Raw genomic sequence first — 119,846 nt, 5'->3', positions numbered from 1 at the left:
ATGAAGTGAGTCCTACTGTTTTTATCCACTTTTAACTTTAATATTTAGTATGTCCACCTTTTGCAGCAATTACAGCAGCACATCTCTCTGATGGTACTCTGGCCTCACCAGAATGTTGTGGTATACTTTCTTATCTAGTGTGCCATCAATAGATAATGTACATGTATGTTAAAATACATGTCTTTAAAAGTCACGACACTAAGATTTACAAAATGTTCACTTTTTATTTCGTACTTTGATCTGGGACTGAGGTATTGTTCTTCAATACATTGGGGATCACTATCCCCCAGTGTTTTAGATCCTATAGAATACAATAAATGAAAAATAATACTCAATGAAATAATAATGCAATTTAGATTTAACTGGTGAACCTCTGGTTCATCATTGGTGGATGACACTGACTGTCTAATATCAATGAAAGGTCAATCATCAATATGCTCATCAAACCCTGATCTTCAGCATCCCTACAGAAACGTGTAGATATTAGACTCAATAAGTAGAAGAAGTACATTGGTTTATATTGATTGCAGAATCCATAAAACTACATTGGTGGCACTTATTCATTCAGCTGTACTCTATGCATCATGTGGAATGTGACTATTCTTCATTTCAGAGAACTTTCAGAGGAGCTAATACACCTGAATCATAAAACTGCAGTATTCTCACAAAACAATGGCCTTGAAACCACTGGTGATTTCAAAATCTTCTGCAAGTTTCTCAATGAACCAGCAGAGGGAGGGAGATACCAGGGTGACGCCACGATGTAGAAACTGCAGCTCAAACCTTGTTATTGCACAACTCTGACTTCCCTCCCTCAGGCTCCATTCAATGAGCAAAACGCAGCATGAACCAACTACATTATTTATTACTGTCTTGATACTAATTTACTGTAACTTAAAAAGAAAAACTGATTTCTAATGTTATCCTTGAGGCTTATTACAAGCCAAACCATTTCTTCAATCCAATCATTTTGATTAATACATAGTATTTATATATTAAAAATAACAATAATAATATATAATGCTCAAATTAGGGCATATCCATAACTAGCATAACTAATATCAGGTTAACTCCTGCACACAGATACTTCTTCAACGTGAATGAAAACACAAGTGATTCACCAAAGTACATGGAAACAATATTTATTACCGAGCAGCATTGAATTCAGAACACAGGGGGCACGAAGCCGAATGACTGTAGGTTGGAGCTACACACAAACAGTCAGTGCAACAAAGAGGTTACTGGAGTGAAAACACACTGAAGTAGGACACAGAAGAGTAAAAATAGATAATTACAAGTGTCTGCAAAGGTTAAAGATGATAAACACTGATTTGTTGTGCCCTGCAACACCCGGCTGTGGGCAACATTCCAGTTTGTCATCGACATGCAAAAATTGTTCCCTTCGAAAAATGTAAGTCACGTATGAGGATTTTTCCCTCATATAACGAGTGTGGGTTTGCATATGCATCTTCCTCGCAGGCAGTTCCTCACACATGAAGGTCTCCAGGGCCTCAATGCATATTCTTCTCATAGAAATATTGTGACTCTGCTTGGTCCAAAGACTTTAAAAGACAGTCTGTACACATTTTTACAAGAAAAGAAATGTCTGTTACTGAAGTTGAGCACATAGCCCCCATTAAGTGCCTCTTTCCCCCCATCTGTAAACCCCATGGCCATACTCCATCGAAAAAACTATCAATCTAAAGCTGCTTTCTTCCCCAGTAAAAAACAGATATTAGGTAAAACAGCAATTTGTACATAAAACATGTCAACAGCACATGTTCTTTATTTCGGCATTGAGTAGAATAAACCAATATATTATTTTTTATTAAATAAACCAATGCTCAATGTTGACTCTTTTACGCCACCAGGCGGACGCGTCAGATAAAACATGTGGATTCTGGTAATTCATTTAGATAAAAAAACTTGTCCAAATGATCCGAATACAACAGGACTGTCTCATTGTTACTCTGATTATCTTTTAGTTGTGTGTTACCACATGTTCCCCCGGTGTTTAGAGCGTTTTAAAGCCGGGTGAGAGCGTTTCAAAGCAGCCGGTTATTACTGTACAGTTCGGCCTACGTGGCCTGGCGCTCGTGTCCCACCTGAAGAGCTCACCTCAGGGCTACATAGAGAACCAGAGAGTCCATGGAGCTTATGTGCTGGTCGCTGGCAGCTCCGTTCCCCGGACTAGTGAACCTGAACCTCGTGTGGCAGCAGCTGACAGCCGCTGTTCACGTGGCTCAGGACCTTGTGCCTCAGCTGGGCCACTTGCTCCCGGAGCAGGTCCGCCGTGGACGCAAGGTCGGTGTTCTGGTTCCTCAGGGACTTCACCTTGTCCTCAAGCCTGGAGATCCGCTCCAGTTTGCGCCGCCGGCATTTGGTGGCCGCGATCCGGTTCCTGAGCCTCTTCCTCTCGGCTTTACCGTGGTCCGGTGAGTCCATGTCGATGGGGGAGAGCGGCGGACTCTCCCCGAAGCTCTGGACGTCGGGCACCGTCTGAGGCTCCTCCTTCAGCGGCGGAACCCGCGACAGCTCCGGCTGCTGCGGCGCTGCCCCCAGGTGATGTGCCGGAGGCGGCGGGAAGGGCACCGTGTCCGTGGTGTAGTTGACGGTGGTTCCCAGCGGCCCGGTGCCGTAGCTGTGGAGGTTCGTGTACACCGGCAGGTCCGGCTGGAGGCTGACCGGGACCAGGTTGGCTCCCAGGTCCAGGCTGCCGCTCTGGCTCTGCCCGTCTCCGCTCAGCTGGTTCTGCTTGTGCAGGTCCTCCAGCGCCTTCACGAAGCCCTCGGCGAACTCCTGCTCGTCCGACACCGTCTTCGCGTAGAGGAACTGGGGGCTGGTGGGCGTCGTGGTGACCATCCCGTTGGACTGGATGATCAGGCGCTCCAGCTCCGGGGAGGCCAGCTTCAGGAGCCCCAGGTCCGGGGAGCTGAGGATGCTCTCGGCGTCGCGGAGATGCGGCTTGAGGTCCGCGTCCTCCTCCAGTCTCAGGTCCATGTCCTTCTTCATCATTGTCTGCGGGTGATGAGGATGAGGTGGTTCTCACAGCGGAGTCCTGCCCATAACAGATGCCAAACACCTCCGGTTAAACTCAGGTATTATTAAAGATCACGAAGCTGTGACAGTCTCTGTAGCTGGATCTGAACCGAATGATCGGCCGCGCGCACAGCCTCCAGCTTTTCTAGGCACGCACGTTCCATTATGTCACGTCGAGCGCGCGCATTGGGCAGAAATTACGTTTTGCAGATTTTTATATGAATAAAGCGATCAGAGAGGAGAAGGAGGAAGGGGGGAGGTCTCACTCTGAGCCTCATTCTGCAGGCACACTATCAGTCTGGTGATGTGTGTCTGATGATGTGTGTCTGATGATGTCTGTCTGATGATGTGTGTCTGTATTTACATGAGTTTTCCCAGTTTCTTTTGAAAGGTACATGTGTTTATACAGTCACATTCAAAGTAAGTTATGGGATGGAGTTAAATCAATAATAGGAATATGATGATATTATTTTCATTTCCAAGATATAATATATTCTTATTCATATTAATAACAACACATATCATGTCATTTTCCATCTGTGGTTCCTGGAAAATCGTAAAGTTGGCAGCCTTAAATCAAATAAGAAAAAATAACATGTTACATGTTTAAAACAGATAACAAATATCAATTAGGTAAAAGCAATATGTAGAGATCCGTAAGCAGAAGACAATCCAAGTTAAACACACAACGCACAATCACTAGCAAGGACATGAAAACATATTCAAATACAAACCAGCTTTGCAAAGATATATATGAGTAAAAGCAGATGAGAGCAGACAGGAGTAAAGACTCTGAGATTAATGATAGATTGATGGAATTAACAACAGAATTAAAAGAAGCAATCAGAGGTAATGGAACAGCAAATGTTATCAAAAGTCATGAAAAACACATCAGCATCTTCAATTTGTGTTTAAACGTAAACCCCATCATCTTGAATCTGATATTTTCATAGAGTTTTTTCCAGATGGGAGCAGCACAGAGGCTGAAAGTAACTGAGGAACCATCTGCAGAACCTGAGAGATCTGGAGGGTTCATATTTACATATACATGTTGAACCTGAACCAGCTAGACAATCATACACATATAAAAATCATCTCTCTGACACTGACAACCAGTGTAGTGATCAGAGAACTGGTGTAAAATGCTCTAACAATTCATCACGCAAGAGTCAAATCTCTGATCCTCGACATGTTTGCCTCGTCTCCTGATTTCTTTGACTGCATTTCAGGTCTTTGGTGCCAGTTCTGTTACCATGGGAGTGCCGGATACACTACAATGAGTGAGGTGGTATATTGAGGCTTGATGTGGTTTTACTTTACACTTGTGTGCTCAAGAGCTGATGTCTTCTCAGCAGGCAACGAGCTCCTCCCTGTTTTTTTATCCTCAGCTGAGATATTGTCCCTCTGATTCCTAAACATATGAGGAAGTGGAATCTGAAACTGATGTGATTTCTACACTTCCTTTGGTCAGTATCCAGTCTGGAGTTGAATGTGGCTTTTACCCAACACAACATGTGATAGATGCAGCATGGGGTTTTTCCACGTAACAGTTTCCATTTTCTTTTGCAGATTTTCCGATGTCACTTTTTCATTTTAAAATCAAATCAGAATTTAAATTTTCCATTTTCCATTTTTGATATTATATCAGGGTGATTAAGTGGAAGCGTTTTTGAATTATCGCCACCATCTCCTTATAATGGGTTTCTTATAATTTGTTCTCCACGTCTCTGAGGGATGAATTCGGTGGAAAAACTCATTGTAAGTTTAATGAGCACCTCCGAGAATGGCAGCTCTGTGTTACTAGTATGTGAACTGATCAATCAATCTCTGATTTGAGCTCAAATCAATACAACACACTTTGCCCAGCATACTTCAAGCCAAAGAAAAATGTTTTAGAAATCCTTTAGTCATGTTCTATGAGTTTTATAAAGCTGGAGTGAATAACAGAGTAGTGAAGCCTGTGTTTTTGTTCCTCCCACTTCATCTGTTGTTGTTAATGTTTCGTCCATTAGTATACCGATGCAGGGAGCAGTCAATAAACCAGCGATCAATTAATTCACCTAAAAACCTAATAATGAATCACTGTGCCAGGTGTTAATGTCCCTTGTTTCCTTTACTTCCAGTTGTCTGGCTAGTAAAGGGTTACAGAGAGGAGGTAAGTGCGTCAAAGGTAGGCCCTCTCCATCCCTGCGAAGCATTCTGCGGGTGGATCACATGATGGACCCTGTGATGTCAGATCTCCTTACGCTGTGGCGGAAATGGAAGTGGGTGGTGGTAAACCAACAGAGAAGAGATATTTTAGTCTAGAAGCTGAGTATCGTCGGAGAGAGAGTGGGGGTTCTGAGCCTGCAGTGGAGAAACAAAGGTTTTTCTAGTAACTGGTAAAGGATGTACCACTCTCTCAAATGCTCGCTTTCATTTCCTTTTCCCTTTAATCTATTTAAAAGAAGAAGAAAAAACCGTGAGCAATTTACCTTTGCAAAGAGTTTAACATGACAAAAAGTAATCATAGCTTTTGGACACTGACGTTTTGCCCGCTTTCATGATAATGTCCATGTTGATTAATTTGTTCTTTTATTGTTGCTTCAGAATGAGCCCTTCATATCGATATTTATGTCGTATCATGTTGTATAGTTTTTTATCTTATCACCATCAGTTAAAGGGCTAAAACATTAATAGAATAAATACAGGGAAATGTCATGCATGTTATTGTTAGGTGACCTCCAATTGCCATAGTAATTAGGCTCAGACCAAAGAAGGAATTTAGGCTACTGTTGTATCAAGAGTTGCAAACTATGTGTCAGGAGGAGGCTGGGATGGAGGGCTGGGTGGATGGTTGGATGGAGGGATGGATGGATGGATACATGGATGGGTCAACAAAAAAAAATGACATGTAATAATGTAACAAAACACGCAGGACACTCAGACAAGAAGTCACTGTTTGTTTCCTCAAGACAATAGTCAGTGTTGTGTCTTCAATTTGGACAGTTTCACATTAACTGCTTGTTTATTATCAATATAAAACCATGACGATAAAGGTACTCTATCTTTACGGAAGTCTATAAACATTCGTCAAAATGTGTTGATGTGTAAAACACTGGCCCCAAGGAATGAGGCACAAAGTGATGAGCTGTCAGGAATAAGACTTCTGCTGTGCCAGCGAACAACAGAGCTCAGCAACAATATGTACTGTGTTCAGCAACTTGTGTGATTGATGAGCAGTTTGTTGGAAACCACCACGACTGATTAATGGAGCGGAGTAAAGAAAAAAAATGCCCTTTGAAGGTTATAATGACGATGGGCATCTGTCTTCTGTTGGCAGACACATAAAGGTTGGCTGACTTCCACCTTCATTTCTTTTATTACCAAGTTAAATACCAAAGTACAACTTAATTTTAATTAAAGCCCGACAAAGACATTAGGTGATATGTTCACTGGCAAATGGTTTGACAAGTGAACATGGCTGTGATTATTAAAGGTTCAGTGTGTATAATTGAGTGACATCTAGTGGTGAAGTTTCATGTTGCACCTGAATGCCCCTCACCTCACCCTCCCCTTCCAAACATGACAGAGAACCTGTGGAAACCTTCTGTTGTCATAAAAACTCAAAAGGTGTTTAGTTTGTCCAGTCTGGGACACTGTAAAAAAAACATGGCGGCCTCCGTAGAGAGGACACGCTCCTGATGTAAATATAAAGTATATAAATATAAATGGCCTATTCTGGGGTAAAGGAAACAAGAATTTCGATGAAACACACTAGTGAAAACATCTAGGATTATTTTATATAAAATTTCTGCCTATAGATTCCATCATCTAGATCTTACACACTGGATATTTAAATAATAACGATTCTCCTGGTAGTTTACTAATGTTAGGTTTTCAGTGATAAAGTATCAGTATATGACTTTGTGTGGGCTTGTGTGCTCAAATACAGATACCAAACAAAACGTTCCCCTGGTTCTCATCTCCTTTTTTTCAGCTGATCTACAACCGATAAAGACTCTGGCTTCTCAGGAATATATTAATGTCTAATTTATCTGACAGCTCTGTGACTTTTTTAAACAAACCTGGCCGGGCCTTTGGATGTGAAGAATGTGATACTCTCACTCTGTAGCTCGTCATTCCTTACACAGCTATTTCTGTTACCTGTTGTTACTTGTTTACAAACCAGTGTTACACTATAAATGCCTTTTTAGGGAAAGACTGACAGTGTGTGCTGTTCGGAATGGCTGCAAAGAACCTTTGTCTTTGATCAAAATAAAGATCACGAAAAACCTAAATTGATGAACCAAAAGGGTTCTGTTAGTGTGTGTGTGTGTGTGTGTGTATTTGAGTGTGTGTGTAAGGAATATGCAATAATACTGATCATTTCTTAAACTAGATTAATGTAAAGGTCACTGGATTTGTATTTATGTTAATGAGACATGTATTTGTGTCAGCCCAACAGTTTGACATTGTCAGAGAAGTTCCACAATAATCCAGGAAAAACACAAATGCCCAGATTCTGTGTGTCTTTGTGTGTCTCGGTGTGTGTATGTGTGTAATATTGATTTGTATAAATCACACTTGCTCCCACACAAACACTTTTAAAAATGGGCCCACACCTTTTCATCGTAACACATCAGCTGGTGTAAAGAGTTCAGCCTGCTTCTCTATATCTTTTTTTGTGTTACCATTTAGGCATCTACAGGCTTGTTCTACACAAAATGTCATTGTACTTGTACAATGAAAACATAGATCTGTTGAATCATCGTGACAATGTGATTTTTTTTAGCTAATTAGAAATCAACACTTTTATCTCTAATTCACAAAAGTATGCAGACTGTTGTGACTCTCCAATTTGTTATTAAAGAGGTGCAGTGACAACAAAATACTGAATTTAGGGTCTGAAAACTTTCCAGCGTTTCTGCATTTCGATGTATCCATCTGTATTTTACTGTATTTACTTGCTTAATTCTCATTCTGTCCTTTTTCTGCCTAAAGTCTGTTACTGTATTATGTCTAACTTAACTTCATTCTTTTTAGCCCAGCATCACATCAACAGGAAGTTCCATTGGCCAGTTTCAAAATGACCAGTCAGAAACCTGTGGGTGATTTAATGCAGACTTCCTTCACTGGCACGACAGATGACATGGTATTACACACTGAGTGGCCCTCAAAGCTGCTCCCATGGTGACTGTGACCACTGACCTCTGACCTCCCTGTGTAGGGTGAGTAAGAGAGAGGAATCCCCTTTCAGTTTCACAATATCACAGATGAAGCAGCGCAACAGATACTAAAACCAGATGATCTAAAACCTGTCATGTCAGGTCAAAATGTCCCTGAAAAAGAACTGCATGTCTCTGAGACGACTGGAGAGGAAGAGACAGGGATGCAACGAGTCGGGAGAAATGTTTTCCTGGCAGGCTGGGATTAGACGAGGTTCCATAAATATGCTGGGCAGCTCGGTCTGCTTTGTGCCCAGTGGTAAAAATAGGCCCTCCTCCCAAGGGAAGTGATGACGTCCGCAGCCTGCCTGCATCACCAGCCACAAGTCAGCATCATCCTCATACTGGAAGAGCCGGGGAGAGACAGAGTGTGGGGGGAGCATCTGTGATCTCCATGGCAACACAAGCAGAGTGACGCAGGTGAAGGCAACAGAAAGGAAAAGAGCTAGCGATTGGCTGGCGAGTGCAGTGTGTGTGTGTGTGTGTGTGTGAGGTAAAAATGTGTAGGCGGAAAAGAAGAGGAGGAGGACTCAATAACCTAGAACTGAGATGAGCCCCAACACCCTCTGCACAAGCATTCAGGCACACAAACACACACACACACACACACACACACACACACACACACACACACACACACACATACAAAGTCCAAGCCAGTTATCACGGTCAACAATTCAGCCTCGCAATGAGATGATATGATTTAGCACGCTCTTTGAGCACTGGCTTCACAGGGAGTGGAAAATACTGTTATTTCCCTCCTTCACAAATGCCATCTTGGATTTTATGCATGCATTCATTCTGGGAGGGGAAAGAATATTCCCCACTTTCAAACCATCTCCATGTTTCATGTTAGTGCCATTAAAATAAACCTTCGGGGCAATTCAGTCGCTCTGGCAAAGACTTAATGTTGAATTTAATTAAATTTTGAAGGTTATTCTGCCCTCTGGTCGTCGTCTTCACAAGGGTTTCTCAGATGTTTCTCCCCTATGTAGGTTTTTTACAGCTTTCCCCATTTTATTTTATTTTACAGGATGATGTTTGCTAGATTGTATCTGCTAATTAACATATTCAGAATGGGAGTTTCAAAGCTACCCTGGAAAAAAATCAGAGAGGGAGAAGTTGACTCATCTCCTCATTGTGGGCATGATGTTGTAATTCCATCCTTTAAATGTAAATCCAGAATCTACTGAAATACTAGGTAAGATGAACTGAACATCGTGTACTGGTCACAATTTACTCCCAGTTAGACATATTGTTTCCATAAATAAGAAGATGAGCAGTAAAAGAAGTATAGTTTTTGAGAAAAAATAAACCTCCTCCTCCTTCGGCCTCCAAGACACTTTACTTGATGGCATAATCTGTGAATCAGACCTCAGAGGTGTTGACCTAAGACCACTGAAGCAGAGCAGGAGTAAAACCTCTTTGTCAGTAGCCAAACAGTAATTTCAGCAACATGAGATCAGTTCAGACAAGCAGCAGCACAGAGGAGGAGGTGTTGGGGTGGGGGTGCGAGTAGTGAGGGGCAGATTAATGTTTTTGGTGACTCAATGGTGACACCTGTTGGAGAGATAGGGAGTAGCAGAGTCTGAAACGATGGAAGAGGCAGAGGACAAAGGAAAAGTTTGTGGTTGTAAGGGTAAGTTGTTGTTTTTTCTATGGTCTCCTAAGGAAAAAGTCAATTGTCCCTTAATATAAATGTCTGTATCTTTATCTATCAAATCCAGTTGTTTGACACTTCTTTTCTACTGCATGCATGTAATTGAGATACATTTCCTAGATTCAGCTCTGGGAAGTTTGATCTGATCTCTGTTACCATGTCTACCAAGAATAAATATTAAGACACTTGCAAATTATAAAAATATGATCAGCAGTCTCGTTATCGCACATGCTGAACATGTGCAGGTTTGTTACTTTGAGACTTAAAATGTCATTATTTCATGCAAGGTATGAATCCTTTATGTGAATAAGATACTTTGACTTTTATCTGTTAAATGTAAACCTTTGTCTACACTATATTTTCTGCTTATTCTTGACTAAAATCTCTATAATTAAAAGGACATTATCAAAGCGGAAACTAAAAGGGTTAATTACAAGCAATACCTACATCTTTAAACAAAACAATTTAATTATAACTACCTCTAATTTCTATTGTATTTTATCATCCACAGATGCATGTTCTGTTTTTATGGGGTGGGGGCTGTGTTTTGTCTTTTTTCTTGTTGCGTTATGCTGATTGTTGGGGACACTGAGGCAAATTCCGGACAAATAACATTTTTTTAAATAGACACAACCGCTTTAACAAAAGTTGTTTTATTCTCATGTAAATAACTTACAACATTGTCTTTTGATACAAAAATAAAATGATATCCAACCAACTTGACACACGTTGGACTCATCCACATCAGACTTAAGAACATGAGAAACTTTTTCTTTTTATCATCAACACATGTTGCCTCTTAAATGCTTAAACAGAAGTGTTAATTTCAAGGGACGACTCCTGCAACTGCTCGTCTACTCTTCACCTGCTGTGATCGGCAGCCGATCAAAAATGTTGGAAACAACATTACGTCACAAAACACAGAAATAAAGAGCAAGTTAACAGAGGAAAAAAATCATGCAACAGAAGTTGGGGCTGAGCAGTTTCTTCACCAATCAAAACCACAGCCGAGGAGACAAGTTGACAAGCAAAAAGTATATAAACATAAACCTTGTTCCAGTGTACCACCTGATGAACAAGTACTTGTTGAATATCTAAATGTGATTTTGTGATACAAGCTGTAAATTTGTAATGATTCGTATTTCAAAAGAACAGTAAAGAAGCCTATTAGCTCTGACTGATACACCAGTATATTGTCATAAAAAAATGTCAGACCAACTTAAAGATGCTAAAAACAAAAATTCAGTGCAAATGCACAGTTTCTCTCAACTTCTCCCAGCGTGATTTCTGCAGCGGTCAGTCCTGACAAACATCTCAGCTGTAGAAAACACCAGAGGCGCATAGAAGGAGTAATGACTGAATAAGAGGGTGCGCTGTTGATGGGGCCATGTTGTCCGTCAGTGCTGGTTCTTCATTCCCTGTGGTTTGCCTGGTTTCTTATCCTGCTGCTGCGGTAGCTGTATCTGTTGCTGCTGGCCACGACCGGGGCCGCTCAATCCTCTGCCACGACCACCAAACAGACCTACACAGAGACAGGAGGGGAGCAGAGGTTAACAAGAGTCTGTTCATTATGTGACAAATGTTGTTTTCCACTTCCACAAAACTGTATCACTTCCAGTCTGCCAGATTATTAAAAAAGATGAAGTTGCAGAAGGCAAGACAGGTTCACTGAGAGTACATAGGGCTGGAGGTTGACTAGTCAGGAAATTGCTGGATCCCTGAATTGCAGGAAGCATTTCCACTCACCTCGGCCAGCTCCTCCCCTTCCTTTGCCCTGCTGTTTGTTCTGCTGGGCACCTCCACGTCCGCGGCCCTTGGACACCACCTCCTCCTTCACCATGTCGATGATCTCGTCTGGGATTCGCAGATACTTGATGGTGCTTCCTCTGATGTAGCACTCAGGCATCCTCCAGAACTTATCTCCATCCTGTCAGAGGTTAGAAGTGTCAGCGAATCCTAGTATCTCTTTTTAAAAACAAGCATTGTTTTTGTTTTACTAACAAGTTTCGGTTTGAAGCTTTTCAGAGAGTAGAAGAGCTTTGTTCTATCTTGTATTGTTTTGAATGTGTACTTATTTTATTACCAATGTTGCAAATTAACAGGCCAGTGTTGGTCATTTTACATTTTGGCAGTTAAACCACCATCATTATATTTAAATAATCATAAGGGACTTTTCGTAAATACAGTCTACTATACTTGTATGTATATATGTATTTACCCTTGAGGTGCAGATAACTTCTCTCAGGTTGATGTTCATCCAGTTGTCACAGCTGACCAGGTGACCGTTATACGTCTCCCCATTTTTCAGCTCCACCAGCTGAGCAGAGAGGAGAAACAAACAAAATGCACATTATTTATCATCTTTTAACTTTTTTTAAAAACATTTACAATTCAAGAGCATTTTTGCACAGCAGCAAGAGCTCAGTGTCTCCTCACCATAGGGTGGTTCTGGGCCGTCTTCAGCAGAGAGAGGGGAAGCTGCAAAATGACAGAAAAACATGTCATACATAGGAATTAGGATAACAATTATGTGTTTGGTAGATGAACTTTAAAATCAACATTTTGTCTGGCAGTCCTACCTGTGTTCAATCTATATGAATATCCCTAATGTATTAATTTGATTAACATCATCTAGACCAACCTTCATATAACTGACTATAGGGATAATACCTGTTGAGCTGTTGGGACTATGCCCTGAATGAAGTTTCTTCACACAGCTCAGTTACTCAATATATAATCACTTTTGGTGCCTTTCACAGGTGTAAATCCTTAATGTTACGTAATCTGTCTACTAGAGATGATTGACAGACATTTGATCGTTTAAAAGAACAACTGCTTGATTTAATTTGATAGATTTAGATTTGCCTGTTCAATGTGAATCACCTTTCTCCCCATTAACAAGTTACCACTAATGTAACTTCATATCCTCCTTGCACTGACTCATGTTTTATTCAGGGATTTGCAAACAAACGCAATGCCTGCTGATGACTGTAGTTTGTATTAATTGTGAGAGGTCATAACGCTCAGATCAGCACTCCAGGACAAGCAGCACCATGAAGGTGTTTGCTGTGGCGTTGTGTTAAAAAAACACAACAGCAAACACACAACGCGTCTCAGTTAGCCTCGGTGGCTAACTTCACTTAGCTTAGCGCAACGTGAACGGGCATCACTATGGGCCGGCGCTTCGGTAACACGAGGAAATTACTGAACTCTAAAACACAACAACGAACGTTTTGTGTAGACACCAGTGTTGGATACTCACCATTGTGATTTAATGTCTTTTTGATTTTGTGTCTTGGTCCTAAACGATTTCACCTCCCTTTGTTCTTCTTCGAGTCTCAATGAGTTTCCGGTGGGAAATAACCGAGCTATTATAAGATGCTGCCCTCTGGCGTCAGATGCACTCACGTACCGCCAAATCCCCTCTACCCCTGAACAGCAGGTTCTCTTCACTGAGGTCGATTCATTCACAACAAAAATATTGAACATCAGAAAAAAGATAAAAAACCAATGAATGGTTTGTTTGCTGGTGTTATATATCTAGTTAATTATTTTATTTATTGCTGAATTGTTTTCCATATATTGTTTGGGACTATACAGCTGTATGGGGGCCCAAACGAAATATAAATATAAAACCTTGAATCTGTCTTGGTTAACGTCTGATAAATCAAATGTGCTGCATCAATGAACGTGATATGTCTGTCTGTCTGTCTGTCTGTCTGTCTGTCTGTTTATTCGCTTTCTGTCTATCTGTATGTCTCTCGATCTACCTATCTGTCTGTCTGTCTGTCTGTCGATCTACCTATCTGTCTGTCTGTCTGTCTGTCTGTCTGTCTGTCTGTCTGTCTGTCGATCTACCTATCTTTCTATCTGTCTGTATGTCTGTCTGTCTGTCTGTCTGTCTGTCTGTCAATCTACCTATCTATCTGTCTATCTGTCTATCTTTCTGTCTGTAAGTCTGTCGATCGATCTATCTATCTATCTGTCTATCTGTCTGTCTGTCTGTCTGTCTGTCTGTCGATCTACCTATCTTTCTATCTGTCTGTATGTCTGTCTGTCTGTCTGTCGATCTACCTATCTATCTGTCTATCTGTATCTTTCTGTCTGTCAGTCTGTCGATCGATCTATCTATCTGTCTGTCTGTCTGTCTGTCTGTCTGTCTGTCTGTCTATCGATCGATCTACCTATCCATGTGTCTGTCTGTCTGTCTGTGAGGGAGGCTTCTACAGCCCAGCGTGTCATCGTGCGTCACACTGCTGACGTCATCACGTCACGTCGCACGCAGCGTAAACACCGGCAGTCTGATGCCAGAAGAGGCGTCAGTTGTACTTGTGTGTGAGTGAGTGTTTGTTGTCGGCTCTCTTTTTCGGTCCGTGGTTGGAAATAAAGAGCGACAGTGACACGGAGGAGCAGCGGAGCCTCAGGCCGGGAGATGGACAACAGTAAACGGACGGTGGTGGTCACAGGTCGGTGTCTCTTCTTTGTGGTGTCGGTTGTTGTCGGTCGTCGTCTGCCGGCGGTTGAGAAAAGTTGTGGAGTGACAGGAACGTTAATGGCGTCAGTCTGTTGGTGCTCCGGCTGCTTTCTGCTGAGGAGCGCGTCGTGTGGACCCTCTCACTGCTCCTCAGGTCTCGCTGGTCAGTAGAAACTACTGACCAGCGAGCTGACATCAGCCCTAGTGCTACTGTCTGTTGTCTGTTTAAAAGGCCCCTGATGAAACATTACAAAGTGAGAGGGGCTGAACTTATATGTGTAAAATCCCAAAACGTGCATTTAATTCAACATCTGTTTTCTCTTAACGTCCATTCTTCTTCTGTGTAGATGAAATGAGTCATTTTAATGTGAATGCATTCGCTCATCAATACCAAAGCTTCCTTTAACCGCCTATTTAACTCATATGTGCCTGGGACAATGTACATCTGTCAGTCCCTCATGTTTCCTGCTTTAGTCCGATTCAGTCCTTTAATAACTTTCTAACAAAGAAGAGAGTCTGAGTTTTACTTCTTTGCTGATTTTCATTAATAGTCTCGTCTACTGTTACACAAACACTATTTGTTCTCAGCACCAGGTCTCTTCACAGACATGGTGTCATTACAGACAATGTGGTTACAAGTTAATAACACCAATAACCAACTAATAATTCTGTCCCAGTATTAATATCTTACTTATATCTTATGTTTTCTGTATGGATACTAATCTACCCTGTTTCCTATTTAACTTAACTTTGCATTTTAATATCCAAAATCTGGACGTTGTTCTGGTAAGTAGCATCGTACCAAAGCTGTTAGAAAATATCATTTGCTTCACTCTGTGTTTTTGATGTAATTGGACGCAGCACCCACCTAAAGTGCTAAACTACTAAAAACGACTATTGCGCTGGGTAATAAAATCAACTATTCATTGCAATATAATCTTCATCAATAACACTATGTGTTTTGCTCTATATCAAGTGTTCAAGAAGAGTTTTGAACCACACCCTTCACTCAGGAGTTAGAACACAGTATTTAAAAGAAATAGTAGTGACTGATGTAAACATTTTTATTACGATATAATTTTGGGCCTTATCATCCCGGCCCTGAACACGACTCTCACCATCAGTTAATGTGAGCGGAGTTAACAGAGACGGTGACCTGGTGTTTTCAGACACAAAGGGGTGCGGAGGCCGGCAGACCCAGCTGATCGAAGATGTGCAGATTGCCTGGGAACCGCACCTTCACAATAGCTGGCCGGCTGGCAGCTGCCGGCCCCTCTCGCTGCTCCTTTTCAGCCGCCTGTCAGACAGACCGATCCCCCCCACCTCTCCACCCAACCCCTGGGGACCCACTGACCCTCGGAAATGTGGCGGAGGGGGATCAGTTATAGATCCCTGTATAAACAAGCCTGGGTGAATATCGGCTGCTGCTGCATTTCTTTTATTGTACAGGTCACTCGGAGCGGTACAGGGGGGAGATTTTTAGTGATTGATTTTACAGCAAATCTTATGCAGCAGAGTCTCAGTCTGCCAATATTGGCAGCTTTGCTAGAAAACAACTTAAAATATATGAAACAGATTTGTATTACAATTGCTACATTCAGCAAAGCTTTAACTTCGTCCAGTAGTCCAACCAAAACATTTAAAAGTCCCAAACAAGTCAAGAGATCTTATTCAGGCAATAATAGTGGAATAGGTCGGATCATCTCATTTCATATTGGTACCGAAAACTGCTAGAATCGCTTGTTGGAAGGTTCGCTGTATTCGCATATGCTTTTTCTTCAGAAAAGTTCTATTTGCATTTGCAATAAAATATATTTCAGAAAGAGAGATATTCCCTGAAATCACTGGTCATTTTCCTACTTTTGTAAAAACCAAACTGATTCCATAGCTTCATAATTAGAAACATGGTGTAAGAGAAATGTGTCATCACCAGCAAAGCATGGAAGCATCTCAGAAACTAAATAACTCTCATGTTTTGTAGGTTTCGGGCCTTTTGGAGAGCACACGGTCAACGCCAGCTGGGTCGCAGTGCAGGTATGTTTCACCCCTCTGTTAAATGTAACCTTCACCTAAATGATATGACTAAGCCCTTAGATGAATAAATCTTAACTTTTGAATTTGCTGTTGATTTTGTTTGTAATTCACATTATTCATTACACTGAGGAATTCAAATCTTCTCCAAAATGGTGTTATGATAAAAATATAAAAGCTCGTCCTCTCGTCGTGTTATTAGCCAGATGTGTTCCTCTTTGTTTGACAGTTCTATGATGCTCTGATAGTTGCCGGCTTCACACATGGGCCGCAGAGTGTCCCAGAGGTTCCCTGTGTCCTGCTGGCGAAACTGCATGTGGGGGATGATGGTGGTTGTCAGGGTGTCTAGACGGACTTGATAAGGATATTAAAGGCAAACAAAAGGCCGCTTTGAGGCGGGGTCACAGACGTGGTCAGAAAAGCCCCTTTTCAATAAAAGTGGGGGTCAGTGTCCAGAGCAATTTGTCCTGCAGGGACATTGGGGGAGGTGTTGGTCGACTGGCTGTGAATCAGTTACACATTTGTCATACTTATGATATGTGTGACTGCATCTTTTATTTCTTGCTTGATTATGAAAGTGGCGGAGTATTGCAGTTCATTTATTTCTGCTTGTTTTATTTTTTGAGTTTTAAAATATACTATCAATTTCGCAGAAACACATAGATCACCATTATCAGTTCTAAATAGTTCCTGTAAATACTTGCGTTCTTATTTGTTTTTGAATTATGTTGGATATTTTAATTATTTTATTCATACTGTATATTTTCTGCTTTAAGAGGCAAAGGTATCGACTTAGTTTGTGGAAGTATAGCGCCAGTGGGAAGTGAGAGAACAGATTAATGAGGCAATTAGCTGAGTGGAGGTTTCTTGCACGATGGAAATAAAGTACAAAGCCGTTAAAACTCTAATAACACTCATACAGAATGATTGAATCTTCAACCTGATTAGTTTTAGCTTGTTTCTGTATCAGGCTCATCCTAATGGGGCAGCGACCAAAGACTGCTCTTACCAATCTACAAAAATGTATATCTTTCACAATTTGTAGAAATAGTTTACTCTGTTCCTTAACGTTTTCCATAAAGATTTAAATGTTTAAATGTTAGACTCTTTATGGAAAAAAAAGAAGAACTTTTGAACTTGACATGTTTAAGTGTTCCTTGGCTTTAGCCTGTTTTAAATTAGCATCCATCCTATTGGTCATTTCTGAAGCTTCAACCACTATCACAGTAACAAGTTCTCCATGTCACCTAGAGCTGCACTCTCCAATGACACCAGAGAACAACGCTGAGACATATGCTGTTGTGATTGAACGCTTGGAGGACATATAACCCAAGATAATTCAAGTACAAATGTTTCTTTATTCTTTTTCTTCACCCTGTCAGGAACTGAAAAAGCTGGGACTGGGCAGCGAAGTGGACCTGCAGGTGTACGAGGTTCCTGTAGAGTACCAAACCGTCCAGAGTTTGGTTCCTTCATTGTGGAAGCAGTATCATCCGCTGGTGAGAGGAGAACTTGGTGTGACCTGTACATGTTGTTCTTTGTGATAATTGGATCTGATAGGCCCGGAGAACAGTCTGATCATAAGAAATACAAGGCACAACTGCTGATCTAAATTTAAGTATATACAATTATCAAATTATGCAATTAATTACTGGCTTGAGTGTCGCATTATCTACATTGAAGTTAACATTTACAAAGATTGTACTTGGGTGTCACCTTGTGTTCAGATTCATTTTGTGTAGAATGAATTTGACTATTTCTGGTTCAGTTGAAATTGCCACCGATTTTTGGGACCCGAGAACATCTTGGGTGTATTTACTGTAAATGATTTGTATCATGGGACATTATTTCAGTAATTCTGACTCTGTGAATTTGATTGGATTCTTTGCCAGTTGGTTGTTCATGTTGGAGTCTCCGGAATGGCCACCACTGTCACCCTGGAGAAGTGTGGCCGAAATAGTGGCTATAAGGGTCTGGACAACAGCAGCTTCTGTCCTGACTCACAGTGCTGCATTGTGGGAGGCCCAGACTGCATCGACTCAGTTATTGACATGGAATCAGTCTGTAAGAGAGTGACCGCCTCGGGGCTCGGAGTAGCTGTGACTGTCTCCAAAGACGCTGGGAGGTAATTCCATTTCTCCAGTTAGAATCAGCCAATTGTTTTCGCCTGTCACCTCTGGACCTCATGCAGGGATAGAGGCTGATTCATGTGTTCAGCATCACTCTGTTAAACACATGATTCAGCCATACAAGTGCATTCAGTTTGACAGAATGAGAGACAGCTTAGGTAAAAGCTTTGGTAACAGCGTCTTGAGTAAAAGTAGGATGTACCATCGCTTGAAAGGAACTCAAAACACATTTTTGATCCATACATTTAATTATTCAATGAAAAAAATGTTTAGCCACTCTTGAAATAGTTTCCTCATATATTGATGAATATGAACATCTTTGCATTTAAGGTAATAACACAACCTGGGTTTGATCATGGGGTATACAATGCAGAGACTTGTAAGGTTTTTTGCAAGACATTTAACATGATTTTTTGTGAGTCCACCTTGGTGTCATGTTTACATCACCACACAACTCACTTTATAGCTGTTTTGAGGGTCAGATTTTTCTGAGGGACTCCCATGCACACAGACATATTCTAATGCACTCACATGGGTAGACACAACAAAAACAGAGATGCTGTGATGATCACTTCATTCTTTGTGCTGGATGCCATTTTGGTAAATAGTATTTGGCAGCTTTAATAATGTTTAGAATCTTTAATACATAACCTTTAAAATTATAATCGTGAGCGGGATGCTCTGCAGTCAAATACATGGTGCACTCTGGTGGAGAAACAGTGTAATGGCAGCACTTTTTACAGAATAGAAACACGTAAAACAAGAACTCAGGCTGTATTTTATTGAACCATATGGATTTGACTTATATAGTGATGCTGATTCATCTATCAATCAATCAATCAGACTTTATTTGTATAGCAAATGGCTTATTGTACACTGCAGAATGAGGTTCATCTATGGTTGGTATGTAGAAACTTCTAGTCACTTACAGTGATGCCATAAACAGTTATTATATAGCTATAATAATTTTATATATGTTTGTCACAATTGGTGATCATATGAATACAAGTAGGGACGGACCTTTCATTTCCTTAACGTCCTGTTTCCCTTTCTGACAGATATCTCTGTGACTTCACCTACTACACGTCTTTGTACCTGAGTCACGGCCGCTCTGCTTTCATCCACGTGCCTCCTCTTGGAAAGCCTTACAGTGGTGAAGACCTGGGTCGTGCACTGAAGGCCATCGTCCAGGAGATTCTGGAGCTTCGTGACCATGCTGGGGAGAAGCTCCACTGCCAGCATCACTTCCACTAAGTGACCTCCGGATGCCAACCATCCTCTCTCCAGCAGTTGCCACACAAGAGACATTGCACTTAACCACAAGTAGCCAAACGTCCTCCTTTTTAAATTCTTTGTCTTTATTTGGACAGAATGAAAAAGTCAGCATATAGAACGTTTTCAGTTTCTACTTTCTCTTTGTTTTAGGTTTTTGCCTTTTTTTTTGCTAAGCCTGATTATTTGTTACATTCAAATGTCTCCCGATGGTGAGAAGATAAAATGGGAGTTTGAAGACAACCCTTAGTCACACTGAAACATAAGCCTTTCTGCCACTTCCAAGGAATATGAAACATTTTGAATTTGAAAATGGGAATTAGTGTAGAACCATGATGAAAACCTAGCAGCTAAGTGCTGCTTCTATTTGTTCATATGCAGTTCAAGTATTTCCAGTTGGTTTGTAATGTGTCAAATATTGCATTCTTTACCCCAAAAGCTATAACTATTATTGCATGTCCTATCCTGGATGTCTCTAAATGGTAAATGACCATGATAAATTATGCAGAGATGTTCAGCATTAAGCTGTAATTCTAATTTCATTTCCTTTCAGATACCTTTCCAGCTGCTCTATATCCTAACTGTGCTGTTTCACATTTTATGTTGAGTTGTTTCTTGAGTGCTTTTTCTTTATAAGAAGTCGTAAGTTTGCCTTCTTTTACAAAGGTTATTTTAATCAGGGAACGGGTTGGTTCCAGCTCATCTTCCCCCAGGTTTTTGGCCCAATTCTGACCGGAAAATACTAAACAGATTCTCCTGCGATCTGGCCCCAGGCTGTACAATGTTATTTTACAGATCTCAGGTCTGTCAGTTTAGGAGATTCGTGTTGTGGTTTTGCCAAAATTCTGTTAGAGTTGCAAAATCATCTGAGAAAATATTGACCATTGCAGTTATTACGATAACTTCAATTTAACAGAATAGTTCTTCTGAGTGAGGGGGGGGGGGGGGGGGGGGGTTCAAATGTTACAAACACGCAAACCAATTGGATTGTGGCAAGGAACTGACATCACAACACTGGATTACTGGGTAGTAAAATCTTTGTCTCTTGATTTAGGGTATCTGTGACCCATCAGAGCCATTTTATTTCAAATCTTACACTATGTTTAAAACCAGTGATTTGTCTTTTCATCGTTTTTCAAAAATTGTGCAAATCACATGAGTATAAGCTAATGAAAGCTCTCAGTTGCTCCCTGCATTGAATCACATGTAGCTGAAGATTTGATTCGATGTAGAGTTTGACTCTCACTTCAGTCAGAATTGGGCCTGGACATTTATTTCTGTAGCACTTTTCTTTATCCACTTTTTACCTATTCTGGAGTTTGAACAGCATTTTTCAAAGAATTTGTATGTTTTATTTTATTTTCAGTCACTTTAATTCGAAATATGTAGCTTTCCATATATTCACGCACATCCAACTCATTTTTAACCTCCCCTCCCATTGATTGTGTGGTATGCTTTATAGTTGACTTATGCTTTACTTTCCTAAGCTTTGGTTTGTTCAACCTGCAGCAAATTCTTTCGTCGTGTCTGTGATGGTGCCATACTCCAGGTGTCAAGTTTCTCTTTTTAATATTTGTCTGGTTCACTGTGTTCACAAGCATTTTCCTGACGGCTGAGCGGTCACTGAGTTCGTCCCACAACACCAAACACAGCATCCGTTTTATATCTTTCAGTAGTACATTTAGCATAGAGCGTTGTATATGCTGCTTCACCCCCCAGTGTATCACCAACACTATCTCCCTGTTTAATACAAAGATGTAGTGTGTATATATATAAATATATATAAACTGCCATACCTAGTTTTGAGAAACTAGCATCATCAAACATTGAACTGAACAGGATTGAACTTCATCTCAGACTTTGAGTTCTCATCTCAGCCTTTGGCATTTACCTCCTGTCTCGTTGATGTGGTTTAAAACTCTCCTGGAAATTGTGCAAATTTTTTTAATGAGTTTGCAGGTGCTAGTATTTTACTGTGTGGCTTTACAAGTGCTGAGGTGTGAAAGAGTTGTGGAGGAGCTCCCCCTAAAAAATGTGTCCTCTCTCAAATGTGAAAGCCCTGAGTTTACGTACGAGGTGACATCTGACCCTGACTCTTTTCCTGTGCCTTGCTGTTGTTCATGTGTGTTATGAGGCCTTAAAAATGCTCAGCGGGTCAGTTCAAAGATATATTACTGATTCTGTCCAGTCAGATGTGTGGCTACCTCAAGAATACTTTTTATCTCTGTGCGTGCTCTGTTGTATAACATAACGGCTCTGTGAAATATTGTGAGTTCCTGTGTTTAGGGAGTTTCCTCTGCCTCTGACATTAACATAGCACAATAAGTCATTCTGGCTTTGTAAAAGAAAAAGCTTTGAGATGAAGAATTAAAGGATCATAAATAATGTTTGTGTCCAATACTTCAACTTTGTATTTTTCCTCAAGTGGTTTTGAAAAACAGTTCAATGTCTTGTCAAATGTACAAACACACAGTTGTATTAAAGGTGCCAATCAAAGATCATAGATATGACTTATAAGCACAGCTCTGTCTTAAATAATCAGCCTGATTTCTGCACAGATATGGTTTAAGTCTCCGCAAAAGCATGTTGTTTCAGAATACAGAAGTTAACATACTGCTTTTTCTACAGATATGTTTACATCACTTTGTTAGAACAATGGATGGTTTGTTGTTAACAAAACCCTCTTTCAATAATCCACAATTTTTTTGGAGCAGAGAGTGGCTCATCAAATTAAGGACATAATGTTTTTGTTTACTCATTTATTTATGCATCTTATTATTTAGTTTGTATATTTTTAATATGTATTCATACATGTACATCGAATGGTAGCCACACCATAGCTATTTTATTCTGAATCGGACCGTGAGGTAACTACAAAATGAACTACAAGTTATTTGGGAGTAAAACTTGAAACTAGAGACCATGATCTTGTCAGGAAACCAGTGGAGTCGCCCCCTGCTGGCACTTAGATACAATGCAGACTTAAAGGCATTCCACGTTAGCTTTACTCTCCAGACCCTGATCCATGCAGTCTGTGATGTGAACCGGATATTTATTTTGAATAAAGAAACATTAGCATCTTGAGCATTAGGATCGCCACACTTATGTGGTGGATGTAGCTTTGCACTGTGTGTGGCCTTCCCAGCGACTCTCTAAACAGTGTCATGGGAGGCTCATCGAATGAAGGTGAAAAAATGACCTTAGTTATGAAATGATCTCTTAGAACAACCTGTTTGTGATCACTGATTAGGTTAACACTTCAGAGATACAGCATTTATGGAAATTTGACTATTTTACCAATGAATTAATAACATACATATTTATTCAGAGGTCAATCAGCAATGTGGGTTCAAACAACATAACCATAATCACAAAAATTCAGAAAACTAGGAAAGTAAACTACGGTGGAGGGAGGGTCACCTGTGTTATTGTGGTCTTTGTTTTTCTCACGCTGAACATCTCCTGTTTTACACTGTATATATTATTTCTGAGCCATGAATATTTGTATACCTTCTTTGCATTTACAGGTATTGCAAGTTTGTATTACTTATTATGTGTGCAGCCTGCATTTGTTATTATTCCCCGTACTTCTTATAATTCTTAGTTCTTCTTCCATAAATATCGTTCAGCTTCTCCTCGCTTACATTAATAAGTAAATATATCAAAACGTGAGGCTCGGTGGGGAATATTATGATCTGTCTATTCGAAGACTTTCACCACTGAAAATGTCCCCATTGTGGCACTGATAAATGATCATCTCATCTCATATCATCCCATTTCCTGCCATTTCTTCTGCAGTAGTTCTTGGAGCTGTTTGGGTCTCCTGAAAAAAACTCAGAGTGAGAGCTCTTCGCGGTGGTGACGTGCCTCTGGTCCACAGTTACGTCACGCGTCGGGACGGTCTGTGACGGAGCCGCTGGATCAGTCGAGCTTCTCATCGGTTCCGCTTGTTGTCCGGGTTTCAAACTCAAACCCTCGGCCCCGACCTCGGTCTCCCGGGCGTCGCGCACCGAACACACCACCGCGAGGACTAAGTTCATCCACGGGCGAACTACCGGAAGTCGTTGAGTGAAGCGAAAGCGTAAGAGTCGAGATGAGCGTGGAGGCGTACGGGCCGAGCTCCCAGACCCTCACCTTCTTGGACACCGAGGAAGCGGAGTTGCTCGGAGCGGACACCCAGGGCTCCGAGTATGACTTCACCGACTTCACGTTACCCAGCCAAACCCAGGGCCAGACCCAGAGCCAGCTGGACGGACAGGTGCGGGGCTTTTTATTTCCACGTGAAGACGCGACGAAACCGCGGCGCACTGACGTTAGCTGCGGCTAGCTCATCCGCCACCCCGCTATTATTGGAGGTTAGCAGCTAACGGCTAACTGTTAGCCTGCCGCTAGCTAGGAAACCTCGTTAACTCAACTAGTAAAGTAGCATCCGGTGGTTTTTGTTGTTGTGTTTGTTACGACCCGCTCGGTTTTTGCGGGTTTTAACTTTGACATCAAAAATCCAAAGCGTCGAGAGAACTGACAACACGTCAGCTCACATTTAACTCAACTGGCTTTTCCGCGCTTCCTAGCGGCTAGCAGCTAACCGTTAGCATCGGGTGAGTTAATTTTTTGTGTGTGTTAAAGCTTGTACTGTGCTGCAGGTCAATGGTCCTGATGAGAATCTCCTGAACGGCGGAGTGGAGGACTCCGTCGCCAAAGCCAGTCAGCTGCTGGCCGAGCTCAACTTCGAGGAGGATGAGGAGGACACGTACTACACCAAAGACCTGCCCGTGCACGCATGCAGGTAGAGGAGCCGCACCATGCCGGGGACCTCAGTGTCCTGTTTACCCCCGAAGACACCATTTAATGTTCACTTTGTGTTGAATCTGCCGAAGACAGGCGGTGGTTCGACTGTACGATCACCAGCTGGGTAGTCTGTGCTGCATTTGACCCGCATGGGATCATACAGATGTGTCTCTGTTATGTAGCCTAGCCTCGATTTCAAGTTGTATTTGTCAAATGCAGTTAGCATATGCTCGACAGTACGATGGAAGGTGTTGGACAAGAAGAAACCGGTCAGCTCAGCAGTGCAATACTTATATCAAAGCTAAAGCCAGGTAGAAAGAACTTATTAATATAAATACCCAAAAAGTCATATATTATACAAACAATATACATTCAAAGGTGCAGTGGGACATTCGTTGCAAATGAAGAAACAACTTTAACTATGTGGAGTGTGTTAGAAAAGTTAATGCACGTGTCAGTGTTCATCAGATGTTTCACATTTTTACATAAAGCCCAAACGGCTGGGAAAACACATGTACAGAAGGTTGTTACTCATGAGTTTAGGAGCCTAGTCCCTCACTAACCTAGAACCTCATGACATTCATATAAATGTAGTCGACAAAATCGTAAAAAAAACACCTGTCATTTTATAACCACAGAAGTCTACAGCAACTCCAAGTCAGTAAAGTTGAATCAACACCACTTAAAACAGTTTCCACACAAATTGGACAGTATATCCGTCAAGGCTAGTTTATAAGCAGGACTGTTGAATTAATATGATCTAGTTGCACCTACTAAACTGAGTTGAGATTGCTGAAGAAATGGGCTCACTGCTCCTTTTTTTAGATGATTGCATGGTAATTTTATAATACTTCTTATTTTCTCTGTAGCTCTTGCTCAGGGATCACTAACACTTCCCTGCAGTTCTCATTCAGATATTTGCATACATCACTAACCAAGCAAATATTTGAACAGACAGCTATCGCGGGAACTCAAGCCCTCACACCCGAGAAGCTGATAACATTGTATCTTTTGTATTTTTGCTGTAAATAAATGGCTAATATATTATCAATATAGTCAATAATGTAATCACTTGAATGACGACTCGTTGCACCTCTTCTAGATATGCAGTAGTACATAAATGTGGAAAATGTTGCTTTTGCATAAAATGATGACATCACAAAGAAGTGGCATCACCTCACTTGGCACAATGTTAATTTCATATTACAATAATTCACATGCGTTTTTTATGGTATTTTTCAGCTACTGTGGAATCCATGATCCAGCCTGTGTGGTGTACTGCAACACCAGTAAGAAGTGGTTCTGTAATGGACGTGGCAACACATCTGGCAGGTGTGTAATGAACTCCTCATCTGATTACCTCACATAAGTGCGGAAATGACAGTATTTCGATAACAAACATTGTAATAACTTTATCGCTAGTAAAAATTTGAACTTTACATTTGTTATTAAATGTTTTAAGTTTCACCCACATCACAATCAGCCAGCTGTGAACGCTCAGATGATGTTGAATGGGTATAAAGAGAGCTCTGCATGATGTAGTTTAAACAAGACTTTTCATTGTATTTTCCTTGGTAAAGAGCCGTGTTTAGCTAACCAAGTTTATTTCCTGTCAGCTGTTGACATTTGCGATACACTAACCCATTTGTTTAAAAACTGTAAAATGATCCCGGGTATCTGTCCTGTCTTTGTACTGTGAGTCAACACGCTACATAAACTGTCAATTGATTTCTGCTGCAGTGCTGCCACAACAAGTGTCATTGAGTGTGTGATTTTCTTTTTTTCTTCTTCTTCTTTAATCATCTGACTCCTTTTCTCTTACTTCCAGCCACATTGTGAACCACTTGGTGAGAGCCAAATGCAAAGAGGTGACTCTGCATAAAGATGGGCCACTGGGAGAGACGGTGCTGGAGTGTTACAACTGCGGCTGTCGAAATGTCTTCCTGCTGGGCTTCATCCCGGCTAAAGCTGATTCCGTGGTGGTGTTACTCTGCAGGTAGGTGCTGGTCGGGGAGTATGTTCTACCATTGACAGTTCAGTTACCAATGCCCTCAAATAAAGTATGTGTTGGTCAAACAGGTTCCTTCAGGACAACTTTGAACCTCTTATCATAAGTTACTCTGAATCATCAACTGAAAGCAAAACATGCAAATTCTTCGCATCCTGAGGCTCCAGAAACTGAGGCAGTCCCTCTGACATGCCTGAATAGTCAGTCAGATCATAAAAGTAGCTACTTTATAAATGTTATAAAAATATAGCTGCAAACGAAATTGCCTGGTCAGAATTAGCCAATAAAAACTGAAACATTTTTCTGAAGGCAGAAAGCCAATTTCCAGACCTAGTTGTTCAGTACAGTATCCCATTAAAATGAGATAAAACATGACCAAATCAGTAATATGAAAACCAGAAATTGAAATCTACTCTACTGAGCAGACAATGTTACGAATGAGAAACAAACTGTCGGTGCTCTTGTAAAAATGCACGTTTCCTCAAACGTGTAGTTTGTACTGTTCTACATTTTGTTACTTATCAGCCAACAAATTTGTCAACATGTCTTTGACAAGCTTGTAGGAAGAGGAAGTTGTACTGATTTATATCATGTTGTAACCCAAACTGTGACTGTACTTAAGGCAGGACAAAATCCATAATCTGATCACTGCAAAAAACCACACATAAATTGAACGTAAACCAAGTTCTCTGTTTTTCCTACCTTGTGTCTCCATGCAGGCAGCCTTGTGCTAGCCAGAGTAGCTTAAAAGACATCAACTGGGACAGCTCGCAGTGGCAACCACTGATCCAGGATCGTTGCTTTCTGTCCTGGCTGGTGAAGATCCCCTCGGAGCAGGAGCAGCTTCGGGCACGCCAGATCACCGCCCAGCAGATCAACAAGCTTGAGGAGCTGTGGAAGGTATATGCCTGATGATTGAGCAGTGTCGTCGACAGAAGTTTGAAAACTAAACTAGAGCTGGTTAAGGAGCAGCCAGTGGCAGCCGTTAAAAAGATTGGTAACCTGTTGAAGTCCATTTTTTAGAGGCATCTGCAAGTGAGAAAGGGAATCTTTTTATGTTTTTAAATTGTGTGATGAAGTGAAGGGCTTGTACTTACCTTTTCATTCCTCACAGGACAATCCCACCGCCACCTTGGAGGACTTGGAGAAACCGGGCGTGGATGAGGAACCCCAGCATGTGCTGCTGCGGTACGAGGACGCCTACCAGTACCAAAACATCTTTGGCCCGCTGGTCAAACTGGAGGCGGACTACGACAAGAAGCTTAAGGAGTCCCAGGTACTTTAAAGACTTCAAGAAATCCTGGAGATTCTTACTCACAGAATAGGGTTTATCATTGATTGTCAATGTCCTCTATATTTATTATTATTTTCTAATGCTGCATTTAAAAATGTTGCTTAAGTTGAGTTTTGTTATTTGTCCCTGTTTGCCCTCTCGAGGATTCTTGTCACAGTGATATTAATTATTGGACCTATTATTCATTTGTTGATAATATATTCCTACTTTTCTTTTCGTAGACCCAAGACAATATAACTGTCAGGTGGGACCTGGGTCTGAATAAAAAGCGGATTGCCTATTTCACACTGCCCAAGACGGATTCAGGTGGTAATTCTCCGAGTTTTACTTCCTCCATGTGGTTCTGTGGTGCTGATAGAGCCTCATCCCATCCCTCTTCAGTTGTCAGAATTGCACGAAACCTCCCCTGACCCTGCATCTTTTGGTGGCATGTGTGCTTGGTTTTGTCCTTGCCTCTGTTTTTGTAGTGGGGTTTTGTGCTGTTTTGTAGGTTCACGGTATTGTATTGTTTGGTTTGAGAACATAGCTTATGCTCCTTAGTATGTTTTTTGGGGGGGGGTTGAGTTATTAAGGGTTCCTAACATGTGTCCTTTTTTATCAATCCCAGATATGCGGCTGATGCAGGGTGATGAAATCTGCCTGCGATACAAAGGAGATCTGGCTCCGATGTGGAAAGGCATTGGTCATGTCATCAAAGTCCCTGATAGTATCCTTTATGAAGATTACAGCACCTTCTCCATCACATTCATGCAAAACATAACCATCTACCGCCGCTTACTAGACATAATTTACAGATAATACTGAACTTCCTTAACTGCCGGTTTTTAAAGACTATGGAGATGAAATTGCCATCGAGCTGCGGAGCAGCGTGGGAGCTCCGGTGGAAATCCCACACAACTTCCAGGTGGACTTTGTGTGGAAGTCAACTTCCTTTGACAGGTAGGCAAAACTCTTATACCCCAAGATGTTACTGGAACATTTAATTTAGATTTCTTGAGTCATAATATTATTCTACATAACAGGAATAAAGTATAATGCATATATAATACAAAGTTTCCTTGATGATATGAATAATTGTTAATAACTGACATTTGTTGCTGCAGGATGCAAAGTGCCCTGAAGACCTTTGCAGTGGATGAGACTTCTGTGTCTGGTTACATTTACCACAAACTGCTGGGCCATGAGGTTGAGGATGTCACCATTAAGTGCCAGCTGCCAAAGCGCTTCACTGCTCAGGGCCTGCCTGACCTCAATCACTCACAGGTCAGGCCTCACTGACCAATTCCCCTGTGATCAGGGAATTCTTCCTCAAAATAGACGTGTGTTTGCTTTGGCAACATCTGACCATAACAGTTTTTTTCTAAATTGCTCTACACATTCAGGTGTATGCTGTGAAGACGGTGCTGCAGAGGCCTCTCAGTCTAATTCAGGGTCCTCCCGGTACCGGAAAGACTGTCACCTCTGCCACTATTGTTTACCACCTGTCCCGACAGGGCAATGGGTAAGACAAGAGTTTTATAGTTGTATACTACAAAAAAGATAAGTGATGTCATTATTGTTTTCAATCCAACAGTAGCATTTACTGTTCTTCTGCTTACTGTTTTTACATGTATACGTTTGTGTGTCCTGCAGCCCAGTTCTGGTGTGTGCTCCCAGTAACATCGCTGTGGACCAGTTGACCGAGAAGATTGACAAGACTGGACTAAAGGTCGTCAGGCTCTGCGCCAAGAGCCGTGAGGCCATCGAGTCCCCTGTGTCTTTTCTGGCTCTGCACAACCAGATCAGCAACATGGACAGGTCAGTGGCACAAAGGGAAATGTCCTCCACACACTAGACCCCTTTCTGAATTAGTTCATTATTAATTGTACATCTATAGAACTGGTGTTCAGTCAGAATAATCTTAGATGTCTAATAGAGCTTCAATCATGATAAATGTCAAATGTCTTTGCAACAATTGCAACTGTATCCTGGGAGAAACTGAATCTAAAATTATTGACTTTTCTAAATTTAGCCCGACGGCATTGATGTTGAGCCATGGCATGTTACAAACATTTCTCTAAGTTTCCACCACCACATGATGCATGCATTAACGTGATTTATTAATTAGATCACAGACTGGTAATATCGAACTAACATTTAACTGCCACCCTGATTTGTCTCTGCCTCCACAGTATGCCTGAGCTGCAGAAGCTGCAACAGCTGAAGGATGAGACTGGTGAGCTGTCGTCTGCTGATGAGAAACGCTACAGGGCTTTGAAGCGCACCGCTGAGAGGGAGCTGCTCATGGTGAGGAGCATCTTCAAAGGGTCATACCAACATTCCAACTCAAAGCTGTGAATGGTGTCACTCTTCAAAACAGTCTGCTTTCAGAGTGCTGGTGCAACAACTAGTTTTGACTAAGCCTTCAAAAATAATAAGTAATCAAAACATGTCTAAATATTAAAAAAATCTATAAACCGTCCTCCTTTCTTTTTGTTCAGAATGCTGATGTGATCTGCTGCACCTGTGTCGGGGCTGGAGACCCCCGCCTGGCCAAGATGCAGTTCCGCTCCATCCTGATTGATGAGAGCACCCAGGCCACCGAGCCGGAGTGCATGGTGCCCGTGGTGTTGGGAGCCAAGCAGGTACACGCCATGTTTGGCTAAAACCACTTATAATGTTGAGATGTCATCAGTATAATGTTTGGATAAAACTTTGAATGTGATTGATTGATTGCTCTATCAATAATATGATATAAATAATATCAGAGGTGCATACTTATATACGTCTTTTGACATGATTTTAGTTATGTTTATGACTTATCTGGATTTTAGCTTTTAAGACCAAGAAAGGTAAAAAAAATAATTGAATAATAAACCATGTATAAAATAATCTTGCAGTTTTATAGATGGTTTTACATAAATGTTCCCTCTTTACCCACATGTTGCACCTCTTCCTCCCCACAGCTCATTCTGGTTGGCGACCACTGCCAGCTGGGTCCTGTAGTGATGTGTAAGAAGGCAGCTAAGGCAGGTCTGTCCCAGTCCTTGTTTGAGCGCTTGGTGGTTCTGGGCATCCGACCAATCCGCCTGCAGGTCCAGTACCGCATGCACCCTGCCCTCAGTGCCTTCCCTTCCAACATATTCTACGAGGGCTCCCTGCAGAATGGCGTCACCGCAGGTTTGTCAAACATTAGCAGCTCATTATCTGGTTTGATGGAGGGAAACATTTGTTTTCACTTTAGTTGGAACCTTACCAGGTAAATGAAATTCTACTAACTCCTTAAAAGACTAAAACCATTTTTTAAATATCCTTGCCTTTCACAGCTGACCGCATTAAGAAAGGATTTGACTTCCAGTGGCCACAGCCGGACAAGCCCATGTTCTTCTACGTGACTCAGGGCCAGGAGGAGATAGCCAGCTCTGGAACCTCCTACCTCAACAGGTAATTTTCTTGCGTTACTTCATTCATGCATAACATGCAAAGTGATTTTAATGCAATGGTGCGGAAAGGGCTAGATGAAGCCTTCCTCTGTAGTCATTCCCTCGTTGGAAACGGTACAGAGTTTAGTTTGTATTATTAATATAGACACAACACCACCTGATCACAAGATGATGATTGTTTTCATAATCACCGCTACATCCTCCCTCTTCTGTTTGAGATTACAAACACACTATGGGCAGTGCGCTCGCAGCATTCACAACCCAACCAGTAAGAAGCCTTAAAAAGTTGCAGAAGTTACTTAAATGACAAAGACTTCCACTTGTCAGCCATGATCAACAGAAATGTCAGGTAGATAGACCTCATTGATGGAGGATTATACTTTACCCAAAGTGAGATCAAATTGGTCCTATAAACCTTTAACAGTGCAGGGAAGGGGTGTGACTATTTGCGTTCATTTATTTGCAGCTTTATGAACTAGAACAGATCTTAAACCATATTATGCAGGGTGTGTAAATTGATTTACAGCAGACACGTTTTATGTCTTAAAACCACTATGAGTCTACTCCTATGAAGTTGTGAGGTGATTTTTCCTGCTGCTGTTTTTAAGGACCGAGGCTGCCAATGTGGAGAAGATCACCACCAGGCTGCTGAAGGCTGGAGCCAAACCCGACCAAATCGGCATCATCACCCCATACGAGGGTCAGCGCTCTTACCTGGTCCAGTACATGCAGTTCAGTGGCTCCCTGCACACCAAACTCTATCAGGTACCACGCAGATCTGAAGATGACTAAGTAATGTTTTAAAAATCGTGTCAACTGAGCAAAAATGGTCCCAATATTGGTTTTCTCTGAAAGCCTCGAAGAAATTATACGTTTATTAAAATTCAAACGGACATAATTCTTCATTAGTCAATGTAGCATTTATTGAAGTTGTCAGCAACACTCCTCATCCCTGTCCGTGTCATGTTCCTTTGCAGCAAGTGGAAATTGCCAGCGTGGACGCCTTCCAGGGCAGAGAGAAGGACTTCATCATTCTCTCTTGCGTCCGTGCCAATGAGCATCAGGGCATCGGCTTCCTCAATGACCCTCGTCGTCTCAACGTGGCGCTGACCAGAGCCAAGTAAGATCCTCAATAAAACTGTTAAAGCTGGCATAGCACACCGCTCACTTGTGAGACCTTCATGGAGAAGCAAATTTAGCAGTAATGAAAATCAGATACATACTCTTTTTGGCCACTAGTCTGTAAAGTTCACCTGATTAATTCTTTATGGTGACTTAAACACTCATATTGTCCTCTTTGTAATAAGCTTAATTGAGGTTAGACAGGCCTACTGATCTAATTGTTAGATCAGTAGTAGGAGGAATCAGACTACTGGAATACTCAAAAACTAGTGCCAGAGTAATTTGAATCCGATGCTTTCATCACACAAAAATATCTACTCCAAGTAGTCTCAACATTGTCCCTCAGTCTCTGTTCGGGAGTCTTATGCTCCTGTGTGTTGTGAATGAAGGTATGGTGTGATCATTGTGGGGAACCCGAAGGCCCTCTCCAAGCAGCCGCTGTGGAACAACCTGCTGAACAACTACAAGGAGCAGAAGGTCCTGGTGGAGGGGCCCCTCAACAACCTGAGGGAGAGCCTCATGCAGTTCAGCAAGCCTCGCAAGCTGGTCAACACCATCAACCCTGTGAGTGGAACAAACTGTGCACATAGTGTACTGTGGAAACACAGAAGACAAGATGGAAAACTGATTCTGCCTAAGCTGTAAAGAAGTGCTACTGTTTTCTTTTCTTTAAAAAGATTTAAACACAAAATTCACTCTGAATATTTACATTTTTTTTTCAGTCCCCTAGATAGCAAATTCCACATCTTCAGGTTTGAGACTATTGGCCAGAAAATACCTGATATTTGGACACACTAGCTTCGGCTCTTGGACATTGTTATGTACATTTTTCATGTATGGAGATTTAACAGACCAAGTCTTTGATGGGGCGACAGTGACAATACTAGTTGATGTAAGCCCCAAATCTGAGAAGGTTTGCTACTGAATGGAAATGTGTGGTGTTTTCCAGGGTGGGCGTTTTATGAGCACTGCGATGTATGATGCCCGTGAGGCCCTCATCCCTGGCTCCGCCTACGACCGCAGCAATGCTGGTACGGACTATTTGTTTTTCAGTACATTGTGTTGTGACGCAAGACAATAAATTTATTTAAACTCTGTTACCAAACTGTGTATTTAAATGATCCATGTTACATGTGCTTTCTTTCAGCAGGACGTCCCTCCATGTACTTTCAAACTCATGACCAGATCGGGATGATTGGGGCGGGCCCCGGTCACATGGCCGCCCTGAATATCCCCATACCATTCAACCTGGTGATGCCTCCTATGCCTCCACCCAGCTACTTGGGTCAGACCAACGGCCCCGCTGCAGGTAGAACCGCGCTGAAATAAGACAGTGGCTGAAAGTGTGGAAACTCAGGTCAACATCTTAAAAGGAGAATAATGAAGTATGGTTGGTTACCTGGTCTGTTTATTTGTGATCCCTCATCAAGGTCGTGGGGCTATGAAGGGTAAGCCTGGGCGTGGCGGGCGGCAGAGGCTCCGTGGCTCTGGGAACCAGGGCTCCGGTCAGGGTAATGGACCAAACAGCCAGGTCAGCCAGGATGGGGCCTCCCAGTCCTTCTCCCAGGGGCCACTGACACAAGGCTACATATCCATGAGCCAGCCCTCTCAGATGAGCCAGCCTGGCCTTTCCCAGCCAGAGCTCTCCCAGGTAACACATCCATGCTTAAGATTTTCATTAGTTATCAGTTTAAAAAAAAAGAGATACTGGTAAGTTGTCCCTTTTTGTAACACTGGAAATACCTAATCTAACTTGTGAAACTACTGTAGAAATTCCTTTGCAGCAGGAAGAAACTTATTAACTCTACTGCGGAAATCACATGATCATGTTTACAGCACCCCCGACACAGTCTTCAGCTCATATCACAAACACACTTCACATTTTTATTGAAGTTTAGTAATGTCTGAGAGAATCTCATGGGAAAGGTTTGCATTAGAATTGAAGGGGTCCTGAGTTTGAAGTGGTCTGCTGTAATGTTGTTGCTGTCCTCTTGTTCTTCAGGACAGCTACCTGGGAGATGAGTTCAAGTCCCAAATCGACGTGGCTCTGTCCCAGGACTCGACTTACCAGGGTGAACGTGCGTACCAGCATGGCGGAGTGACTGGACTGTCACAGTATTAAAGTGTAAGTATATTCTGTTATTATTTAACTGCAGACTGTTTCAACGGTAATCAGGATTTCCCTGTGATGTGTTCTTGCTGGAAGAAGCTTTTTAGTTTAATGACAAAACCCTCGCCAGGTCACAAAAGCCTTTTATAATGCTCATTATGAACCTTGATGATTGACAGAGATAAAACATCACTTTTCAAAAGCTTAGCTCGGTAAACTTCTCGCAGCTGATGTGACTTTTTAATTCTCTATTTCTCTTTGGACGAAGACTAATGAACCCTGCGTTGTGTCTTGCAGGATGCTTGAAGAAGGGAGCTAGGCTTGAGCTGAGCTTAGTTCATCAGCTTTTTAATCTGGGAAATAATAAAAACATAAAATGGATACCTGTTTTCCTCTGCTACAACCGAAGCACCACCGAGTGAAAGCGACGGGATAGCGAAACCAAACCAATGACCAGCGAGAGACAGAAGAGGGTAGAAGAAGAGGGCTCGAACAGATGGGCAGGAAGATGGCAAGAGAGGCCGAGTGACCAAGCGAGAGGCAGGGACCGATGCCCGTGCGTAGTGAAGGAGGGAAGTCGAGAAGATGGGGGCGTGTGGTCGAGCTGCCGAGGGAAACGGGAGACATCCTGACGGACTCTCGTGGGAATCCAATTGAGGCTCATCTCCTAAACAAAATAACCCACCCAACCCCCTGCACCTCACTGTCTCCAGGAGAGAGCGGAGAAGTTCTTACAGTCATCTTCAGAGGAGGACCTAAGCCCTCATGCCTGAACCTGAAGAACAAGATCTCCAGACCTGGACCGACGTGGTGGCAGAACGCCTTCAAACGGGCAACACACATCCCCATCCTGAGAGTCGGTTGGTTGCTCAACCTGTACGATGTCCCGGATTATTTAAATTAGCTTTCTCACGAGAGGAGAGCGGCACCAACAGTCATCTACTGGGCCCCGAAACCTGAGCAGCCTCGAAGAAGCAGCGGTCGACGCCCTCTTGGAGAGGAAATACAAACACGGTTTCTGTGCTTGATATTGAGGAGGCTTGAATTGAAATACCTTCCAGATGCCTTGAGAACCACCGGTTCAGTCACAAGGTCTTTCATGGGGTGGTTTCGACCACACGCCAGTGGTGGAGCGACGCAGGGATTTCAGACTTTTTGTTTTTTCAAGGCATGAGGCGCGAATCCCTCCGATATCGCGATCATCATGGGACAGTTTTCTTCTCTGAAGTACCTTTCTTATCACAGAGCACAAAATTGCAAAAAAGTCATAGAAACTATCAGACATGACCAGCATTGAATATTCAGCTCGGTGTCGTTTGATGTTTCAGCGAAGGCTTTTTCCTTATTTTAATCTTTTGAACGGGGTTGTTGATGTCCGGCTGTGCTTCGTGACCAGATGTCTTCTTTTAAACGATCTGTGTACGCTTAGATCGGCAAATGCTTCAGCGCTTTGCATCGAGTGACTCCTCAGGGGATGTGGACTGACCACACTCGTCACGCAAATCCCTGCTCGAGGTAAAAGAACCAAACAAGAAACCAGGGGCGAGAGGAGGAGGAGGAGGAGGAGGAGGAGGAGGAGGATGGTAGTAGTGGAGGACGTGGCAATCAATCCACCACAGGTAAGGAGTAGAAAAGGAAGGTGGCTGAGGAAGAGGAGGAGGATAAACGCATCCACATCTGGAAACCAAGTTCAGGTCACTGAAGGTTAAACCGTTGAATACAAGGACTTTATAGGCCCAACAGATGACCACAGATTTGACCCAGTGTCCTTTCACAAGGCATTTTGATTTTGTGAATGTTCACCAGCTGCACAGCCACACTGACAGTCACGTGACCCTGCCACACAAAGCACGCTGCATAGGAGCGGCGACCAAAATCTGCAAATTTATACTTTGTCCTGAGTTGTTATTTCAGACTCTATAAATGAATCTGAACCTCAAATACACCCTGTAATAAAAACAAATTGTCTTAATCAGGATTCTTTCTGTGGATTAAAAAGACACTTTATCCAAGTCACATAGTGGAGAGGCCATTCAGCACTGAAGAGACGGCGGCAAGGAGATAATGACGTGATTGAAAACCTGAGTCAGTGCCTAGAACCAATCACCTTCAGATAAACAGCTGCAGCACAAGCATGAATGTAGTTAAAATCACTAAAAACTACCAGCATTTCAAAAATAATAACCTTCCAGACACAAGGGTGCTGAGGAAAACCACTCGGTATATTTTTATTTTTCTAATAAAAAAACAGATGAGGTCAGTGAGTTGTACAGCTGGGTTGTGTTAAGGATGGGTTGAAGAAAAGAAGAGAGCCACCTTCCTTCTCTGTGGGGTCAAAGCAAATGGAGGCTGGTAGAGTTTCTTTTGTGGACTTTTGAGTTGTGCAAAGCTGTTTTGCGCTCATGTTTTCCTTGTGGAGTTTCTCCAGATTTATGTGGATCCTATAAAGAAAAAAAAAAAATACCTCCCTATTTCCTCCAAACTTTGCTTTTGTCAGATGATTTGCTGCTTTGTGCCGCGTCATGTCGTTCGATCGGGTGTAATTTAGCCATGTTTGTGTACTTTTTACTAAAAATCAGTTTTTTGTAGCACCCTGCAGACACCGGGAACGAGGCTGTTTTCCTTTCCTTTGTTTTGTATCCTCTCCTCGAACAGTCCGAGGACTTGTAGTTTTGTAACTCCTCCAGGGACTACGCTTTTCTCTGAATCTGAACACAGAATGTATTCCACTGTTGTTTCTCACCTGCTTCTCATCTCCACGGACATGTGACAATCATTCTGCGAGTAGACGTCGCCATGTTTAATTGACGTAGAGGTAGTTGTGTGTACGAGTCTTTTTCCGTTTTGTGCGATGAATTAGTTTCACACGTCAACTTCTAACATGTTATAGCTTTAAAAAACCTGCTGCCACCATTTTTATTGCTGTTTCTTTTTCCTCCTTCCATCTGAGCCGCAACACGTGCAGTGATTATTGAAGAAGTGTCTCATTTGTAGTTAGTTATGAAACCTTTTGCATCCAACCCCCGTGATTCTCTACATCCACAGAGATGACATGAATGGTCTCAATGTGATGTAAACACCTGTTTGTTTGAAACGATGAATCTTATTTGCAGTGACGTTTCATCACAACATGGTGATTCCCTTGTTAAAGTAAACTAATAAAAGCTGTCAAGCAACTGTTTTCACGGTATGAATTTATTTGCATATGCTGACAAATAGGAAAAAATATTACAGATATTATACAATTAAACTAGATTTACACGAGTCAGCTGTTTTTATGCTGTTGCCTGTGGAGATTTGTCCTTTTCCATGTGTTTTGTCTTTGTCAGTTTCTTCTTCAGCTGTCCATGTTTCTGTCTCTGCATGCTCTCCTGGATTTTCTGTTTGAACCTCCTCTTCTGTGTCCTGATCTTCTCCAGCTCGGCCTTCCTCTTGGCCTCCATGTCGGGATCCTGGGACGGAAGGATGATCACAAGTTAGCAACAGGACATTTGGAAACGTTCTTATTTAAAGTTTTTCAAACTGCATGAGCCATTCTGAAATCAGAGTTTGTCGTACAGATCTTTCAGATTAATATTCTATCACGTCTTTTGTTTTCTGCAAAGAGCTGATTTGTAAATTAGAGGAACAGAAAGTTCATAAACTTTCCCGTGTCTGTTGTTAAAGCAGGATTATGCTAAAACAACTCCAATGAATCCATTAAATGATGGTGCAGATAACTTCATCTGTTTCTTTCATATGTCTAAACTAAGAACCAGATAATCGTGAAGATAGCTCTTCCTTGGCTGAGGTATATGCTCTACAGTCATTAACCGTTTGCCTGTGGACTAATTTGACATTTAGTTTGTGCTCTGAAGAGACTTAAGATAACTATCTCCAGCTTCTCGACAATTAAAACCACATGACATTTCTCTTTCCACAAACTTTAAACATAAGTTTACAATTACATATTAGTTCCGCTCTAAGAAATCACAGGAAACTATCACACATGTAAAATAAACTGAACTTGAAGCTTGTGATTATTCACCTTGATAGTGTTTGTTAAAATGAGCCAAAAACAAGTGTTTTAGTGGTTGATTGTAAACATTAAGGAACTTGCCTTCCCCTCCAGGATCAGCTGTTTCCTCTTATTGATCTCCTTTTTTTCATCAAAGTCGGATGTCTCCAGTTTCTACAAATCAGAAAAGGAGATTAACGTCGGAAAAATACAAATATACATGACTGGAGATTCAGTAATTATCCTGAATACAGGAAACATTCAGCAATGAGAGGAAAAGAGGCGTTCGTACTATTTCACAGCGTCGCCTGGTCACGTTGACCTGGGTGAGGATCTGCAGGACTTCCTTCTCCTCCACAGGGTACTCCTTCAGCTTCGTCTCTGCAGAAACAACAGTGTGAGTATGTGTGAAATGACATGCACGCTGGACGTTGGCTACACGTGGCCTGGACATCATCTCATGACATCACGTCTCAAACATTTCTCCATTGATTTGTGATAAATTCAGGAAAGAGTATCATTCTTACCATTTCACTGATTTTCTATCAAAGTAAATAATACAAATGTAATATATAAATGCTGTAATATTATAAATTCTATACTTGTCCTTGAACTTCACATGTCTTGTTCTGACCATTGATAGCAACGTGCAATCTGACCATGTCTAACCTGTGTTATTAAATTGCTACTTGCTTCATTAATGCAGTTGTTAACCCTGCAGCCACCAACACAGACAGTTGTCAGGTTGAGCTCTAAAGACACAAACGATGGATCTGAGTCTATGAAACCAGAGGCAGGAGGGAAACGTCTTCCTGTGAATCAGAGTGTGACTTACGGTTCTGCTCTTCGATGGAGTTCACCAGGTGGATGTCATACTGTGTCACCAGAGTGATGGACACTCCGTTCCTGCCTGCAGAGGAAGAAAACCTGGTCAGGATTGGTTTAACATGTATATCGATAGACGATGCTGGAGGATCAGTGTTGGACTTGTAAACCGTACCTGCTCTTGCTGTTCGCCCGACTCTGTGGATGTAGGTCTTGGGAAGCCCGGGGGTGTTGTGGTTAATGACGACCTGGACAGTTGGAATATCCAAACCCCTGTGGGACAGAAATAACCGAGGATGTCAAACAACGTGTCTACAGCTGCCTGTACGGATGCTGTCAGGCTTCCTTCAGTGGAGAACTGGTTTAAGACTGTGTGGAGTCGAGATGCTGCAGCTCAGCAAAGCTTCTTACCTGGAAGCCACATCTGTCGCAATCAGGATTTTGTAGACGCTGGCCTTGAACTTGGCGAGGTTTGCAAACCGTTGTTTCTGGAGGAGACAAAGAGCTGTGGTTTGTTCTGCAGGCCCATTCATCTGGTTTAAAGCGCTTCCCTGCGCTAATCCCTTACACTTGCATTGTTTCTGTATTATCACCGGGGCCCTGTGCTCGTTTCTCATTTCTGTCTTTGCTTCTTTAATTGGACTAATTCGTTTTCCCACACACAGCAGGAGCTTGTCCAGCAGCTGTGGAACGACGGGTGATAAAGGAAACATCGCTGTGTTGGAGGAAATCTCCGTTATCAGCGTTCCTTCAAACAAAGCAAACTTTAACTCTTGGTAAGTGCAAACTCAACTCGTCTCCTCTTCAGCTGTTATTCTTACAAAGTGACAGAGTTTTCCTCATAACCATATCAACATCCTCCAGCAGACATTCATTACTTCAAATGTGCTGAAGGATGATGTGAGAGAAACAGGGTTTGAGATGAAGTCTCACCTGCTTCATCATGGAGTGCAGGGAGATTGTTGGAAAGTGAAATTCCCGCAGCATCATGGTGAGGATTTGGCAATTCCTAAGGAAAGAAATGTGTAATAACACACCAATCATCTTGTGAGACCAATATACTTTTATATATCTATGCTTTTATATATGTATTAACAACATAGTGGCAGACTCTCTAAGAAAACAATCATATAGCATTGAAGCTGCAGAGCCTCCATTAGAAACTCTGAACATCCATGAGCCTCTGAATCCGATCCGGGCATCGTACTTGCACGTGTTGGTGAAGACAATGATGGACCAGTCGTCGTGCTCGTCAGTGAACGTCTGGATCAGGTGCACCAGGTAGGCGTCCTTCACCCTCTCAGCAGTGAGGATGAACCTCTGGTCCAGCTCCTCCACCGTCCGCGTCCTGTCAACAACAAACAAGACAATTCCCTCATTCTGGTTTAAGGTCCAGATTTATTTAATGCATGGAAATCAAAGCCTGTATACAGAGGAGATGATGAATATGAAAATGCTTTGCCACTAATAGTAATCAACAAACTGAGATGCTTCTGTGAAAATCTGTTAACACGGATCAAAACAGCATCTGTGACATCATCATGCTCAGCCTGATGAAAACTGCTCAAATTACAGTTTGGATTTAACAAGACAAAGCAACTTCCTCTCAGCCATGTGAGAGCCTTTGACAGGATAAGACAACACCACTAATTAATGAACAGGAGGGAAATTTGACCACAGTGAAGCTCAGTCAGGTTCAAATTTAACAATCACAGTGGTGGTGGTGGTGGGGGGGGGGGGGGGGTCTTTGTGAGAAGGCACTTTCTGATTTTATTCCTCCCCAGAGAACAAGGTTTAACAATTTAAGAGGATTTGTGTTATCTTAGCCTTTTTTTTATTATTATCTCCTTTAAAAAAACTGCAGCGTAATCCTTGTGTATTTATGGATTCATGGTGGATTGACTCTTTCCTGTTGAAACTGGTGCTGCTCTAGATTAAACGCTCATTAAAGTTTCCATTCCATAACTTTCCATGAAATATCTGTGTTCATTTGAACTCTGCAAATCATGTGAATAGAAGTTCATCCAGGGGAAACCTGGATCAACCACACGTAACATTTAGCTCCAGTTGTTAGAACAACTCTTCGGCATCCAAAGGCATTTGTGCATAAGATGCTGTTCAGTCTTTAGTTACGCCTCAGATCAGATTCAGCTTCCACACTGCTGCTCCCGTGTCATTAATAACTCACAGGATTTCAGGCAAATAATGCATCTGAAATGAGGCGAACACACTCAGTCTGACCCTGACTGCTTTTTAAGATATTTACAAATACAAGTTTAGTACTCTGCACAAAGAGCTTCATTCCCCTTCTTCTCTAAGGCTGACCTGGCTAAATACTCCTGTCACCAGCCTGAGAGCAGCAGGTTTCTTACTCTGATGTGCTCTCCCAGAAGTACGGTCTGTTCATGGCGATTCCCTTCAGCTCCTGCAGCGTGTCGGTGAGTGTGGCGCTGAACAGCAGCGTCTGACGTTTGGCCGGGAGAATCCCCAGGATCACCTCCAGGTCTTTGGTGAAGTCAGTGCAGCCCTGTTCTAACAGCCGGTCAGCCTCATCCATAATCTGAAACACAACGTTGCAACATTGGTCTTCTTGGTATAAACATTAAAAACATATAAAATCAGAATCTACAAGTGATAGCGGGAAACTCCTGAACCCACCAAGAACTGGATCTTGCTCATGCTGAAGGTGTTGGAGCTGCGGATGTGATCAGCCAGTCGACCTGGAGTCGCCACGACCACGTGCGGCTTGTCGGACAGCTCCAGGGCCTGGGCCACCATGTCTGAGGTCAGCACACAGGACAGCTTTAGACAGATGCTGAACCCGAAGCCAGCACAGGACTGATGTGTCAACATGACAGAGGTCGGGCAACATGGGATCATATATAATTCAGTGCAGTGACATGTGTACTTACCCATTCCTCCTACGACGATGCAGTCCTTCAGACCCAGAGGTTTCCCCAAGACTCTGAACTGCTCAGCGATCTGATAGGCCAGCTCCCTGCGGGAAATCACAATTATTAGTTGTAATAAATTGGAGGATATGTTTAATAGGATAAAGTTTAAACTGAAGTGGCACTGACCTGGTGGGAGTGAGCACCAGGCAGTAGATACCATATGGGTCCTCCGACAGTTTCTGCAGTACTGGGAGCACAAACGCAGCCGTCTTCCCACTGCCAGTCTTGGCGCAGCCCATACAGTCCCGACCTGTGTGTACAAATAATACAAATATAAAAACACCTCCATGCACCAGCTCTGGGCTCAGGTCTGCTAAAGTAAATGCTTTGTTACTTCAATGAGTATTTCTACCTCAAATGACCAAATTCTAAAACCAAACTCTGCTTGATGATCACTGGAAGGTCTTTCTGGTCAAATCAGCTCAGCTTTGATGCCTCAACTTTCTAACTTTGCTTGTCAACCTCTGCTGAGTGGTTGGATACTTCCATGTCAAATCATTACACTTTCGTGATTCTGTGTTATAGTTATGAATGAAAATGTTCATGTTGATCTGATCCCATGAGAAACCAGTGGAATTTAACTTTTAAGAGTCACGGATCCTTATTCAGGGAGATATGAGCTGGGGATAGCTGCAACTTCGACTGGTCAGATCTCCCCAATATAGAGAATTAGTTTGGTCATACGTTTTTAGAGAGATCATGTTGAGTGACATCACAAAAAAATGATATCAGATCATTTGGCATAACTCCTGAAATCTTCCTTCTCTGATACAAGCACCGAGCGTTAAATTGACAGATTCTTCGATGGAGTTTGGTTTCAGCGGTTAGGAGGATATTTACAACACATGTTTACAACCTGGTGATGTTCGTTTCACCTGAACATTTAGCACAGTCTGTATATACGGTCTCAATATAAGGTCTCACCTTCGAGGATGGGTGGCATACAGTTCTCCTGCACCGGAGTGGGTTTGGTGATTCCCAGCTGGTGACACTGTTTAATGAGCCAGTCTGACAGTCCCAGCTCCGAGAAGTCCGCCATGTCTGTCGTATCTCGTCCCCCAGACCTCGACGAAACCCTCTGTTAACAATGTTTAACAAAACAACAACGAGAAACTCTCTTTAAACCAATCCTCGTGCGTCGCATCAACAGTCGCTGTTTTATTACGTCATCAACGCGACGTCCCCGTCTTCTTCCGCAAGAGGGGGTAGCGTGGTGGTGTGCGCTGTTGCCCCCTGCTGGTCAAACAACTCCCTCATGTATAGTGATGACTAAAAACAAGAAGTGATCCCAGCTCCTTCCCAGTGTTAATGACTTTTATATTATAATAACATTTACATTATAATCATCAATATATTGTAATTTCATCCATTTTCAGGTCCAGAGGCAGATAATTATAATTATATTAATTACCTGGAGAGCCCTATTGACAACCCCACAGTGGTTCGATGTAACAAAGAATATTTTATATTAATCTGCAGTTTACTTGATTAGATATATTGTCAGATACTTTTCTATTTTACTCATCAGAAAATATCTGTACTTTCTACTCCACTACTTTTTTTTTTACAATGTTTTGCGTTGAATGCTCATATTGTTGTAAAGTTAAAGTACTTCAGTCATCAATAAAGATAAGATAGGGTAAGATAAGATAAGGTAAGATAAGATAAGATAAGATAGGATAAGATAAGATAAGATAAGATAAGATAAGATAAGGTAATCCTTTATTAGTCTCATAATGGGGAAATTTGCAATATTACAGCAGGAAGAGTCCAAAATATATAAATCAGTGAGTAATAATAAGCAACATGCAATACTTAAGTGTATGGAGATATAAAAGATATAGAGAACTATGAATGGAATAAAAAACAAATAAATACAGTGTCAGACTATAATTACAGTCAATGGATTGCACATGAACCATTGTTTTATAGAGACATAATGAATATTGCAGAGTTAAGAGAGTTAAACCAGAGCTTCAGTCTATGATGAGGCCTGTCGTTCTACTGGGAGCAGAGCTGCTTGTACAGTCTTACTGCGGCAGGAGGGAATGACCTGAGATACCTCTCCTTCAGACAGGGTGAATCAGGGCTTTGATGGTGTCCTGCAGGGGGTGCGACTGGTTGTCCATCACAGGTGACAGCTTCACCATCATCCTCTTCTGTCCCTCCACCTCCAAATAAACAGAGGAGAACTTGGTCATTGATCCAATCCCAGCGGTGAGGTAACGTAGACTCCGCCTGCTGCAGCAGCAGCGCCCATCTGCAGAGTTATTTATTAACTTGACAGAGTGTTATGATTGTATCAAACAGAATATAGCTACTTTTCATGATGTAGTAGTTGCATTCTGGAATAGTCTTAATTTAAGTATATTCAAATGCAAGTACTTACATCAACTCATGTAGAAAAGTTAATGTGGTGCTTTTACTTTACTTCAATATATTTTTCTCTATTTATTTTTACTTTTCACCGCAGTAAAATGCATTGTATTCTGCATTAAGAGATTTTTAACACCATGTGAGTCCAGCATGAACTTCAATAAAGAAGCTATTAAATCAAAGGTCCCTCCACAAGACAGCGGCTCTGGGTGAGGTAACCATACAGGATCTTTAGCCACTTGTCATTTAAAATTTAGTTGAGATTAGAATCGAGTTCTTAATCTCCACAAACACATTCTCAAAGAAACAACTGCTCTCAGACCAGCCGCCCACTGGGGCTTTTGGGAAACGATCACTCTTTGCCCAGTTGATAATCCGGCCTTGCTCAGAGCTAATAGGTCCCACGGTGTAATGTCAGACACCCGGATGAACACAACGGTTCAGGGCTCTGCAGCAGGCTTCCTCTGAATCTACTGATCTGGCTTTGTTTACTCCCGTTAGTGCAGCAGCAGTGAAAGCCAAAAAAAAAACAAATAAAATATTTTTTGCAGCCAAATTATCATAAAGTTCTCTCGGGATCACAAGCTCCATCCTGGAAACTGCTCAACCCACATATCAGCTCCTCATGTCTGTTTTGGAGGTATTTGGAAAAATACTAACATTTCTTACATCAAGTCGTGGAGAAAAATGACCTTTCAGCTGTGATAGAGATGTTCTGATGATCTGTCTCCTTATGAAGAGATTGATGATGAAGACTGACACAGTTGCAGATCAATAAAAACACCAAAAACAGATGTCAGGATGTTCTCTGTGTGATTAATGAGCCACCACAAATCATACATCTTTTTTCAAATGTTACCCTCTCTTCATTTCAGGCCCAGAAACCATATTCTCAAAGCAGCCCGTGACTCTTCCAAGTGAAACCAGGCTGAAAATGTCAGTGAGTTTTATTCAGCGGTTATCAGGAGCAGGCTGAAGTGCACTGTGGCGTGTTTACAGCGTCCTCTGCGTCCAGCTGGTCTGAGGATTTAAACCTTTAACTACAACCATGGAGCTGAAATCACTGAGGCTGGAGCATCTTCAGATTTTAAATTCAGAGGAAAGGTGGTCTGTTCTGTGAAAAAAATCCACTAAATGACATTTCAACCTCCTATAACCACAAACCTGATCAGTTCTGGATCAATTAAACTTTTATGTTCATGTTTTAACTGATGAGTTAAACTGACTCAACAACCTGGATGTTGGATATTTACCATCATTGACAGGAAACATGGGTGGACTATGTGTTTTGCTCTTTCCTACAAGGTAAATACAGAGTAACCTGGATGTTGCACCATCGTGGATGAGCGTTAAATAAGTAATTCATGATGATACCATGGCAACACCACTATCCCCTTATTGTCTTTATTATTAAAGCACTCAACCAGGCTTGGAGTACTTTCTGCATAGAATGAAAATCAACATGAAAAGGCTTGATTGTTACCTTATTCACGTCTCGTATAATTTTTTCCAGATGTTAGAGAGAGAGAGAGAGAGTGAGAGAGAGAGAGAGAGAGAGAGAGAGAGAGAGAGAGAGAGAGAGAAAAGCACTGTAGTGATGTGTTCACAGGTTGATGGAAAAATGAACACGATTCACAGATTTTCAACCAAAGGACAAAGTCTGTCTTAGGTTCTTCATCTTATGTCGAGCGGGTCCACGTTTAGCTTGAATGTCAGAACTCAGAATAAGTGTGTAAACGTGCACAGATACATTTGTCGTTTTTTTTAGTGAACAATGAACTAAACTGGGCTTCATGAAACATCTAAAAAAACAATATGTACATGTGGGATTCACGAAAACAGTGATATAGTTTAGTGTTGTAAATATAAATTACCTAATTTAAGAATATACCGTAAAACATGTAAGGGAGGGGTTGAATGTAAACATTGGAATACCATAATATAGATACAGTATGAGGCTCTATTGGAGGATTTTCCCCATTAGATGTGGTATGAGTTGGATTCAGCCACAGCACGAGGACCCATCTGTGTCTGCACGCTGAGCTGCCAGAGGTGGTTACGGGCCTGCGTGTCAGAGACCTGAAGGTTCGACATCAGGCCTCAAACTGCCCCCGCCCGGCTGAGGAGTGACTGTGTAGAGGAGCACGAGGGTTGTTTGCATGCGAGGCAGAGATCTGATGCCGCCTGCTGCCTGCCTCCCTGCAGCACATGGAGCAGCTGCATCTCTGTAACAGGCCACTGAGCAGCGGGATCACCGAGCTGCTCCTCTTCGCTCTTCCGCCACATTTGACGCTCCATCCTCAGCCCACACTCTGTATAACACAAATAAGTGATTTATTCAAAATCTGTGGTGACATCAAATCCCGGCCTGTTAATGGGGGGGGGGGGGCTCTCTCTTTCCAAGCATGATGGCGATGTGATTTCCACCAGTTTCACAAGGGAAGTCTGTGAAGCTTGAACAAGGAAGAATAAGTGGTTGAAATAATATTATATAACCAATTAGTAACTCCATGAAAGTTTTACTCTTTTCAAACCTTTATCGGCTGCTTTAACATCATTAAAAATCTGAATTCTACTTCTTCCATCTGCTTTAAAAAAACCATTCATTTATATTGGTGAGGTCATTGTAGTATTCAAACGACGTTATTAGTTTGTGTGTAAGTGTAAATTATTATATCCTGCATGTTACTGACAAACATATCAGAACAACTTTCCAAAGTCATGTAAAGAGGAGTTTCAAGATAAACGTGATTATTGATCTTATCGATGGATTACTCAATATTTCAGAAACAGTATTTCAAGAGTATCTTTCAGTATCTTTCAGTATCAGTTGTATTCAGTGAGTTATTTGATGACATGACCATTGCTATGAAACATGCTCTTATGAATAAAGGCATTGTATGGATACATGTCCCTGTTATATTTTGTAGAGCAGGTTTATTCAGCTCAATGGTATTTTTACAATCGGACCCCCCCCCCCCCCCCCCCCCCCCCCCCGGCCCATCATCAGGGGGATATTTAGATTTGACACATCACAGTGTTTGATAGGATTGTCCTACAGCTCTGTATAAACAGCTTTATTCTGAACATCATCTGATTTAATGTGAGCTCAACAGACAGCGGGATGGTTCCTGCTCATCTGACTGGAGCTTTGCTGTCATTTGGCTCCTGTTCCTCCTCGCGTCATTTCAGATGTGACAAGCTTTTATTACGCTCCACCTCATAAATACGCACCGAGGGGGCCTTTAAAACGGCCCGCAGGACATTTCCACAGATTACATTTCACTGGAGAAGTGGGGAACAGCCTTGCTGGGTCGTAGTGTTGCGGTTTGGCCGTTAGGTGGCGCGGGAGAGGCTTCGCGGTGCGACTGTTATTGGCTGAACGGGATCCCAGTGAGGAGGACTGGCACAGAGGGGGGAGAGCAGGGGAGCACAGCACAAGTCCTCGGGGCGGTTTGAGCTGAAACTATTCCACCGCCAGACTTCCAGCGACATTCCTCCGTGTGTACGGCCACACAGAGCGGAGCCAAGGCGGGTTTACGGTGCGTAATTACGCACGAGCATTCGACGGATCCGCGGTGTCGCCGGCTGTGGACACCGGCGGACAAAGGGAAGAAGGCGAGTGGGCTGGAGTACAACAACTGACTCGAGAGGAGGAGTGCTGCTGGAGGGGGGGGACCAGGGGATCTGGAGTCGGAAGTGATTTCTCTTCTTTCTCCCCGAAATATAACTTGCGCTTCAGGATTTCACATGAGAACATAATCGAGTTTGGAGACGCAGAGGAAACACGGGACGGAGATAGTTCGTGAGTGGAGTCTTTCCTTTGAACCAGCATCCAGAGGAGCATGGGGTAAGTTGTGTGTGTGAAATGCGTCTGGAAGTGATTTGCTCGGGTGACAAAATGCGTGGAAAGTGAACTTTACGCTGACTTGCGGGTTTTTTCTGGGCGTTTGGCGAATCGATCCTTTTAAAACGTTCATTTCTTGTATTTCCTTTTACAGCATTTTGGGGGAAATTGATCAGTTCACATGTGACACTGCGTTTGTTTTTTTTCTGTCCATTTCTCGTGTCACCAAAGACACGAAACCCTCGATTAGTGATGCGTTGACCCAGTTTCACGAGAATCTGATGTTGATTCACACCTGAACCTCAGCTGTGACCCACAGAAGGTCAAATCTCCACAGCTGCTATAAACTGAGCTGCACAGAGACGGTTTGTTTAAAACTGAGCGTGGTGTTTTCATGGTCATGTGATAAAACACACAAACACACACACACTCTCTCTCACTCACTCTCTCGCTCTCTATCTCTCTCTCGCAGAGGTCACTCATGCATCACTCAGTTATTGGTGATTTCCTGTTTTCTTCTCTCTCCTCTGCTGTTTGCATCATAAACACACACAAGAACACGACCACACACACACACACACACGAACACACACACACACACACACACACACACACACACACACACACACAAACACAAAGAGAGGGGGATAGAGAACAGCAAGGAGCTTGGGCCACTTCCAGGCTGATTTCTCTGTAGAGGATTCTGAGTGGTTGTCCCATTGTGCTCAGTCCTGTTACCTGTGTGTGTGTGTGTGTGTGTGTATGTATGTGTGTGTGTGTATGTGTGTGTGTGAGAGAGACTGTGTGTGTTGAATGATGCATGAGGACGATGCTTTCAGCTCAAACACACCTGAACTCTCCTCACATGTCGAGAGTCCTGGCTCTCAGCTCCTCTGGGGTCAGTTCAGTGACATTTAAATGGAGCAGCTTCTCAAATAATTATAAGAGCACAATATGTGAGTGTTGTACTGTTATGCATTTTTAATGGAAGTTCAGTCCCCAATATACAGTTTGCAATCAGGAGATATTGTTTTAATGCAGACCGTAGCTTCTCCAGACCAGTGCAGTGAAGTGATGCTGCACGATGCTCACCTGTTTATCCCAAATTGCTGCAGCAGCTGCATCAGAAGTCAGCAGGTCCACGGTGCTGTGGCCTCCGTAGGCTCTGAACTCCAGCCTCCCCCTCAACTGAAACACAAATCTCACTGTGTGTTCAGAGGTTTCCCCTAAAACCCTCCAGCTCTGTCTTTCAATCCAGCTCCATATTCTAATTGAGGAGAAGTTGAAGATAAACTTTTACAGCGGTGACACCTCACTGCTCTTGAGCACCTGAGCAACAAACTCTCACATTTCGGAGTAAAAATCGATTTGATCTCGGCCACTCAAAAGATTTGCACCCCTTGTGTCGTGTACGTTAGTAAATGTGGATTTGACAAACCCCATTGTATCACATGTAACTCAGTCACTGTGCCATACAGGGAAAACTCCAGGTGCCCTTTCATATGATGTCAGTGGCCCAGCAGCACTTATGTGGACCTGTTGTGCGACATCCGCAGGAGCAGGAACCCTGACCGTCTGACAAGAGGCCTGAGACAAACAACTGCTGTGTTTTGATGTCACATGTTTGATGCCCGTATACCGTCTGCACTCTAGCCGATCATACCGGCATCACGGCATGCGTCACAGAGGCAGCAGAGCACAATCACAGTGTCCAAATAGAAATCAGAACGGAGCTGGATTTAGCTGCAGGGCCACTCACTCTGCACAGTCGGACAGGAACCTGCGCCAGAAGGCAGAGACGCCCTGCCGCTCTGTTCCACTCCCGACTGAAGTGAGCAGCGGCAGGAGAAGAGTCTTGATTAACGGCCCCTTCAAGTCCATTTACAAAATATATGGTCACCGCACAGGTGCATGTACAACTCCTCTAAGAGTGCACGCTGAAAACTAAATTTACTCTTGATATAATGGGAATCCTTAATTTTCCTGTAACAAGCGGCTGACAAATCAAATTGCTGATTCCATTATTTACAGCATTAAGAAGTTTTACCATTTATCCACTTAAAGTAGACACATTATGATCCTGGCGATCCCAGTGCATGCCACACTGGTTTCCAGGTGTGGATTATGAAGATGTGAGGATTGTGACATCACAATACCCCTGAAATATTGTTCTGACTACTGACGGCCCTTTACCACAGACTTCAGGATTGTTTTAACTTTTACATACACAAGAAATCTAAATGACACATAAGAGGAAATAGAAAATCCTTTAAGTTGTTTATTAATCAGAAACCAGACCTGCTTTAGACAACTGGTAAAGTCCACATGGCTGGGTGAACTGGAGTGAGGGAGCCTCGACAGTGTGATGAAGTTTGAAAAGTTTGAAACAAATGTTTTGAGTGATGTTGTGATATTTGTGTCATTCTTTGGTGTTTTCATGTTGAAATGACCCAATCTTAAGTGTATTATGTTTGATAAGTGAAGGCCATCAAAGCATTACTGTGATTCAGTGCACAGGTGATACAAACTGGTTTGTTTTTTACCAGAGCCCGACCTATAATGCAAATGCCAATATTAGGGTGTAGAAAATTTTTTAACGAAAAATCTGACAAAGAAATGTTATTGGGGTTCGATATTTTGTTTTAGTTGAATGATATAAAAGAAAACAAATATAATAAATAGAACTTGAATTAAGAAAATAAACTATCTTTTCTGCATTGTTTATTCTGTAAAGTAAATATTGACACCCACCGGTTAGTCTGTGAAAGGCTCGTGCAGACTGATAAATCGGTCGGGCTCTAGTTTTTGAGAACCTAAGTGAGTGTTAAGTCTTTGTTGTGCAGCGGAGGGTCTCCTGACAACCTCCGCAGGTACATTGTTCCACTTTGTAACTTGAATCCTCTTTCCTCTCGCCCTCTTTCCTCTCGCCCTCTTTCCTCTCGCCCTCTTTCCACTCGCCCTGCTGCAGAGGAGTTGTCTACGAGCTGTAAAATGTACCCGCTACAACGAGAGAGGTACAAACAAAGCCGCCTGGTCGTCTCTGTGTCGTGGCTCTGCGTGGCCGGGATGGGCGATAACTGCAAGCTCAGATTTTGATCTCCTATCGATAAATGCAATTGTGTTTATTCATAATTAAAGAGTTAGTTTCGTGGATGTCGATGTCACTCAGGACACGTGAAACCTACTGAATGTTAATGTTGGAAACCCTGTTAAATTTCAAGCAGGGCAGCTTGTAATGGAAAGTCAAACATTATAACGTGACACCGAGAAAGAGCTTTTGTACATTTTAGTTTAGCTTCTTGAAAAAACACGAATCTGATATCGATAGTTTGGGGATCAATGCGCCCATCCCGACCTCGTCAGTCATTTATTTGCCTCCGAACCAAATCCACCTTCATCACGTCCCCATGATGTTTACCCTCCCTCAGCATCTGTTGAATCTACGGTTCACTGCTCGATCCGAGGGGAGGGTCCATGCTTGTCATGATGTGCAGATGCTGTCGGCATGATCTCTGCTCAGTGTCGTCGTGGCTCGATGTCTCTGTCATCATACGTCGTCCTGTCAGTCGCTGCAGCTCAACTGTGAAACATCTCTGCTTTGTTTAACTGTGCGTCATCTTTTTACATGATCGTGGAACGTCTCATGTCAAACGTCACGCATGTGCCGCAGAGTTTCCACTTTCTGCTGTGAAATGGGTATTTTTTATCCGCTCAGTGTTTGACGCTCAAGTGACGGAGCACCACAACAACGACAAGAGCCGCTGAGCTCTCTTCATTCACGTTTCTGTCTGACTGGTGATTGGTCGACTGAACAAGCTGCTGTCCCACATTGACTAAGAAATACTGGTGAGGAGTACTGGAGAGGACCTGAGGTTTACAAGTGGTGGGATTTCAGAGCTGCACAGTTCATAATTAGAGAGAAATTCTAATATGTTTTGGTAATTTTTAAGCTAAAATATCAAACATTCTCGGATCTTAGCTTCTCGAATGTGAGTTTTTGGCGCTTTTCCTTATCACATGACGTAAACTGGATATTTTTGCGTTGATTAAATACATTTTGTAATTGACTAAATAATCAAAGTAGAGGAAATATGTGCATATAATTAACTGTTTTATTTGTTTTGTTGGGCCTTTTATTTTGTCGAAAAGCTGCCAAATGTCATCAGTGATTTATTTTTGTCCCTTCGATTTAGTTGCGTAAAGACTTTGAGTTGTGACGCGACAAAGTAAACGACGGAGTACAACATAAAACAATAGTCACACAATATCATCATATCGTACAGCTGTTATTAGTTTTAGTAGAATTATAATTGTATAATGTTTCTGTTGCTGGTGTCTGTATCGTGTCATCTAAAATAAATGAATTCCTCACATCGCTGCCATTCAGACGTCACATACAAACTCTTACCCACGATCTGTGATGTTGAAATGGAAGCAGCTGATCCATCGGCCGGTCTCTGTGGAAACCTGCTCAGCATCGAGGAGAAAGTAGCTGCTCGGCGAGTGGAGGAGCTTTCTGATGAGTGTTATGGAGACAGATCAGCAACAGTAAACCCTCGTGTCTGTTTGTGTTCACTTCGTTTCACTGCGTTTTATTGGCATGAAAGTGAATAACTGTGCCACCGGAGGATTGAGCTGACAGACCCCCCCCCCCCCCACACACACACACACACACCACCACCGTCATCTCTCTGTCTGACCTTCACATCCCGAACACAGTAAACACTCTTTGTGCTTAACGTCACCTTCACAAATTGTGAGGGCGCAGTGACTAACCGGTCCGACTCCTGCAAGAGGAGCCGACCTTCAGATAACGGGGAAGTGGAGAGTCGCTCTGTGAGGTGGTCGACGGCTCCTGGTGTCAGAGGACGTCCGACTGACAATAATAACAACTCCGGAGGGTTCCCCCACGTTTTGCAATGCGGTGCATGCAGCGTGTTGGGTTGTGGTTTGTGCCTTGTGACTTGTTGAGCTGCCACACTGCCAGTTAGCGTTTCCCCTCGCCGTGCTATTTTGGTGTGTAGTTGTAGCGTGTCATGTTGCCAGACTGCGGGCAACACACTTTCGCTGGTCCGGGAATGTGGAGGCGAGGCCGCCGGAGGTCAGAGGAAGCAGACGCATAAAGGAGGAACAGTGTCAGATGAACAGAGAGGGGCCGACAAAAAGAAACGCAGAGAGCCCCCCCCCCCCCGCCCCGTCTCTGTAAAGACTGTGACGTCCCTGGAGGCTGAGATTCAGCGTTGTGTTGTGTTAATGCACAGATGGTGAAAAACGATGCTCCGCTGAAGCACTCAGCCGAGGCTCTCATTCACACTGACTTCCACTGCAGTCGGGTGGAGGCAGGAACCAGGACCAGCGCAGGGCCGTGGGTCAGCACTCGTTATTTAACCTGACAGACTGAAGATCAGGCTTTTCTTTGTGTTAATGTTAGAGTCCCTGATGCATCTTTTGAAACGTTGCTCCTTCTCAATGGGAAAGATACTTGAATCATATCATGTGACTTGTTACATAAGACCAATCTCCTCTTTCATCTCCAGTGGAACAATATAACAAAGCCGAGAGGCGGTTTAAAGGGCAGCTACACGCTTGTCTTAAAGGTTCAGTGGGTAGAATTTAGTGACCTCTAGTGGTGAAGTTTCATGTTGCAGCTGAACACACCCTCACCTCCCCCTCCTCTTACAAACATGGAAGAGAACCTGTGGCAGCCTTCAGGTGTCGCCAGACTGTAAAAAAACATGGCTTCCTCCGTAGAGGGGACCGGATCTTGATGTAAATAGAGTATTTTAATATAAAGGTGTAAATCTAAGGTATGGAAAACAACAATGCGTACAATTTACACACTATTGAAAACATCACTAGGATTATTTTATATTTACTTTCTTCCAATAGATTCTTTTCATCTAAATGTTACACACCGGACCTTTTAAAACAACACTCACATTTGGTCTGTTGTTATTCTGGCTGTGTAGACGTTCCATCATAATGTAAATAATGAGGCGCTTGTTCTGTGTAAAACCCAAAGTATCGTGCAGAAAAAGTGTTTAATTCAATATTTACCTCCAACAAGGACTTTGTGTTTTAAAAACAAAGCTGTGCTTGTGTGTATGTTTGCAGGGTCACACAAAATGTACTGTGAACATAACACAAAACTGTGGAGGAGTGCAGTATTGACCAGGGGAAGGACCCATTACATTTTGTGCGTCTCCGGATAGAGACTCACTCACTTTCTCACCTCACTGCTAGAGAGGGCGCTTTTCAGCATTTTCATTGATTTCTCAGAGAATAATTCATGGGGGGGGAAAATGAGACCGATATTTAATAGTGTCCACGAGCAAAATAATAGTCTAGTGAGTTTAAACCTGGTTTCGTCAGCGGACTGTTGGGCCTCGGTGAAAGTTGTGTTATTCTAATCTCTCTTTGTGTTTCTATCCACCGTCATCATGGAAACGAGGTCTGTGGTGGAGAGAAAAGAGGAACCAAGAGACATAACAAAAAAAAGACCTTGGCACGATCAGTCTGACTAAAGCTTTGTGTTACTCTAGATTGTATGTCTCGTCACTGCCACAGAATTCATATGTGAAAAATGATTATGATCAATGTTGAAGGGGAGACCTCCTCTGAATTTAGGGTCTAAGAATAGAGGGTGTGGTTTGCTCCGTGCAGATTGCAAAGCCTGTTGATGCTTACATCAGGCTTTGGTGTATAAATAAAACCAATATGATTTTTGTGTCCTTGGCCTGAAATCTACTCATCAGTGTACTTTGATAAAAATCTAGGAAAAGCAGTAGATTGTTGCATTGACAAGCTGCAGGACCAGTGATTTTATATTTGTATATTGACAAGAAAAATGAATTTATAATCAACATATATAGTTTGACGATTGCTTTATAGAGTCATTGTTCCAGCACTACTTTAAACACAGAGTCTGTGTGTGTATATCTTGCATTTACATCCCATTTAGATCAATGAGATGTGGTATCGTTCTGTGTGTGTGAAGCAGTTTCATGGCCCCTCGCTGCAGATGTATGAGGAGCTGATATCTTCTCTTGTTTCACTGCATCTCTTTGGCACGAGGAATGTTCAGCCAACCACAGCGCTAGCTCTTCGTTTCTCTTTCTCTAGAGATGTCCAGAAGCCAGGAAGTAAAAGTTTCAGACATTAAACAGCCTCTCCGAGTCCCTCTGGTGTTTTATTAAGAAAGTTGAGGAGTGAGATAAGAGAGAAACGGCGACTGGATCCTCGGATGTATGGAAGTTCATTTGCATACGTGTTTCATGCTCTCGCTCTGACCTTTACTGGATGTCTTTGTCATCAGACCTCTCGCTGGCTCTCTGATTCGCTGTTTCAAGTGCGAGACGTTGGACTTTAAGTTGAGCCAATGGGATTTTAGGCGGTCGGGTTTACAGCTTTCCCCCCCCCCCCCCAGGCTATTTACAGTCCACAGAGCTCATAGGCTCCATTTCTGGCAGTTTGAGGAGTATTTTCTCTTCTGCAGAAGCGACCGGTCATGTATGACCACGAGGCAAGACGGGGGGGGCAGCTTTTGTTTCACAGACCAGGGATTCTGGGTCGGGGAACAGGAGCTGAGGTTCAGAAGAGAGATGGAGGCAGCAGCTAGAGAGAGGATTAAAAAGTGATGACTTGGGGAAAAGACACACAGCGCAACCATGGTGTGCATCAGTGTGTGTGTTTGTTTGTAGGTGGCGAGACACTTAATATGCAGAAAGTAGGTATGCTACACTAACAGCCCCTGAGCCTTTTCTCAATGTTTATGGTTATAATTTAAAACTTCTGTGAATAGTTGAAACTGTATACATTAATGGGGAAATTACCATCATCATCTTGTCTGCACACCCCCAGTAATAATATACTTTTAATTTATTTTAAGCTGTTCTTAACAATGTTAACAAGTGCTTTACAAGGAGGAAACAATGATAATGAAACAATAGAATAAGATAGAATTATATAAATGAATAATTAGGAATAGTTGGGCTCAATAAGATCCCGTCTCAGTGTGTTTTATTATTGGGTTTCGGAATAATTTAAGCTTAATATATTTGCTAATAATGAGATAAATCACACAATGAAGAGTTTAAAGTAAAATGAAATGGACTGATTTTGATAATATAATTATCATGAATTATTTTGGCCACAATAATCACTTGGTAAAAATATGATATAGAATTAGTTGTAAAATCTGGACATGAGACATGAGAAAATATTCAAATTCTATAACAAGTGTATTTTTTGTCATTTTGATGCTGAACCTCATCCAATATGTAGGGATTTAAAAATGACTCATGCTAAACTGATCTGATATTCAAATTATGAAGGCATTCTTCATTTTGTAAATACATGTTGGTGGTGCACACACAGCTCTGCCAAGTGCAAAGAAAAGCTTTACAGTTTGGAGAAGTCAATGGGCTCTATGTTCTACAGGTGCCACCATCAGCAGTTACTTGTTAACTTTCCCTCTATGAGCTTCTTTTCTTCTGTTGAACTCTAAGCCCCAGTCCAGTGAGTCACTGCAGCATCCAGTCTAACCTGAATGAGCACAGGGCCTCTCAGGTTCAGTGACTAGCAGCACGTTCAGCAGCAGAGACAACGTTCAGTCAGTGGAGCGACTTTTAAGATGCTTCTCTGTTTCTTCACGTTGTTTTTAACTAATTGATCAATATCAACAAATCATGGAGATGAAGGAATCATCTCTTAACCTTGAGTGTCTGAACTCTTTGAGGTGTGTATGATTTTCCAGTTGGACATGAGGACTGAGGGTTTTATGCTGCTGCGTGTGTGTGTGTGTGTGTGTGTGTGTGTGGGGGGGTTAACGTGACTCTTTTACTGCTGATTTTATCCGTCAAAGAGTCGCTCTGCTGTGAAATTGTTTTCAGACTGACTTGTTTGGCCTTTTAATACAATTTCTGAAACTCTGCAAGTCTGTTGACTTTGCTTTTTGAAGAAAATGCACATTGTTGTGCTGTAAAAACCACAGTGAAAGAATGTTCCCCTTTGTTGTTCTGCCTTCACTGGGATAATGATCTTACCTCCGTCATTATTGGTCTTATAGACATTATAATGAGATGGAGCTCATGTTAAGGTTTGTTAAGGATGGTTTGGTTCTGGCTCGGGTGCTGTTGCTCTGGTTTCAGGGCTGTGTGTAAGCGAGCTTGCTGTCAGCTCTCATCACACACTGTGACATATTCAATGAGGGGGAAATGTGTTTTTGAGGCAGACAGAGTGAACTGTGACCTGCAGGGAACAGATGATGTGTATTACAGCACTTTTTGTACCATGGTGGTTAGTCACACCGCTGTCAGTGCAGAAACCTGCTGTCTGTTGTCCACCGCCTTTTTGGAAAAGCTGTTTTCAGACAAGAACTCTGGAATATGTCATGACAATTGGGTCCAGAAACTTTCCTTTGCCTTTCACACATGAGCAACACTGCAGGAGATTTTCCCGTCAGACGTGTTCACAACAACAGAAAATTAACTTTCAGGTGAGAGCTGGTGTCTGTAGAACATGCAGGAAGCAGGACGTGTTCCTTCTGCTGCGTTTGAAGCACATCGACGCTCTGGAAACTCATTGTCTGTAGTTTGTATTTTAGTTTTGCATCCATAATTAGTTCTGCGTCTGTTGTGTCATCACAACCTCAGTTGGATGCTGTGAGTCCTCTAAATGATTTCTAGCTGTATTCTCACAATGGCTCATTTGGAAATGATCCGGAGTATAGTTTGTTTTTTGTCTTTTCCTTGTCAGATCCGATCTTTTGGTTCAAAGTGAATTTTTGCATGTTGTGTTTATGGTCGATTTTTCAAGATATAAGATACAAGATACATTTGTTGTCCAACACATATGCACACATGCACACACACGACATTTAAGGGGGGAAATTAGTTTTCTGCTATGACCCATCTGGTGTACACAGGAGGACACACAGAGCAGTGGGCAGCCCTGCATGGCGCCCCGGGGAGCAGGTGTTAGGGGAGTAAGGTGCCTTGCTCAGGGGCACTTAGACATTCCGAGCAAGCCCAAATATTTAAAGCTTGTGAAGAATAGAGCTGCAGATATTAAACAATCAATAGAAAGATAATTGTTTTAGTCATTTTCAATCAAACATGTCCAGTGTTGACTGCTTTTCTTTGTTAGATACATTAAACAACAAATATTTGATTACAGTATGTTGATAGTATGAAGATGTTAAACTACACTTTAATTCTCAATTCTCCAGCTGCCTTCACTTCAAGTTGAAAATACAATTTTAAAAATAAACATAGAATGTTTGTATGAAACATATTTCTATCGAAGCTGTAGCAGCAACATTAACAATAATCTTTGCTCCTCTCCATGATAAGCAGATGTTGAGGAGGAGATTCAGAAGTGACTCAGCATGTGACTCTCCTACATCAACGTGTCATGATTTGATTTCTCTGCTGGAGGAAAATGAACCTTTTAACAAGTTTGTCCAAGCGGTGTATTGAAATGGAGCATGACGGCCTGCGCTGAATGCAGCCACTTAGTTCAGAGGGAGTTTATCCTTTGTGTGGTGATGGCTCCCTGTAGAAGACTGAGCCCCGCGCTGTCCGACTTCCAGCTCGTCCAGATGGAGCCGTCATAGAAATCCGTCTGTTTACGGCCCTCGCTGCAGGCAGAAGCCAAATACCGTGGTAATATTTTCCTTTCCCTGAGAGGAGTCATTTCATCTGTTTGAATGAGAAGCTGAGAGGAAGAGCGTGCACGCCCGGCAGAAGATTTTCCAGGAAGACAGACTGGAGGAGGAAACCGGAGAAGTGTTTGTTTGCCTCAGCCTGACATTTCATTAGATGTGCAGCCATATCCTTGAAATGCTTCTGAATGCTTCAATGCAATTAATTTATGAGGAAGGTGGGGTGTGTACCTGAGGTCCCCGGGGGCCGCTCTGCCTCCTCCTCTGCATGGCTGAGCTTTTTATGTGGAGCCTGGTTTGTGGATAAAAGAAAACTATAAAACTTCAGCTGCTTTATTCCCCCGTCCTCCGACAATGGCAGCATATCAAGTGGAGTTTTTCCAAATGCACACTCTCAGTTTCTCTGAGGGAGAGTTTAGATTTTAAACTGCCAGTTGGCTCCTTATCGAAATCCTCAAATGAGCCAGTGGAGAAGTCCCCTGCGACACGCTGCTGTTGTGGTCAAACGGCATATATAGAGGTGAGAACCACAGGGTTGAGCCCTGATGACCTGCCGGTCTGCCTGCCTGGGCTCAGATCCCAGCAGAGACGGCCTGCATGTGTCCCCCAGGTTCTACCTGTCTCGGTTTTTCTGTCTCCTCCACTCGGACCTGGAATATAAATAAGAAGAATTCCAAGGAGAATGATTTGAGCTGTTCTCCATAAATGAAAAAGCAGATTTGTGTGTCTGTTATGAAAGCCATCTCTGAAAAGCTTCTCAGGGTAACTCAGCTTAGTTTTAGCAAAAATGTAGATATTTATAAATGATTTTGTCTTTTAATCTTATCGTATTCACATTTGACCTGAAACAAATAAACTGTGAAGAGTAAATTATATAAATTTTGAATTGTTTGTTGGAAAAAACAAGCAATTTGAGGATGCCATCTTGACCCATATGGAAAATTATAATATACATATTTGTCTTTCTTCACTGTTTTAGACCAAGAAAACTTAATTCTAGCAAATACATATATAAAGTAATACAAATATATCATTATTATTATTTGCATGTTGTGACACCTTGATCCGTTTGAAAGCAGCTGTAGACACATATATATATATATATATATATAAATAAACTGGGGGATCACTTTTAGGTGTCCGCACATTCCCACTAACCTCAGATGCAGTCTATTGTCTCAATCTCTACAATAACAGTAATAATAGTGATAATTTGAAAATGTAGCTGGTCGATGATTTCAACAGCGACAGATTTACTCCTTGAAAAACATGTTTTCACGTTTTTTGACCCCTTAAAGGAGTGAGCTGTAATCTGAAGCTCCGCCCCCACGCATTCATGGATGAGTCGCGGGGATTGTGTATGAATAAGGGGGAGGGGCGGGGAAGGATGTATACAGCACGTATGACCTGATATAGATTAACTATAATTGATCCTGATGACGCCTCACTGGATTCAGAGCAGCAGGAGGGGGGGGGCACGCTGCTTCACAATCACTAAGCAACAGAGGTGGATCTACTCAACCACTTCTTTTATCATGTATATTTAATTTGATGTTCTTCTTTGTACTTCTACCAGGACCACACGCCCAGAATCTATATCATTTCCTCATGAGGTTATGGATTCATCTGCGGTTGCTTGTTTATTAGGAGGATTACGTTGGAGGGTGCGATTCTTCTCTCGCCATCTTGAACCTTGTGAGATCAGAGGATTGTTTTTCCACATGTTCCTTGATTTCACACGGAATCATTCATAGATCTCGATGAAAAGAATCGTACATGTTTAGGGAGCTGATATTTTGAAGTGTGTGTAACTTACAAGTGTGTGTAAAAACCCGGATCTAGTTAATGTAAGTGTGGTTTGCTCAAGAGACTGTTGGGCCGAGGAATGTGCTCTACTGTGACGCTCCCCTAAATGTCCGTGATCTGAATATTGTTCGTCTCGTAGCAATGCAAAGAGGTCGGCCAATAGAACGATGACTCCCTTTATTCAATTTAACTCCCCTTATGACGCACATTGAATTACATGTGGTCCTTTCAGGTTACAGACGTTGGGCTGATTTCTGTAGTTTAACGTTTCACTCGTCTTCTCTTATTTCTAGCAGCTATTCAAAGTGTCAGGTGTGAGCGTCGGCCTCCTGCTGCCCAGTCATTTACTCTTTCTACTCACACGGCACCGGATTTGATTAAAAGCTGCACAGGCTCGTATGAATCGTATCAGGTTTGTGTTGAAGTACAACAGATTGCAGCTCACCAGGCTTTTCTCCTCTCCTCTGCATCAGTCTAGACGATTCCTCTGTGACTGCTGAGCTGCTGCGGGCTGTTTGCTCTCCTTCACCTCCCGAGGAGTTTAATCCACTTTTAATTTGCCCGTATGACCAACTGGACCTGTCGAAGCTGCTCGGCTCGGCGGTCCTGTCCCAGAGCGACATGAAGACGGGGCCAAACGAAGGGGGCGGGGGGGGAGAGAAGACTCTCATTCCTGTGAGATCCGCTGTGACGTCTGGAAGATCATCCTCATTTAGAATTGAGATGAGAAAAAGAAAATCCCAAGTGAAGCTATATTACTCTGATGTTAATTCTATTTTGGCTTATTAGCTTAATGAGTTTAAAGCCCTGTTTATTGGTTATGGAGCCAGATAATGAGTTTTATCAAGTGTTTTCACATTTCAAGTTTCGCTGTTGTGCTTGATTTGTGTCCGATGTTTGTTGCTTTCATAAAACTTCACTGATATGTGGTTTCTACTGTTGGAAACTACCTACATCACTTAATAAACAGTTGTTAAAATGCATTGAAGGACACAGTAGATCTGATGATAGAGATGGGAACTTCGCTCTGTGAGACACGCTGCGGGGAATTTTAATGCAGTGATTGAAATGCTTGGAAGCAACGTTCATGTTAATCAACAGATGCCCTGTCTCCACCCGTGTGTTGTCACCTTCTGTCTGTAAAGCTGCTTTCAGACGTGCAGTGAACTCCGCAGGGGCTGAACGTGAGTACGCAAATCTCCTGAGTCAGTTGCTCCGGACTTTCTCTACACAGTTTTAGTAAAGATTCCAGAGAGTGTAAGAGAGAGCCTCTGTGAGACAACAGTAGGATATGGTCCAGAGAATTTCTTAAACTTGAAGAACAAAAACAAAAACAAAGTAATACAAATATCTCAGGATGAAGATGAGGTTTCATACACGTAGGAGACACCGGCGAAGGAGTAGATTTGGAAGGACAACGAGATTCAAGCTTTGGAGGATAAGGGCCAATGCTGTGAACAAAAACTTGTGACTTTCACAGCAGTGTCTAGGGTTAGGGTTAGGGTTAGGGTTAGTCATTTTGGACAATCTTCTGCTGTGCTCCTCAAATTGAAAAGTAGTTAATGTCTGAAAACAGCTGATCGGAGCAGCAGACAGACAAATACACTTTTTAATATACATATAGTATATATATCATCAGTTAGTTCTATTTATTGTATCTGTAGCTGCTGTCTTCGTGGACCTGGACTTCACCTAAAACCACTTCCTTGGCCGTGCTGCTCTTCGCTGGTCATCTGCAGCCTCAGTAATCAGTGTTTGAACGACAACGACCATTGTTTGTATGCAAATTTGTATGTAATTCCACACAAATCCCGCAGGAACAATGCACCATATAGCCAGTCATGACCTACATAGTAAATGGTTACTTCTCTTTGCCAAGACAAAGACTGGGGCCTCCTCCCAGCGCCCATTATCCTCATTTAATGTGGGGGTATAATTGACTTTCCGTGGGAGCATCTTATTGTGTACATTAACATTATGCAAACATTAGTGGTGTAATGTTGCGTGACGTGTCTGTGAGTCCCCTCATGGTCCTGCGAGCCCGTTTCCACAGACTGTCCCCACAGCGAGTGTGTGTTTGTCTCCAAACGGAGCAGGATGGCTAATTGGACCGCTAGCAGTTAGCAAATCTTCAGCTTCACTTGCACCGTCGGCCTCATTACACCAGGAGAGCGCCGCTGACCTTGAGGACGACTGGAAGAAATCACATTTGGAAATTGGAAGTGTTTTGTCCTATTTGCGACTCGATCCATCGTCATTCTGCACCGGGCCACCACAGTTTCCCCTCGAACGGAAAAACAAAAGAAAAGATAATGATATCCAATTAATTTTAATGATGAGAGCAGATGTTTTAGCCTCTTGGCTTTGATCACTGAGCTAAAAATGGTTTCTTGAGTGCGAGTTTAACAATTGTCTACGGTGCACATGTTTTTAAGTATAACTGTGAAGGCCTTCTTACCATGGTTGCCCTATTTTTTTCATAATGCAACAGAAGAAAGCTTATTAACGGGAATTTTTCTGCTGCTTCTGAAAAGATTACCTAAAAATAACACCTGCCGGTCGTATGTTTGTGTACATGGTGTGATGTACAAAGGAGAATAGATCGGAGCCGAACTGGGAAGATTCCTCTATGAACCAAAGGCTCAAAGTTGTGCAGTAATTTCTTTGCTTTCATGCAGAAAATAATATTCAATGGACTGACATGATGAAATGTTTTTTTATTTTTTATTTAGTTCAATAATCTATTTTTGAGCACAGCAAGCAGTTGTCTCTTTCACCAGTGTGGATTAAGTGTGAAATCATACAGTAACTTTGATTTGGAAATAAAACCCCAACACATGTGGTTGAATGTGTTTCTTGTTTACTGGGATGACTCCCTCTGCACATCTGTGTATCAACTGGGATGGCTGCAGCTGAATGGACGCTGTGAAGCTGTTCTGCTTAAAATTCAGATCCTGCGGTGAAATTGTCCACATAAAGAAACTTATTGAGAAAGACAGATTCATGTCTCCCTTAAAATCTGACGCGTGAATCTGGACATCAGACAAACCAACAAACACAAGGACAGGAGTGAAAACATGAAATACCCGGCAGAGGTGAAACTGAAGTACACTCCAAAATGTACACGTTTGTACATGTTTTCATTTCTTCTATTAGTTTCAGTCTTTTTCTGGTAGATCTGGTCCCTGACATGTCCACATATTTGTCTTTAGGCCTATTTGAGGAGCTGAAACATGTTTACACATTTGTTAAGTCCACCTTTGGCTGCTACCAACTATAAATATAGAAGCTTTTGAAAAAAAAAAAGGTTTGTGAAATAAGTTTGAGCTCAAAAGGGACACTGAGCCATTTTTTATAGTCAGAAGATTGCTCCTGCATCACTGCTTCACTGCCAGCAGGAGCTCGTGGGACAATAACAAGCCCAGAGTGATAGAGTGATGGAAGTCAACAGGAGCCGATGCCATTTCGACGCCAATAATCAAAAGAATTTCAACATGGGGAGAAGGCCTCGCGTTTTCTTGCTTTCTGGTTTGTCCAAATGTTGCCACGCTGTTACCTTTTTAGATTCCAGGATTCACCGTCAGCAGGCAGCTTAACAAACGTGTCTCGCTTTAGTCAATAAACCGAGTTTATCCAAAAAATGGTTCTTAAGAAACTCTGCAGTCACAGATGGATTTATATTTTGGCAGATCTGACATTAAAAGTGAAATATTTAATTGGATTGAATTATATATGAATTGGGTTTTTGTCCTACATAATCATTTCATGTTATACTTGCTAATGCTGTTTCCTATATTTGCAAGTATCTCTGTTTGTGCATCACCATGTGGTTGTCATGTCATGTTTTTCTATGGCTGAAAAAAAAAAATTGTAAGTGAGAGTAAAGTAGTAAAGTATCCAGCTGATAACCACCGGTCAGCATGTTACACAAAGCTAAGGAGACAGCCTGCTACAACTGGAACCCTCTCTTCTCTTCCGAGTCACCAGCAGCATCAAGTTAATGTGTGTTAATGTGTCTCTGTTGTGTGTGTGTGTTTTTTTTTTTTTTTAAAGGGAGCAGCCCATCTTCAGCGCCAGAGCTCATGTCTTCCAGATTGACCCGGCCACCAAACGCAACTGGCTGCCGGCCAGCAAGCACGCCGTCACCGTGTCCTTCTTCTACGATGCCAGCCGCAGCGTGTACCGCATCATCAGCGTGGGGGGGACCAAAGTAAGAGCCTAACGCACACAAACACACACATACACACATTTATTATTAAATTATTAAACATTATTCTTGCTGCTTGCTGGTGACAAATTTAAAGGAACGTGAGCTTTCATTGGTCAGAGCAGGGTCAGCACGGAGCTGTTCATGTGTGTAAGGCCGACTTTATTCATGGGGGTGGGGGGGGTAGAGACACACACAACACACACATCTTGCTATCTTGTGACATTTTCAGGACAAAAGAGAAACAACAAGTAATTCTACAAATATTTTTCAAGAGGACAAATGTCAACACGGTTCAGGGGTAAATGATGATGGTCTTCACCAGGGACTGACCTTAGCAAGCCTATAGCCCACCCCCCTCCACCCCTCCACCCCTATCTCTGTCTCTGCCTGTCTGTCTGCTTGTGTGTGTCTGTGTGCGTAGACACAACTGACAAATGTGTGTTTTGTGCATAATTAAGAAAAAACAATTACAGTGGATGGGCAGATGGGGAAATTTCCTCGGGTAAATTAAAACTCCAGGAAAACAACAGGAAGATCAAAAGTATGAGACACCGAAACCACCGCTGCAGGTCGTGAGCCGGACGCAGCCCCTCGCTGCCGGTGTGAACGGCCCAGTTGATTAACATGTGCGCCGAAAGGAAGCGGACAGCATTCGTGGCGCTTCCGCCTCCAGTGTGTCTGTAGTGTAATACTCAACGTGACCAAAAAAAGCAGTTTGTTGTATTTAGCAACTATTAAATCTGCCATGATTATATTTCTGTCAACTAAAACAGGACAAGATGTGTAACATTATCCAGAGTGAAAAATCAAATACGTTTTTGAATTACAAACTGCAGTCAGTTGTATTTTTTGCTCACTCTGTGCATCTTATCCTGAGGTTCCGATAGTAAATAGAAATAGATCTATTTTTCAATTTGCATGTGGGATTGCATTTATAGAATATGCACATGGTCAACGTGGGTAATAAAAAATCCACAACAACATCGAGGCATCGAAGTGAAACTCAGAGAAAACACTGTGCTTTGTTCTCATCAGCCACATTTGCCAGTTTATTCTACTGAGGCTTTTGGAGGAGAGACTAATGAATTCTACATTTGGCAACAAATCCCCTTATCACTCTGGATTCTGCATAATTTAACATAACTGGTTGTGTTACAGTCGGATTCTACATATCGACAGTATTTGTTACTGCTAATGAGCGCCCTCAGCACCAGCCTGTTTGATGTATCAAGCTGCTCTATAGTTGGCCACTTCACAATCAGATGGGAATCAGCACAGTCTCTGGTCAAGTGCGTCCATATGAAAAATAACAACGTGCTGTAATGAATTCGACATATAAATGTGACAGGAATTATTTATATTCTCCTCTACTGGCTTTGGATATTGTGAATCGGTTGTCCTTGAAAATTACCTTCCTTTGAAAACCAGGTTGTGTTTTTTCGTGCTGTGATAAATGCACGTGTCTAAGTGCAGCAGATAAATACAAATGCAGAAAACCAGGTAGTTGATCAGAGAAGATCGGAGCAGAAGTCATCTGCACTTCGGAAAAAAAGAGTCCATGGAGTTTTTACCGACCCTGTAAGTCTATGTCCCAGATAGACGAAAGATAGACGACGTGTCTCCACTTCCTCCCACTATCCAGAAATAGAGCCAAAATATCCTGGATACGTGCGATGCCATCTTGTGCATTTGGGGATGGAGACCCACAGACACTTTCCCAATCACGAGTCAGTCTCAGCTGTCTATCACTCCATCTTTATGTAATCAAATAACCAATAAAAAAAACAAACAGACAAAATTAGCAATTGAACAAACATCCGTGTGAGCAGAACTACCTGAAGTTCGATTGGTACTTTTCGATTGGTACATTTTTTGTTTGTTTCTCGACGTGGGGGTTTATGACCTATTCATCAACCAGCCACTAGGGGGTGATTAAGACTCTTTGGCTTCACTTTTGGGGGACCTTCCTGTCGTCCGTCAGTATATAAAGTCTATTAAAGCTTTCACACCAAAATTAGAGGGTGTACAGGTTTTTAAAATAAAAATGTGTGATAAGCTGCTTTCACATGGTCAGTAGAGGAGTTACCTGCTCCCACACACCAGTGCATCACAAACACACCAAAACCTCTCTCACCCCACTGTTTAAATGAGTATGTTTGTCCGGGTGTTTCCGTTCCCTTCGATCGGAGCCGGAGTCAATAAAATCCTGCGTCTCCTGCAGAGCCCTCGACCTGAGCTGAACGATTTGATTCCATTCCTTTAGCAGACAAAAGCCAGATGTTAGTTGGTGGTAGTGGGGTCCTGGAGCAGTGGAAAAGGGGCTTATGAGTCGGACCATGACTTTAAAGGGATTTCTCTTAACAAGGTTCATCTCAGTTTCGATCCCTCTCCGTCTTTATCTTCCTCTCACACTGTCCCACTTTTCCTCTCAGGCTAATCGATCCACTCTATTTTAACTCATGTCATTTATTTTATTCCCCGTGGTGCCAGGCTATCATCAACAGCACCATCACCCCCAACATGACCTTCACCAAAACCTCCCAGAAGTTCGGCCAGTGGGCGGACAGCCGGGCCAACACGGTGTACGGACTGGGCTTCTCTACCGAGCAGCAGCTGCAGCAGGTAAACTGGATTTTATTTACAACACTTACAAAACATCTCACATCTGGAAATACTTGTTATTTTCCTCAGCATGACACATTTCACAAGACGTGACATGAATTAAGCTTCAAGATTTCAACATGTAATGAGTTTAACCATGAGTTTAACCATGAACTTAATTATAAATATCTATAAATAAAAAGAACATGCAAATATATAGAATTGTGTTTTTTAAAACTTTATCAGAAAACATATTGGCAGATACAGATATGTCTGTAAAAAGTTCCTTTTCAGGTTTTCTTTGTACACGTAATGTGACAGAGTGTGACTCATGGCTCCTCTCTCCCTCCAACTACAGTTTGCAGAGCAGTTTAAAGAGGTGAAGGAGGCGGCCCGTCTGGCCAGAGAGAAATCCCAGGAGAGGTTTGAACTGGCCAACCCGGCCCTCAGCATCGCAGCTCCACAGGTGAAGAGCTCCTGCACGTTCATTGAACCTGTGTGTGTCAATGCATTTGTTGCTGTGCCAAATCAATGACTTTCTAATTGTTGAGCTCCTGATTATTTTTTTTTTCATTTGCTGGCCTGGAAACTCACTTTCAAAAAGTCCTCATTGTGAATTGTTTTCATCAGAAACTTTTGTTTTACCGGAAAAAAGATTTCTCAACACTAGAGAAATCTGTTTATAATCCTCAGTAGCTGGGACGTTGCTCCTGAACACTCACATTGCTGTAGAGATCTGTGAAGCTTTCAGAAACACAAACAGGGTTCTGATTTCACATATCAGAGAACCTCACAAAACAAACCTCCATCTAACTGAATTAATGTTGATGAGATGTAACTATTATTTTTAAATATACATGATTTAATTAACCTTTTATTGGAGGAAAATTGCCAACTGCGTGAAGACATAAGTCACAAAAACACCCCTGTCTGAAAATAACATATCATAATAAACGTTCTTAAGCTATGTAATAAAAAGTTCAAAATTACCTCCATGACTGGACACAGAGTTAAGGTTGAGTTGTAATGATTAAACTTGAACGCCCCTCAGGCCGACATGACACCGGAGCAGTCGTACAACTATGAGCTCAGTGAATGTGTTACCATTTTAAATATGTACAGAAACACGAGGGGTTAGATGGATCCCCTTCTGGCCGCTTCATTATTCCTCCCATTGGTTCACTCCATTAAAAGACTTCCTGCGTGACAAATGAGGGTGGGAGGCGGAAAGAGACGCCGGGGCTGAAGGTGTTTCGGAGGGGCAGTAATGGCCGGGCTGAAAGGAAGAAGAACGAGGGATGATTTGGGGGTCGGAGGGTGGGAAAGGAACTGATTCATCTATAATTGAAGGGAAGCCACTGCTGCTGCTGCTGCTGAAGGGACAATGGCTGGCTTTTATTCTGCCAGCATGTGTGGGTTCATGGTGAACTTGCTAACTGAGGTTCAGAAGTAAGAGTTTCCCTCCACTGGGATGAAAATAGCGGACCCTTCACACCTCGTTGGGTTCGGACCTTCAGACTTATTAGTTTGCAGTATATGAGAGACTTATTGGATAGTTTGGACTTTTGGAATAATTGCAGGAAGTTGAAGAAGAAGAGAAAGAAGTGGAAGCAGCTCTCAGGTTTGCTTGTAGTCCTCGTAGTCTTTGACATAACATTTATATGACGTTATCCTCTTGCTCGTAGTAAAACCATATTGATATTAAAGTGGCAAAGAAATGAACAAAGTAGACCGGTTCATTCATTCAAACTGAAAGACAACTTTGTAATGTATTAATGTTATTTTTTAAAGGGCAACACAAAAGCCAAAACAAGACTCAGACCCCAGACGCACGCCCGTCTACAAACCAATCAATGTTAAGTACGGATGATTGATTCCGTTTTACAAACGCGGAGGAAATAATGTCCGACATAAGGTTCGAGGAGGCCCTTCAGCTGTCAGCCTCCTCTATTAGTTAGCTCTGCCAAGTATTAAGAGTGTGTGTCGGCGTCACAGTGACAGATTCCAAACAGAGTGGTGCTTATTAATGCTTTTGTGCGTCCACTGTGTGTAAATCTTAACAAAGAGCCACTGAGCGACGTGACGCTGCCAAACAGGACCTCGGCTCCGAGACATTCACCAAACAGCTGATTGTTTGTCTTGTCTGTTGATTCAGTGCGGCAGAGAGAAAAACAAAGACGGGCTTCAATACCGAGAAGGTCAACTGCAAGTCCAGAGCAGAAATTAAACAATATTTCTCCAGAGGGACGGACATTAAACAATGCACTTTTAAGAAATACCGTTTTTATGCTGCTTTGAGCTACACAGAACAAAAGGTCATAGGTCAAATTGTTCAGTAATTTTTGTCCACATTATTATTAATAGGACATTCAGATTTCTTTAGATATCAGAAACAAGTGAAAGTGCTGTTGCTCCACTCACTCTAACCTTCATTTAAATAAAAAATACATCCATCTGAACACTGAAAAGTCCTTTTATTGCTTTTAAACGGTAGATTCTGCTTTAAATGTTCATATTTTGATTCGCTCCTGAAGATGATAAACTAACAAACATAGAGGGACGGTGGACAGAAGCTTCTTATTTTGCTCTGTGTATCAGTTTAGGTTGCATCACCTCCAGCTGGTCAGCAGCAGCCCTGGTTAGTAAGCAGTCCACAGTGCTGCAGAGCCGTTTCTACGCAGCCTCTGGCTCTCCAAAGCACACACTCTAACTGTGATATGTGGACGGCAGCAGGGGATCTGCAGGCGGTAAAGCTCCGGCTTCCTGGCGTATTTGCAGAGCTCAGAGCTTGAGGAGGAGGAGACGGTGAAGTCAGCGAGACAAAGATGAAGAGACCACAACCGAGAGAACGTTGTCATATTGACACAGTGCAAAGATAATAAAGAGGTTTGTGCAAAGAGAAAAACCCACATAAAAAAATAATGGAGGTCTCAGTGGGAATACAACACATAACCCTGTTCAGATTAATGACTATATTGAAAAATACAAAGAACTCAAACTTAGTTTAAGCTGGAATTGCACTCAGTTGATCATAGACCTCCGCCAAGGCCCCAAGGATTACAACAGGCCTTATAGCTAAAGCCACATTATGTGTCTCTATGGTGCTAGTTACAGGTTTGTTACCATCCAGCAGCTGAAAACCCTCCACCCCAATGACACCACATTTAAATCAGTAACCACACATTACCACACGTTCCCTGAATGTGTTCGCATTTTTACATCAAGATTCATGAATTATTCTGAGAGAAATCAACAGAAATGATGAAAAACACCCTCTCACTATGTTAAAGAGAGTGGGAAAATGTTCCTGGATCCTCCCCCACATCTGGATCAACAACAAAATGGAACAGGTTCTTCCCTGATACACACTGCCTCCTTCCACCAGGTTTCATGGTAATCCATCCAGTATGCCGATGTGTAATCCTGTGAACTAACCAAACAAACACACAGTGAGAACAGAGCCTCCTTGGTGGAGTTAATAATGATCCTCAAGATTAAGGATGATACATAGTCATAAAAAATATTGAACTATTGGGATAAATAAAAGTTTTACTTTACCTCTTCCCCGGGCCGTCACCGCTGTGTTCTGACAGTTTAATCCGGTTCATCTAAAGTAATTTATTTATATTTGCCACCATGGATCATAGAAGTGTTTTCGTATTTTTTATCTAGTTTTTTATATTAAATTCTACAAAAAGATAAATGTGAAGATGAACCAAAACCTTTACAGAGGCAGCACCCGATGGGAGGAGGGTCAGTGATGTGCTGATGAAAGGAAGACCTGACACGATGTGCGCAGTGTAAACACAAACAAGTTGGCTGAACACCACCAGACACACAACTGAAACACTTAAGAGTTTAATGGTCTGTTTCTACCATCGCCAGAGACAGCCTCACTAACCAAACTGTTTTCTAGCACTTTGCTCTCTCTCTGTGTGCGTGTGTGTTTGTGTCCAGGTATTACCTATGTTGTGAGGACCTACGTCTGTTTATACCGTCATATTATGGGGACCTGCCTTCCTTATGGGGACAAATGGCAAATCCCCATAACATAAATCATTCAATTTGTAGGTGAAGACGTGCTTTGAGGTTAGATTAAAGTGCGTGTGCGTGTGTGCATGCGTGTTTGTGTGTGTGTGTGTGTGTGTGTGTGTGTGTCTGTTTACACTGTCACATTATGGGGACCTGCCTTCCTTATGGGGACAAACAGCAAATCCCCATAACATAAATCATTCAATTTGTAGGTGAAGACATGGTTTAGGGTTATATTAAGGTGCGTGCGTGTGTGTGTGTCTGTGTGTGTGTACACAGTATCTCTTGTGCATTTAGACATGAATAAGTAAATCCGGTTTGTGGTGTGGAAACACTCGAGTGTAGAAACAGGAGCTTTTGGGAGCAAATGGACTGAAGCTCAGATAAATAAGTAAACCAGTGGAGATGTAGCCCAGATGAACAGTGGTGCAGAGACGTCCTGATGAAAGCTCTCAGAGAAGCTGCTTAATATTTTACATATCTGTGAGATCCCATCGATCACAATCTTTCGCCTCCTCACAGGGCCCCGACATTTTTTTGTGAAGTTTCTGCTTCTCTGTCTGCACCTTTATCTTACAGATTGTATTGAGGTGTTCTTATATTTAACTTTGCTGATGGTAAAACATTTATTCCACCTCCGTCTTTGTTCCGCCTTTGTCTTTTTTGGCTAAGTCACAAAGTTTCCAAGGGATATCGCCTGCCACTCAAACAGTGTGGGTGGGGACTCTGATCTCCTCTTCCTTTGTGGATTCAGAATGTTTTCATCGTCTGTTTAGCCTTCACTGCTCCGGCTGGTTTCCCTCCTCTTCCTCTCTCAACTCGAAACAAACCAGAGATGTAAAAATCCACCAAGTCCTGCAGAGACGAAGCTTGAAAGTTGAAAACCGTGAAGCTCTGATGAGCTGGGAACAGGACGGATCACTATGGGATTATAATAAAAGTGCTTAATGAGTGGCTTTAATTATCTAATGACTGTTTTTGCTTTCTCTCCTCATATCCCCTTCCTTCTCCGTTCTCCCGATGCATCATGGGACACATCATTCGTCTCTCAGCTCTCCCAGGTGCGTGAAAACACACTTCTGCAGCACACAACACAAAAAAAACAAAAACACGACAAAGATCATCTTATGTTGAAGCGGGGATCACAGACTTAGCGTTGTGCGGACTCTCATGCTTAATAATTCATCTGGAGTCTGATCACATTTGACTTCAGAACAAATTTAGCTTCAGAACACAGCTGGGGTTTTCTGCCTGAGAAAAAAGAGCTTTGTTACCGACACCAGCAGATTGAACATTTACTCAAGTGGATGTTCAGAGAGCAGAACAAATAAACAGAAATGTCCTTTTAAAAAATGTAAAATTCTTCTTCTAAACTCTTAATCAGTAGATGGTCGCTTGCATGTTTGTGCTCTTAATGTCTCTGTCTTGTTTCTACTCAGCCAGTTAGTGAACAACATGCAGAAAAAATAACTGCTGTAAATTTGTAATCCCGTTTATGACTTAAACATGACCCGCGGTATGAATTATTCAGGGGCCCGTGAGCCGATCCGTCGGCTCGGGGCCTGGACTGGAGTTGCCTTGGCTTTGATTCTCGCTTTGCCCTCTGCTTCCTTCTCCTGGACACTGTTCTCATCTGCATCGCGGCGTCCGCTGCGTGTTTTATTGACATGTGCACGTGTAAGGACAGTGAGAGCTGATGAGGTCCAGATAATTAAGTGGCGTCCTCAGGGGAGCGACTGGGATACAGCCAGGCAACCTTAAATTAATAATACAGGCGTTTTTCTTTCTGCAGTAAGTGCAGGGCAGTAGTGCTTCACTGAGGCACTCGCCCGTTGACAAGCTCAGGTTTCTATGCAGGAAGACAAACACAGAAGGCAACGGGGTGGTGGTGGTGGTGGTGGTGGTGGTGGGGGGGGGGGGGGGGGCAGAAATGTGCCTGAGTTAATTCATCTGCACGCTTTTAAAAAGGGAGACGGAGCACACACGCACACACACACACCGTCACACACACACACACACACACACCGTCACACACACAGCCTCAAACTGAAGGAAATGGTTAAAAAAAAGAAGCTCAAACTCATTTCTGGGCAGCAGGGAGGGAAAGTATCAAAGCCCATTGGTTAGACTTGACAGTTCCGGGGCTGGAGTCAAGCCATCTGCATTTTGCAATGTCACATTCGAAGTCTCTTTATGACACTAGAGAAAGAGAAATTGTTCCGCTCATACTTTATCACCAATCACTTTATTTAACCTTCATTTTATAGCCAAGTATACTTCTCATGAAGTCTGTTAAAAAGTAAAAGCTGCTGATCTTGTGTTGCATAGAAACAATATAATATATATATATATATATATATATTATATAACCTCATATATATGTTGAAGTGTACTAACCAGACTGTGAACTAAGAGCGAGGAGAACATTCTGCAGATCTATTAAATGTTCCAACTACAGATCAGTTGTGTAATGAGTGAGTTCGTTGATTCTTTTTAAATCCTCTGTATGTTATTGTTCTACATGAACTGTTGTCGCTCTAGTCTCGACAAAATAACATTTATTTTTCTCGGGGAAATCAAGCAAGTATGAAGTTTTAGTATTAACTAGAATGACACAATCTCCGTAGAGCACAAACCTCCAAAAGCTCAAGGGCTCTTTCCTGACTCCTACCACATGATAGATTTGTCTTGTCCTGTTATTGATTTAAAGTTTTGTTAGGAACTTTTAAAGAACAGCAGGTTATGGTCACGGTAAAGATATCATGAAAATGAAATACAAAAACTTTTAATAAAAAAAAAGGAATGAAAAAAGATCTCAAGTTAATGTTAAAATACAGCTGTGATAAACAGTTTCACTGCCACGTGCGCAAACTCCAGATGAACCTTTTTGAGCGGGAGCTGTTCAGTCATCTGTTGAATCAGATCTGTGTTTGAGAAGAAGGCAGCTGGGCTCCACACACGGCTGCTCGCTCGACATGGATCCTGTTCGCCCAGATGGGAAAGTGTCGAGCGCTGACATCGGCCCTGTCCTGTCATGCTGCTGTGTCGGGTGCATTTGGTTCTGATGACAGGTCTGAATTCACAGCAGAGACACTGACAGGTCCGTCAACAGCCCGAGAGGCCGGGACCTCTGAGCCCAAATCTAATATCTGCTCAATATTGTAACATACACAGTCAGTAATGTTTGAATAAACCCAAATTGGCACATTGGAGAGTTTAGCTTCATATAGAACTTTCACTCTTTATAAAATAATGGGAGCATTCAAAATCATGTCACAATCTTGTTCTCCAGTGAGATAGATGTCAAAGGACTCCTCGTAAAGATTTACAGTATAATCTTAAGCATTTCTAAAATAAAGATGCTGGTTTATCAAGTCCTTTCTTGTATTACTACAAATTAACATACTTACATTCTTGATTCATTGATTCTTGTTGTAAAAAGTGATTTTATTGTTTTCAGCTGACTTGTTTTGTCCGAAAATCCAATATTCAAAGATGTTTATTTTACTCTCATGTATAACAGTGAAAACCTTCAAATCCAATTCAAGACAATAATTTGATGATCAAAATAGTGGCTGATAAATTTCCTATCAACTGAATTGATTAATGGATTAATCTCAGCTCTCTTTTCATTGTCATTGGTTTCTAAGAATCCCTTTTTATTTATGATCCTGTTGATTCCTCTGTCGTTGATCTAGGAGTTGTCGGAGGAGCGACATTCACCCCCGCTGCTGACCGTTAACGGGCCGGGCGAGGAGAAGCTGTTTCGCAGTAAGAGCGCCGAAGTGGAGCTGACGGCAGAGAAGGAGAGAGTCAAGAAGATGCTGTCTGAAGGGTAACTGATGATGATCCTTTTATTTTTACGTTGCACAAGACGTTTACACCTTGCATTGTTTTGAGAAAAGAAAGGTTAACCACCTAAATAACTTAAAGACGAGCCACGGTAAACCCTCCTGAAATACACATTTTCAAGATATATCCACAGATAATAGAGCTACAGAGACAGTCTAAAGCCTGTAAGCATTTAAATTTATGATATCAATATATATATCAATATAAATAAATACAAAAAATGATGCTTGTATGGTAGGATCATGAAGTCCTACAGCCATTCATCATTATAAAATTGCAGGATTATAATATAAAGATGTTAAAATCATCCCCTGGTGCTTTGTATTGTTCTGAATTCATCTTCATTACATCCACCTTGTGTGGTCCTTATTAAAGGGAGCTAACAGATAACAGTAGCTAAATGTCATAATTAATCTTCATGAGTGTATGATGTTAAACTCTACACTTGATGAAAAGATAAGAAAGTGCATCCAGCAATAAAAATAAGAAAGAGGGAAGAAGAGAGAGAGAGAGACAACGTGCTGTGAAATGTTCTCCTGGAACTTCTGATGTTTATGGAAGAGTATTTGGCTTCAAGCAAACACAGCATGAGAATAATAACAGTAGCACTCAAAACACATCGACATAAAATACATATTAAAATGAAACAACGAGAGAGCTGTGTGTGTGTCTGCGTGTGCGTGTGCATGCATGCGTGTGTGTGGGAGTAGTGGAATGGAAATTTTCTATGTCGGTGTTTGGAAAGTTAACGACAAAGTTTGGAATCCAGTGTGTGATCCTCATCTTGGCAACATCAGCAGATGTTAATGCCCAAAGCACTTTGTTAAGCTCCGACTGATACTCTCTCAAAGTGCTAAATTCATGTTCTCTGCTAGCGGGGGGGGGGGGGGGGGGGTCTTACAAGACATTGAATTGAAGTATTTAAAGAGCTTCACTCTCTTCTATTTTTTTATTTTCACAATTTAAGTAAATCAGCCTCACGTAGTTTTTTTTTTTAAATCATTTTTTCATTTAAGAGATTGTCAAAAAGAATAATATATTTGTTCTCTGGCTCAAGGTTTAACTTGTTCCCCAAATTCCCTGAAAGCTGTTACCAGGTTTTGGAGATAGACAGGTAGTGAATGTTAGGCAGCGTCACAGGGAACATACTGTCGTCCGTCCACATGGCTGAGCCGGTGCCCACTCTGCTGCTGAGCCGTTTCTCTCCGTTAGGAAACCTGCTAGCAGAGAAGAAGCAGTGGCACTTTTCCAAGGAGCAGAAAAAATAAAAGAAACTGAAAAAGATCTGTGTCTGTAACTCATACATATTCTTCCTTTTTAAAAAGTATGGAAATAGTAAGGGTTTCATCTAAGATTTAAAATGAAGGTCATCCTGTCATGGGGAGTTTTACTCTGTCTTCATGGAGAAAAAAAGATAAAAATCGAGTTTCAATCTGACAAATGGAGGAACCTTGGAAAGGGAGAAATAAATGAAGGGTCCAACTTCCAGGATGGAAGGAAATTTAATATTATGATATAATACTGCAGAGTAGACAGACAACAACTATGATGACAACCAGCCAAAGCCCAACACTTAAATTCAAACAGGCTGCACTTCACTTCACACACTCAGAAATATCAGTTATCAGACCCCTAAAATGAACCTGATCATTATAATATGGGGATGAGTGAGTGCGTGCGTGCGTGCGTGCGTGCGTGCGTGCGTGCGTGCGTGCGTGCGGGCGGGCGTGCGTGCGTGCGTGCGTGCGTGCGTGCGTGTGTGTGTGTGTGTGTGTTCACTTCAGACTGCCCTGGCCTGACCACCACTGAATTTAGCAGCTCATAATTATTATTACCGTGGCCATTATTGATCATTCACCTTCCATCTGAAGCACACAAATAAAAACCTCACTTGTCCTTGAGTGCGGTGCATCGTATCGTCCAGGTCATTTGAGTTTATGATTGTGATGAGCTCATCCAGGTTTTTCTCTCCTCTGCTCTGATGAGTCGTTTTATGGTTGCCACGCTGTTAGTTTGGTCGTCATGGCAAAGACTCAGCCTCCTGAACCCCATGGTCCCATCAGACAGCTCACTGGTTTATTAGATATCCCAATTGAGTCCTGACCTTTACTGGCAGACAGGAGCTGATCTCACTTCCCCACGCTGCCATAGAGACGGCATATCACCTGTCGCCTTGTTTTTTACATTCCACCTGGGAATATTTTAATTTTAACACCTAGACTGAATATGATCAACCCTGGAATGTAGCTTTTGACTCCATGTTGGACTAATTAGTGGTAAAACTTGTGTGACATGGCACTTTTATAGACAGTGTAGCAAGAAAGATAGATTAGATAGAACTTTATTGATCCACACATCGGGTATATCCACTTTATAGAGCTGCAGACAGGTCAGAATGAGGTAGGCCAGACAATAAAGTAATATAAAAAGGACTATTAAAGGAAAATAAAAAATTGAAAGTTAAATAAAAGACGAAATGCTGAGTAAGTCCATTCTGTTCACACAGGATGACTTGTACGAAGCAAGTAAAAATCAGTTTGTACATCAGAGTAAATCTGTTGTGCATAAAAAAACTATTTCTTTCTATTAAAAATAGTGCAAAATAGATCTAAAGGTAAAAAGACATTGAGGAAACAACTCAGACATCTTCTGGTTTCACTCATCTCTGGATCTATTGAAATCCACGAGCTTACAGGCTCTTTAAAATTCATTTAATGTCCCATCACATTTCTCCAAACAGCTGGTGCAACATATTATAAATGTTTCACTTCATTACCTCATTATCTCTGCTTCTCTGCCGCTGTAGTATTTCTGATGGTACAAATAGATAGAGTGTCTATATAGCTGCTTTCAGACGTGCGCTGAATGAGCAAAGAATAAAACACACAATTTCCACAGCGGGATTTAAACGTGATGTCCTGCCTCCTGCACGACAAACGCCTTTTTGTCTAGCATAACAACTTTTATACACTGGAGTTGTGTGAGTTTTGTGTTGTATTTACAGGTCCCTGCGCCACAGTGGCCAGGATAAATACTCAAAGAGCTTCGAATGGAAACCAACCTCTTGTGACTTGTCCTCAGGTCCATGTGTGAGATAAACCTGGAGGCTGAGCTCTTCACCCTGCAGGACAGTAACGCCAAACTGGTGGAGGCGCTGGAGGAAGCCAACAGCAGCGTGGATGAGTGGAAGAAACAGCTGGCTGAATACCAGGAGGAGACGGATCGCCTGCGAGACCAGGTGACGACAGCGTGAACAAAAGAACTCCAATATAACAGCAGCATGAAACTATTGATGTTCGATATAATCTGCCACAAATTAAAAATATAATATAACATAAAAAGTAGAAAAAGAAACTTAGCAATTAGAACAAAATGATTCAAATATTTCATGAACAAATCAATGAACAAAACTTTCTTTTAGGGCTGCACAATAAACAAGCTTGAGCAAATGTATGTAGAAAGGTGCTAATTAGTTGCACTTTACATAACTAGGGCTTTAATTTCTCATCAAACCATCACCATTATAATTATACATTTATGTACTAGTGTAAAAAAAATATAAGAAAAAGACGTTCAGTCAACACTTTGCTAAAAGCAGAAATAGAGAAAAACCTTCCTGACATCCCTGACCACTAAGAAACTGGGTGTGATGTTGTTTTTGATTCATGCATCTCTTGAGTATCACAGTAAAATCCCCACTCTGACTTGGTCTGTCCCAAACTGCAGGGGCATTTTTCATCCAGAACACACACACACACACACAGAGATACACACACACGCACACACACAAACACACACACACACTTGACAAGATATTTCTGTTGACAGGCTCCCGAGATAATCGCAGGGCGAGCAAGCAGACATTTCATCTTTAATTTAGAGAGGGGACATTATGCCCTTGCTCCAACCTAACAAGGCCTCTACAGTGCCACAGAGTTAAGTGCTGCAGCAGTTTGACGGCGATGACACTATCATCACCAGTGACAGAAAACTGTTACCTTTTATTTCTGGTCCTCTTTGTAGATTCATCCCTCGTTCCGAGTCAAGGTGAAGGATCCCCCCCCCCCCTTCCATTGTAAATATATACACACACAGCTACTGACTGACTGCAGAAAAGTCAACCAGGTGGCGAGAAGTAGAGCAGGCCCCAAGGGTTTGGCAAAGGGCTGTTTGACGGGGGGGGCAGGGATGTTTTTTTTTTCTGGGGACAGGACACCCTATACTGCCTCCCCCCCTCCCCCCTCTGTGCCCCAGTTGCGGGACGAAGATAAATCACCAGAGGAGCAGACGGAGAGCGGTTGGCGTTGGCTGGCGGACGCTCCCTCGTCACACTCTCGGTTTCGGCCATGTTGGTTTCGATCTGCCACAGAAAGGCTCAGGGAGGATTTTCTGGGTTCACTCTGACCCCTGCTCCGTTTTAATGAGAGCCGTTGGCTGTAACTCGGGCAACTTTTATTTTACATCGTTTTAAGTACCATTTAAATGTCAAAGCAGTTCCAAATATATTAAATAAGCCTAGAGTAGGACATGAAAGCCGTTCAAAATATGTTTTGCTGCAGTTGTAATTGGGTCTGTTATAAGGTCCCTTAATTAATATTGTGTGATTTCAAATCAAACTACAAAAACCGGAACCTACACCACACTCACAACTCCCAAATCAATTCTATAGAAATTTGATTTGCATCCAAAACTATGAGATCACTAAGAAACATGGTGATTCTTCTGATTCCAATTACTTTTTGTGTCATTTTGTTATTCCTAATATATTAATTTGTTTTGCTGCAGTGGAGGAATTTTATAAGTAACTGGGTAAAAGATAAACAGTCAAAATGCATCCTGTTGACAGCTGGCCAACACCTGTCAGCCGAGATCATGTCGGGTTTCATCATATGTCACGTTTCATTCAGCATCTGGAAATCACACTGGCATGCGTGGCTTGATTAGATTCAATCCAATCAAGGGAAAGGTCAGAATAATTGCTGTGTAATCCTTTTAATCAGTTTTCTGCTCTCAGACATAAACAGGCTGGACTCGATTATAAAACAGAGATTTATACAAACAAAATCTACATTGATCAAGCCACATTTTTCAAACTGTCCACATGAAACATCACTTCAGCCTGCTTCTGATTTAAATAATTATCTGATGCATTCAGGGCCACGTCAGTTAAAAACATATAAAGCATTGTAATGTGTTCCTTTGGAACAGGCAGAGTCCAGTGGGAGCTGAAGCTGTGAATGGCAGTGACCATGTTTGGGTCCGAGCTGCAGATCAAACTCAAGCGGTGAAGTTCAAACCTTAAACTGCATCTAGTAAAAAAATGTGAAAGGCTGAACAGCTCGTCCTCCTCGGCCTCTTTGCTCCCAGGGCGGGACAAATATTTCTCATGATTCATCAAGTCAAGTTCCTACAGCAAATTTATTTTCAGTTCTGTGACCATTGTCAGTAAAGCTGTTTTCTTTAGAAGCATCAAAGTGTGTGTGTGTGTGTGTGTGTGTGTGTGTGTGTGTGTGTGTGTGTGTGTGTGTGTGTGTGTGTGTGTGTGTGTGTGTGTGTGTGTGTGTGTGTGTGTGTGTGTGTGTGTGTGTGTGTGTGTGTGTGTGTGTGTGTCTGTGTGTTGTGGGGACTCAAAGAGAGTAAATGAATCAAGAACCTGTCCTTTACTATTTGCAGATTGCAGAGCAGATTGATGCTGAATGCTGCTTTCACTTCTGACTGTGCGTGCGCGTGCGTGTGTGTGTGTGTGTGGGCGGGAAGGCGATGACCCTCTTGGTTTCCATCTTTTCCATCAGTAGTAATCATCAAACATACAGTGTGTGTGTGTGTTCTAAGTGATTATATTATTGCATTTGTACATTGCTGCTGTTATGTAAAAACCTCCTCATGCTATTCTGGCTGATATCCATGTTTTCATTGGAGGTGAAGTGCTCTGTGTTAATCTGAGACTTCACCACATTACACTGTGTGGGTTTGGTTTATTTAACTTTCAATGCCCCTTCGTCTGATAACCTCTCAAATGAGATGGATTTCATTTGACTCTTTTCACTTTCACCTCCACCAAGCAGAGTTGTCTCTCTCATCTTTGTCTATTAACAGATTAGGCAGAAACCATATCAGGCAGTTCCCACGACCCACGAGGACTCGCAAATATCATCAAATCATCTGATTCCAGCTCCTAATTTGATAACTTGAAATATTATTTCCAGGCTCAGGATATGAATTGAGAGGATGAGAGTACTTCAATGTGTTACCATTGTTTCTGTGAAATCCCCAAATATATAACACAGGGCTATTAATAAAAGAATCAATCACATGTAGAGTGTTTATCTATGAACAGGTGAACATTGCTTCAGATCCAGATAATGGTGTTGTGAATTCTAAGGGGGTCAAAAACTATCAGCTATTTTATTATCATCTATAGTTTAATGTGGTACAGTGATAAAGTGGCCAATCAGCCTGTATCTGATTGCCCTCCTATAGTTTTAAATTGTATTGACTCTCTGACTCTCTCTCTCTCTCTCTCTCTCTCTCTCTCTCTCTCTCTCTCTCTCTCTCTCTCTCTCTCTCTCTCTCTCTCTCTCTCTCTCTTTCTGGCTTGTGTGTGTTTTTGTGTGATTGTGTGTGTGTGCACTCCAGGTGGAGGATCTGGAGGCCCAGCTGGGGCATCCTGCTGCCGCTCAGACTGGTAGAGAGGAGCTGAACCGCTCACTGGAGGAGCTGGAGGCCCTGCTGAGCGCCAGAGACCAGGCAAGACACCCAGTCTGCTCCACACACTCCACATTGTGCAACTCGACTGAATCTAACAGCCTCACAGGGAGCTACGTGGGGGGAGCAATACAGAATAAACCAGCACATTCATTCACATTTATAAAACAATTAAATCACTGAGTAAAACCTTTTTTTTTTGTAGAGCCAGGATTATGTGAGTAGAGCTAGAAAAGCCAGGTTGAATGTGTTCAATAATTCATCTTTTAATGCTTTTATTGGGACAGTTCTGGGTTAAATCATTTAGTTTATATCTTGTTCTGAAGATAATTCATCGGTAAAATGTTTAAAAACTCATTGTGGATATGGACAAACAAGAAAAAATGGGTCAACCTAAAGAAAGGTTTCAAATAAGATAAAATCTTCAATAAGTAATCTTTCCTATTCATGCTTTAACATTCATTTTCAAGGAGAAAAAGTACATTTTATGTTTGTTTGGACCACGTCCTTGTCCATCAGAATGCATGCTGGGTGCGATCAGCCAAAAGCCATTTTGCCTGGATAAATAAAAAGGAAATATTCATTGAAAACTGCAGTCTCATTAAAGTAACCATGGCTGTCCCAGCATTTGAACTATACTTCCACTCTTGGCTGTGGGACTTGTGTGAGGTGGCGGTGGCTTGTTTCCCTGGAGGCAAAACCCGCCTCTTCCTCACAAACATCAAGGTGTCCCAAATCTCTCCACCATCCTGGTGCATGATTAATGACTCAGAGTCCTTTAGAGCCACATCCAGGTATATGGATTGAAGTATTTTGGTGTGAAACAAAAAGACGAGTGCTGCAATATTGCGATAAACCAAGATGTTGCGTGTGTGGGTATAAATTGGAGGCATTGTGGTGTTCTAACGGTTTGAATGACTTGTGTTTGCAGGAAATTCACAATCTACAGAGCAAGAAAACTGATGTGAGCGAGCTGGAGAGGGAGAGAGAAGATGCCACGCAGAGACTGCAGGTAACTGACGAGCAGTAGTGTTTCTTTACGGTTACTAACTCAGCCCGTTGCTTTCCACAACGCTGTTCTGCTACTGGTGTCTCTTATTTATCTATTCATCCTTTATTTAACCTAAAACGTCCCGTCGAGATACAATATCTCTTCTTCTGGTGAACGCTGATAGCAGAATGAATAAAACGGTTGTATATTATAAATACAAGCAGGGAGAGATAACAGAAAATACCTCCGGCTAGGCCCAACTGTCCCTTTTAAGAAACCACATTTAAATTCACAGGATTTTGCACAAGCTACTACATATCACTTCCCTAAACATGTGTGATTCTTTTGCCATCAAGTTCCATGAAAGATTCTCAGAGAAATCAAGTAAATGTTGAAAAACGCCCTTGATTGCTCGAAACAATTCTAAGCATGTGACTCATGAAAAGGCCGATTTGAGGCTCATGTGGCCTCGATTGCCAAATACTTTATTTGAGGTTAGTTAACTTTTCAGTAAACTGTGCATGATGGTTATATTTACATCAGATTAGTTGACAGGAATTGAAATTTGCTAATTTACATGAAGGGAAAGAGAAAATGATAAATAAGATCAAAAGAGCCCACCAGTTCAGTCTTTCAAACATTTTCTTTTTAAATTCCCCACTTCTTCAAACTGCTGCTGGTTTGTTTATGCATCGGTTCAAAGCTTTTTCTTGTGGTAAGACGTGTCAGTTTTGTACTTTCGCTGTCTGGCCTCTGTGCTGGTTTCCACTGTTTGCAAAGCCCTGGTGCTTTACTCATAAGAGAGCCCACTGCACTGTACGGAGCCGGTGCAGCTCAGACCAGCAGCCGAGTCGCTAGAGGTGAAGTCAGGGCTTCAAGGAGAAAACAAATTGTATTGAATTACCATGGTAATGCAGGAAGTTGAACCTGATCTTGCATCAGCCCGATTGGGTCCTCTGTCATTTTTAGTAGCAGTGTCAGTGGTGAATAATGTATATTCATGTTTAACCTTTGTTGTCCTTGGGCTCATTCCTTAATCTATTCATTGGTTCATTTGGCCTTGAGAATAACATGATACTGCACATTTAGATTTGCAGTGTAAACACTTGAGGCAGTTTGAAGCAATTCTAAGGAAACTTGACACAACAAATGACAAATCTGCTGACCTCCACACATTGGACTGTATCTGCTAAGTTTGATGCTTTACTTTGAATTGCTCCAAAGCTGTTGCAATGCAGTGGATGTTACTCTCTGTCCCAGTTCGAAGGAATTGTACCTGTTACAATACATATATCTACAACGTCCATGATGAACTTTAAATATACAGTAAAAGTCTAGGCATTTAGCCATACATTTATTGTATACAATTTCTCAATTGATCATTTTTGCTCATCTAAACTTATGATAGAGGAGCCATACAGACAAAAAAAATAAAAATACAATAAGATTACCACTATCAGATATGTTTGTCATTTATGGAGAGAATTGGCAAAAGAAGCAGGAATTATTGTACAATCAATATTGACATTTTGACATTTGGCTCTCAAGAGTGATTTGCAGTACAACTACGCGAGGTGTACCCGACAGTAGATTGTTTTTTAGAGACATAAATGAGTATAAGTTGCTCATGCTGCTTCATTCAATGTGTGTGCAGGATCTGGAGAGACGAAACATGGAGTTGGAGGACCGGGTTCAGAGCGCCGAGACCACGCTGGCCTCCAGCCGGGAGGAGCGGGAGCAGGCGGAGGTCGAGGTCCTACGCATCATCGAGGCTCTGGACGTCAAAATCTGCGACCTGAAGGACCTGAGACAGAGCCTAGAGAAACTGGTTGACAAATAGCCTCCGTTGGGCGGTTGGGCTGCATCTCCACAGTCAGAGCTCGTCTCCTTCATGTGGCCTTGATTTGTGTTTCACTGATTTAACAGCAGAGGAGGAATCAAAGCAATATGAATCAAAGGAGGGAGACACAAAGGCGTTTACCTCCATGGATCTGTTTTCTAGGATCAGTGCAGGAAAACACACGAATCAGAAACAACTCACAGGTGCAGAATAATCCATCTGCACCGTGCATCATTGTCACTTTCACCTTGGGACTATCATAAGCATAATGAGGTTTGGTCTAATTGGCCACTGCTACTTGTTGTTCCATGTCATAATTCCCACCAGCTGCACGTCCTTCAGTCCCTCAATCCTGAAGAGCATGAAATTATTTTTTCATCCTCCATGACAACTCTCTCAAAATAGGTGAGGTCCAGTAGTTCTGGAAGAACAGCGCCCTCCCTCCTCATTTTGATGTCATAGCAGCCGGATGTGTAAGGTTAAAATCTGACCTGGTTGTTAACAGAGTAAAAGGTACAGAGCAGAATCATTGGTGATTATAGTGATGCTTCAAAATGCATGATGACTTCAAAGCAACACACAGTTCTGCACAAAGCACCTTTTAAAGGAGGATTTGGTGTTTTGCAAAAGTAATTTCCAATAGGTGCCAGAGCATTTTCCACTTGCTCTTTAGTTTTTTTTTGTTGTGTTTTCTAATATTATTTAATACAAAATCTTTTATGATCTGCTTCTAAATCTATAAGCATATTAGTTTATCAAAGGAAGAAGCGAGAGGAGGAGCAAGACTTGGGAACAATCAAAAACTAACGGCCTGTCAAACCAACAGCAGGAGCTGCATCAGGGATGGATGGTTGAAAAATAAAGTTTAATGGACAATTACATTTTATACTTATTCTAAACATTAATACTTAATAATGGTGGGCACATAGAAACCTCAGCGACTGCACATAAAGGCTTCTTTAGTGCAGTTTGGCAGAAGCCCATTTTCACATTAGACTAATGAGGCTCACTCGTAATATAAATCTAACGTTTCCCACGCTACTGGTGAATCTTAAAAAGTGAGAGCTAGTGTGGCAATTACAAAATAATCAACCTATATAAGAAAAACGTACAATAACAAGCTTACATTTATTTGGGCTGTGGAGATGCACCCAGCAGGAGTTTGGTTGTGGTCAGGACACATGGAGGCAAAGACCCTGAACACTGTCAGTTCCGGTTCACCATCAGCAGCCTGCACTGGACCACTGCTCCAACATCAACACAAGAGAAACAAAAAACATCCTGCTCCCGTTGTGTTCTGAGGATCACCAGTGCAGAACCATTGTTTTTGGCTCATGTTTCATAAGGACTGCCTCTCTCTCTCTCTCTCACCTCTCACTCCATCATTCAGGTCCATCGATGAGTTCCTCACAGTCGAGGTGGGACATCAAGCAGCAGCTGGTAGATTGCTCCTCTCCACCGGCCTCTGACAGGTTGATCCTGATGAGCTGAACCTGATCTAGAAGATGTCTGTGCCAACTTTAATTTTGTCTACTTTGTTGTTTACAAGTTTTTTTTGTTGTTGTTTTGGTCTGTGTTCACACAAATGAATCTTGTTCTACTTTGTGTTCTTTCAGCTTCACGACACCACAGTTTACCATTCTAGTAATAATAACCCTGAGGCTTAGTGAAGCGGCAGAGCGTAGATCATTAGAGAGCACTGCATGAGCTCGGCAGAAGCCCCCGTACCTGCCGGGTAAAGTGACGCACGTTACTTAGCAGCGTGCCACCTCGAGTTAAAAAAAGCACAACTGCAGTAGTTTTAGCGACTGGGTACTTAATTGACTTGTCCGTCAAGCTTTGTATGTGAACTTCTGATGCACACTATCGATCTTCGCTTCTCACCCTCTGCTGATGAGTTATGGATTTCTTCACATGACGGTAATGTAGGTACAGTTGAGGTGCAGCTCCTCACAGCTGATGATGCAGTAGCTGCCACGATGAGGACAAACATCGTCCGAATGCGATCCAAGCGGGTCAGAAGACTAAATCTGTCCATATAATAAGTTTGCCGGACACCGTTGTAGCATTATTACACTGACCTGCCATTAACACCTTGTAAGGCTTCTTCCATTGTCGACTGATGGTGTATTTATTATTACTCCTTCGCAGTTTCTTTGAGATTTTCTTATGTGCAGTTCCCAATGATCACCTCAGCCATTTCACCAAACCTAATGCAGTAGTAATGTTAATGTTACTGCATTGATCACTTTATGGTTTTAAGACTTCATCACTTTGACAGTTGCTACACTATCTGGCGTTTTGGGCCTCAGCTGCTACATGCAAGTATATGACTGAATCAGCAATAAAGGTTTTTTTTTGCATAGACGCCTGTTCATTGTGGATTCAAGTAACATGTAGGTTAGGACATCTGTTAATTTGTTTTTCTCTCACGTCTTTAAAAAATTAGAATCGATGGTTATCAGCTTTTTATCAACCACAGAGAAGATTCAGGTGTAAGTGGCTCCTCAGCACCAGCTCACCGTTACTGTCAGATACACTCAGCTTCACAGCAGCCGTATTCCAGTGTTAAGTTCCCACACAGCCACACCATCAGTACCTTAGCAGTTTCTGTTTAAAGAGAACGAGGAAACTATCTCTGCCCCATATCTAGACTCGACTTCCCACTGACCTCCGAGATGAGATTCTTCCCTTCAAGATCAATGGATGTATGAGTTAAAAAAAGAGGAAAAAGCACATTAGTGTTTAAATTACACTATATTAACAGGTTTGTTCTACTTTAACATTAAAACATTAGTTGCATCTTTAGTATTAGTGTCCCTACAAGTTTAGAGGACAAATCCACCTTGTATTTAAGACTATTTGGGAGCAGGATTCTGGGGATATTACACTTTGTCTCCGTAATGACTTTCTGGCTGAAAAAAACAAACATTACACTTAAGTATAGCTCCTTGCAATTTGTAATATGGACTTGATAGAAAAAGGGTTTGTGCTTCTTATTAGGACCATAACAGAACACCTGGTTGGAAATAAAGGAAATCACAAACTCAACAGGCCACAAAACTAAATATACACTGGAATAATGTGCTTTACAATTTGTGTCTACAGCCACATTAACTGGAATAAACACTTACGTATTTTGCTGAACTTTCATCTACCTTATTACATTTAGGTTTGTTCTTTAATTGCTCAGTGTCCCCACAAAATCTGATCGTTCATTAAGATGATAAATACCTCAGAATACTTCACGTAGTTTCATTGAAGTACTGGTAAACTCAACTGGTGTCGAAAAGGCCACGAGAATTTCTGAATTTGAGGAGAGCGGGTGTTTGTATTGGATCTGACTGAGATGTGTTGCTTATATTTGTACAATATATGTTTAAACATAAAAAAAGAAAAAATCCAATCATTCAAAGTCATGCTGTCTTCTTTTTGTGATGGAAGGTTTTCTGCATTCCTAAGTGTCCCTTGTGGTGTTTAATTCTCTTCAGACTAATGAAAACAGTATATTTGGACAGACTCAGTTCATCAGGCTTTGAGCTGCCAACGTCTATACGACAGTGGCTGTGATCCATTTGGCCAGCGGCAGCTTGGGGCAGGTAAAGCTGTTTAAATAGAATAAGTGACAAAGGAAGCAGCTGACAAACAGCAGATGATGGAGATGTGGATTAAGCATAATTTTAGTGTTGGGAGAGACTGTGCAGCACATTGCATTTAAATTGTGCCATTACCAGCTATATAAATGTGTTTAATAGCCCATAGTTTGAGGGACTGTTGGGACAAATGGCTTTGTGTTAATCTGCCAAATGGACCTGTCAATTCAGGCCAGCACAAGCAGTATGTGCTGTATTAAAGGACCAGATGGAAATAAACTGGAAGTCACTCCATTGTGATATGAACCAGTGCAGTGCCTGTTCATGTCAACCAGGGTCAACTCAAGGAGGCAGGTTTAGTGAGTTACCCGATCATTTGGTTAACCAGCATCTTAAAAACAGTCCTGTGAACTGTTCTAATGGATATATTTAATCTTTGTGTGGAAAACAGTGACATGAAATTATTCAATCAGCCTCATCGTGATTCAGTCAGTGTAACTTTTTGTTTGAAGTTCAATAACCCTGCACGGCCCCACAACCTTAATGCATAGTTGAACTCAAACTGAGCCTCAAGTTTCTTCATGTCTTTCTGTGTTGAAAAAGCTCTAATGAATAATACAAGTCAGACAGAGCAGGATCATTTTCTGACATTTATTTTAACACAAACTGTCATTGAGAGCCAATTCAGCCAAATGGTCTACTTCAGCTTCTTCTTGGGGCGAAGGTTGTTGGTGTGTCCACACTTCTTCTTGCGACAGTTGACAGCACGGGGGTGCAGACGGGCATAGCATCTGTAACACAAACAGAACTGTCAGATCAACTCGAGGGAAAACCTTTGTGAAGCACATTTTAAGTTAAGTCAAAACTCACAAAAATAGTCAATTGATTTCTAGTCATTTTAGTCAAGATAAGATCTTAGTGAAAGAATATTCAGATTTACACCAATTGGAACATCAGCCAACATCTAAGGTCACAACAATGGAAACTCACTTAGGTTTCATAATTACAGCCTATATTTAGACAAATTAACCGCAAGACAAGGAAATGAAGTTACTTGACTGTGCATCACAGCAGCACTGCACACAAACAATATCTCCAGGACTGGACTTACTTGCGGCAGATCATCTTGTCGCAGTTGTATTTCTGGGCCAGCTGCCTCAGGGAAGGCTCAATGATTCCACCACGCAGACGCAGAACCAGATGCAGAGTGGATTCTAGGGGACGGTTAAAACACCTTAATGCCCATTTTAAGTTCAGTCACATCCACGTAGATTATACAACATGCTCTGTACTTCAACATCTTGCACACATTAACAGTTGAAAGTTATCCTATAGGAGGATACAGTACCATCTCTACACCTTTGATTTCAAAGTTTACTTTTTAGTAAGAAACAAATCAATGGTTCTAGGACCACAGACACACTGGGCACATCTGGCCTCGTCCTAGTTACCTTTCTGGATGTTGTAGTCTGACAGTGTGCGTCCATCCTCCAGCTGTTTGCCGGCGAAGATCAGACGCTGCTGATCAGGGGGAATTCCTACAAACAATAAAAACGACAGATCAACCAACAAGCATTCACATTTAACACAAAGGCAACGGTCAACACTGAAAAGACAGACTCTGACATATCACATTACTCCTGCCAACAGACTCTACTACTTTAAAAATCACAGCATCTGTCAAAATCCCTCAAGGGAACCTCATGGCCTGAGTAGAGGACCAGCTTCCTGTCTCCTATCACACATACTGAACTCTTAACTGTTCAAACTAGATGATCCTCATTTAAACAGTTATTCTGAAGCTAAGAGGAACAAATGGTAGTTTCCCAGTTAAGGTGAGCTAACCACACTGGGACGTGACTCACCTTCCTTGTCCTGGATCTTAGCCTTGACATTTTCGATAGTGTCGCTGGGCTCAACCTCGAGGGTGATGGTCTTCCCCGTCAACGTCTTCACGAAGATCTGCATGTTTGCAGGCTGGAAGAGGGGGAACAAGTGACGTTAGCTCCGAGAAGCTAACTAGCTAGCTTGGAAAGTTGACTTTAAAAAGAGGGATACGATAGAAAGACCTTGGGCGGATATTTAACCGTAACGTGGGGTCACCGTTTGTTTTTTATAGCGTAAACAATTGATAATACTGATAATAAGTTGTGTGTAGAAAGCTAAGGCGGAGACGATGCTAGCTGTTAGCAGTTAGCCGCACACCGGAGTCTGTGCGGGGGCCTCGCCACATGCGTGACGTTAGCGTGGCATGTCGGTGATTTTCTCTATTTTCTGCCTCTGAATCGACTCAGTCACCATCGATACCCGTTAGCCGGTGATACACGAGGGGCAATACTTTGTTTTAACCACATTCCAGCAGTCGGAGATCGGTGAAACTCGACAGAATGTGCAGAACAGAACGAGCACTCACCCGGCCGCTAGCTGAGCCTCAACGAAAAGAGAGCGGAAACTGTGAGTCGCTGACACACGTCACTTCCCTTCTGTAAGTTTCCTTTATGTTCATAACACGTTGAAATAGTTGATTCTTCACTTTCTTATTGAGAAATGATTTGACCACCAAAACAATCTATTAACATGTAAATCTGTAAATGTGTAACGACTTTACATGGCATCTACTTTTAATTTAGTCTCACAACCAGGAAATAACATCCACAGTAATTAATTATTATTATTATTATTATTAATATCAGCTTGAAAAATAAATAATTAAATTAAATTAAAGACAAAAAAATGAATTATAAATTATTTTCCCACATATTTACATAGTACATTTTCAGGAATGTATATATATATACATATATATCAGTATATTAATTAATTTAAATTAGAAACAGCATGTAGCTGCAAAATTAAGATAAGACATTAATGATTGTAATTCAATAATATACTACAAATTATTTGAAATGGGCCATTCTGTATAATAAGTACTTTTACGTTTGGAAGTTTAGCCTTTAGCTTACTCAATTAAAGTGCCTTTGAGTTTCATTTATTGGAAAGAGGAAATTAACGTGATTCGTTTGGATCTGATGATACAATACCTGCAATGTCAAATAATGATCACAATTAGTGACTTTAAAAGAAATTTACAGAGGCAAAAAAGAAAAACTGAATCTAAAATTTGTATCTATTTATATGAGACAAACGGTAAAGGAATTACTACTGCATGCGAATGAACGTTACAGCAAATGTATCAGAGGAATCACACACTTTTGTAAATCACGTAGAAGTACATGCAGCTGCAGTATGTTTTTCCAGCACAATTTTATTCCACATTTAGACCAAGGAGGGCGACAGAGAGCATTGTGACTCACTCACAGCTCAGTGGAGCCCAATTAAAACACACACGCTGTAATCACCGAGAATTTATTTATGCACATCTCTGTGCTGAACACAACTGTTTCATAATGACTGACATCTTATCAAAAGTGACACAAACCCACACATGTGCCATGAGAACTGTGTTTTCCTTGAATTTTAAATGAAAGTACATTTTAACTTTATATACTGTGCATTCACTCCAATATGTTATGTCTAACCAAAGCCTTCAGGAGGTTTCACATGTAGCTTGTAGCCCAACTTATATTTTATCTGACAGCAACCAACTAAAACGCTTCCAATATATTTGCCTTGGCAACATGATGGGTCAGAATCATGCTTCTCGGCAAGTTGATATTGTAAAAGTATTTAAGGTAGAGCTGAATTATTCATTAGACTCTTGGAAAAGTTTGTCCACTCAAGGACAAAAAGCAACAATTGTCCTCATTATCAATTGTTCATTAATATTAGTTGTTTGATCTATTAAACTTTAGAAAATAGTGCAAAACTAACACCATAATGTCCTAGACCCCAAATTGTCAAATGTCGAACATGTTAGAATTCTGAAACCTCCAAAATATTCACATTATACTGATAATTATACAGATTATAGATTGTACCAGTCCTCCTTTTTCTAACACATGCAAAGCCACATAGAATGACCAGTTTTTTTTTCCTTCCTGGTAAGCATTACTACCTAAGAGTGAGCACTAGGTTTTGTGGAATCAAATGGTACAAATGAATAGTTATGTGTGTCCACTAACTGGATTTGGCATAGTAACAGGACACCGTGCATTTGTTTCTCTGCTGCAGCAGCGACAGTATCAGTATCATCATGTTCCACAGCACAGAGGTTTCCATGGTGAGGCACTGTGCTTCAGACGAAGGTGGCTCGCTTCACCAGAGAGTCACCTTAACGTCAGGAAGACACCGGTGGAATCAAACATGACAGCCGTGGTCAAAACACAGAGTCCAGCCCGTCCTGATGAGTTCCTCCTGCCGACCAACATCTCAGACCATTCACATGCAAATTCAACCCAAGATGACCTCCGGCCTTGGTCTTCCACAAGAGCAGAGGGTGCTCGTAAGCCCACTCCGGCCCAGGTGGACCACAAGGACTTGAGGCATATCAAGGCGTATGTGACAGAGGCGATGGCTTCCTACCAGTGTCACCCATTGCCACAGATGACCCGCACACCACAAATGACAAGGCTTCCCACCAACTTCGAGATGCAAGCAGACCCAGAGGGAGTTGCTTTCCTCACCACCTACTCCCAGAAGTTTCAGGCTTGGCCCTTCCAGGTCCCTCCCACACCCTTCAGACCAACACAGGCCGTCAAGAGTAGCCAGCACGTGGAAAAGCTTCCAGAAAGCACCAACAGATCCACTTTCATTCCACACCACTGTCCCTCTATTGTAAAAGCCACTGCAAAACATCTGGGTGAGTGACTTTAATTTCATTCTTTCACTGTAGTTTCTCAGTAAAACAATAAACTCATATTAGGTTATGTATTATGTTTGATTGATGTGAACATTCATTCATTTGGTTAGGAGTGAACCCTTAAGAAGTTGTTAAACATTCAAACCTAAACATTATTGCCTTGTAATAAATAACAGTGAAGGAATCTAAAGGAGGCTGTAAATCCTGCAGAAACGATTGTCCCATAACATTTTTCAATGTAAGAATGATGTGCTTCTTGAAGACGGCTTCCCCACAATAAAAGGGGATGAATGTCATCGCAGCTTCGTCTCGCATTACAACGACACCTTCCAGGGAGCCTGGAGCAGAGCGGCTCAACCTGTGGACCAGGTAACAGCAGCAGCAGCTTTTGACCATGAGGCATCGTGATAAGTCAACCTGAACATCACATGCCTGATTATTTCATTCAAACACAGATAACACTAATCCCTAAATATTGTACCTAGAGTCCAAAGGTACTAATCAGTGTTGAACAGCAACAAAGTGCCCAAGAGATGCACCAAGTGTAAGATCATTACATAACTTAAGCGTTCTCATGGTCATTCCTTTGACTTACTTACTTTGACTCTTAAGATTTTACATTCAAATATGATCAACCTAAGATACGTCATAATTGATCATAGGTATAAAAAACCAACAGTATTTGAAATAGGGATGATGACATCACCAACGATGTCTTTAATACTGAACTGCCTCTCATTATTTAATAAACACCCTCAACACTGATAGGGTCAACAATAAGTCCAAAATATAAACAAATGAGACATGAAACATTCAATAAAAATGGAGAACAAAAACATTGTGATACATTTATTAAAAAAGAAGGGACAAAAAGTGGATTGAGTGATTTTCTTAAACCACAGGCTCATTAAAAGCTTAGAAGCAGTGTGTGTGTGTGTGGGGGGGGGGGGGGGGGGGGCAGTGAAAGCAACATTGATTTAGTTAAATGGAGGTATAGTGAGGAGACCATTACCTGATGACCTGTCTCGTGACTATTAGGTACATTTATTTGATAATAGTTTTGTTATTTTATATTTACTTGTAATTGAGTATGCTTTAGACTGCTGAGGCCTACTAATAGGCTACTAGGTGATAGTAAAAGGTCTGATTGTCTAAAGCATTGTTTTACTTATATTCCTGATAAAGTACATAGAACTTTTTATGCCAAAATAATGTATACTTTTACTGGTTCAGTCATGGTACATTAAGGGAACATTCTTAAACTGGTTTTATAATAGGTTGTAAAAGAGAATCTCATTATGAAGATCCACTTTGACCCGGAGCACCTGCACTGTCAGCTTTAAGTCAACACTAGAGTGACAATTAGTGCTATCAACACAAGTCTGTGACAGCCACTGTTTTTGTCCCTTCTTTCTTCAGCACTCCTCCTCAGTGATTATCGGTGACCTTGTGAAGACTGTGGAGAGAGAAACAACCCACAGAGCGTCATTCAGCCGGCCCACAGCCTGCAGGTCCGCAGCTTTTCTGCTCCACTGATAAAACTCCAACCATGTGACTCAGTTTTCTTTCAAAGAAAAGCACTCAAGGCTTGGTATCTGGTTGTGCATCTGTCTCAGCCTTTTAACTGATATTTTAGTAATTCAAAGGCTTCAATAACTTAAATTGCAAAGTGGCCTAAAATCAGGTGTTGAATTTATCCCCTTGCAAATGCAATAAAAGCCCTATCTGTGTTTTTGATTAAGGCCACGAGTGGTCAAAGAGCGTTTGAAGATCAACCTTGGAAATACCTCAAAGAACCCTTGGTCCTCTACTTCAAAAGAAACGTACTGTTGTCACAAGCTGGGTGAGTGTTTTCTGCAGCTCTTACTTAAAGTGCAGCTTTGATGCTTAATGGTGAAAATTAATTTGTAGAGTCATGAATAAAATGAAGAGCTACTCCGGGTCTCCAGGGTGGTAAAACAATCCTTACACAAATGACCTCATGTTTCTTTTGCACTGTTTATATTTGAGGTAACTGTACTGAGCTGATATTGTTTAGGGTATTGATTGAGCTGCACATTTTCTTGTATTCCATATGACCTTTGTTTTCTCTCTTAGAAAAACTTTCTTGCAGGGTTTCACCTGAATGACCTTGATCGCTGTGTGTCACTGAATAATGCACATATTTCCTTTTCTCTTACTTTGCTCTACAACCAATCAGACCAAGACTTTATTGTAGTTATAATATACTCTTTTATTTTCTCAGGCGGTCCAGTTGTGCTGAGAAGGGGAAAGAAAACCTCCAGTTCCTTACCCAGTGGAGACACTGATACGAGTCGCAACAGAGAGAGACTGTCGCTCACCACTAATAGAGTCTCCTTCTCCGATGTGAGACAACAGATTTATCCGTTTTATTTGTTTTTTGTGCTGGTAATTAATGTATAAATCAGAAAGTGGCCATATTTCTCTTTAGATATTTAGTTGGTGTGCCACATAGACTGTATGTTAAGATGGAGGATGCATTTACTCCCTCCCACTATCCAGAAATGAAGCCATATATCCCGTATATATGATGCCATCTTGTGCCGATATCATTTTGTCTGCCCAGTAGTAATCTGGGATGCAGCCATGGTATCAAGGTCCCATCGATATGAGTCTTTTGTTCTTTCACAAGTCAGCTGTTTTCATGGCATCAAATAATAAAAAATAAACAGGAGCGATTTATGACCTATACTGCAGCCAAGCCAGCAGGGGGCTACCAAGACGCTTTGGCTTCACTCTCCCATCGTCCTTCTTTATATACAGTCAGTGATGCGGCAGAAACCATATAAGTGATTTCTGATCATGCTGACTGTGTTACTCTTTCAAGCCGACCCCTCCACAGCCTCCAGTGTATGTGCATGGGTCTGACCTGATGACCAAAAGCAACATAGAGTTCAGCCCAGCGCCGACATCAGGCCTGTACTACACAACCACAGCAAAGCATCACTTCGGCAGAAAGGAGGTAGAGCCCGCCCGACCAGCCATCCAGTTCCGGAGCAACATACTGACTGGGCCAGGTGATGGATGTGCGATTGGTCCTGTTGTGTGTATACAGGGAGGTATGTGTAGATATTGAATGTGTGTGATCTGTTTGGTAGAGCCTGTGCCAAACCTCAGCACCACCCAGGCTGACTTTCTCCCTCTGAGGGCCTGTAAACAGACACCTTGTCTGTTATTGCAGCAGGTGAGAGATGACAAAATAAACTCAAACATATTGAATTCTCCGCTCTGTGTAATAGTTGTAATCAGAGATGTGAGAGTTGTTGTAGTGGTAATAATGTCAGTGTACTGTTTATTTGTGTCTTTTCTCACATTAATATGTATATACTAATGATATAATGTTTGTTGTCTGTTAATCAAATAGAGTCACATCAGGTTTCCGCTGGCTGAGCCACACTTCAGCACCACCCACAGTGAAGACTACACAATCAAACCTCTGGTTGTGCAGCAGCCCGGCTGCAGCCACTTCCTCTCTCATATTGTCATGAAGTGACAGGCTCCTGTGGTCTTGCTCCTGACAGAAGATATTTTACTTCAGGTTTTGTAGAAAATGCTGCTGAGATGTGATTTTGCGTTCACAGTAAGACAATAGAAGGAGCAGACACAGTATCATTCTCTGTGATGCCTCTTAATGATTGTGGTACACAGTGAAACACCAATGCAATACCAGTTCAGACATTAAATAAATTCTACAAAGGCTAAATAGTGAATTTTATATTCAAATATATTGTTCTCTTGCCATAAAATAGTCATTATTGTGAAGTTTTGGTTAAATTGTAGGTTTTTCTTGCGACTGGCTGCCAGAAATTTAGATGTAAATGAAAATTATTTTATTTTGTGAGAAAAAGATGTTTTAAAAGTCATAGGGGGCTAACCTCCGTAAAGCCTGAGCCTGTGTTGGGACATGACTTTTTTGGGTTGTGCATGATTGTTATGTTCTCCTGGAGTTTACAGATGAGCTTTGGTGTTGTTCTAAATTATTCACATCTTAGAATTAACTAATTAGGTTTCCATGTTTACAATAAATGCAAATGTAAAATGTTAAATGTAAAACCTTTACCCAGAACAGTACAGGAGCAATCGGAGTGTGACATATTGCAGCAGTGCGCTGGAGCAGCTTTAGCAGTGAGATGGTTTAAAAATAAACTTCAGCACATCCTGTCATATTTAGACCAGGGCCGGGGGGGTCACGGGGGGCATACCTTCAACTCCACTGTCTTACTCCACTCTGTTTAAACTGTCCTGGTCCTCATCCCCTCCTTCAAGCATGATTGACTGCACTTTGTAAAAACAATCCATGTTGTATCAATAACCCAGCCAGGGCACCGAGATGCAGGTTCTGCTGATACAAAAAAAGTTGGCAGGCGAGCTGATGTAAATAAAGTTTGGCAAGTGGAGCTGGAAAGTTCACCGACCAAAGTTCAGATTCAAGTCCAGCTTTAATTTCACGACCTCCCCCATCTGTTGGCAGGGTGACACAAAACTACTGATCTGATTTTCTAGAAACTTCCCCACCCTTCCACTTGAAGGGGCCAAGGAAGAAACCATTAATATGTTGCAGGATAGGGCGTTTTAATACGTTTTTAAAATGTGTTTATTTTTTAAATCATATTTGGGTGACTCGTATCTATGAGTGTGTGCAATTTGCCTACATGTCTCAGTGGAGTGTCATTCTAGTTTATCCTTGAGTTAACCAGGAAGGACAAGAACAAGATGGGCAGGTACTTTTCAAGATAAAGTACAAATGAGTCCAGAAAAAAACAAAGAATCAGACACAAAACAAACACAGATTTGTGGCTAGAAACCAAACACATCAAATGATGGCACTTGTTAAAAGCAGTAGAATAAAACAGAGGACATATATGGTTGTAAATTAATCTCCAGAATAACTGGAGAGTGCTTGTTTTATTCTACTTATTGGCAGTCAAGTCTATCAGGCTTTTTCAGGAGTTTACTAATGAATTAATGAATTAAGATAATTGAGAGATCAATATCTTATTTTGCTGACATGTCTTACATACAATGTGCTATGCTCAAATGTCTGCAACAGAATTATTCAAATTATAAAGGTCACAGTTATGATTTATAAATAGGCCCTTGAGCCAACCTGCTACTCAGTAATATAGAAAGCTTTTAAACGATTAGGTAAATAAAGAATACTATGAATGTTGCACTAAATAATTTTATTGTCTTTAAACTAAAATCTCCAGGTTATCCATGTGTCTTTATATGATCCAGTTTAAATCTTATCGATCTATGTGGGTTACTTTTGCTGATGAAACTGTGTTGTTGCTATTCTTGGCCAGGTCTCTCTTTATGTGCAACAGCTCTTTGATCTCAGTGGGACTAACCTGGTTAGGTAAAGGCTAATAAACAACAAACCTAGAATTCTAGCCTTCAGTAGAGCACATTCCTGCACTTAGATTCAAACAAGTTGCACCAAATTAAACAAACTCATAGATATCAGTTCCCTAATGGTCTCTCAAAGCTTAACAAGGTGCGACATTGTGTGTCCAAGAGAAAAGAAAGACCACCAAGAAATAAAACTATTAACGGTGAAATAATGAGGACACATGTGAGTATTGTGTGAGTCTTTATATCTGAATTAGGCTCTGCTCATCTAGATCCACCAGTACACAATACAAGTTTGAAAGTTGCTGCTTTGGAATCACCTTGTTATTGTGCCTTACTACAGTCTGGCTGGTCTGTTAACACTGTCTCCCTCCCCCTCCCCCTCTTCTTCCTTCTCTTCGTCCCCCTCTTCCTCCTCCTCATCTTCTTCCCCTTCTTCCTCTTTTTCCTCATCTTCAGCATCCTTCTCTTCATCCTCCTTCCTCCTATGCTTCCTCCACTTCCCTCCTCTTCCTCCTATTCTTCCTCCTCCTTCCTCCTCTTCCTCTTCACCCCCTCCTTCCTTACCTCCTCCTACTACCCTTCTTCCTCTTCGTCCTCCTCCTTCTACTCCTCTTCCTCATCTAAAGTGGGCGGGCATGCCTCGCATGTGTTCTGTACCATTGGTGTAACACAGTCGCTTTGTTTATGGGCGGTTAAACCTATAAACGGACGCACTTTTTTAACAGCCTAGGATTCTAAATCGCTACCGTTTATAAAGGCGCTGGTTTCCATTAAGCGTCGCCGGAGTTTGATTTTATTTGCGCTTCTTGAATCCACTTCGCTGCTTCAGGTGAGTTCAGAGACTTGAGACTCACTCAACGCCCACGACAGCCATTTACTAAAGATACGTATTCCCGGTTCTTAGTCCTGATTGGCTGAAGCATGCGCACTTTCGTATATGAAAATGAACGTTAAACACGTTCATGGTGAAAACGATATGATTATAATATTCACATAAAACCATCCACAGTAAGCGGTGCAGCAGGACTACTTTTCCCAACGGAAGAGTCGAGCACGATTACTGTATCAGTGACAAGATGTTGTAATTTGACCTTACGTGTGTATCAATGCGCATTTAATTTGTTTAGGAATCATGACAACATTATAATAATTAAATGTACTGGTGTAAATATTGTGAGTGAACACGTGGTGTGTTGTGAGTCGATGTAAGAGAAAGTGTAGCATTACGTTATTATATGTTATTCAACATTTATAAAACAGAAGAAAACACTTGTAGCTGCAGCCTGCACTGACAGGGCTGGTCCTAACATGTCAGGGGCCCACCCGAGCAGAACCACCCGACCCCACCCTAAAGGTCCCACGAGGAAACAGCTTAAGAATATGTTCAATAAAGTTTCGGTTCCATGGCAAGTGCACAGCGTTTAAGAGCAAACCGGCCAAAATATTTAACGTAAATAAAGGAATTCACATGCATCATTAGTATGTTCTGTGTCCCCTGGTGTCCACTGAAGCCATAAACAAATGACGACACAGTGTGTAGCCCTTCGCGTTATGTTTTTACAGCACCTGAAAACTAGCTCAGTACAATCCTGACACGATCGTCTTCCCGTTGTCTCTCCCAGTAAAGATGCTGGACCCCATCGAGTCTTTCACGCTGGAGCTGGATCGTCCTGACGACGTAGCATACACTGGTGGGGAGGTGGTGTCCGGCCAGGTGGTGCTGGAGCTCTGCAGGGACACCAGGGTGCACGCCATGAAGTTGCTGGGCCACGGGCTGGCCACTGCGCACTGGGTGGAAAACATTTGCATGAACTCCGTCTATTACGACTACACCTCAAAGATCGGCTACTTCAAAGAGAGGCAGCATCTGATCCCAGGTCAGTGGCGAAAGCTGCAGAGGGGTTAAGTCCTCTTAACGCGTGGTATACAGTTGACTCTGTGTTATAGCTGCATTTGTTTGCAAGCAACCACACATCCATCCTGCAGAGTGTAATGTGCATTGATGTAACATTTAAATAATCCAAATATCTGGTATGCAGATATCAGGCAGTTGATTTTAAAGGTAGTCATGAAAAGTTTTAGCTCATTAAATTAAATACTTTGTAATCAAGTGTTTTCAGCGAGCGCGATCAAGTAGGGCCAGTCTGGCTCGGCTGGGAAGCATTGACTGGGGTAACATTAGGCCAAAGGAGACTAGAAATAAACACGTCTATTTAAAATCAGCTTCTTTATAAGGAGGGAAATTCGTATGATGACATTGCTGTCCTTCCCGTACTTTCTCTGAGGCTCTGCCAGATGTTTGTACGGTATTCTTGCGTTCTCTGTGTAAAGTAAAACTGCTGATGTGCTCTGTCATGTGCCAGCTGGTAAAATGAAGCCAGCTGGTCCTAATGTGTTGCATGGAAACTCGGGAGAGAAATCCACCCTGGCTCATGCAGATGTGTTTGCCTGATAACATGATTCCCGCAATCAAACCAAATAACCGCTAGCCCCTAAGTTGTGCTGTGTTTAGGGTGTCACCCTGTAAAGTGTGTTTTTCCCAGACAGCAGGCAGCTTCAAAACAGAGGCAGAGAATATTGGCCATAGTGGCTGAGTAAACAAATTGAAGATAGTGGTTAATATTTGATTAGATGCTCTGTAAACGGTACATTGAGTTTGTTTCTTCAGTCGGGTCAGACTGACAACTATGAATGAACAACAGATGGAAAGACTCTGATCTTTGTTGTTGCTTTTGCAGGATTACATGCAGCCAAACTGGTTTCAAAGAAGTCAAATCTAAAATGTCCTTTAGTACAGTTTATTGTTTCCTGGTCTTTACAGGTGCATCAACTATGCACAGTGTCGAAGGTGCACGGGGGAGCTTTTGTACATTCCGACTAAATCATACACTGAGACTGCAGTAACACATCATCCATTAACTTCAATGCTGTACTTAAGTCCACAAGTATTTCATTTATTAACTATCCATCATTTTCAAATCATTGTTCAGGTTTTAAACTACTGAAAATAACCAGTTCGAGTTTTTTCTCTCTAATGTTACGATAACATGAGATTCAGAAAAGTAAAAGCGTAAATTGAATAAAAAGCATAATAAGGGAAATCTTGGTATTTTGTTTGGCAAATTACTAGTGATGAACATTTTATGACTATATTATAAATAAATATAATGATGTCTGTGTAAAGTCACACACATCATGTAGATCCACATCTGTGTCGACAACCCTCAATAAAGCATCACATGATGATGCACTAAAAATCACACATTTGTATATTTAAAAAATGCAGCGTGTGTTGCTGCGGCAACCAGGAAAACGACACGTGGCTCCCCTCAGGCTCCGCCCTCCTCCACCTTGCTGCCAACTTCTGATGTCCATTCATTTCACAATGAGGTGGCACAATTCCTTCACTGTAAATTAATTATTGTTTTCCACATTCCAACTTGTCATATCACTGTGCAATCTTCTTCAAAGTGGGTTAATATTTGTTTTACAGCATTGTGTACGTTGCAGCTCCTCTGAAAACAAACCGTGGAACACACGCATGTTTACAGCAGTGGCTAACATGTTTTCAGCCATGATTAGGTTGATCATGGCAGTGGCACAGCGGGGGCATATATCAGGCCCATCGTTCAGCGCAGGGCACCACATGTTCTCCGTCTTATCAGAGACCAGGAGGCCTCGGCAGGGTCAGCTGCTGCTCCCTGTCACCACCAGGTGGCGTGCAGAGATTGATTTTTACCCCAGGCCAGAGCTTTAATATATTTTCAATAGAAGCACTTTGAACTTTCTGCCATTATACGCAGACATGCATGTGCTATTATATACAGTTAGTAGAGACCCTAGTATGCGATATCCAGTGAGCCTCATCTAATTGTCTTTTTTCAACTTTGCCCCACATTCACACACACATGTGCTGTAACAGCAGCCTGGTTGTCCTGCAGCTGTGCAACACTGCCTCCACACCGCCAGTTGGTGGCAGTGGATAGCTCACCCCTCATCCCTGGGAACAAAGGAGTAAACAACTTTGTTTTTCTCAGACCAGACTTGATTTGTGCGTGAACGTGTTTGACCCAAATGAAGAGAGAGACTCAACTTAGAGATGAATGTCTAGTTTACAGATTAGCGAAGAGTCAGGAAGTGTTAGAAGTTAGTTCAAGGTTTTGAAAAGACTGCATGGGAGCAATGTTTCATGCATATGATCCAGTTGTAAAAGTTTACTTTGAATAGGGGCTTTTATTTCTGTGCCGCCAGTTTCGTATCGTTATTTCTGAAGATAGTGTGGTGGTTTTTCAGCAGGGGATCTGGTGACCATCCATTGCAATGCTTTTGTGCATAGCTGTGTTTTTTTTCCATGTGTGCGGCAGCCCAGGCGGTGTAAAAGCAGACTCAAAGCAACGCACAAGACTTGAAGTAAACAGCTTTGGTCCAGAGTAAAACTATTTCCCTCTGAGCTGTGCAGGGAGGATCTCTGCCAGACTGAGGCCTGCTCAGTTGGTCTGTTTTCTTCTAGGAACCTGTAACCATCAATCATCATCAGCCCTGCCTGTGTCCTCTCTGTTCTCTCCACACCCAGTCTGCATGTTTATTATGCTGCATTCACACTCAGTCTGGAAATATGGGCGCTGTGAGAAGAGCCTCACCTAAGTGGCTCAGCTCAGACAGTTAATAAGTGTTAAGGAAGTGGGGATTTTACACGTTTAACTTGTCATGAAGAGATTATCAGCTGATAAGGAGTCAAGAGAGGGGTGACTGTATGTGCAATTTGCTTTTAGTTTCATTTTTTGTTATGGTTTCGCTTTATGTTCTGGCATCATGTGGGGGTTTTGCTCTTGGCATATGTTGGGACATGTTCTGAGGTTCCTGTAATTGTGGTCTCTTCCTCCACCAAGAGGGTTACCTGTAAAGGTGATAAACAAGGTTTGATTTGGTAATGACGGATTTTTTTCTGCTTTCTTTAATGATTCTTTAAATATAAATACACCATAAAAAAACAACACAAACTGGGAGTAGTTTCAATTAACCAGATGGTTGACGGTTCAAGGTATAACAAGTTTGTATCAAGCCATTTCTGATAAACTATAACCAAATTGAACATTTTCAAATCACACGGGGGGGGGGGGGGGTGACAGTAGCTTGAACAACAACTTGAGAAACTCTGTCTTTTCCAACTACATTGATCTCAAAACTTTACAGCCCATTCAAAGTAAAAGATATTTACACCAAACCACCAGCAAAATGGAAAAAACCCTATGGTGAGGGTAAATCCATATTGTGTATTTGTAACATCTGATCAAGCAGTGGGGCAATGATGCATGTGTTTCAATTCAGACTTAAATTTCTGTTGCATTGAGATGCAACAGTGAATGAGAGAATGGTAAAACTTTCTTGTTTTCACCCTGAAAGGTGAATTTTACGTGCCCCCGGTAGAGCGCCTGAACGCAGCACTTCTAGCCTTCAAACCTCTCCTGAGGCCTTACATAATAAATGCACGAAGCCCCGCCCACTACTGGAGGCTTAAAATTGGGCTGCGGACCTGGGAGAGCTCAACACTCCGATCTTTAACAGGAGAAGCGAACACATCTGGACACTTTAACGCACTGAGAAAGGGAAGAGGTGAAGAAGAGAAACTTCTCCTGCAAATAAAAACAAACAAAACCAGAAGAATGATTTTCGACAAGTTGAAAAAGTTGGACATCGTGTTCGACTCCCCGGAGCTGGACTGTCCCCCGGTGTTCAGCAGCGGGGACGTGGTGTCGGGCCGGGTGGTGCTGGAGCTCAGCGGGGACAGCAAGCTGGACTCCCTGAAGCTCCACGCCGAGGGCTTCGCCAAAGTGCACTGGACCGAGTCCCGGTCCGCGGGCTCAAGTACAGCCTACACGCAGAACTACAGCGACGAGGTGGAGTACCTGAACCGCAGGGAGGTGCTGCTGCAGGCAGGTCAGTCCAGGGGACGGGACGGGACGGGGGGCATCCTCTGCACGGAGGGGACACACACACAAACAAGTTCTTTCGCTAGAGCCAGTGGAACAGTACTGGAAGTGTCTGATTTGACTGGGGACCCCTGACCAGTTGTCTGGTTACTGTGGATCGTGTGTTTTCATGGTTTATTGTGGTAGTTAAACTGGTTTTTGGGCTATTAAAAGGGTTGTTTATAATCTTCTGTGTAAAGTTAACCGATTCTCAGTGAATGAAACAGAAGTCAAACATGCTGGTTTTATTGTTTTTTTCAAGGCATGTTTATTTTCTAGTTAAACTTCCCACATCCTGTCATCTATTGACGTGATTCCTTTTGCTTTGGTTCTCTTTGTTATTCTCTTCTGCCATTTGAGAAGTTTGGTTGTTGATCACTCCTTGATATGGAAGTATTTAAAAAGCTCACTGTACAGGAGGAAACCTAAACCCTGCTCCAGCAGCTGTCCACACATGTTACTGGGAAATATCCGTTGAAAGGAAAGAGTCCTGATATCAGACTTTCTCCTCAGTCAAAGAAAATCCTGAGTTGTTTTTCTCCAGCGACACTGGAGACCCAGCCTCTGGTTTCTGTCTCCATTCATTGGGCGCTGGGTTGTTTTGGTTTGCAGTGCACACAGGAAACGCACAGCCGGGCCTCTGTCAATCTTTATGATGTTTTTCCTGCTTCGTTTGTCTTTTTGGACACTATGCATGAACAAATGATTTAAATACACACAATATAATGTGTGTTAGTTTGTGGTGCTAACACGTTTTGGAGGTCTTCCTGGTGGAAAAACAAGTTCCCAATAAAGAACTTGACCCATTTAGAGGATTTGACAGTGACCGAATTGTAATTTGAATAAAATTGAAGCTTGCAGTTCACAAAGGGACGAAAACACACCGAGTCTTTTAAACGCAAACACGTGTTGCTGGACCTGTGCAGCAAGAGAGGGAGAAAAAAACCCCGAGCAGTTGAGACGGGCTGCGATACAGCGCGAGGAAAACCATGTTCTCGCGCAGCACAATGGAGCAAGACCCGCCCCTCAGAGCGAGCACACAGAGGCCATGTGATTGCAGAGAAAAGCAGAGAGATTTCTCTTTCGCCAAAAGTCATGCTCAAGTGATCTATTCATACTCATCCAGTCGACTTGATCTAAATCGATTTCCAAACAATAGCAGTCTTTAAAAAGAGTTTTTATCTGGACTTTACCTCCAGGCATTTGCTTCCTTTCTTGTGCTGTATGAATTCCCTTACACGGAATCAGATGAGTAAAGATTAAGAAACCTAATTTCGCTGTGCTGGATTTTTTTTTTTTAGTACTTATTGCTCTGTGTCCTGACATTAACTTGGCATCAACAAGAAGAGGCCGGTCCTCGAGGGGTTGAAGTCCTGTTGTCCTAGAATGCAAATTGCTGAATGTGTTTTTTCTTTTTATTCCCTCTCCCCCTCAGATAACGGTGATGTAACTGTCCTTCCCGCCGGCAGACATGAATATCCATTCAGCTTCCAGCTGCCAGAGGAGACGCTGGTCACCTCCTTCGAAGGGAAACATGGCAGCATACGCTACTGGGTCAAAGTGAAGCTGCACAGGCCGTGGGCCGCTGTCAGGAAGCTCAAGAAGGAGTTCACTGTCATTGAGCCCATTGACATCAACACACCAGCCTTCCTGGTGAGCATCTCAGCCCTCGCTGTTCATCAATGTTTCTTTGCACCCCCCTCGTTGTTTTCTGGGCGTTTCGGAGGCACTTGCTCATTGGGTCTCATCCTTCCTCTAGGCTCCACAGGCTGGAACGAGGGAGAAGATGGCCCGGGCATGGTATCGCAACTTTGGACAAGTGTTGGTGACGGCAAAGATCGACCGCAAAGGCTACACACCAGGTAAGAGTCCAGCACCTGAACCGACACCCTTTTATAAAAATGTTTCTCGCTGTCCAGATTCAAATTAAATCTCCAAATTCTAATAAATTCCTCCTCTGCGCAGGTGAGGTGATACCCGTCTTCGCGGAGTTCGACAACTCTACCTCCAGGTCAATTGTGCCCAAGGCCTACATCACTCAGACACAGACGTTCATCGCCCGCGGCACCATGAAACAGAAGCACTCGGTGGTGGCCACGTTGTCCGGCGACATTGTTGGAGCCAAGTGCCGGGAAACCTGGCACGGACGCGCCATCAAAATCCCTCCTGTGGGGCCCTCCATCCTGCAGTGCCGCATCATCAAAGTGGAGTACATGCTCAAGGTGAGCCGAGTCAACAGTGACTGTCAAGCGCCTGTGTTCCCTCTTGCTAGTCCCGTGGCTGGATCCAACAGTTCTCTGCGTTTCCTTCCTCACAGGTGTGTGTCGATGTTCCCGGAACGTCGAAGCTGTGTCTGGAGCTGCCGCTGGTCATCGGCACCATCCCGCTCCATCCCTTCGGCAGTCGGACCTCCAGCGTCAGCAGCCAGTACAGCGTCCACCTGGAGTGGCTGCGAATGGCCATCCCAGAGCAGCCTGAGCGTAAGTGTCTGACGTTGTTTGAATATGTGTGGAGCTAAATGTGCAAACTCCATTTTTCTTACTTCTTGGATTTAAATGAGGCAGGGACTTCTGCCACCATTCTCTTCTTGTTTCTATTGTGTTTAGCAAGCACAGGATTATAAATTGGCTTTTTCTCCCTCACTTGGCTGAACATTTAGTGCTCAGACCGGCCCAACAAACCCATGATGCTCTTAATGGGCTTTTCTCACCATTTTAATAATGTATAAACAGTTTCAAGAGATATTTTCCCTTTACCAACCTCTAAGAGATTGTGATCCTGTTCTTATTTAGATTTTTATGACCCCTCCACTGCCAAAGCAGCACTGGGTCAGATGGCAACATGCAAAACAAACACAGGGTTCGATTCAGCAGAGAATCATGCTGGATCAAATCTGTGCTTGTTAGTGCAAGAAGCAGTAAATGTTATTGGTCTCTCGAGCGTTTTAACTGCACCGATGATGACTCGGCAGCTTTGTGTTTGGACCAGTGGATTTAACTGTCTTCCCCCTTTCCCCCTGCAGCTCCTCCAGATTACAGCTCTGTGGTGACAGAGGAGGAGGCCGAGCAGTGCAACAACAACAACACGGTGGTCTCGGAGACGGCGGACGACCTGAGTGGGATCCTGGAGCGCCCCCTCATGGCTTTTCTCCAAGAGTTTCGCTTCCGACCTCCGCCAGTGTACTGCGAGGTGAGTCACCAGATGCTTGGAACCACAGCCCCCCCCCCCCCCCCCCCCTCACCCACAGGAAACGTTTGATTAGCACACACATGAGCTTACAGGGATTTTAATGGTGCAGATACAAAAACATCCTTTACAGCAGTTTTCCCTGAAAAATAATCTCTTGAGCTCGCAGCTGAATGTTCAACAGTATTTTCATGAAAATGAATCTTAATTGGATATTTTTTCTGCCTGTAGATTGACCCCAACCCTCAGCCCATCAACATGAGACGTCGCTGCATGACGTGTTGAACCATGAGCTCCGCCTGAAGGTCAAGCGACTGAAATTAATGAAATGAATCAAGAGATTTGTCTTCGCCTGGATTACTTCTCTCTGACAGAGAGAGGGAAGTGATCGGTACCTGGTCCCACCAAGCGTTGCGGCGGTGGACCCGGGGGTTCCTCGGAGACGTCAGGAGAGAAGGAGCTCACAGGGACCTGGCTGTCGGTGGAGGAGCTGCCACTTTGTTTCCAGTCCATAAAGTAAAGTGGACGCTTTCCTGGTCTGCCGATATGGTCGCAAAGCAACTCCTCCACATCGGTTCCTGTTCTCCCCCAAGTGATTTTTTTTGTTTTGGCTCAAGACAAAGTGAGCTGCAAATACCTCCCAATCAACGATTCCCTCATGTGTTGAGATTTGAGATTCAAGGGACATTTTTTTTTGGGGGGGGGGGAGATCACTTGATATTTGTCCGGTGCAGAGTTGCAGTTGCAAGAGATGTTGAAAAAAAAAAAAATCGCTCTTGAGAAGTTGACTAAGTGTCAAAGAAGTGCAATTATTGTCTTCAGCATCCACTCCCCTCTGCCTGGTTACACACTAGACTTTAACAACCACATGGCTATCTATGCATTGTGTGACCGGCCGGCAGTGGGCCTGTGATGAATTCTACTCTTTTTTTAAGCTCATACTGTATCTGAAGGTGTCACGGTGGAGAGACGATGGCGTATTCTATGCATGCAGGTAACAATGTGTAAAAGGGAAATTAACCTACGTATGCCTTTACTATCTGCAGCAGGAGATTGCATGGGAGTTTCAGGGAGTTGTTCTCTCCTAGCGTTGAGTAGAACCTAATGTTTTCTGAAAGAACTTAGAACAAAAATGGTTTGGACTGTATGCGTAGTGTTGTGTAAATGCAAAGGCTCAAGTAGCTCCAGTGTCAAGTAGCTGTGGTTGTCGGCGTTAGCACAGTTAAATAAAAAAAAGTAGGAAAAGCAGTTGTGTGTGTGTGGGAAGCTGCACAAGGCTCAAAGATTAGCTCTCAGCTGCTAAACCAAAGAACAAGACCTCTGAGCCGTGAGGCCTGAAGCATAGACGGGAGCCAGATGCCTCGGTGCTCCGTCAGGCTCATGCACGGTGCTACGCCCGGCGCTCAAGTGGAGCCTTAAGCTGGAGATGCCACTGAAGCGCATGGACAAAAGAACATTCCAAATAGACTCGAGGATTATGTTTTTCTCCTCAACTTCCAAAAAAACTGGTCTTCGGGGGTCAGCTGTGTGACTTCCTTGGCACGCACTGAAAAAAACGAATGTATTTTTTATACAAATGCAGTTGTTGATGTGTAATCTTGCCAAAGTTTTGTAATTGTTTTTTCTAATAAAAACTCTTTTTAATGGATGTTTGTCTCCGGTGTTTCCTTGGGACCTCGGCTGGTATGTAAGCTGTGCACTTTGTTAGGGAAACAGTGGAGGGACGCTGTCTGGCTTGTTGCGTGCCAGTGGATTGGTACATCATGTTCACTGGTGTGAGTCAAAACTATAATAATGCCAAGGGCAACCCTCACTGGAGATATGAGCTGCAGTCGATGGACCAAAGCTATAATTACAGACATAAGTGGTGTCTGCGACAGCTTCAATATTGTGTTACCGAAGTAGTCCGGTTTTTCTGGGTGTCTGTCGCTCTATCAAAAAAAACAGAAACTAAAAGTTAACACTTCAAATCAACACTAATTTAACTGTTGCATCAGTGGATCCCCTTGTGGGGGTCATGACATGATCTCCATGAACCCAATCAAATTTCAAACCTTCACAGATGACATAACTAAGCCATAATTGTTTTGTAAAATTTAACATAAAACCATACAAAAATACACACACTTTTATCTGCAATTTCCCTTGAGGTGATTATGACCGATAACTCATAGCATCAACTGCAGCAGGTGGACTCACAGCAACACAATATACATTACAACATGTCAGCCCTGTGTTACATTAAGTCCAGCAGATGCATGGATCCAGATGTCAGCTGTTTTCTGCCACTTGTAAACATGTCACACGTGAACTAACTGGCAGTGAATTGTACACAATGTTAAATAAAGCTAAACATGGTTTAGGGACAGGTGGAAGAAGTTTTTGATTGGTGGAAGAAACTGGCTCAAAGCAGAAGTGTGAATTCACTCAAATCTCATATCAAGAGAACACTTTCCTTAAATTAGTACTGAAATGATTAGATGGGTCCTTGATAATTCAATCTTCAACATATCTAATAAGCATTTATTTAAGCCAAACTAGCAGATTCTGTGGGTAAGGTTCTTTTATGTGAGGATTTGCTGCTTATCTCCTGACTATGACAATGATAACAGTAATAGTAACTATGTTATGGTTCATTCACAAGAGAGATGATAAGAAATAAGATTAAGTTAATGTTATATAAAGTTCATTTTGTTCATTTTGTAAACAGAGAGAAACACAAGAAACACTTGAAGCTTGTCAAAGGTCTTGTAAGGATAAAATGAAGTTTAAATTTTAACTTCAACTTAATGAACCGATGTTTAGGTGCAAATCAAAGTGTCGGCTCTGCTCCTCAGACAGAACTTCCTGTATTATATGCAGCATAATTCATATATTAGTCGGGGACTGAATTGAACATGAATCACCCTGAAGCTTGACCACACTGAACCTGTGTGTTTATTATGATGTGAGACGTTAGGCAAGATGTTTAATTACTTTGTTTTCCACCAGGTCTAGTGACTTTTATGCGTCACTGGTAATTGATTCATCAGGGTTCATCCCAGTGAGTCATTCAACCTTTGAGATATTTTCATTTCTTATTTTCTACCGCTGTCAAACCTGCCTGTCTGGTTATAGTGTTTGGATTTATTGCTTGAATATTCAGTTTGTTATACAGATACTGTATTATACACTGTGTTTGAGTGAGAATCTATCAGCCTGTAACAAGGGGCTGCATGCAGACTATATATGGAAAAGTGACATTACTTTACACAGGCCTGCTATTTCATAGAGGAGGTCATGTTTTCACCCCTGTCTGTTTGTTTGCTGGTTTGTACGTTTGTTTGTTTTAAAGCTACCAAAAGAAACTTGGTGAAATGATGTTGAATGGGTCATGAAAGAATGACCTTCTAGTGAAATGATACTGCCGTTAGATTTCCATCTAACTCACATAATTCATTAATTGTTTAGTTGAATTTAATCTGAACCACAAAAACATTCCACAGAATTCATGTGAACGGTTCCATAATCAGATTTCATCAAAAACACACAATAGCTACATTTACTTTGTCCTATTTGCAGCTGCAACTATAATTATATTGGGATAATTTAGTTTGATAATCATGTTATAACCAACATAACTAGAAGACTTTTAACATTTGAGTTACTGGTCACACTTTTTTTAAAATGCTGATGTCCTATTTTGGAAGGAACCCCCCCCCCCCCCCCCCCCCCTCTGCGTTCACACAATGTAACCTACTTACCTCCGGTCTAGCCTTGAGGTGTCTTGTGACCCAGTTGTAAGGTGGATGTGCACAACAGGTCTGTTTGAGCACCTGTTCTCTTGACCTGACATAAATAGAAGACAATATCTGAGCCTTAATTCAGAGAGGGATATTTATTTTTTAATATTAAATCAAAATGTAGAAACCATCAGTCCTTTATATTATATTTAATCCGGACAACAAATAGCATCTTTAGGCATATTCAGATAGTCCACTCTGGGATGTTTCCAAGAAATCGGAGCATCCCGTTTTAAATAACGTGACAAAAAGACGGTTTCACCAACACCATTTCCTCTGAACTCCTTTTTTCAGTGTTAAACCAAGTTAACACAGTCACATGACCTAAATAAAGATAGTCAGCATACTAAGTTATTTGTATAGCACCTTTCATACAAGAAATGCAGTTCAAAGGGCTTTACATGAAATTTGGATAAAAACAAAAACATGTAAGTCATATAAGAGAACAGATCAAAGAAACATAAGGACCTGTTAAAGTGGTTAAAAGAAAAGCAAATTAAAATAAATAAATAATAAAATAATAATGTTTTTTGCCTTCTAAAAATCTTTTGGAAAAGTTGAAACTAGTGCAGCGCCAAAGTATCCGCCGATAACTTGGAAACACGCTATACGGCTACAAGAGTATAAGTGAGGTTGGGCCCAGAGTCACTGTTCATGATAAAGGAGTTGGATGGGGTTAAAACCAGCCCTCTGTACAGCTCCTTCTACCGGAACAAAGTCCAAAAACATTTCTTTATGGAACGGGACATTGTCAGGCTGAAACAGGGATGGAAAGCCGCAATAAGTATGTAAATGGAGAAGTACAAAACTGCATCGTCTTGAAGTTGTTGTGCTTTAAAGCAAGTTCTTTGGGTGGAGGATTAGCTGGTTGTAGGTCAGGAGGGCATTTTCAACAGGGACTTGCAGGAATCCTGCAGCTGTCCTTTGGGAAAATACTGTGCAGTGACTTGAAAATCCAGTCAGGAGAGAAGATCCAGTCGTGTGAGTAAGTAGGTCGTTCCAGGGTTCTTGTCCAGACATTTTTGACAGGTTCCTGAACACCTCGGTTGATCACGCCACCCACACAGTCACACACACAAACACACAAACACATAGAAACACCCAGGGCTTCACTCGGGTTTTGACCCCAGCCAAACAAGTGCTGGCAAATCACATCGTACCACATCATCACGGACCAATCGGCAGAACATGCTGTAGACTTAATGACCACGTATCGAGTTTCAGACACAAGACTAACAGCCCCGACAAGTCAGAGAAGTGTGTACTCTTTTTTAAACATGGCTTTTCTGATGGGACACTTTGGTGAGGCAGTGCAATCAAGTGGATGAGGGGGTTTTCACAGAAAAAGAGGAAGCTTCTGCAGATCGCATCTGTTGCAAGGACGTCAAACTATGTTCCTGTTTGTGAGGAATGAGCACAATCTGAAAAAAAACAACCAGCTGTCAGTCAAGCTGGTTGTTGCAGACTCATCATATTCTCGGAGACTGTGTTATTCATCAAGTTCTATCTCTTGATCCACGGTAATTGAACAAGATCATTAATGACTTAGTCAGATTTCCTCCTGGCAACCTTGACGGTCGCTCAGTCGTGTCCAGACGTGGTCTGTTTGGTGTTTAGTTTGATCCAGAGAAGAAACAAGTGAGAGTGATGCCAAATGTGACCTGAGAAGACTTCTTTGAGACTTAACACATAGGAAGATTTGCCAGTCAGCTCATTCACTGTGGGGGAATTTGGTATCCTTGATTAGCGTCCTTGATTTTCTGACTGTTTGCCAACTACAGTGTCTTGAAATAGTAATACTATAAGTGCATCACAGATAATTGATAAACAGTCAGTACATACCAACCTATCCAGTGAGACATTACATTGATTATAATGAAATATATTAAAAGACCAATACTGCATATTAAAGATAAAAGGGCATCTTGGCAGTATTTAATAATGTATTAGTAGAACTTGAAGATAGGTACAGTAATACACATATGTGCATTTTATCTTTTCAGTGGAGAAACCTACACACCAGGCCAAAGTACACTTACACACGTTCTTCTCTTTTATCTTTGAGCTTTTATTCATTATACTTCTTTTTTTTCTAAGACGTCTGCCCACATTACAAAGGGATCACAGAGGGAAATCTGTGGCAGACAAACCAAACCAAAACAGAGCTGCTTCCTGTCAGCGCCGAGGACACATCGTCGGTTCTGAGAGACATCATAAAGCTTTGCTGTGCTCCCTGTTGGACGAAAATGCAGGAAAAATGTTTTTGCAGATGTGTCCATGGCCAAATATGTTTTGTCTCTGGGGACGAAGAATTGACATCAGTCTCTGTTCTGTCTCTACAGCTTTAAAGTTTTTTCTTTTTCTCATCAGAAGGACGTTTATAGCCAACCAGCTCCATCTTCTACAAATGATGTATCTATGACAATTGCTAACTCGATAATGGCAATGTTCTATTTCAATTACTGAAGCACTATATTGGTGTTGCAGTTTAACTCTATGGACATTTAGTTTGTGATCAAGATATGAAAACTGTGGTAAAAACCAAAAATATGTATTGTATGTATTAATAAACCAGGATTTTTGATGAAAAGCAGCAGATATGTTTTGGAAAATGTTGATTTCAATACAAGCAGCATTTCAGTTTGATGCAGTAAAGTGATGTTTAACTAATCAGTTACATACGATACAATTAGTCAATTAACCAAACAGGTTTCCAAATATTTGAAGATGGACTGCATTTGATCAAGAACTAACTAATAAGTAATAATACTGAAGATGCTGTCCTCCTGTAAAAAACAACTCCATAGGTCATTTTAATGTCAACAACATATAGCGATTGCTTAAGACAGTGTCAGTCAAATGTCAGAACCAAGTAAAGCTACTGGGGTGGATGTGGACGATTCAACAACACATTTGATTTCAACACTGGGGACCAGTATCCACCTCCAGTTCAAACCAGTTTTTTTTTTAATTTCTCCTTAAGGTGTTGAGGATTTAGTGGCAACTAGTCGAGCATTTTGTGAGGATGATTTTGGGCATAGATCTTACGGAGTGAGGACATTTTTGGAAAGTGAGGACAATTTGTCTGGTGGTGGTGGTAGTGGTGCTGGGCTGGGGGATGGGGGGGACTGGGGGCCAGGGGTCAGCTTCCAGGTCCCCTCCCTCTCCGAGGCTTCATGGAAATCAGTGTAAGTTTAGAGGACTGACAGAGCACTGCGCAGCAAACTGCTCCCCAGAATATTCTGGAAGGGGTTTGTTTACGTCTGGCCCCTCCCCCGGTTGAAATTCAGGGTTTCCACCAAATCTATTAGTTGCTTTGTTCGGTTTATAATCTGCCTCCCTTTGTTTCAGGCCTGTGCGATGCTCTTTGTTTGTGAATCCCCGTTGGCACAATGAAGGCTCCACACAGAGCCCAAGAAGCATGACGTGATGAATTCTAACAAACAGAAATCAATCTTCAGTATCTCGAGGCACCATCACCACGAGTCCCAGATTAGGAGACATCATAAAAATCCGAAAAAGTGATGACCTCCGAACCTGTGATCTCTGAAATAACCACCTGCCGAGCTTTTGACAGTGATGTTTGGAGCTGGTGCCATCGCTCAGTTTACCAGCCCTTGGAAAGAGAGTCGGTTAATTCAGCGTCTGTCTTCAGCACTGTTGTTCTATACGAGGGAAGATGTTCAGTTTATTTCCTTGTGGTTGTGGCGTGCAGTCGTCAATGGGCTGAATGAAAGCACTAGAGCTTGAGCTCAGATTCAGGCCTGTGCTTCCCCAGATGTAATTTGCACACACACCTTCTCACATTCATCAAATTAGACCACTTGTAATAGTGATGTGTCTATAATGCAGTATATCTATATCTTACACTGGATTAACTGTGATATTTTAGCAAATTTTTAGGATCCTTGAGATGAATTGTTGATATTTTATATTGTGTCATTGACAGAAAACATTGCAGCTCGATGAAAACCGTGTGTCCTCGTGTCAACTTTATGTTTTCAGGTTTGTGTCAATGCAAGAGTCAGATGGAGAAGTTCTTCAATCCATACGCAGGCATTTAACCTTATAATTCATCTAATCACAATTTATTTATGTACGATCAAAATATCTTAGAATTCAAGCTTATATTTTCAGTGTCTGGTGTCTTGTGTGGCACTTTTAAGCTGCATCAATAAAACGTGTGTGGCTTCAGATTGCTAAGGGTGGGACTGTTGGTTCAAGAACACAGTGAACTGGTTGGATAGTGGAATATTCCCTGTGTGCTGCGTGTGTTAAAGCCATATGTTAGCTATTTCCCCTGGCATGCGACGGTGCACGTGGCCAGGTTGTTTTGTTGAAGGAGCTGGCCGCCTGCCAGCAGCGAGAAGGTTTCTCCTCCATGGTGGGACAAACATGAAGGCAGCGCTCAGGAATGTATTTTTCTTGGAAAGAGCGTAAGATTAGCACACACTGAAACCCGCCTCGAGCTTCAGAGCAGCCAAATAATATCTGGGGTAAGCTGCTGAGACGAGTGCGTTTGGACTTGAACGTATTGCCCAATCACCTCCCTTCCAGGCCCAAAAGAACACTATGTCCCGCGAAAGCAAAACAAGTCGGATGTAAAGTCTCTTGACAGCAGGAAAATGTTGTCGTCCGATATCCTGGGAAGAAGGTTTGAGATAAATACAGAACTTTAAATCCAATGACTCCTTTCGCAGTATGTTATTCTGCCTGCAAAGGTAAAGTTGCTCATTTCAACACCACAGCACATTGTAGGTACTTTACATTACACATATTTCAGTTTCGATTTCAAGAAGCTGGAACCAAACAGAAGTGCAGAGGATCTTTGCCTCAACATGTTAAAAAAAACAAGTAGTGGACAGTAACTCTGATGCAGTCGTCCCAGTGTGAGGTGTTTGATCTGCTCATATTTAAACAGCAGCTGCATAACACAACAAAGTATTTGATCACATTTACACTGATCTCTCTCTTCTACCAAAAACATATGATCAGTTGGGGAAGTATGATGCTTTGTTGAAATCACTTCACAGTATATGAAGTAATGAAAACAACAACAGCTTGACCTCGAGCCACTTCACCCTTAGAGTAAATCCTGTATGTTGACTTAGCAATGTGATAACACTGATGAGACACACACTGTATAAATATTTTGCAGTTTAACTAGAGTAAATAATAAAAATGTGTTTTTTCCAGTACTGTTCCAATTCAGTTCTATTTGGTTGACCTTTACTTTAATGTTCCGTTTTATTGATTTGCTTCACATACCTCATGCACTCTGAATCAACCTTTGTGTTGGAAGTGCAGAACAAATGAAGTTGCTGTGCCGTGCTTCGGTCTTTCTGCTTAGAAGGAAAACATCACCCATGTCAATAAATTCCTTCTTTATCTCCTAGTTTTGCATATTTCCACTGAACGTGTGGTTCAAATCAGTTTAACCAGGTCTCTGTCTCTGTGACCCTTTGACCTCCTTACCTCCATCATCCTGTATCGCTGATCTATTGAAAGAAGGACAGTCACTCACTGCACTGCTGCCTGCCGCCAGTGGTTCAGGATAAGGGTGTCAGCCGAACGCCTGAAATGTAAATGTTATTGTGAGTGTAATTTGATTCGGCTTGTCTCTGACTTGTTGTTGCCCCGCGGGCTCCTTGTTGGGAGTGATGTGATCTGCTGAGGGGAGGTTTGTAACTCCCTGCAGAGCTAGGCGGTGGGCGTTGGTTGAGACAAGAGGGGTCGATACTGGGCTGCCCTGCCTGCAGCAACAAGAGCTGATGGAAAACAGGGTTGTGCAGAAAAACATCAGAAACCTTATGTAAGGGGGGGGGGGGGGGGCTGAATTATGTTATTTACTCTTAACTCTCTCAAATGTTTGCTTTGAGGAGACACTGGGGTTATTGTGGCGTTGTTGTCATATGCTTCTAGAGGTCAGTGTCATCCACGTCCGGTCTCTTCAAGGCACTTTTTATTTATCATATCCAGATCAAAGCGGCCGAGTGAGGAAGTCAGTAGGACTGTTACGTTAAAAAACAAGCAAGAAGGTTTTCAGTGTCTTTCTCCACGGTCCTCCAGCTTCCTCAGTCCAAGGACGTGATCGGGGTTAGGTTAACTGGAGACTCTGAAGTGCTGATGTCTGTGTGCACAGTACAATATGCTCACAGCTCAGCAGCAGCATTCACCCGAACAAAGACAACAACATCCCAGCGTGGAAAATTGTTTGTTTGAAGAAAATATGTCAAGAAGATGTCTGAACTTCTGTGGTATTGGAGAAAAACAATTCTCTCACATGAAATGTTGTCCTGTCTTATGATAACAGCATCAAAGCCTGAAAAACTAATAAATAAACACATGTAAGTGGGATTTATCACACTGTAACGTTTACACTTATCAGAGACAAGTGGTTATTACTGTACCAGTTAACAACTGTAACTTAAATCCATGGGTGCAGACCGACAAATAATGAATGGTTCAAACATAATTGCAATAAAAATGTAGAATACATAGTTAACGAATATATATAATTAATCAATATTTCAAGTATCGTCCCAGCTGCATTCAAACACACACTACATTCTAGTGTGTATAAACTCTTCAGCAGGAGAACTGCTGCTCAGCCCACTCTCTCCTGTTCATAACATCCTGTTCACTTCGGTGTCCCACACAGGTCAAATTGTTATCAACTGTATTTGTTTATTCTTTTGTATTCCACCAGTTGCATCATTTACACAACACGTCCCGGCGAGCGAACACATAAACTATCTCTCTGTGGGTTTTTTAATCATGTTCACTTCTCACAGCTAATCCTCTCATGGCCGTCCCTCGGGAGGAAGGGCCGTCCTGGGCTCTGACGTCAGGCTCTATGGGCAAGTAAACAAAGACTAATCGAGGGAAGAGCTCCGATGTAAACAGAGTTGTTGTTACTGTCAATAGGACGCAGACGAAGATATAAACACAGGCTGGGGTCAAGTTTGGAGCTTGGAGAAAAGGAGAAGAATGGGAGCGAGAGAATGACATTTCGTTTTGGGTTTCTTCTGCTAGTGTGAGGAGAATGGCCTTCACCAGGATTCAAGATCAAATGCATCAGTCAAGTTGTCTTTCAAATCTTAATTGTTTGCATTATATATTGTTATGTTGTCATTAACGTGAATGTAAAGTAAAAATTAATACAACCTAAGGAGGCATTTTCCCAATTCATCTTGGTGTTGAGGTGATAATCGGCTCGTGAAATGTTAAACATCATATTGCCTAATTACAACAACCCGGTTTGATGGAATCATGGGAGATGATCAAAGCATTTAGAGCTGAATATAGATCTCTCGGATCAGCTGACCTAACTTTCTACACACTTTTAAAATAACAATACCTTTCCATTTGCCTCATCTTCCAGTCCCATGATCCTAATGCACAGACATGCAATTTTCTACACAATGATAATTTTATTGACTATGGCTTTCCTTTGCACATGCTTCCTATGGATTAGGATAAGTAAGATCTATAATTACCGGTGTAGATGTCTCAGGATTCGGTTTTGTGTGGACTATGCACTTCTTTACTTTGACCGACAAAGTCAAAGTAAAGAAGTGCTCTCTTGAACAGATAAGAGAAACTGATTCTGTTTTACACACATGCATCAACACTTTAAGCAACAAACATATATATTTCTGATGTGTCTTTTTTCTATATCTCTAGTTTTAATCCCAAATGATGTCTTTTTATTTCATCCTTTCCCACAGACAACTTGTTTTTCTCAGCAGCTATGACCTGAAGCAGGTTCATAACAGAAAAGAAAGTTCTCAGTTCATATTTAATCTTCTTCGAAGATGAGCAACACTCCATTCCTTTGTCTTTTTTTGTCTACTTAAAAAAAAATCACATGTTGATAATATCCTTCACCGAACTCAGTGTTGGTTTTCTTTTCTCCAGAGCTAG

The 119,846-nt window shown here is 42.0% G+C and overlaps 8 protein-coding genes and 2 long non-coding RNA genes across 12 annotated transcripts; 5 read left to right on the top strand and 5 right to left on the bottom strand.

Moving 5' to 3' along the window:
* Positions 1–1,134: 1,134 nt before the first annotated feature.
* On the bottom strand, positions 1,135–3,169 carry jund (JunD proto-oncogene, AP-1 transcription factor subunit). The gene has a single exon (XM_062396408.1). It carries the CDS (start codon positions 3,013–3,015, stop codon positions 2,191–2,193), a length of 825 nt encoding a protein of 274 aa, XP_062252392.1. The 5' UTR covers positions 3,016–3,169; the 3' UTR covers positions 1,135–2,190.
* Positions 3,170–10,543: 7,374 nt separating this feature from the next.
* lsm4 (LSM4 homolog, U6 small nuclear RNA and mRNA degradation associated) lies at positions 10,544–13,309 on the bottom strand. Its single transcript, XM_062396195.1, has 5 exons — positions 13,169–13,309; positions 12,343–12,384; positions 12,125–12,223; positions 11,653–11,833; positions 10,544–11,428 (listed from the first exon to the last, which is right to left on the bottom strand). The coding sequence occupies exons 1-5, from the start codon at positions 13,169–13,171 to the stop codon at positions 11,304–11,306; spliced, it is 450 nt and encodes a 149-aa protein (XP_062252179.1). The 5' UTR covers positions 13,172–13,309; the 3' UTR covers positions 10,544–11,303.
* A 918-nt stretch (positions 13,310–14,227) lies between these two features.
* On the top strand, positions 14,228–22,322 carry LOC133961081 (pyroglutamyl-peptidase 1-like). Its single transcript, XM_062396030.1, has 5 exons — positions 14,228–14,372; positions 16,362–16,414; positions 17,794–17,910; positions 18,304–18,536; positions 19,599–22,322. Exons 1-5 carry the CDS (start codon positions 14,339–14,341, stop codon positions 19,792–19,794), a joined length of 633 nt encoding a protein of 210 aa, XP_062252014.1. The 5' UTR covers positions 14,228–14,338; the 3' UTR covers positions 19,795–22,322.
* Positions 22,323–23,690: 1,368 nt separating this feature from the next.
* Positions 23,691–37,737, top strand: upf1 (UPF1 RNA helicase and ATPase). Of its 2 annotated transcripts, none has more exons than XM_062394748.1 (24): positions 23,691–24,070; positions 24,456–24,598; positions 25,843–25,932; positions 26,429–26,596; positions 27,328–27,508; positions 27,723–27,884; positions 28,124–28,211; positions 28,510–28,608; positions 28,733–28,841; positions 29,006–29,165; positions 29,285–29,403; positions 29,535–29,699; positions 30,074–30,188; positions 30,383–30,526; positions 30,848–31,061; positions 31,208–31,325; positions 31,933–32,089; positions 32,302–32,444; positions 32,836–33,010; positions 33,396–33,477; positions 33,597–33,755; positions 33,877–34,097; positions 34,449–34,571; positions 34,854–37,737. In XM_062394748.1, the coding sequence occupies exons 1-23, from the start codon at positions 23,906–23,908 to the stop codon at positions 34,566–34,568; spliced, it is 3,297 nt and encodes a 1,098-aa protein (XP_062250732.1). In that variant the 5' UTR covers positions 23,691–23,905; the 3' UTR covers positions 34,569–34,571; positions 34,854–37,737. The 2 variants fall into 2 exon arrangements, with proteins under 2 accessions (XP_062250732.1, XP_062250731.1); XM_062394747.1 differs by having other exon boundaries at positions 33,594–33,755.
* Positions 37,736–43,511, bottom strand: ddx49 (DEAD (Asp-Glu-Ala-Asp) box polypeptide 49). The gene is made up of 13 exons (XM_062394749.1): positions 43,257–43,511; positions 42,459–42,582; positions 42,291–42,376; positions 42,037–42,158; positions 41,751–41,938; positions 40,586–40,726; positions 40,312–40,387; positions 39,790–39,866; positions 39,554–39,651; positions 39,389–39,463; positions 38,846–38,934; positions 38,656–38,727; positions 37,736–38,008 (listed from the first exon to the last, which is right to left on the bottom strand). Exons 1-13 carry the CDS (start codon positions 43,369–43,371, stop codon positions 37,832–37,834), a joined length of 1,440 nt encoding a protein of 479 aa, XP_062250733.1. The 5' UTR covers positions 43,372–43,511; the 3' UTR covers positions 37,736–37,831.
* Positions 43,512–46,150: 2,639 nt separating this feature from the next.
* On the bottom strand, positions 46,151–53,090 carry LOC133960523 (uncharacterized). The gene is made up of 3 exons (XR_009921928.1): positions 52,964–53,090; positions 49,648–49,743; positions 46,151–47,020 (listed from the first exon to the last, which is right to left on the bottom strand). It is a non-coding gene; the product is annotated as an uncharacterized LOC133960523 (long non-coding RNA).
* On the top strand, positions 47,949–88,402 carry LOC133960522 (homer protein homolog 3-like). The gene is made up of 11 exons (XM_062395191.1): positions 47,949–48,558; positions 51,524–51,569; positions 65,078–65,234; positions 67,725–67,856; positions 68,194–68,301; positions 72,920–72,928; positions 75,566–75,702; positions 78,801–78,957; positions 82,356–82,466; positions 83,356–83,436; positions 85,070–88,402. Exons 2-11 carry the CDS (start codon positions 51,547–51,549, stop codon positions 85,253–85,255), a joined length of 1,101 nt encoding a protein of 366 aa, XP_062251175.1. The 5' UTR covers positions 47,949–48,558; positions 51,524–51,546; the 3' UTR covers positions 85,256–88,402.
* A 1,083-nt stretch (positions 88,403–89,485) lies between these two features.
* On the bottom strand, positions 89,486–91,342 carry uba52 (ubiquitin A-52 residue ribosomal protein fusion product 1). The gene is made up of 5 exons (XM_062395190.1): positions 91,262–91,342; positions 90,714–90,825; positions 90,300–90,386; positions 89,960–90,062; positions 89,486–89,639 (listed from the first exon to the last, which is right to left on the bottom strand). Exons 2-5 carry the CDS (start codon positions 90,814–90,816, stop codon positions 89,546–89,548), a joined length of 387 nt encoding a protein of 128 aa, XP_062251174.1. The 5' UTR covers positions 90,817–90,825; positions 91,262–91,342; the 3' UTR covers positions 89,486–89,545.
* A 3,684-nt stretch (positions 91,343–95,026) lies between these two features.
* On the top strand, positions 95,027–96,011 carry LOC133960488 (uncharacterized). Its single transcript, XR_009921927.1, has 3 exons — positions 95,027–95,118; positions 95,350–95,450; positions 95,853–96,011. It is a non-coding gene; the product is annotated as an uncharacterized LOC133960488 (long non-coding RNA).
* A 3,657-nt stretch (positions 96,012–99,668) lies between these two features.
* Positions 99,669–109,786, top strand: arrdc2 (arrestin domain containing 2). 2 transcript variants are annotated; one of them, XM_062395276.1, is made up of 8 exons: positions 99,669–99,812; positions 100,606–100,860; positions 106,388–106,605; positions 106,712–106,814; positions 106,918–107,174; positions 107,270–107,432; positions 107,975–108,141; positions 108,370–109,786. In XM_062395276.1, exons 2-8 carry the CDS (start codon positions 100,611–100,613, stop codon positions 108,421–108,423), a joined length of 1,212 nt encoding a protein of 403 aa, XP_062251260.1. In that variant the 5' UTR covers positions 99,669–99,812; positions 100,606–100,610; the 3' UTR covers positions 108,424–109,786. The 2 variants fall into 2 exon arrangements, with proteins under 2 accessions (XP_062251260.1, XP_062251259.1); XM_062395275.1 differs by lacking the exons at positions 99,669–99,812; positions 100,606–100,860 and adding an exon at positions 104,491–104,920.
* The last annotated feature ends 10,060 nt before the right edge of the window (positions 109,787–119,846 follow it).

This window comes from Platichthys flesus, chromosome 9, assembly GCF_949316205.1.
Source record: "Platichthys flesus chromosome 9, fPlaFle2.1, whole genome shotgun sequence".
Taxonomy (NCBI): domain Eukaryota; kingdom Metazoa; phylum Chordata; class Actinopteri; order Pleuronectiformes; family Pleuronectidae; genus Platichthys; species Platichthys flesus.
The sequence above is the reverse complement of the archived record's forward strand: the minus strand, read 5'-3'. Positions and strand labels throughout refer to the sequence as shown.

Bases quoted from the DNA above. Each gene is read 5' to 3' on its own strand.
- jund (XM_062396408.1), bottom strand. From the start codon at position 3,015: ATGATGAAGAAGGACATGGACCTGAGACTGGAGGAGGACGCGGACCTC.
- lsm4 (XM_062396195.1), bottom strand. The intron at 12,224-12,342 runs GTGAGGAGACAC...CTCTCTGCTCAG, and splicing joins CGGCCCAGAACCACCCTATG to CTGGTGGAGCTGAAAAATGG. The intron at 11,429-11,652 runs GTGAGTGGAAAT...GTCTCTGTGTAG, and splicing joins AAGGGGAGGAGCTGGCCGAG to GTCTGTTTGGTGGTCGTGGC.
- LOC133961081 (XM_062396030.1), top strand. From the start codon at position 14,339: ATGGACAACAGTAAACGGACGGTGGTGGTCACAG. The intron at 17,911-18,303 runs GTGAGAGGAGAA...ATTCTTTGCCAG, and splicing joins GGAAGCAGTATCATCCGCTG to TTGGTTGTTCATGTTGGAGT. The intron at 18,537-19,598 runs GTAATTCCATTT...CCTTTCTGACAG, and splicing joins GTCTCCAAAGACGCTGGGAG to ATATCTCTGTGACTTCACCT.
- upf1 (XM_062394747.1), top strand. From the start codon at position 23,906: ATGAGCGTGGAGGCGTACGGGCCGAGCTCCCAGACCCTCACCTTCTTG. The intron at 24,599-25,842 runs GTAGAGGAGCCG...GGTATTTTTCAG, and splicing joins CTGCCCGTGCACGCATGCAG to CTACTGTGGAATCCATGATC. The intron at 34,098-34,448 runs GTAACACATCCA...CTTGTTCTTCAG, and splicing joins CCCAGCCAGAGCTCTCCCAG to GACAGCTACCTGGGAGATGA.
- ddx49 (XM_062394749.1), bottom strand. From the start codon at position 43,371: ATGGCGGACTTCTCGGAGCTGGGACTGTCAGACTGGCTCATTAAACAG. The intron at 39,652-39,789 runs GTAAGAAGCTTT...TCTGTCCCACAG, and splicing joins GCGACAGATGTGGCTTCCAG to GGGTTTGGATATTCCAACTG. The intron at 38,009-38,655 runs GCAAGTTCCTTA...CTTCCGTCCCAG, and splicing joins AGCTGATCCTGGAGGGGAAG to GATCCCGACATGGAGGCCAA.
- LOC133960522 (XM_062395191.1), top strand. From the start codon at position 51,547: ATGTACCCGCTACAACGAGAGAG. The intron at 51,570-65,077 runs GTACAAACAAAG...TTTTTTTTAAAG, and splicing joins TACCCGCTACAACGAGAGAG to GGAGCAGCCCATCTTCAGCG. The intron at 83,437-85,069 runs GTAACTGACGAG...ATGTGTGTGCAG, and splicing joins ATGCCACGCAGAGACTGCAG to GATCTGGAGAGACGAAACAT.
- uba52 (XM_062395190.1), bottom strand. From the start codon at position 90,816: ATGCAGATCTTCGTGAAGACGTTGACGGGGAAGACCATCACCCTCGAG. The intron at 90,387-90,713 runs GTGAGTCACGTC...TATTGTTTGTAG, and splicing joins TAAGATCCAGGACAAGGAAG to GAATTCCCCCTGATCAGCAG. The intron at 90,063-90,299 runs GTAACTAGGACG...ACCGTCCCCTAG, and splicing joins AGACTACAACATCCAGAAAG to AATCCACTCTGCATCTGGTT.
- arrdc2 (XM_062395275.1), top strand. From the start codon at position 104,647: ATGATTTTCGACAAGTTGAAAAAGTTGGACATCGTGTTCGACTCCCCG. The intron at 106,815-106,917 runs GTAAGAGTCCAG...TCCTCTGCGCAG, and splicing joins CCGCAAAGGCTACACACCAG to GTGAGGTGATACCCGTCTTC. The intron at 107,433-107,974 runs GTAAGTGTCTGA...TTCCCCCTGCAG, and splicing joins CATCCCAGAGCAGCCTGAGC to CTCCTCCAGATTACAGCTCT.